The sequence below is a fragment of the Loxodonta africana genome, chromosome 4 (assembly GCF_030014295.1).
Source record: "Loxodonta africana isolate mLoxAfr1 chromosome 4, mLoxAfr1.hap2, whole genome shotgun sequence".
Taxonomy (NCBI): Eukaryota; Metazoa; Chordata; class Mammalia; order Proboscidea; family Elephantidae; genus Loxodonta; species Loxodonta africana.
This window is the reverse complement of record NC_087345.1, coordinates 11,628,413-11,763,130: the sequence shown is the minus strand read 5'-3', so window position 1 is coordinate 11,763,130 and position 134,718 is coordinate 11,628,413. Positions and strand designations below refer to the sequence as shown.

The window sequence follows — 134,718 nt, the reverse complement described above, 5'->3', positions numbered from 1 at the left end:
GTAAGCAGACCTGGGCTGTCTCGCAGACTCTGTGTGACGCTAGGCAGGGACTGCCCTTCACCCAGTCCTGGTATCCTGTTGTTAGGTGTCTTCAACTTGTTTTCAACTCACAGAGACCCCATGAGACTGAGTAGAACTGCCCCATAGGGTTTTCTGGGCTGTAGTCTTTATGGGAACAAATCGTTTCTCTTCCTCATAGCCACTGCATGGGTTTGAACTGCCAGCCTTTCGGTTAGCAGCCAAGTGCTTAAGGTCTTCCTCCACTAGGGCTGATAATAGTAACTAGATGAGAGCAATCCCCTGGCTCAAGAACAGTTAACCCCTTCCTTTCTGTTTGTGGTTATTAACCTACATTTATAAGTCACAAGGATGGACTCAAACACACGAACAATCGCAGAGATTGAGCAGGACCCGGCAACATTTTGCTGTTTTACATCACATCGCCATGAAACAGATTTGACTCAACGCCGACTAACAACATAAACCTTCGTACATTGTTTAACACTGCCCTCGTGGCGCAGTGGTTAAAGCGCTCGGGTGTTTGAACGCACCAACCACTGCGCAGGAGAAAGATGTGGCACTGTGCTTCCTAGATTTACAGCCCTGGAAACCCTACGGGGCAGTTCTACTCTATCCCGCAGGGTCTCTGTGAGTCAGAATCGACTCAGTGGTGGTGGATTTGGCTTGGTTTTTTATGTATTCTGCAAATTTACTTTTTTCACTCCACATCAGATTACAGTTGTGGATACCAAATTCTGAGGGTGCTCGAGTCCCTCATACACAACGCGCAGTATTTGCATATAAAGCTGGAGCTTGGAGCGGGGACTGTGAGGTGCCCACTGCGCATGTGCGATCGGTCTGGCAGGGTCGGGGTCGAGGGGAGAAGAGGACGGCGTTTTTCCGGGCCGCCGCCTTCCCACGCAAGGAAGGGGTGCGACCCTGTGGGCGGCGGGTTGGCCACCGCGCTCACCGAGGGGCGCCCGGGCCCAAAGGGCAGGGGTGGATGGGTTTTAGAACACGGACCACACTTTCCTAATTGCTTCCTTGTTTAAGAAACTTTCTGGAATTTTTTTCCCCCGAATATTTCCTATCAGCGGTTGGTTGTTCCGAGTACGTGGAAGCTAAGAATAGGGAGGGCCGGCTGCATTGGGATTTATCCAAGTTGGTTCATGTCCTTTATTTTTGACTGCTATAGTATTTCATTGTATATAAATGTATCAAATTAATTTTCACATTGCTGTTACTTCCCATGTTCTGTTATTACAAAAAATGTTGCAAAGAATATCCAAGTACATATCTTTCTGGGCACATTAGAAAAGATTTCCTAGAAATGGAGTCATACAATATGTTTTTGTGTGTGTGTGTGTGACTGGTTCTTTCACTTAGCATAACGTTTTCGAGGTTCCTCCACCTTGTAGCGTGTCTTAGTAGTTCAGTCTTTTTTATTGCTAGGTCACATTCCATGATCGTGAGATCCCGTAATTTGTTTTTCCATTGTCCTGTTGATGGACATTTGTTTTTTCTACTTTTTGGGCAAGTCAAATAATGCTATTGTGGGCAGTTTCTTAAAATTACACAATACACCTAATCTACAGCCCAGCAGTTCCACTCCTGGATATTTACCAAAGGGGAATGAGAACATGTCCACGCAAGATTTCTCTTAGAATGTGCGTAGCAGCTGTGTCTCTTTGTTCACGTGGGCAACAGTTCCTCCGAAGTCAATCCTGAGAAATGGAATTTGGGACCACAGGCTACCAGCGTTTTCAGTTTTAGTCTTAGACACTCCTCGGGCAACGTACGAAACGGGTGACAGATTCATCTCCTCCCCGGTGTTACCTCTCTTACCGATTTTTGCCGTCTGGATTGAAGTGGTATCTCTGTGTCATCTCCTGTTGTATTTCCTTCATTACCAATGGGCTTGAACATACTTTTTGTGTATTTATTTGCTTTTCAGGTTTCTTCTTCTGTGAATTGCCTGTTCATAGCCTTTGCTCAGTTTTCAGTTTTTTTTTTCTCTTTGTGACTGATAATCCTTGATTTTACAATATATATGTTGCAATGTCTTTTCCTAGTCTATTGCCTTGTCTTTTAACTGTTATGAGTTTTAGGTTTTTTTTTTTTTTCTTCCTTTTGGCATTGTTTTTCCTTTTTCATTTTGAAATAGGCAAAATTTCCTTTATGATTTGTGCTTTTTGTGTCAAAAAATGCTCTATTTTACTTCCTCTTTTTAAAAATATGGCTCTTAGGTGCACAGACTTGGATCACTCTCAAACTTAGCTCCCAACACCATCGTAACTGGTCCCAGCACGACCCCTCTACAAGTCCTGTCCTGTCCCTTGCCTCCCCCAGACCAACTCCACCCTGAATTCTGGGTTTACCATTCCTTTTATTAATGATATCATTATCACATACGTACGTATGCCTAAGCTTAGGTTGTTTAGTTTGTTTTTGAACTAAGGTACCGTACTGAGATTTTCGTCACTCAATATGGTAAGCATGTAGCTGTAGTAATGGACTTTCTTTTTTAAAGTATATTTTGTTTTTGGCAAAAAGTTTACCCAATTTAAGTTAGGTTCCCGTTTGAAAATTTTCGCACAAATTGATTAGTGACGTTAGTTAAATTTTTCACGTGTTAGCATTCTCTTCGTGTTCTGGTTGTTCCATTTCTAGTTTCCTTGCCCCCTCATTTTATCTTTGCTTTGGATTAAATGTTGACCTTTTTGAGAACACCAACCTAATGGATAATATTCTTTATCTTATGTCACTCTGCTTTTCTGCTAAAAGGTGATCTTGGGCTAGTTTTAGTTCACGGTTTAAAGAGCGTCTTAGACTCAAGAAAAGGTTTAAACACAAAAGAAAACATTCTTTGATGGTTACAAGGGTGGGGAGGGAGGGAGGGAGAGGGGTATTCACTAATTAGATAGTAGACAAGAATTGTTTTAGGTGAAGGGAAGGACAACATGCAATACAGGGGAAGTCAACACAACTGGACTAATGCAAAAGCTGAGAAGTTTCCTGAATACGACCAAACACTTCGAGGGACACGGTTGCAGGGGTGAGGGTCTGGGGACCATGGTTTCAGGGGACATCTAGGTCAATTGGCATAAAAAAAAGTGCATTAAGAAAACATTCTGCATCCCCCTTTGGTGAGTGGCGTCTGGGGTCTTAAAAGCTAGCAAACAGCCATCTAAGATGCATCAATTGGTCCCAACCCACCTGGAGCAAAGGAGAATGAAGAATACCAAAGACACAAGGAAAATATGAGCCCAAGAGAAAGAAAGGGCTTCATAAACCAGAGACTCCATCAGTCTGAGACCGGAAGAACTAGATGGTGCCTGGCTACCACCAATGACCTCCCTGACGTGGAACACAACAGAGAATCCCTGATGGAGCAGGAGAAAAGTGGGATGCAGACCTCAAATTCTAGTAAAAAGACCAGACTGAATGGTCTGAGACTGGAGGGACCCCAGAGGTCATGGCCCCCAGACTCTCTGTTAGCCCAAAACTAAAACCATTCTCAAAGCCAACTCTTCATAGACTGGACTATATGACATAAAATGATACTGGCAAGGAATGTGCTTCTTAGCTGAAGTAGACACATGAGACTACGTGGGCAGCTCCCGTCTGGAGGCAAGATGAGAAGGCAGGGGGGACAGGAGCTGGTTGAATGGACACGGGAAATACAGGGTGGAGATAAGGAGTGTGCTGTCATATTGTAGCAAGAGCAACTAGGGTCACATAAAAATGTGTAAGTTTTTGTATGAGAAACTGACTTGAATTGTATACTTTAACTTAAAGCACAATTGAAAAAAAAAGTGTTTTAGGGCAATACTTTCAGGGAGTCCTCTGGTCTCAGGTGGGCCTTTTAATGTATTTTCCTGGTTTTGGATATTATATCATGTGACTTTACATATACCCATTTTCCCTATGTTTGCCTTCTGAGTTGTTTCTAGGTTCTTACTATCATGAACAGTTCTGCTTGGAGCTTCTGACCAGGCTTCCTGGTGTTTGTCTAGTCTAGGGGTACACGCCTAGGAATGGAACTGGTGGATTTTAGCCCTTTGAGTCTGTGGGTTGAACCCTTTAGTGGGTCCAGCCCTGCTCCAAGCCCAGGCATTTATGATCTTTTGGGCCCCGAATCATGGTCTCAAGGACCTGGAGCTTGTATAATCTTAGGGTGGCTGTATAGTTCTTGGGGAGCACTTAAAAGCCCTAGGGAGTTGTGTAACCTTTGTCTGGGTGTGAGAGTTAAAGTCGTGTCAGCTTGGCTGGGTCATGATCCTCAGTGCTTTGGCCGTTATGATGTAGTTTGGCAGCTTTTTAATGATGTTATTACCTCCATAATGAGATCTGATAGTGTGATCACCTCCATGATGAGATCTGTTGTAAGTAGCCAATCAGTTGAAAGGAAGCTTCCTTGGGGGTATGGCCTGCATCCACTATGGGTGGACTTTCTCACAAGGCTCGCTGGCTCTTGCTGCTCCAGATCTTGCAGCTGGCTCCTGTTCATCTGATCTCTGCTTCTTGGGACTTGAGCTAGCAGCTTACCTGCCATATTACCTGTCGATCTTGGGACTGTCAGCCTCCACAGCCTGTGAGCCAGAGGCCTATCTGACCTTCCAATTTGGATTTGCCTGCACCTGTGGGTGTTAGTCAGGAGAAGCCTCCAGCCTGACCTGCAAACTTGGGACTTTGCAGCCTCTACAGCTGTGAGTCCTTTCCTTCATATGAATCTCTATACGTATTTATATGCTGGACTGGTTTTGCTTCTCTGTAGAGAACCCAGCCTAAGACACTGCGGGAATTCCAAAGGGCTATACAGCTTTCTTAGCAAGCAGCAAAGCTCAAGGCCCCCAAGGTCTTCCTGCACCGGAAGCTGGTCAGAGTCCATGACCTCAGGCTAATCTGAAGGTCTGAGGTGGGACCTACAGTGTGAAGCTCAAAAAGCCAGACCTGCAGGATTGTCATCATGAGGTTAAATGAGGTTGTCTGTTCTCTCTGGAGCCATAGTGGCGTAGTGGTTAAGCACTTGGCTGCTAATTGAAAGGTGGGCGGTTTGAATCCACCAGCAGCTGTATGGAAACACTATGGGGCAATTCTACTCTGTCCTATACGAGTAGACTCGGTGGTGTTGGGTCTTTTGGATTTTGGTTCTCTTTGCACTCTGATGTGGAGCTTGTATATGCATTACCTTGGAGGAACAAGGACCATGTGAGAACCTTAGACAGGCTCCTGCTCAGCTGAGAGCCCCCATTTCTCCATCAGTCAGATTTTACCTGTGAGAAGTCCTATTTGAACCTGAAGACCCAATTTTCGCATCCCTAACTCGTGAAAGATTTCCTGACCTCGCCCCCGACTGCCCTCACTCTGGCCACAACTGTTCGTCTTCACCAGACCAGGTGCTCCCAGGGCAGCACCTGTAACCCCAGAACGTGGCACACAGCCTGGCGAGAGACTTGGAGTTGGCCGGCCCTGCATCTGCCTCCACCTGTTCCACTTCATAGCCCCAGGCATCGTTCCCCCAGCCAGGGAAGATGTTGACTACATGGCTCATACGGACCGAAGCAGCAGCCTGGGTGCTGTCCCCTAAGAACCCTTAGAGAGACCCTCATTCCTGTGAGGGAAACAAGCTCCCTTTGCATGCTGACTCAGGGGGGAGGGAAGGACGGTCTAAAGGGCTGTCCTCACACAAGTGACAAAGGTAGGGAAGGACACCAAAGTAAGAGCCCCTAGGCTAGGCCATGTGGTTTCCCAGCCAGGCCCAGGCCTGGGAAGTGACCTTGAGGCCAGGCCCAGGGGCTCCTGACTACAGCTGGCAGGGCCTGTGGCAAAATCCGGGCAGTAAGAAGCGTAGCTGGCTCGACAGCGAAGGGCAAAGGCAGAGGCCAAGGGACCTGCAGCCCAAAGGTGGGGAGAAGAGTGAGTGAGGGTGCCAAGGGAGATCTGTCCACCCCTTCAGGAGTCACTGTTCTTCGTGGGCACCACCCTCCCAGCTGTGAGAGAGGAGCCGGTATGCCCATGAGGAAGCTTTCGGGCTGCCCAGGGCCCCTTTGCAGGGCAGATTGCCCCTTGGAGACACAGTGGCTAGAGCGCCCAGCCCAAGGATGCCCTACTCGGGGTGAGAGCTCTCAGTCTCCACTGCTGCCACAGATGACTTTATTTAAGCCCTGTGCACAGCCCAGACACAAAGAGAACAGAGGGGAAAGCACAGGGACCCCAGCGCCGTGAAGGGGGTCCCAGGCCATCTTCTGCCCAGTCCAGCCCCCACCCCTCCCCGACCCCAGGGGGCCCTTTGGGAATGGCCCAAGGTACAGCTCAGGCACCAGGGACCCTGCCCCTCTCAGACTGGAGAACAGGGCTGAGCCTGCCAAGGTGCCAGCCACACTGCTCAGCCAGCAGTCCGGGGAGGCTGCTGGACCGGAGCCAGCGCAGTGCCTGGTGGTTCCCACTCCTGGATAGTCTGCGGTTTGCCCCCTGGTTTCTCTTCCTGTCCACACGGCGTGGGGCCAAGGTCCTGCCCTTTCTCTTCTGACAACCTCTGCACCCTACCTAGAAGTCTCTGCTCCTCAGGCCGAGTCGCCTGCACAGCAGGGATGGACGGTGGGGACAGCAGTCGCTGCAGGACCAGGGCTTGGTGACGGGAAGCAGAGGCAACGCCAAGAGAGTGGCCCAGGCAAGGCAGGATGGCTCCACCACAACACAGCAAGGACAGCAACTCCCTGGGGTTGGGGGCAACCCACAAGGAGGGGGAAGGCAAGGTGGGCAGGGACAGCCACCAGGGCCACAACCCTGAAGCACAGACGAGCAGAGTGCCCTCAGATGGAGGTGAGTTTAATGGCAAGGCAGCTTGAGGCGCTTCCCCTTGCCCCTGGCGGCAGCTCCCCTAAGGCGGGACCAGAGCCAGTCCAGCAGGGAGACATTAAGAACCCAAGCCTGACAGGCACCACACACCACCATGCAACCACACAGCACACACTCAGGGATGACAGGACACGTGAGATAACGACCCTCCCTGCCTCCGACCAGAGTCTTGTCTGAGGAAGGGGCTGGGCTGCAGCTCAGTTCGTCCAAGCCCCTTGCCGAAGCCGCTGTCCAGACCGAGGGATGGGAGAGACCAGCTTCACATCTAGACCTTGTACAGCGTCTGCAGCAGGTTGTGGCGGGCAAAGGAGCAGGCTTCCAGCGCACCATTGGGCCTGCAGGGAAAGAAGGGTCAGTGAGGGGGCAGGCACCCAAGACCCCAAGAATTCAGGCTCCAGCTGGGCCTGGTTCCCAACTGTGAAGCGGGGCGTGGGGCCACTGTTGAGCATCGAACCATGCCCAACTCAATTTTCTAATCTCATGATGACTTTGCGAGGGAGACATTCGTCCTCTGACCTCTGGACATTGAGGGTGGGGAGTGCAGAAGGCCAAGAAAGAGTTAATGCCGGGCCAGGAAGCAGGTCTCCTCAGGCAGGAACCTGGGCCTCTTCTTTCTACTAGACAGCCTCTCCAAGGAGCCTTCTGGCAGGCACAGGGCCAGGGAGCCCTCAGCGGCCACTAGTGCCCTGCCTGAGCCCTGACATGGAGGTCATCAGCCTCATTGCAGGGGAAGACACCAGGCAATGGTGTTGGGGAGGGGAGACAGACACCTGGTAAGTGTGGGGTGGAACCAGTACCAAGGGCACCTCTGACCTGCAGCTCCTTGGACCAGGCTGGGCGTGGGGTTCCAGACAGCTGGCCAGGGGCTGATGGCAGGGAGCCATGCATGTTACACACTCAGTCATCTGAAGGATGGGACGAGCTTTCTTTAAAATGGGCACAGAGTCAGGCCTGGGCTGGGAGCGGACAGCCCACCAGGAGAAGGCAGTCTGCAAGAGCAACAAGGACGGGGGCTTCTCCTCACAGTCCCTGCCTTGCTGAGGGCAGCGTAGGGAATGGTGGGAAGGTGACAGGGAGCTGGGCTTTGTCAGCAGGTGGCGGGCCACGGCCACCTCTGGAGACACTTCAGGCAGCATGGGCTAGGCCTAGGACTGAGGCAGTGTCACCCACTGTGGGCACAGGCTTCGGGAGGGTAGCCCTTGTGGGGGTCAGGGTAGAGGTGGAGTAAGGTGAGGCTGCCAATCGTTATGGGCTCCCCAAGGTAGGGGGGACAGGTCAATCTCACTTAATGCCTCAGTTGGGCAAATGGGGAGGCTGAGGTTGGCTGGGGATCACACAGGGCCTCAGGGAGGGCACAGGGGACAAACCTCCCAACCCACCCCTTGAGCGACCCTGGGTCTGCAGGCTTCATGGTACTTATCTGTGGCCAGTGCCCACCAATGCCCCAGGACTCTCCAGGGTGAGGCAAGGATTCTCGATCTCTGAGCACCCTGGTGGGTCCCACAGCACAGGGCCTCCCCAGGGCCAGGACTGTGGCTGCGGAAGCCAGGCACAACCAAGCCTCTGTGGCCTTGGTGGCTGTGGGCAACGATACTGAACTGTTCCCAGAGACCACATGGAGCGTAGGACCTAGACCACCACACTTGGGTCTGGACACTGGCCTGGCCTCTGACTAGGGTTTGTCTGTGGAAAACTTAACCAACCTGGGGAAGAGTTTCCTCATTGGTAAAGGGAGGACTGTTACATGTTTTCTGTCCTTCACAGCCAAAGACAGCCCCTGAGCCCCACGTCTTGGGCTGGGCAAAAGGCAAGAGGCGCCACAGGGTGGCGGCGAGGCTCAGCATGGACGCCACAAGCTTGGGAGGTCTGCAGGCCTCACATTAGCCTGAGGGTGGCGGGCTGGGGCTCCTGGAACAGGCTCCTCTTGACCAGGCCAATCGAGCCAATGCAGGCACACTCACTTGGTCACGAACGCAAGCAGCAGGGGAGCAAGGGCCTTGGGGAAGTAGTCCTGCTGCACCATGTGGTTCAGAGCCATCAGGGGGCCATACAAGTTGGCAATGGCCTTGATCTTGTCTTCACTCTGCAAGAACAAAGCAGACGGCTTTAAGGCTGAGTCACCTGGAGGCCCTGGTTTCCAGCTTCCACACCTGCTGACAAAGCTCCTTGGCTGACATCAAGCCAAGTCAGTGCACCGTAGGGACACAGTGTGGGCAACAGGCCCCAGAATGACTTGAGGTCTGGGGTAGGGTAAGTGAGGTGAGGACGGAGCACCTCTGGTCCACTCTAACCCTCCTGGGTCCCTGCTCCTTCCAGCCTCACCTTGAGCAGACCCATGTGGATGAGAAGCCTGGTGAGGAAGGCGTTGGAATTGAAGGAGGATGAGCTGAAGGCCTTCTTCATCAAGGCATCTGTAAGAGGTGACCAGAGAGAGGTGAGATGTGCAGTGGGGACCAGGGAAGGGCTCAGTCAGCCCTTGGCCCTTCTCCATCTGGCCTCAGACATGACATAGGCTTGGTGACAACACCCACTGTGCCCACCTGGGCAGTGGGGGCAAAGATTAAGTGAGGCAGACCCCACTTGGGGGAGCTTTCAGATACTTCAGCAAGTCAAGGGATTGAGGGGGTAGTGGCTGAGGGCCTGGCCTTGGGTACTTGCTTCTATCCGAGGCTGTTTCAAGAAACAGAATTCAGGCAACCTGTTCCCACAAATGCCCAAAGGGGTGGGCTCCCAAGTAGCAGACCTGCAGACTCCAATCTGGCCCCACGATGCCCTGTCCAGCCTCACTTCCCACGGCCCCTGCCCTGCCTCAAGGCCATCAGCACAACCACCACGTGCATTTCTACTCCTGCGTGCCGGCCCCCGCTCTCCTCTCTGCCTAACCATATCTGGCCCACCCTTCAAGGCTCAGCCACCCTAGGTCAACAAGGTGGACAGCAACAAGTGCTGTGACAGAGGTAACCGAGAGTGGGATGGGGCTGAGGATGTGACAGGGTGTGGTGGAGTTGGACCCAAGATCCAGGGAAGCCTCTTCGAAGACATGGGGAGAGCAGGCATTCTCCACGCAGGGGACCGCCCGTCGAGGGGACTGCATGTGCAGGGACTCAGAGATGGGGACAAAGGCTCAACTCTCCACTGCCTCCCTGAGGGGCTCTGGCACCTGGATCCAGGGATGTGTCCATGGGGCCTTCAGACGTGACCGTCTAGTCTCCCCAGGTAGAGCACGCGCCTTGCAGCCTAGGTCTCTGCCTGACACCCCTGCCCCCGCACCATAGGTGAGAAAGGCCTGTGATCTAGCTGTGTGCAGCTGTATGTCTGATAAAGGCCTGTAACCCCTCTGGGCATCAGCTTCCCCATCTGCAAAAAACAGGGGGCGAGCACCCAGGCTGCTCCACTGCAGGACCATGGTGAGAATACAACAGACCAGTGTGGGGCAGGGACTGACAGTGGTCTTTCCACTAGCACTGAACAGAGGGTGACAGGAACAGTAAATGTCATCTGGGGTGCATTAGCCCTGGAGCCGCAACAAGAGCCGAAACCTCCAGGCCCTGCCTGCCCACCTTACCTACTGCATCCTGCACAGCCGTCCTCACGGTGGCTTCATCCTTGAACACAGAAGACACCTTCAGGAAGGCAGAGACCACCTTCTCCGGATCAGATGTGTCGGTCTGAGGAGACAAGAGACAGTGGAGACTTCCTGGGCTCTGCTGCTTGCTAGAACTGCTCTGGCCACAAGCGGGCATCTGGTGGGAAGGGATCTCTTGTTGGGTGGAGTGCAGCTGTCCACAACCGCTGGAGGTCTGACAGACAGACTGGCCACGCTCACTTACATGTTCTTATATTAAAGGGAAGTCAGGGTAGCCAGCCCCCTCAGCCCCCTCCCCTAATCCCCTGTGCTCTCCTTGTCCCTCTTCACAGTTTCAGAAGCCACACCACTGGTCGGCTGGGACTGGAGTGCTCTTACCTGCTGGGCTATCAACACGGAACTCTTGGGTCCCAGGCGCAGCAGCTTCTCTGGAGAGGGGAAAGTGAGGAAGGTGGAGACATCCGCGGGGGGCGGGGAGGACAGTACGGGAGCTGGTTCCTGAGAAACAGGCGGTGTGGGGGGCTCTGCTGAGCGCCAAACCCCAGGTTCCTCCCCAGCTCTGCTCGCCTCGCCCCCACCAGAGCACCCACACCTCATGAGCCAGGCAAGGTGCTCCTCCCCCTCAGCTCCCACTCCCAAAGGGAGGGCATAGATGCTGGCCTGGCTGGGTTCCGGCCAGGAGCTTGTGGGGTAGGGGCCAAGTCACCTCCCTAGGACTCAAAGAGCCGGCACTGCCAGATCCCCTCCAGGACGTGTGGTGCCCCAGAAATGACTTGAGGCATGTGGGGCTCCAGGGGGCCCAGAACCGGAGTCTAGTCTGGAGAAGCACCGCCAGCAAGCACCTGCGGTGCCCCGAGAAAAACTTAACGATAAGTAATGCCTAGCCATTTGCTTAACTGCTTCCATGAACTGGGAAAGAAGCCCAATGCAACATGAGGGTGGGGCGTCCACAGTTCTCCAGGGGCTTTATGAGAGAACCTGTGGGGAACAGGAATGTGTGAGCAGGGGTGCAGCAGCCTCACCAGCCCTCCTGGCCAGGCAAGAGACACCAAGGGCCTGCCACTGTCCCCCAAATCGGGGTCTGTCCCTAAAGGTGGCCAAGGTAATCCATTGGTAGGTCAGAAAAACTTATCAGAACTTCTCATTTATGTTTTTTTTTTTAACCTTTACTGTTTTATAAGTATTTACATGTTTTATAGCATAATAATGCAATAGCATTTTGTTATAATTACATAATGTTGCATAGTTGTAACTTATAAATATTATAAACTTACAGACAAATCTATATTGCGGTAAACACAAACACAGGTAAAACAGAACTACATTGAGTGCTTCTTTTTTTTTGAGTGCTTTTCATTTCCACTCATGCTGTTGCTGCCGCTGAGCTGATTCCAACTCCTAACAACCCTACAGGACACAGCAGAAATGCCCTATAAACTGTCATCTTTATGGAAGCAGATCGCCAGCTTTTCTCCCAAGGAGTGGCTGTTGGGTTCTAACCATCGACCTTTCAGTTAGCAGATGAGTGCTTTAACCACCGTGCCACCAGGGCTCCTTTTTACTCCTAAAACCCAACCTGTTACCATGAGTCGATTCTGATTCATGGTGACCCTGTAGCAGCCCTATAGGACAGAGCAGAGCTCTGTAATCTTCGCGGAAGCAGACTGCCACATCTTTCTCCTGTGGGTGGGCTGATCTGCACACTCCTTGGTGGTGCAGTGGTTAAGAGCTTGGCTGCTAATCAAAACACTGGCAGTTCAAATCTATTACGCGCTCCTTGGAAACCCTGTGGAGCAGGTCTACTGTCCTACAGGGTCGCTGAAAACCCTGGTGGCATCGTGGTTAAGAGCTACGGCTGATAACCAAAAGGTTGGCAGTTCAAATCCACCAGGCGTTCCTTGGAAGCTCCATGGGACAGCTCTACCCTGTCCTTTGGGTGGCTATGAGTCAGAATTGACTTGATGGCAACGGGTTTGTTTTTCATTTTAATAGGGTCACTCTGAGTCAGAAGTGACACAATGGCAATGGGATTTGCTCACATGAGCGTGCAAATCATGGAAGTTTGAGACCGCTGTACTCGCTAAGTACCTTCCACACGGCCCCGCCCCACCAAGACGTCTCAGGATCTTGCATTCAGGGGACCAGAGCTCTGATGCTGGCAAACAATGAGGAACTCACCCCACTGTTAGGGTCCAGAATCTTCCTTGAGGGTGTGGTCGATTCCTCTCCCTGCCCTTGCTGTTGTGGCTCTTCTTCCTCCTCTTCCTCTTCCTCCTCCTCCTCCTCGTCTTCTTCCTCCTCCTCCTCTTCCTCCTCTTCTCCTTCCTCCTCTTCCTCATCCTCATCATCCTCACCCTCATCATCACTGCAGAGAGGGGTCGGCTAAAGCGGATGCTCCCTGCCCAGTGGCCCATGTTACTCAGAAGCCTGGCTCCATGAGCCGCAGACCCCAGCCCAACAGGAGGGGTCCTGGGAGGGGAAGGGAAGCCCCTGGTCCCAGTGCAGGGGAGAACACCTCCTTCATTTGCCAACACTCAGAGAACCCCAGGTTGCAGACACAGAAGACTCAAGTCCTCCCTGTCCCAAGGGAGCCCCCAGTCCCTCGGGTTAGAGAGAAAAGGAAGAAAGATCTGCCTTCCACAGCTGGGCCCAGGGGCTGGCAGGAATACCACCCAGGCTGGGACACCGAGGACTGAGCCACCCACGTCTTGTTGACACAGGAAGCTACAGCTGGCAGAGGGATCAGTGGAGGTGTCCCTGCCTCTGGAAGGCCATGCCATTCCCTGGAAGGCCATGCCATTCCTCTGAACCCTGAGCCCTGAGGAGATACAACTATCTGACAAGTGAATGAAGCCAGCGTGGCGATTAGAGGGGTCTGGGGAGACAGGCTGACAGGTGAACTGACCCCCATCCAGAGGAGACAGCTCCCCTGCCGCCTACCCTACATGGGCTCTGCAAGTCCCGGGATCCTCACTCTCTCACATCAATCTCTTTGCTTCTACTGCATCATTCCCACCAGCAAGATCAAAATGCTCGAGAGTCAGGCTTATTTTAAAAACCACCCTGAGCCCCGGTCCCCTTCAAAGTGCCTGCTTCTCACCCACCGCTCCTCCAGTCCCGCTCTTCTGGCCCCTGTACTGCGGGACCTCACTGTGCTTCAAATCAGACCACACGCCCTCCCTGCCGCGGCCTCCGGACTCACCCACTCAAAGGGCGACCATTCAGCCCCTGTTGGTTCCTCTGTTGAACATACGGTAACTAACTTTCTCGTCCTCTTCCTTGGTCCTCTCCTGGCCCTACCAGCATGCATTTCTGTGGCTGCACAAACACTGACTGTCTCCTCCTCGCACCCTTACTGCCCAGCACAGTGCCTAGCACACAGCAGGGGCTCTGCTGATGTCTACGGAATGAATGAAATAATGAAGGATTCCTACCTGAGGGATGCCAGCACCTTGGCCATGTTGAAACCATCTAGAACTTCCTGAAGCTGCTCACAGCCTTCTTCTCCCAGGGTGTTGCCTGCTCACAGGAGGGAACAGAGGGTCAGGACAGGGCCCAGGGCCAGATGCGGGGATAGGCTGGCGCTCCCCACCAGCACCAAGGCCTTCACTAGGCCATTCCCGCCATGACTACCGTTGAGGTCCAGCTTCTCCAGTTCGGCCTTGTCCCCCACGGCCTCAGCAACGGCCAGAGCAGCATCTCTCTTGATTTCACAGAATGACAAGTTCAGTTCCTAAAAATCAGAGGAAGGGATAGAGGCAACCAGAAAGCTGAGCCAGGAGATCAGGTCCTACCCTCAAGCCTCAGTTTCCCCAAGTGAGGATCAGGCAGGATCTGTCCTCCAACTGGACAGAAAGGATGGAAATAATAATACCAACAATAAGAATAAAACCAATTATCCAATAATGTGCCAAACCAAGTCCCCTGCTCTCGAGTAGATTCTGACTCACAGCTACCTTATAGGACCAAGGAGACTGCCCCATAGAATTTCCAAGGAGCGCCTGGTAGATTCGAACTGCCAGCCTTTTGGTTAGCAGCCATAACTCTTTAACCACTATATCCAGGGTTTCCGTGATAATGTGCCAGGTACCAAATCTGTTTAAAGACCCAGCTGCCAGCAAGTTGATTCCAACTCATGGAGACCATATGTGTGTCACAGTAGGACTGTGTGCTCCACAGAGTTTTCAGTGGCTGATTTTTCTGCACTAGACCACCAGGCTTTTCCTGTGAGGTGCCTCTGGGTAGATTCAACCTGTCAACCTCTCAGTTATCAGCTGAGGGTTTAACCATACGCACCACCCCAAACCCCAAACCCACTGCAGGCAAGTCGATTCCGACTCATAGCGACCCTGTAGGGCAGAGCAGAACTGCCTCCTAGGTTTTTCAAGGCTGTAATCTTTACAGAAGCAGACTGCCACATCTTTCTCCCACGGAGCAGCTGGGGAGTTTGAACCATCGACCTTTCAGTCAGCAGCTGAGCACTTAACCACTGTACCACCCAGGGACTCCTGAATACGTTCAGACTGTACTGTAACACTGCACATCACTCCCCCCTCCTATTTTAACAATGGAGACACTGTGGCTCAGACAAGCAAAGAGACTTGCACAAAATCAGAGCCAGGAGGTGGAAGAACAGGGATGTGAACCCAGGCCCACTTGTCTTCACAGACTAGACCCACGCCCCCAGACTCTACTACCGCCGTCAGAACCCCAAGTGCTGGGGAAACGCAGTGCCCGGAGGGACAGCGGCGGGCCAAGGTACCTTCAGCTTGGGCAGGCCCCCGCGGACAGCATCTGCAATGGCCACGGCGCCCTTGGAGCGCACCAGGCAGTCCCCGAAGTTGATCACCTCCACCTGTCGCAACGTCTTCAGGGTCTGCAGTGAGGAAGCGAGGGCCCAGGGTGAGATGCAGGCCTCAACCCAGCCCCACTGCCCTCCCCGAGGGGCCCAGTGACATCACACTCCACACCAGCCACCTCGCCCTGTCCTCTTCTGTATCCTCTGCACCTCAGCCCTGCTTGCCACTTTCTTGTTGGCTTCCCGGCCTCCAGCCAACCCCCCTTTACAGCCAAAGCCCTCTTCCTGAAACACATGTGACCATGCCACACCTCCGCTTAAGCCCTCACGGCTCCCTATCACTATGGAGAAAGCCTCAAAGAGGCCGCGAGGCTATGAGGCCTGCCTCTGTCTTCATCTCCTTCATCCCTCAAACGCACATTGAACCTGGTCATTTCAGACCAGGACCCACTGAGCAGGGCTTCTGAGTCTCTGGTCTTCCCACAGGCTGCTGTCCCCTCACCTGAAACACTCCCACCCTCTTCCAGAGAACACCCGCTTGTCCACTTGTCCTGTATGACTCACTCTCCCAGGAAGCCTACCCTAAGTCAGACTGGAAGTGCCACCCCACACTGCACCTCTCTGCTAATGCCCTTTGTGGGGTTGTGCAGTCTGTCCCACCTAGAGGCCCTGACAACAGGCCACTGCACACAGAACCCTGCACTGCAGTTCTAGCCATGTCCTTCCTCCCTGAACTAGGGTCTCCTTGAATGCGGGTACTTTGATCCAACTCTGTGTGGCCTGTGCTTGGTACAGAACCAGGCACCAAACAGGGCTTCAATAAACAGCTGTTGAATGAATGAATGAGACAAATAGATGATGCCAGGGCAGTCTTGTCCTGTACAGCCCAAGAACGAAACCAGCATCAACAGCTGGGCCCACAGGAATCAGACCCAAGCTTAGGATGAAGGCAGTGCCAACACTCAGAGCTGCCCAAGAAGGGCACAGGCCACCTTGTGATGGACCACCCTGTTGTGGACAGTCAGGCTGGCTGAACCCATGGGTGGTGCCAGGTAAGGAGCCCATAAGCCCTGGGCACCTACACGGGCAGCAGCCGTCTCCTGCATGCCTGGGGTGCTGCCTCACCTCAGCCATGGCCACAGCCCCCTTCTCAGTGAAGGTGTTGTCGTTGAGGTTGATGACCCGCAGCAAGGGGTTGATGGCGAAGGCCTGGGCCAGGGCCATGACACCGGGGTGATTGATCCCGTTCTGCGGCATGTGGACCTCCTCCAGAGTCCCAATGATCTGTGAGGGACAGGAGAGAGCCATGAGCCATGCACACAGAGACCCAGCGGGTGGGCAAGTAGTGTTCCGTGCCTGGCCTGGGGAGCGGCTGCGGCAGCACCAGGTGGCGGCTTGCTGAGGCTTTTCCGGGCAGAGTCAGGACTGAGCACAGGCCGGGCATGACTTTGTGCCTGGGCACCTTTTATTGTCCCTGGGGACCTGCAGAGTGTTGGGGGCTCCCACACAAACACAGGCAGGCCAACTGAGGCCCATTATAAGCCAGGGCTTCTTCCTCTTCTCTGTGTCAGGGACCCTTCGGGTGGTCTGGTGAAGTCCACAGACCCCGACTACAGAAGAATGTTCTTGAATTTTAAACTATACAGGACTACAAGAGGAAGCAATTAAAATGAAACACAGTTATCAAGATACTAAAAATAAAATACGTGTTATAGCAATAGATGTACTACTTTACACGCGAATAACGAGAGCTAGCGGCAGTTCTATTAACTACCGCGATTCCAATGTTGTAAAGAGTATTTGCAACAACTACCATTTGATGTGAAAACGTCTCAGATTTCTATCGCTGACAAAGTCACAGAAATGTTTACTGTTGCTCAAGTTTACTGTCTACATTCACACTCAAAGGTTAGACAGTAAAACCTGTGAAAGCTGGAACCTGTGTAAGGCAGAAACTTGTCAAAGAAAGGAAAACTCAAATACTTCCCACTAATAGAAAGTGTCAGAAAAGTGTAAGACTGCACCATCAAAGGCAGTCCCATCAAGTTCCAGCTCTCACGGGGTCTCCATTCCAGCTAGGTTAGTGACGACGACGATGTGCTATTTTCTACCCACATTTGCAGACCCCTGAATTCTATCCACGGACTAGGGGATCCCATGGGCCCCGCTCTAAGAGCACTAGAGGACACATCACAAAGATTCAGCATGAACACAATGTAGCCTCGTCCCCAGCACCATGGGGACAGGGGCCACAGGAAGGTGTGGGGAAGACACAACTGCTAACTCCTGTGGATATGAGGACAGGGACTAGCCACCCTCCAGCTCCCACCGCAGAATGGTGAGGTGAGGCGGGAGGGCTATGCAGCCTGAGGGGCCCTGGAGGAGGCAGGAGGGTTGTGCAGCCTGAGGGGTCCAGGTAAAGCGCTAGGCATCTGTCCTCCACGGGTCCCCTCCAAAGGTGGATATGGCGGTGGCTGTGGGAGGTCTGAGCCTTAGCATGTTGACTGTGCTAGAACACCGTTGCTGAATGAAACATTTAAGTCAGGAGAAGAGGGAGACAAACCCCAAAGCCCCAGCCCTGTGGCCAGCAGGTACGGCCTCTCGGCGGCTCAGGATCAGGCACTGGGGCATGTCTGGAGCGGGGCAGAGCACCAAGAAGGAAGGACGTGAGGACACCAGGCGCTTCGCCGCCACCCCTGGGCCACTCGCCTGCTCCCGCCCATCTCCCAGTCTCAAGGGCAAGTCCGATCTCTCTATCTCTGAGTCCCGTCCAACAAAGGCCAGAGCCACACCCCTCAGTGAGCTCTGTGCCGGCCAGACAAGCCAGGCTACACCAGCACAGGTGCTGCTCTTGGGGCCACCAGTTCTCAGTTCAGAGCGCCTGTCCTGCTGAGATCGTGAGGGCTTACAACCTCACAGTGCTCCAGGGGGCGCCAACCCATGGGCGGTGGGGGATCACGCGACTGCAGAAGCGCGCTATCTCAAGTGGCCGAGCTAATAGGCTTAGGGGAACTACCAGGCTTGGCGAGTGAAGCGACTCCAGGTGAACAGACCCTGGTGTCTCGGCTAAATGGAAGTGCAGAGCTGGGCTTCCCACCCAGGAGTACCGGCTTCCCCAGCTCAGCCCACCTCAGGCACAGCAGTCATGGCAGACAGAACCACTCACCCCAAAAGCTTCTGCCAAGGCAGTGGCTCCGTCATTCTCCAGGCGGTTCCTGCCAGCTACGAAGACCTTCAGGGCCAGCGGCTTGCCTTGGGCACTGGACTTGCGGTGACACTCGGTCAGAGCTGCTGCCAGGATCTGTGGGAAAAGACAGGATCCAGCCATGGGCAGGAGGTCCTTCTCCCCACGGGGTGGCCATGGCCTCTGAACTGGTCTTCGACATCCCATGCCACCAGTGGTGGGGGGTAAGGAAACAGACGTGCTTGAAAGCACAACAGTCAGGCCTCACATGTGCCCAGCACCCTGCAGTTCACATCTACTGCTTTGTAACTCTTGGGGGAGCTCTCTGTGCCTCAGTTTCCTCAAAGGCAACAAAGCAGACAGGTAACACTGTTTCCTCCTGTGACTGCTGCACAGCAGTGACAAGGTGACGACAGGGAAGCTGACGCGTTTTACAAGGTCGGAGCTCCGGCTCCCCAGCACACTCCCTTGGGTTGGGCTGCACCTCAGTTCTGCGCTGGTGCAGCCATGCTTACAAGGGACACACAGCTTGTTGCCCAATCAGGTCAACGACTCCCTGAGCATGCTGGTCCCTCACCCAGCCTACTTCCCAGGTCCTGGGGCAGGGCCGGCTGGGGCGGGCAGACAGTGACAGACTACCCCTCGGCAGGGAGGCCACTCGACTCCTGGGCCTGGGGCATAGCGAGCGTCACCTGGGCTCTTCCTGCTGGTCTGAACGGAGCCTCTAACTGGATCGCACAAGCTCCGTGATGGGGCACTATATCTCTCTCTAAGCAGAAACAGACTCATCTGGAAAAATGCAGACAGCACCCCCACCTTTCAGTGCAGATGGGAAAGTTAAGCTAGCATGTATGAAACATCTTCACAGAGAAGATGTCTCCAATTGATGTTCGTCCTTGTGTCCCCAGCCCTTTTCTCCCTTTTGCTGAGCAGGAGTCAGATTGTGTGGGGGGTGTGCGTGGTGGGGAGCGAGGTATGCAGACCGGGACTCAGCATCCTTGACTCTGGGGCTAAAGGGGCCAGATGACCCGAGGGGAAGAATCAGGGCTGGCGGCCCACGGAGCAGGCTGAGGGAAGGGGCTCCACTCTACACTGACCAGCCAGACCTGCTGGCAGGGTGGGAAAGCATCCAGGGCAGGACCATCGGGAACTAAGGTGTGTTGGGACAGGGCCTCCTTGAGTGTGTGCACACACCAGGCCTCCGCCAGCTATTCTGAGGGTGAGGCAGGTCTGGGGAGGCCCCAAGGCCTGCGTTTTGCAGAGCCAGCAGGTCAGAGCATGGATGTAGCACGGCCTCCATGTTGCCTAGGCAACACAAGAACTGGGGATGGTTGCTTAGCAACCGCACCCCCACAAACTCCATCTCTTCTCCCACTATCCACAGGCTGCTGCCTTTGAGGGCCTTCTCTTTTGAAGAGAAAAAATGACAGCCGGCCATCCCAGACGGTGGATGGCCAAGGGCCCAGGTGAGGGGCTGGAGCATACACTTCAGCCAGGTGCAAAGGGAGCCGGGGACTGGGCGGAGTGGGGACGGGGGAGGCAGCGTACCCACCTTGCCTCCGCCGATGCCCATACCGCAGTTGTTGAGCTTGAGCTCATGCAGCGTGAAACAGGCCGAGCTCTTGAGCAGGGCCTCAAAGCCGCGCACGCCATCAGGCCCGAAGGCGTTGTCGCTCAAGTCCAGCTCCACCAGCTGCGCCCCGGCCGTGACGAGTCCCTCCCCAAGGGAGATCTGTGCGCAGAGGAAGCCTTGTCAGTTTCACAGATGCTTACTGGCGCTGCTTCTATGGCTGGCCTGGCGCCCTGACTAGCAGACACAGGCCTTCCAGCAGAGTTGTCTGTGCTGTACACCAGGACTGGGACCTCCAGAGGGCCTGAACTCTGGCAGGGGGTGGGGCTCATGTTTGCCTGTGGCAGTGGGGAAGGTTTCCTGTATACCCGTTGCTGTCCAGTCCATTCCGACTCACAGCAACCCTATAGGACAGGGTAGAACTGCCCCACAGGGTTTCCAAGGCTATAATCTATGGGAGCATGCTGCCATATCTTTCTCCCACAGAGTGGCTGGTGGGTTAGAACCACCGACCTTCCTGCTAGCAGCTGAGCACTTAACACTACACCACCAGGGTCCCTAGGCTTCCTGTAAGAGGTGGCATTTGAGCTCAGCCTGGAGGAGAGCCAGCCGTCAAATCAGGCAGGCAGTGGTAGAAACAGGAGCAGAGGAAAAAGCTCAAAGAGCAGACTGTGTGCCTGGGAATAAGCATTCAGGAGCCTCCAGAGAAGCTGAGGCGTTAGCATTTAGCTAGTCAAATCAGGCAATACCCTTGCCCACCAGCCAAGAATTGTGAATTGCAGCCTAGGGGCAATGAACGTTCAGGTGGGTGAGCAGTACAGAAGAACACACCCCTGAACCTCAGGAGGGGAGACCGGTGGGCAGGGGGAGGCGAAGCGCCCACCAGGACTGAGGTGCAATGATCCAGGCCATGGCGCTGCCAGCAGACCATGGTGGGTGGGGGAGAGGACGCTGGGCTGGGGGAGAGGATCCTGCAGACGCAGGTGGGTCAGTGCACGTGGAGAAGGAGAGGCATCACAAATGCCTCCAGGCGTCAGGGGGTGGCTGGGCAGATGGGGTGCCCCCAGCCACGGCCCAGGAACAGATCTGGGGGGAAGATGATGAGCTCTCCCGGGAACTTGCTGGGGCAGGGGGTACCTGCGTCCCCAAGAGAAAGGGGCAGAGAGGAGGCTCAGTCAGGTTCATGGTGGAGATGGGGAAGGGGAGACAATCTGCACCTCCGGGCCACAGGGTAGCTGAGGCCTTCTCCACTGTCTTCCCCACCACTGGCTGGCTCCCCACTGTGCCAGGAGGATGCCCCTGGCGACCTGCCCCCCGCCCCCCTCCCGCCAGCAGTCACAGCCACTCAAACTCTCCATGGTCGCTGCAGCTTCCCTGCCTTGTCCTGCCATCCCTGACCTCAAATTCTCTTCTCCCCTTCTCTAAGGCTCATCCTTGTCATTGGTAATATGGAAATAATAGCTCCCTCAAGGGTGGAGGATATTAAATGCTAAGATGTAGCTGAAACAATTTGCAAAGTGAGTCCCATACCAAAGAGCCAACAAGTTTTCTTTACCCCCTTTTTGGATATGAAATCACCCAACCAAACTTACTGGGCCTACCTCCTAAAGCCTGGCTACACATGGCCCTTGCTCACCTTCGAGGCACAAACATCGCCTCCTCTCTGAGGACCCTCTAATCCCCCACCCTAGGAGCCCGGCCTCAGATGACCCTGAGTTGTTTGCTAAATGGGGGCTCTTTAGAAGTGAGGTTGGTGCATGGGTGTCTCTGGAACCCCAGAGCTGGCCAGATGAATGACGGCCGGAGAAGGCACCCCAGCACAACCAAGCAAGGGGCTTGAAAACACAGTCAATCAGAAGCAAGAGCCTGCATTGCTGAGCTACTGTGTGCCGGGCCCTGTGCTGCAGGGCCACGCTGAGGGGGCTGCCTGCTTTAGCCCTGCCCGTATCCCTGAGCCCAGGCACACCACGGTTTCCTCGAGTAATGCCTCCTCCCATACTTTGCCACCCACAGGGGCGCGCGCGTGCGTGCACACATGCACACGCACGCACATGCACGCACACACACGAATGGGGAGATGGAAAACAGCCCAAAGGAAGTCACCCACGATGAGAACCAAAGGGAAAGAGTGGTCTGGAGAAAGGAGGAGGCAGAGAAAGCTGGAGGCGGCTACATGAGACAAAGCTATGAGGGAACAAGGGTGCTGGGGAGGTGGGTGCCAGAAAGAGAAAGGATAACGGAAATGATGACCCACAGTGCAAGCAATAGCATGTGCTTGAGAACCAGCCCTGGGACCCCCTGGTCTCAGCTGGACTTGCTCCCATCTGGGCCCTAGTATCTCACAAGTCCTTACACTCCAGCTCCCCCCTTGTCATCTGTCCTCCCCCTGCTCTCCTGTGATGACACAGGGCAGGTGTCACGCTTGCCTGGCTTCTGTCCAATGTCTCACGGGGCTTATCTTAGTCTCCAGAAGGAACAACAGGTGAGAACAATCCCGGAGATGCCTGGGAAGGAGGCAGCAGACTCGTCCACTTACCAGGGCTGGCGGGATCTCCGACCTCAGTCTCCCTGTGAACATGTCGCTCCAGTGGCATCGCTTTGGGTAGAGAAAGGAAAGAGAAGTTAGCAGGGACTCTCGGAGGTGGCCTGACACCAGCGAGCTGCACATCATCTTGTGGACTTGGAGCTGCCAAGCATTACCAAACATCCTAGTTTGGGCTTCATCGGCAAAAAGCTGGACCAGCTCTGGCCAAGGCTGGTGAGACCTGGAGGCCCATCCTCAAGCTGAGGTCCCTAAGGCTGTGAACCATGAAGGACTCAGCCTTGAAAACCCCGGATCTGGGCAACCCTCTGGTTTTCCAGGAGGGAAACAGGCTCAGAGGGAAGAGCTCTGCCCCAGGCCCCATGGCAACACAGCAGCTGAACTGGGTCCAAGACACCAGACTCCTGGCCCAGTGCACCTTCTCAGTGACATGATTGAGGAACACAGAACACTGGATCCAGCCGTGAGGGAGCGACTGTTTTCAAGTCTTTCAGCTTTCTGACCACCTCCAGGAGACAGCCTCAGTTTAGTGCTGGCAGGTCCTCCCCACGCCACTTCTTGCTCATCTGCCTTTTTTAGAGAGAGCAGGCCTGTTGCAGAGCCTGCAGGCAGCAACAATGTCAAACTAGGATTTAATAATACTATTTTATTTTTTTTACTTTTACTTTGTGCTCATGGTCAACTGAAAGATGTGGCAGTCTGCTTCCATAAAGATTTACAGCCTTGGAAGCCCTATAGAGCAGTTCTATTCTGTCCTGCAGGATTGCTATGGGTCAGAATTGATTTGAAGCAGTGGCCTTGGTTTTGTACTTATGGTCAGGGATAGTAGTTTTTCATTTACAGAAATGATTGTGTTTGGTTTTAAATTATTTAAAAGTGAGCTGGATTAAAGAAAATTTTAGGTAAATAACGTCACAAAGCTGCATAGAACCATGCACCTCACTGGTCAGCCACACGTGGTCTCCCAGCACACAGGCCTAACCCCCAACTCTGCTTGCTCTGCCCACCCCCAAAACATAAACCTTGGCAGCTATGGCTCAGGCAGCTCTGGCCTTCTCTGGGCCAAACACTTCACTTTCCTCAGAAGATCCAGTCCCTAAAATTTATTAACTAAATTCAGCTTTAAGTACTAATTAGTTTCGTAAAATAATTTTTGTGTTTTCCTGTAAAGCAAACCACTCTGACCCAGCTGGGCCTTGGCTGGAGGATCCCATTCTGGGGGTGTTAAAGTGAGATGCGCCAGGCCTGGGGCCATGAATAGACAGCCACAGCCTGAGCACAGGACCCTTACAGCATCATGTCATCTCACCCCAGAGCTGCCCAAACCCAACTCTGATGAGCTGAGGGTCAGGTCGGCATGTGTGGCAAGCATCGGGTCTCCAGGGAACAGGCCTGGATTCCAATCCCAACTTGAACCCTGAACTAGCCAACCCCAGGCCCCTCACTTTCTCTGCCCCCTGGTACCCTAAGGCCTCAACAGACCTCCAAGCCAGCAGAAGAGCAGTTAAGAGCTTGTCCTCCTTAACTCCACCACAAGGATAAGGAAGGATACTATATAATGATCAATAGAACAATATATAAGGAAAATATAACCATATTAAATATTGACACAACCAAAAACAGGGCTGCAAGATACATAAAACAAAGTCTAACAGCACTGAAAAGCAAGATAAACAGCTCCACGATGATGGTAGGAGACTTCAACACACCGCTTTCAGTGAAGGACAGAACATCCAGAAAGAAACTCAATAGAGAGCTCTCGCTGCCAGACCCTGCATCCTTCCCTCCTTCCAGGAGGCCTGTCGGCACTGTGACCTGAAGGCTCTCCTAATCCATTTCTGCTCCTTCCCCCTTTATCTTCGCAGGTGATACTCCAGTAAACCTCTTACACTCCTAACCCCATCTCAGTGCCTACTTCCTGGAGGACCAAATGGACATGTCATGTGGGGTGAGGGACCCTGGTCATGCTGTGGCTCTGGGGAGACAGAGGAGCTGCTCGAGGTGACTGCCAACAGGGCAGGGGCCTGGGAGGGCTGGAAAGTCTGCCTGCTCACCCTGCTGATCTCACCTTCAACTCTGATTTCTTCTCCAAGGCTTTGGCGATGACCTTGGCAGCCTCCACGCCCACCGTGTTGCCCTCCAGGCGCAGAGCCTCTAAGCCATCAAAGTCTTCAATCTCTTTAATCACGTCTTTAGCTGCCCGGGACCAAAGAAAAGAACATTAGAGTTTTGGAGTCACAGAACAGCCGAGAGGCAGGAGGGCTTAGCAACCGCCTTGTCATTCACAGACTCTGAAGTTGGTGCACCAACCACGAGCCAGCCCTGGCTCAAAGAGGAGCCTCAGACAGGCACCGTCCAGCGGGCGCAGCTACAGACGATTCCTCTGGAAGGTGTTAGGTCCAGACAAGGGAGGCGTAACCTGCGTGGGAGCCACTGATTGCTTGGAGCTGTCAGAGAAGACTGGGCTGAGTGGGTAGTGTGTGGGGAGGGTGGGAGCTCACCAGGTCAAGCGGGGGAAGAGCACCCCAGCCAGAGGACCAGCTCGCACAATGGCTTTCACTGTTAAATGATTCACGTGAGGGGAGTTCGTTTCTGTACTATTTTATTACGATGAAAAATCCCAAAAAAGCAAAATAGCCCTCAAGAGAAAGTAGGTTATTCACTGGGGTACTATATACCAACAATCACACTGATGCCATGATGAATCGTGACACAGGTATTTGACTTGGAGAATATTCACGTTATAGCACCCAAATAAACAACAGTCCTGTCCCCGGGCTGTATGATAACAATGATGTGGTTTTCACTGCTTTTGATCTTTTTGTTTCTGTAACAAACATGTATTACTTTCACAACCTGAGCAAAAACACACAAGTCACATAAAACAAAACAAAATCTAGTTTGGCCAGCAGAAGTTAGAGTGGGGTGACAGGTGGCAGGGAAGACATGAAGCTGTGTCTGGGAGACACAGTTTGAACCTTACCTTCGGGGCTGTGAGGACTGACCACACAAGGATCTTGAGAAAGGCTGTGACTTGCAACCAGGAAGGGGCTGACTACAAGCTGTCCTGGCTGGGGGGGCCTTCCCACACACTGCTCGCCGCTTGGAACTGCCCCCTCTTGTTTGGACAGGAGTATGTGGTATTATACAATCTGTGCGGTGGCATCACTTCCTCAGAAACCCTTGCCTGACCTCCCTAACCAGCTCAAATATCCGGCCCACAGGCTTCACAGCCCCTGGGGCCTGTGTCAGAGTTACAAGTGTGCATGTTTCCATGATCACGTTATCATTACATGGTGACTTATTAACACCCATCTTCTTCATGGGGCCAGGAGCTCTGTGAGGGAAGGGACAGGGTCTGCCTTCCTTCACTACTTCCCTCACAGATGAGCACATGATACTCGTAACACTAATAAAAATTTTACAAATATTACCTCATACATTCCCCACCACAATCTACTAAGGCAGTTACTACCATATCTACTTCACGCGTGAGTAAACTGAGACACACAGTGAGTGCCCACCCAAGTCACACAGCTAACAAGTGGTGACGAGCATCTCATTTTCCATTTCTATTTCACGACGAGGAAGGCTGGGCAAGTATGAGTCAGGCCATTTTCTCAGAGGGGAAACTAAGGTTTCAAGCCATAAAGCCACTTTGTTCAGGAGTTCTGGGAAATGGCAGTAAACGGCTTCAGACTGGTTTTCTGGAGCTGAATCCGTGTGCTCCTCTCCAAACCCTTGCTTCTGTGTGACAACCACGGACTCTGCAAGCCCCTCATCCCAGCGGAGAAGCCCCCAGCCTCTTTGCAGCCACAATCTCCTGGGGGCTGCTCTGGAGCTACAACTCCAGGGTCCCAGTTGCCTGGGCTTCCTCTGAAACTGGTACCCAGGACAAGGGCTGGGGGGACCCCTTGGGCCACTGGGAACCCTCCAAAAGGGCCGCCATCTCAGGGACGGGCCAGGTCAGCCAGGAGAGAGCACAGCTGCTCAAGGGCATCTGACTGGAGGCGTGACTCGATGCACGTTATACCGGCTATCGGGTATAGCTATCCCTAAGTCCTGTGCTTTCCACATCAGCCCTGAGGAGTCAGGCAGCCCCAGTCAGGATGGCAAGCACCAAAATGGAGACAGCAGGAAGAAGGCAGCAGTTCACAAGCAGGCTTGCCTCTCTCCTCTGGTTTTCAATCCAAATGGGGCGATGCATAATTTAAAGACATGATTACTCAAAAAACGGGTTAGGGATGGGCTCCAATTATCACTGTGAGGAAGCTGTCTGGCAGGAATTTCTCCTCTCACCCTGCACGGTCTCACAGACTAACAAGGCAACAGAAAGCAGAAAAACCTTTCTTTGGTCCTTAAGTGACTTAGTGGGGAGAGGAAGGAGCCTTGTTCTAATCGGCAGCCTTGTGGCCCCCTCAAGAGAGAGCCCGCCCTCCCCTGACTACATCGCTCCCTCTCAGCCAAGACCAGGATCCTCAGCAGGGCATTCCAGAGCCTCTCCCTGGGCTCCCAGTCTGATTCCAGCAACCAACAGATTTCCTGTTCCTTAACTCCTGGTCTCCCTGCCTGAAGTGACCCTTCTCCTTCAAGGACAGTTCAAATGCTACCTTACCCAAGGAGACTTCCTGGACCCTGCCTCTCCCCTGCCGCATTTCCAGAGCCCTTTGCTCACGTCCCTGAGCATATTTCCCATTCAACCTCCTGTTAGTTACATGGATATCTCATTCCTACTCCAGGTCAGGAGCTCCTTAAATGCTAGGGCTGTCACTTGGCACCCCGGGTAAACTACAAAAGAAGGTACCACATGGAGCCCGCGCTGGTGAAGTGAAAAAGTTACCAGCATGGATTTTAGAGCCAGACAAACTTGAGTTCTAATCCCAGCTCCCCCACTTATAGCTGTGCCCTCAAATAAGTCACTTTACCTCCCTGAGCCTCAGTTTCTCAATCTACGAAGCGGAGATTAAACCTACCTGAAGGGCTTTTGTGAGGATAAGCTGAAGTACTCTCTGTACGGCACCTAACACCCTGCCTGACCCAGAGTAAGTACTCACGAAACGGGATCAAAAAGCAAGTCCATGTTTGCTGAACTGAGAAGAATTTCTACTTCGCAGGACCAGAGGCTTAGCTGGACCTGTGAAAATCCTGGCTTTGCTGTTTACTAGCTGTGTGACCTTCGGCAAGCTACTTAAGTCTCCTCGGCAGTCTTTTTTCCTCACTTATTCACCGCAGTGTTTCTACCTAGCCTGCCCAGGGGTGACGTGCAGATCAAAGCGGTTAAAGTGCGGGGACGTATCTGTGCATTTTTAGGACCCACAGAGGTTGGGAATGTGCATCACCACGTGCCCAGCAATCCAAGGACTCCCACTTCGGGGGCGGGTAGAAGCCCACTGCACACTGACACCCAGGCAAGCCCAGGCCAGTTTTCTGGTTGAGCCAGAGCTCTGAGGGGCCTCCCAGCACTGACATAGGCGACTTCACTTCCAGACACCAGGGAATTCTGGGTTGGTCAGTGCCAGGCATGCTTTGGCCAGGGATGGAAAGACCGGATCTGCACTCTGGTCCCTAGTTCTCCGTAGTCCCAGAGCCCTGCATGCTAACAGGGGCATCCACCCCTCTCTCCTCCACCCCAGAGGCCTGGGGTGGTTGTTTTAATGCAACCCCAGGAGTGTCTCAGCTCTGGGGAAGGTGGCAGATATTCCCAGAGCCACCCGGCACTGTGTGGGAGGAAAGAACACCGGGCCTGAAGTCAGGAGACATGGGATAAATCTTGGGACTACCACTAGCTGTGCCCCTCATTACCATCACCTCCCTCTAAGAGCTAAAGGTCCTTTCCTGTCTGCTACCCAGGGCAGCCACTGGCAGGGATGCCCAATGCCAGCACGCAGAGAGGCAGGGAAGCCTGCATTTGCTCTGGGCAGATCACTGACACCACTGAGCCTCGCTGTTAGGATGGGCCTAATGACACACCTCAGAGAACCTGTGGGATGAGTGATGGGGATAATGGAGCTAGAAGTGTATGACGCCCAGTGAGCATGCACACGTTCACTTGCACACCCGCCCTCCCAGCCCATGAAGGCACTCACCATCTTCCGCAGTGTTGAGTTTGAGGCTCTTGCCCTTGAAACTCAGCTGTCCCCCAGCCACCTGGGTTTTGGCCAGCGTCTCTGCCAGCTTGGCAATGTCTTCGGAGGCCATGCTGGCCACGCCAGTGGGCTCCCCTGGAGATCTGCAAACTGAGAAAGCACAAGTAGCATTAACAAAGGAGTCTCCGGAGGCTGGTGGTTGAAGGGACAGGATAGAACATCACCCGTCTCAGAGACCTGACCCCACCTCCCCCTGCTATGGAGGCTAAACCACCAGGAGAAATGAAAACAGCACAGGAGAAGCAGCAGTTCTAGAAATGTGGAGGAGGCAGCAAAGACACAAAAACATCACATCTCAGCCTCTGAAGAGCTGTCATCTCACCACAAGTCCTCCTCTGCCCAACTGCCCAGCTGGGGCCACCTGGCAGAGCCATGTGATCTGCCCCTGTTCTGGGCCCCCAGTGAATGGCAGCTGAGTCCCAGACCAATGGCTGCAGAGAGTCTGCCCCAAGCACACACCCGACTCATCATCTTGGCTGCCGTCTGTTTGAGGGTTCCATTCCTCAAACAGGACACAGATGGCTATGGGATCCAGGTCATCCATCCCAGGGAATGCCCCACCACCCACGCTGGCATAACTCTGGGGGTGGGGCACGAAGGTAGGCCCACTGCACGCCTAGGCTCAACCTTGGCTAGGAGCCTGGGCAACCCATGGGGGCCAGGCCTCAGAGGTTCCCAGGAGACCAGAGCACTCTACGTCACAACAGCCACCATCACAATAGGCCAGGGACAGCACTGCTAGAAAAAGGAGTTTCCAGCCTGGAGCTCAGCAGACCGGCAGAAAAGACAACTCCACTTCCCCAAAGAAGAGATGGCAGGTAATCAGGGGGGACCAAGGAAGAGAGCTGATAAAGGATTCAGAATTAAGAGGTATCCATGGAGGGACTCCTGCCCAGAACTCCTCCCCCAATCCAGCCATCCTCAAGACGCAGCTGTGAGAGCTCCCCAATCCTCCCACACCCCCAGGTCTCCTCCAAACAGCCAGCTTCCCACCCCCTTCTCCTGATCTGAAGTCTCATTACCCTGGTTTGTCTGTGTCTGTTTGTCTTTATCGGTAAGCTCGGTTTATTCTGGATATAAGCATCCACTCATTCATTCAAGAAACGTTTATGCATCACTACTCTGTGTTAAAAGGAGCCCTGGTGGCGCAGTGGTTAAGCACTTGGCTGCTAACCAAAAGGTCAGCAGTGGTTCGAAGCCACTCCACAGGTGAAGGATGTGGTAGTTGGCTTCCGTAAAGATTACAGTTTTGGAAGCCCCTGGTTCGAAGCCACTCCACAGGTGAAGGATGTGGTAGTTGGCTTCCGTAAAGATTACAGTTTTGGGAGCCCTATGGGGCAGTTTTCTTCTGTCCTACAGGGTCACCATGAGTTGGAATTGACTCTGCAGCAACAGTTTTTTTGTTTTTACTCTGTGTTGGACATGGTTCCAAGTACCAAGAGGACGGCAGTAAGAGACAAAAAGCCTGCCCTTGTAAAGCATATGTTCTAAATAAGATATTTAGTATGTTAGTGGTAAGAAGAAACAGGGAAGGGAGTAAGGAGTTTTTTGCAAGTTAAAGCAAAACGGTTAGGGAAAGTATTATTAGGAGACAATAAGATCTGAAGGCTACAGGGACTACACCCTGCAGGTATCTGGGGAAGGGATTCCTGTAAAGGGAACAGCAAACACAAAGGCTCTTGGTGGGGGAAGGAGAGGGGAGTTAGGGGAACTGTGAGGAGCCCCTTGGGGCTGAGCAGTGAGGGAGGGAGAAAGGAGGTATGAGCAGGAGGCCCAAGTCACGAAGACCATTTAAGGACTGTGGGTCTTACTCCAAGTGACAAAACCACTGGGAGTTTCTAGCAGAAGGATGTGAGGGACATGATGTGCCCTTAGGTATGTTTTGACAGATCACTCTATCTGCGGTATAGGGCCTGGCCTTTAGAAAGTGCTGGAAGAATGACTGGATGAAACTGAATAAAAATTACCACCACCCCCTCTTCCAGGACTGGGATGGGGCAATTTGAAGCTGGAAGCCTGGTGGTGGGGCTTCGAGGTGGAACGGGGACACAGATCTTCTCAGCTGGAAGGAGGCCCACACTCAGTCCAGTCGACCCCTCCCACCCACTCTAAAGACGAAAAACATCGAAGCACAGAGGTGAATTGATTTGTTCAAGGTCAGCAAGGGATCAGCAGCAGAGTCAAGGCCACCAGTAAATACGGAAACAGCCGCCTCCCTTCTCGGCAGGAGCGCAGGGACTTTCTCAGGTGCACACGCATCGCTCACCCAAAAGCGCCAGCCGTGACTCACACCGATCCCCGGGGGCTGCAGCGCCCTCCGCGGGCCGTGGGCGATGGGGACGCGGCGACGGGGGAGCGACGCGTGAAAGGAGGCCTTCGGTGACAGGCGAGCAGTGCGGGAGCCCCACCCGGGATCGCCACCGACGCCACTGCTGGCAGCTGCGGGCTGGGCGGCCTCGGTCGGGCGAGTCGGGCGTCCTCTCTGAACCTCAGTTTCCCCCTTTGTGAAAGGGGCCAGCGCCCCCCACCCCACCCACCTCACCTCCGCGCTCGGCCGTCGCCAGCATGAAGGAGGAGGCCGAGGGGACTCCGTCCTCGCCTAGGTCCAAGGTCGCCCGGTCGCCCCTCTCCCATCCCAGGCAGGTGACGGGAAAGGAAAAGAGCCCCGAGCCTACCGTAAACAGGCGGAGCCGCCGCGTGGGGCGACCCGAGCGCGCGCCTCAGCCCGGCAGGGCCGGGAGCGATTTAGGGTCCGGGTCAGGTCAGGTCGGGGTCGCCGTCTCTAAGTCCTGGAGGCTCGATGTCCAGCCCGCACGTCTGTCCGCTCTCCCACAGCTTCTAGCCACTCACGTCTCCCACACCACCTGCTCCCCACACAGCAGCGGATGATGGCGGAGGAGGAGGATTTTGAAAGCCGGCAGTTTCTTTCCTTCGATTTGATTTGTTCGAGGCCCAGGCCGGCTTCCCCATCCCCCTCGCGCGTGGCCTATCGGGTAGGGTAGTCTAGTTCTCCTGCGCGGGGGAGGCAGGCGCGGCAGGAGTGGGCACTATGAACTACCACACCCATGATTCATTGCATTCCAGAGTGCCCCCCTCCCCCCGCCTCTCCCTCTTCGCCCTCCCATTTCGGCTTCTGGCTCATTCTCTCGGAGACCACAGGGCGGCGCTTAACCGGGAACTCCCAGAGAGACTACAATTCCCCTAATGCCTTGCGGCGGGCCCCTCTCCGCCTTTCCTGAAAGGCTCCTGTTCTCATAACTTTATTGACAAAGGCTGGGGCTGCCAGAGGCACGCTGCTGGATGTTTTCAGCAACAAATAGATATCCGTTTCTTGAAAGAAAAGACTCGTCTTTTTTGTCGCATAATATCGAAAGGAAATTCGAAGACTTTCACATAAATAGCCACAAGTTATTAACTAAGTAAAAAAAGGAAATACGATCTCTGTAGGAGAGATACTGCGGACACCACCTTAACCAAGGGGTCCACGTTAACATCAGACAGGACGAACTGACCTCTTGCGACTCAGATGTAATGCACAGAGAAGGACGCAGCATCACCATCCTGTCAACGGCACAAAAAATGAATCTAATCATGAGGAAACATCGGACAAACCAAAACTGAGGGACATGCTACAGAATAACTGTTCTGTACTCTCCCCAAAATGTCTGTGTCAGGAAAGAAATAAAAAATGAGAAACTGTTGCAGGTCATAGACTACAAAGACACAACAACTAAATGCAAGAAGTGGTTGGATTGGTTGCTGGAAGGGGGAGTGCTATAAAGGACAGTGTTGAGACAATCAGCAAATTTGACTGTATATTAAATAGTTTTTTATTGTACCAAGGTTAAGTCTTCTGATTTTGATTATCGTACTAGGTTATGTAAGTGCAGTGCAGTGAGTTACTTAATATGGTCCTTCTACCCATAGTCTTTGTAACTCCCACCAAATGACTGAGTGGAACTAGACAAATGAGATGCTTGTAGCCCATCAAAGGGATTGGATAGCCTGCTAATAATGTAAATAAGGCACAGGGCACCCTTGTAGGGGTGGGGCCATGCAAATAAACCCTAAGCGGGGGATTGGCCAGTTTTGTCATCCTGCTAGGCTTAAAATGAGCCCTCTTAGAGATGGGAAGGCAGGTTCTCACCACCACCAAGAAAGAAGAGCCAGGAGTAAAGCATGTCCTTTGGACCCAGGATTCTTGCACAGAGAACCTCCTAGATCCAGGAGACAGAGACCACTGTAACACCCGAAGATGGCGGCAGAGAAGCGGTGGCACAGAAGCGGTGGCTGGGGCAGCAGAACTAGGAAACCGGCAGGAGATGGTGCAGTGGGCTTCCCAGCCCACAGGTTGAGAAAATGGAGCACCTTCAGACAGGAAGCTCACTGGCAGATTGGGGTGCCCCTGGACACTTATCAGCAGAGCTAAAAGAGTTTTGTAACTCTTGCCCCAGCAGGGTAGAGACCGAGGGCCAGAGAGAGGCCTGCCTGTGGGCATAGCCAAGGAGCTATCCTGAACAAAGAAGTATGTCCTGAGTAGTACCTGATTCTGAATTGTAACCTGTTACTTCCCTAATAAACCCCGTAACTGTATGGTCAGTGGGTTCCGTGTGGCCCTTGCAACGCATTATCAAATCCAGCAGAGAAGTAAGACAGTGCCATGGGAGGAATGGTTGACGTCAAAATTGGTAAAATGGTCAGAGGGTGAGGGCATATATGACCTCTGCCTCACAGGAATCAGCCTTGGGTTGTTGATCTTCATTCTCCTTCCCCCTCGTGGAGTTAGAGGAGGCCAGTCACCCTGCCACACCGTTTTTGTAGTAAGAGACTGCCTGTGTTCTTGGGAAATATCTACTGAACTAATTAGGGGCAAAGGAACATGATATCTACAACTTACTCTTAAATGGTTCAGAGAAAGAAAATACATACATATAAACAGTTGTTGTCAGGTGCCATCACGTCAGTTCTGACTCAGCGCCCCTATGTACTGCAGCACGAAACGCTACCCAATCCCGCGCCACGCTCACGGTCCTTGTTATGCTTGAACCCATCGTTGCTGCAGTTGTATCAGTCCGTCTCTTTCAGGGTGTATGAACAGAGAATGATAAACGTGACAAAATATTAACAAGTGAATCTGGGTGAAGTGTATCTGGGAGTTCTTTGAATGTTTTTGCAACTTTTCTGTAAGTTTCAAATCATTTAACCACAAACAGCTTTGGGATAGCTTTAAAAAAAAAAAAAACAAATAGATTTTAACCATTATATTATTATAACATGGGGGCCCTGGTGGCTCAGTGGTTAAGAACTCAGGCTTCTAATCAAAAGGTCAGCAGTTCGAATCTACCAACTGCTCCTTGGAAACCCTATGGGGCAGTTCTCTCCTGTACTATAGGGTCACTATCAATTTTTGTAATCAATTGGAACCGACTCGATGGCAATGGGTTTGGTTTGGTTTATAGATAACATGCGTTTGTTATAAACAATTCAACCAATATAGAACAGGAGAAAGAAAAAAGTAACTAGGACCTGAAACTAACACGAGAGCTAATCTGTGGCAGCCTTCTTTTCCATGTTACCTCTCACAATCCTGCCCACACACACGCATTTGCTTTACTGGCAATTCAGGGTTAAACAGATCAGGAGCCACACCCTTTCACATGCAGCTAATTCAATCTTTACAATCATGAAGGAAGTGAGCATCATTACCACCCTTCAAAGGCAAAGCTGTGAGGAAACTGAAGTCCAGACCTAATGGGACTTTGGGTCCTGGTTCACCCAGCTACTGAGAGGTAGCACCTGCCCCATAGGTCCCCTTCCATCACATCACATTTCCTGCTCTCCCTCTCCTCTGCCTGCAAGGTCCATATCAAACAGCACCTCATCTAGGAGGCCTTCCTGTGCCACTCCAGCCAGAATTAGCTTTGCTCTCCTCTGGGCCCCCACAGCAGTTAGCTTTCTCACGGTCAGAGTTAGCAATGTTCTTGAGGGCTTCTTCCCCAGACTTCGAGGGCCTCTGAGGACGGGTACTGTATCCAACCTGGCAGCATCCCCTCTGGGCATCCCCACCACAGGTGCTTCGGTTTTCCTCCTTCGAACTGGATTCCAGTCAGGGTCACCGGATGTTTGCTTAAAATGAGTCATCATCAGAGATGTTAGAGACACTCCCAGTTAGGCCTGACACCTGTGTGATTCCAGCTTAAAAAAAACCAAACCAGCTGCTGTGGAGTCGACTGTGACTCACGGCGACCCCATGTGTTTCAGAGAAGAACTGTGTTCCATAGTGATTTCAATGGCTGATTTTATAGAAATAGATCGTGAGGCCTTTCTTCCAAAGTGCCTCTGGGTGGACTCAAACGACCAGCCACTCAGGTGGTAGCTGAGTTAATTGTTTGCAACACTCAGGAACTCCTGATTCCATCTGTTGTTGTTAGGTGCCATCCAGTTAGTTCTGACTCACAGCGACATCATGTATAACAGAACAAAACGCTGCCTGGTCCTGCACCATCCTCATGATCATCGTTAAGCTTGAATTCATTGTTATAGCCACTGCGTCATTCCATCTCGCAGAGGGTCTTCCTCTTTTTCGCTGACCCTCCACAGATGATGTCCATCTCTGAAGTAGAGAAAACATACTTTAGTGTTTTAGTATTGAAGTAGAGGGAATATATTTTCTAATGTTTTAATATAACTGTAGTCTTTGAAACGTAATTACTTGCTCTGGAATCTGTCCCATGATTGTTCCTTTAAAGAAAAACAAGGTAATCCATTTTTAGTTGCTGATTAAACTATGTTCCTCTCCCAAGGAAAAAAATACGCAAAACTGAGGTAGCTGAATAAAGCTTAGATCCATCTTGTGACAGAAACCAGGATGGCATGAAGAGACTTGCAGGACTCCAGGATGGCATGAAGAGACTTTTCAGTATTTTCCCCATTTATCACGATGTTGCTTATTGGTCCAGTCGTATGACGGTTTTTGTCTTCTTTATGTTGAGGTGCAATTCATACTGAAGGCTATGGTTTTTGATCTTCATCAGTAAGTGCTTCAAGTCATCTTCACTTTCAGCAAACAAGGTGTTATCTGTATATCGCAGGTTGTTAATGAGTCTTCCTCCAATCCTGATGCTTCATTCTTCTTCATATAGACCAGCTTCTCAGATTATTTGCTCAGCATACAGATTGAATAAGTGTGGTGAAAGGATATAACCCTGACGCATACCTTTCCTGATTTTAAACAACACAGTTATCTCCTTGTTCTGTTGGTGTAAGTACAGGTTCCTCATGGGCACAATTAAGTGTTCCGAAATTCCCATTCTTGGCAATGTTATTGATAATTTGTTATGATCCACACAGTTGAATGCCTTTATGTAGTCAAAAAACACTGGTAAACATCTTTCTGCTATTCTCTGCTTTCAGCCAAGATCCATCTGACCAAGCAATGATATCTCTTGTTCCATGTCCTCTTCTGAATCCAGCTTCAACTTCTGGCAGTTCCCTGTTGATGTACTGTTGCGACAGCTTTTGAATGATCTTCAGCAAAATTTTACTTGTGTGTGATATTAATGATATTGTTCGATAATTTCCATATTGTATTGGATAACCTTTCTTTGGAATGGGCACAAATATGGATCTCTTCCAGTCGGTTGCCCAGGTAGCTGTTTTCCAAATTTCTTGACGTAGAAGAGTGAGCCTCTCCAGAACTACATCCACTTGTTGAAACATCTCATTGGTATTCCATCAATTACTGGAGCTTTGTTTTTGGCCAACGTCTGCAGTGAAGCTTGGACTTCTTCCTTCAGTACCATCAGTTCTTAATCATATGCTACCTCTTGAAACGGTTGAACGTCCACCAATTCTTTTTGGTACAGTGACTCTGTGTATGCCTTTCATCTTCTTTTGATGCTTGCTGTGTTCAATATTTTGCCCATAGAACCCTTCAATATTGCAACTCAAGGCTTGAATTTTTTCTTCATTTCTTTCAGCTTGAGAAATGCCAAGCATGTTCTTCCCTTTTGGTTTTTTAACTCTAGGTCTTTGCACATTTCATCATATTTTACTTTGTCTTCTTAAGCCACCCTTTGAAATCTTTTGTTCAGCTCTTTTACTTCACCATTTCTTCCTTTCACTTTAGCTACTTGAAGTTCAAAAGCAAGTATCAGACTCTCTTCTGACATGCTTTTAGTCTTTTCTTTCTTTTTAAGGACGTTTTGCTTTCTTTGTGTATGATGTCCTTTATGTCATTCCAAAACTCATCTGGTCTTCAGTCATTAGTGTTCACTGCATCAAATCTATTCTTGAAATGGTCTCTAAATTCAGGTGGGATATACTCAAGCTTGTATTTTGGCTCTTATGGACTTTCTCTGGTTTTCTTCAGCTTCAACTTGAACTTCCTATGAGCAATTGATGATCTGTTCGGAAGTTAGTCCCATCCTTGTTCTGACTGATGATGTTGACCGTCTCCATTGTCTCTTTCCACAGATGTAGTTGATTTGATTCCTGTGTATTCCATCTGGCGAGGTCCACATGTATAGTCGCCATTTATGTTGCTGAAAAATGCTACCTACAATGAAGAAATCATTGGTCGTGCAATATTCTAGTATGTGATCTCTGGCATCAAGGCCATATTTTCCAACCACCGATCCTTCTTTGTTTCCAACTTTCGCATTCCAATCACCAGTAATTATCAATGCATCTTGATTGCACATTCGATCAATTTCAGACTGCAGAAGTTGGTGACAATCTTCGATTTCTTCATTTTTGCCCTTAGTAGTTGGCACATAAATTTGAATAATAGTCATATTAACTGGTCTTTCCTGTAGGTGTATGGATATTATCCAGTCACTGACAGTGTTGTACCTCAGAATAGACCTTGAAATGTTTTTTTTTGACAATGAATCTGACAAGATTCCCCTCAATTTGTCATTCCTGGCATAGTAGACCATATGATCGTCAGATTGAGTATGGCCAATGCCAGTCCATTTCAGCTCACTAATGCCTAGGATATGGACGTTTATGTGTTTCGTTTCATTTCTGACTACTTTCAAGTTTGCTAGCTTCATACTTCATATATTCCACATTCTGATTATTAATGGATGTTTGCAGCTGTTTCTTCTCATTTTGAGTCATGCCACATGAGCAAATGAAGGTCCTGTAAACTTGACTCCATCCACATCATTAAGTTTGACTCTACATTGAGGAGATAGCTCTTTCCAAGTCGTATTTTGAGTGCCTTCCAACCCAAGAGGCTCATCTTCCAGCACAATATCAGACAATGTTCTGTTGCTATACACATGGTTTTCACTGGCCAGTTTTATCAGAAGTAGACCACCAGGTCCTTCTTCCAAGTCTGTCCTAGTCTGGAAGCTCTGCTGAAACCTGTCCACCCTGTGTGATCCTGCTGGTATTTGAAATACTGGTGGCATAGCTTCCAGTACCACAGCAACACAAAAGCCACCACAGTACAAAAACTGACAGATGAGTGGCGGCTGATTCTATCTCGGATTTCCCTTGGGGTGACCTCTAGTCTACCTTTTCCAGTTTTATTTCTTGAGACTCTCTTTGCCCTCAGACACCTCCCAAAGGGAAGAGGAAGGTGTGCAGCAGAACATCTTAAGTGATCTACCCCTTCCTCATCCAGCTGATGGATCACAGTGTTTTCAGAAGTGGAAGGAAAAAAATTTTTTTAATAATTTATTTTATTTTCACTGTTGTTGTTATTGAAAATATACACAACAGAACATACACCAACTCAACAGTTACTACATGTACAATTCAGTGACATTGATTACATTCTTAGAGTTGTGCAACCATTCTCACCCTCCTTTTCTGAATGGTTCCTCCCCTATTGACGTAAACTCACTGGCCCCAAGCATCCTATCAAAGCTTTCCAGTTGCTGTTGTCAGTTTGATTCCATGTAGATAGTTCTTTAAAAGAGCACAAGGCTCAGGGTAGACATTCTTTACTAATTAAGCCAAATGATTGTTTGGTTTAAAGAAGGCTTCAGGGGATATTTTGTTTTAAGGTTCACAGATTATCTCAGGACAATAGTTTCAGGGTCTTTCAGGCTCCATGGCTCCAAAAAGTCTGGCTTCCATGAGAATTTGAAAACCCGTCTGCATTTCCCCTTTTTTGATCAGGATTCACCTATAGAATCTTTGATCAAAATGTTCTGTAATGGTAGCCGGGCACCATCCAGTTCTTCTGGTCTCATGGCAAAGGAGGCAGTTTTTCATGGAAGCAATTAGCCGCACATTCCGTTTCTTCCTCCTATTCCTAACTCTCTTTCTTCCTCTGTTGCTCCAGGCAAATCGAGACCAATTATTGTATATTAGATGGCTGCTTGCAAGCTTTTAAGACCTGTACAAATAACTTCAAGTATAAGAATCAGCACAAAGCCAGTTCCTATGAGGTGGAGGTCAAATACATCCCAGATTTCCACATTCTCCAAGCTACTGTACCACTCCGTCTCTGACACTGGCCACTCTCCCTTCCCTCAGCACTCTTCCCTCCCTTGTTTTGGGTTTGGTAATTTGCTGCAAAATCTCACAGAACTCATGAACTGTATTTACAGTTAAGTGGTTTATTAAGGAAATAAGGGTACAACTTGGAATCAGGATCAAAAGACTACAGCTCAGGGTCAGGATTAGGAAGCATGTAGGTGAAGTCTCCCTTATTCAGTGCAGAACAGCTTTCTCAGCTACTCTTGGTGGTGCAGGCCTCCTTTCGGCCTGCTGAAGATAGGCTCCTTTTGGGCCTGTCATCTGTCACCACCAACTCTGCCTCACTGCCCCTTCCAGGCCTGTTGGCACCTGGTCTGCTGCTGGGTCCCTTCCAAACCTGTTGCCATCTTCACTGTTACAGTCCTAGACCCATGTTACAGCTCTTTTAGGAGGTTCCTTGCCTCTTCTCTCTCTTCTTTCTTCTTCCTGCTCTTTCCTGTGGCTTCTCTTCCTGCTTCTTTCTGTCTGAAAAACATCTGTGGAGTTGGCTGCATATATACACAACTCCTTGGAGCCCTAGTGGCCCAGTGGTTAAGAGCTCAGCTGCTGACTAAAAGGTCGGCAGTTCAAATCCACCAAGTGCTCCTTGGAAACGCTATGGTACAGTTCTACTCTGTCCTACAGGATGGCTGTGATTCGGAATTGACTTGATAACAATGTTTTTTTTTTTGTCTATTTCAAGGCATGGCCTCTTCCAGCGGGGGGGGGGTGGGGGGTGGGGCACAAACTGACCAATCCCCTCTCAGTAGGTCACAGACACTTCGTTTGCATAGTAGGCTATAGTCACCTCATTTGTATAGTCCAAAGTCATTTCATTTGCATAGTATATTGACTGATCCCTGCAAGGTACATATCAATCACAAGGCAGGCTGTAGCCCAGGGCCAGACAAAAAGTATCAAACCACAAGTTGTTTACAGCTTACCCAGGAAGTTCAGTCAACCTGCACAAAAGTAACAAACCCTCTGGGCTAGAAACTAGAGCAAAGGTAAACCCTCAGGGCTTAGGGGGAAAATCTCTCAAGCTGTTTTTCCAAAGAACCAAGGCAAAAGGCCACACACATAAAGGAACTTGTTTCATCACGAGACCCCAGGAACTACACAATGAACTGGGAGTGTGGAGAGCAGGCTAGCTGAAAGCAAATGTAGAAGCAAACGACATGTGAAGAAAGGAGATAAAGAAGATGATTCAACCTGGAGGAGAAACACAACCCTATCAATAGAAGACACTGGGACCAGCTAAGTCACAAACAAGGACTTATCAATACCAACCAAACAGGCTCAAAGAGCTCCAGCGTGTATAAAAGAAGGGACACTAAGACTTAACTTTGCTCAGAGTCATAACCAGAGTCACCTCGGTCATACGTTGCAGACGGGGAAGCAGTGGGTTGTGGCAGCTCGCCCGGGCTTACTCCCAGGTCCTAGAGACGTTGCTAACTCGGTCATACATTGTGAACTAGGAAGCAGTGGGCTGCGACAGCTCGCCCGGGCTTACCCCCGGGTCCTAGAGACGTTGCTAACTCGGTCGTACATTGTGAACTAGGAAGCAGTGGGCTGCGACAGCTCGCCCGGGCTTACTCCCGGGTCCTGGAGATATTGCTGACTTGGTTATACGTTGCAGACTGGGAAGCAATGGGCTGCAGCAGCTCGCCTGGGCTTACTCCCAGGTCCTAGAGACGTTGCTAACTTGGTTACATGTTGAGGACTAGGGCCCAGGAGGTTGAGAAGCAGTGGGCTGTGGCAGCTTGCCCAGACTTACTCTCGACCTTCCTCCTAATCTAACACACATTTCTTGTTGCTCGGCTCTCTTGGGCTTACTCTTAGTTCACTCCCAACCCAATACACGTTGCTTTGGTCATACGTTGAGAGCTAAGGGATAATAAGCCCTTGTCCTCAAGAGATGTGACAAAAATCCACAAGAGATTCTCAGGGATCGAGCCTGATTTCACATCTGAGCCATCGATGATGGCGTGGTCAAAAGTTGACCTAGACCTAGACCAAAAAACAGCAACGCCCAAACGCCGTCCTCATTTGCCGTAAGCTTACTTGCTTTCTCTCTCTTTTCCCCTAGTGAATTGAGATCTCTGGTGGCTGGGGTAGCCCAGAACCTGTGTGCCTAATAAGTAATAAAGATATTGTGGGAAAACACAAATCGTTTGGAGTAGTCGTTGTGACCCCCTCCTCATGACAGGGAGGTAGAACAAAAGCACTAAACAGGATATTAGGCGAATTAACTGGGCTCTCCCATGAAACCAAGACTCTAAACCTTCAAACCAAGAAACCAAATCCCACCAGGTGTTTGATTGTACATAAGCAGCCTCCGCAGCTGCTCTTTTGTTGTTGTTATAAAATTATCTATCACACAACATTTGCCAAGTCAACGTTTTTTTTTAATTTTTATTGTGCTTTAAGTGAAAGTTTACAAATCAATTTGGATTCCCATACAAAAATTTATAAACACCCTGCTATATACTCCTAATTGCTTTCCCCCTAATGAGACAGCACACTCCTTCCCTCCACTCTCTCTTTTCATGCCCATTCGGCCAGCTTCTATCCCCTCTACCCTCTCATCTCCCCTTCAGATAGGAGATGCCAACGTAGTCTCATTTGTCTACTAGATCCAAGAAGCTCATTCTTCCCCAGTATCATTTTTTATCCCATAGTCCAGTCCAATCCCTGTCTGAAGAGTTGGCTTTGGGAATGGTTCCTGTCTTGGGCTAACAGAAGGTCTGGGGACCACGGCCTCCGGGGTCCTTCTAGTCTCAGTCAGACCATTAAGCCTGGTCTTTTTATGAGAATTTGAGGTCTGCATCCCACTGCTCTCCTGCTCCCTCAGGGGTTCTCTGTTGTGTTCCCTGTCAGGGCAGTCATCTGTTGTAGCTGGGAACCTTCTAGTTCTTCTGGTCTCATTGCCAATCTAACTTTTGACAAGTGTACAGTTTATTGACATCAATTACATCACAGTCAGCACTCCACATCTGTGGGTTCCACCTCCTTGGACTCAACCAACCGCTGCAGGCAGGGAGAAGAAAGTTCCAAAAAGCAAAACTTGCATTTGCCTTGTGGAGCAATACGCTGAATCCATCTGAATGGAATGATGTGTTGGCATCCCCTGCTATAGTCACCTGAATTTCATAGATCCTCAGTCTCTCTCCAGCACTCATTGAGCATTGTTTGCCTTGCATCTTGACATTATTGCCTAAACAATACAGTACTGTGCAACAACGGTTTACATAGCATTTACATTGTATTAGGTTTTATAAATCTAGAGATGATTCCAAGTATATGGGAGGATGCGTGTAGGTTATGTGCAAACACTACACCATTTTATATAAGGGACTTGAGCATGCTCAGGTTTTGGTATGGAGGGGTGGTGTCCTGGGACCCAACCCTCATGGATACCAAGAGACCACTGTAATCGGCTGTGCAACCATTACCCTTAATCAATGCGAATATTGAAAAGGAAGGGAGTTCTCAGAGATGGGAAACTTTATGGTCTTCAAGAACCAAGAGGTAACAGGAAGTAATAAGGCCTGGTGGGGCTTGTGAAGAACTGGAGAGATGTTTTGCCTGAAGACTTTTACATTCAAAGCTACAAATCAAAAATCCAGCCTTACAACAGCCCTTAAATCTAGCTTCTGTTTGTTACTCCTGTGTGTAGATTCTATTCCAAACCCCTTCATAACAGGGACTTAAATGGAGCAGGATTTGGTGGGATGAAGAGTCCAGAATCATCCATTTCCAAGCAACCACACTTGCCATCTTTTCTCTCTCTCTCTCTCCTTTGCTTTCTCCAACTCTCTTTTTCAAGTTATCACCTGAGAGCTCTTCTGTTTCCCTGGCCCAAGAAGTGGAATCATTCCATCTCAGGCCGCTCTGTCTCTCATTTCAACAGATGAAGGACTGGGGCCCAAAACAAAACAAAAAAAACCCATTGCTGTCGCTTTAATTCCAACTCATTGAGATTCTATAGGATGGAGTAAAACTGGCCCATAGGATTTCCAAGGAGTGCCTGGTGGATTCGAACTATCAACGTTTTTTTTTTTTTGGTTAGCAGCCATAGCTCTTAACCGCTACACCACCAGGGTTTCTGGCCGAGGTGCAGAGAGGTTAAATAACCTGCCCAAATTTATACAGTAACATAGACCAGAGACTGTAGAAGTCAGATCCCTGGTGTCCTTTTCACCACACCGCAAAACAAGCCACTTTCTGAACGTGAGGCGGGTGTGGGGGGAGAAAGGGAAGGGTGTTCCAGATGGTTCTCTCTCTGCTGTGCGGGTTTTTTTTTTAAAGGATATTTTGAAGAGAAAAGCAGGCTGCCTCTGATGGGTCTGGTTTACTTTAACTGAGTGTTTTAAATTCCATTCTGGTGCCTGCAAACGAACTTAAATACAAATTGTAAATGGAATAAATAACAATATTTACGCTGCTTTCCAGAAGAACTACCAAGGCTTCAGACTTGCTATTTTGTTCAATCAAAAACAAACGCCTGAAGTATGCCAAACGCGTGAGGAACGTGCAAAGAATTCCCAAGATCCAATAGGATGCTCGCCTTGGGTCCCTCGAGAGAGAGGGGTCAGCCCACCCGCATTGCAGGGAGCCTCACAGAGGGTCTGCTCTTCTGGGGTGGGGATGGGGCCTGGCTAGTCATCTGTTAAGGAAGTCCTAAACCACGTTCCCACCGGGTTCATGCCCACAACTCTCCATCAGAACACACTTTTTTTTTTTAACTTTGATTAAAAAAAATTAAAATAATTAATTTCACAAATAGTTATCAAGCATTTACTATGTCCCAGGCATTGAGAAGCAAGTGATGAACAAGATGGAAAAGGACAGTGTTCACGGAGGAGCTTAAATTCTGGTTTCGCTAATGTTTTGGAGGGTTTCCTAAGTGGCAAGGGCATTTGGCCGATTATCTTTTAATATTTCTTTTCTTCCAAAATGCAAATAAAATAATTTGACCTTTTTTTTAAAATTATAAGTGATAGTCGTTTTTAAAAAATTTATACAAATGCATAAAGAAGAAAGTTATAATGACCTAGCTGTATGGCCACCATCCAGAGGTTTTTTTTTTTTTTTTATTTAACAGAAGCGTTATCATGTAGAATGATGGACGGACGGATGGATGTGTGATGAAGCAAATACAGCAACACATTCACAATTGTAGAATCGTCTGGAGCCTGTGGGTGTGCACTGGGTAGCTCTTTCAACTTTCTGAGCGTTTGAACGCTTTCACAATAACATGTTGGGGATACATGGGACCATGTTGTACCGTAAACATTCATTTTCTTCGCGCCAGAGGCTGCCTTTTTTGTTGGTTAATCTTAGAGTAGGGAGGAAGGAGAAGGCACCCCCCACGGAAAGGAGAATTTGAGAGCTTCTGACTGCATTTTCCTCTCCTCTTCAATGTGGAAAGTGTAGATGGCTGTGCAAAGAGCTCTGGAGTCAGAACTGTTGCCAACTTGCACTAGTTCCTTCATCTCTGAGACTCAGTTTCCCATCTGTAAAATGGGCATGCTGAAGCCAATCTTCCCGAACAGATTTGTTGGCTCTTTTGGCAGTCCATGGTATAGTCAATGTTCTCCAACACCATACTTTAAAGGCATCAATTCTTCTTTGGTCTTCCTTACTCATTGTCCAGCTTTCACACGCATATGGGTGATTGAAAACACCATGGCTTGGGTCAGGCTTACCTTAGTCCTTAAAGTGACATCTTTGCTTTTTAACACTTTAAAGAGGTCTTTTGCAGCAGATTTGCCCAAAGCAATGCATACTTTGGACATGTTATCAGGAGGCATCAGTCTCTGGAGAAGGACATTATGCTTGGCAAAGTAGAAGGTCAGCGAAAAAGAGGTCTCTCAACGAGATGGATTGACACAGTGGTTGCAACAATGGGCTCAAGTATAACAACGATTGTGAGGATGGCTCAGGACCGGGCAGTGTTTCATTCTGTTTTAAATGGAGTCACTATGAGTTGGAACCCACTCCAAGGCACCTAACAACAACATTTATAATATTGTGTTCAATACAATGGATTTAGAGGTAACATTTGGAAAGCTAAAATATTCCAGGCTCACAGCTGATCAGCCGATTCTCAGTAGCATACATAGATAGATAGCCGCTGAGGAGTCGGCTCTGACTCATGGCAGCCCATGTGCAATAGAAAAAAAAGTTGCCTGATCCTGTGCCATCTTCATGATTATCAGCATGTTCGAGTCCATCATTCCAGCTACTGGGCCAACCCATCTCACGGAGGGTCTCCCTTACCGTCATAGACCCCCTGCTTCATCAAACATGATATCCTCCCCCAGCAATTGATCCTTCCTGATGACATGTCCAAAGCCAAGTGAGTTGGACAATGTTCCGTTGTGATCCATAAGGTTTTCATTGGCTAATTTTCGGAAGCAGATTGCCAGGCCTTTCTTCCTACTCTGTCTTAGACTGGAAACTCTGCCAAAACCTGACCACCATGGGGGGTCCTGCCAATATTCGAATACCGTTGGCATGGCTTCTAGCATCATAGCAACACACAAGCCACCACAGTAAGACAAACTGAATGACAGGTGGTGGACATAGACATATATATGTATTTTAATGTAAAAGAGAGGGGGAAAAGGGAAATGGAATTTGAGAGAACTTTTTTTTCTCAAGGGAATGTGAGAGTCTCCAGGAATCAACGGTGCCGGTAGTGGTAGGCAGGGATGCACTCCGTATTCGGAATCAGACGTTCTGGATTCAAATCCAGCCTCCAGCCTGGCCCTTTATCAGCTTTGAGGCAGCAGGTAAGGAGAGCTTAACCAAACAGACCAGCTTCTAAGCAGCCTCAAATCCTTTCTGAAACCATCTCATACATAAAACACCAGCTCAGTGAGGTCTCTCCAGACGTCCTCTCTGAGCCTGCAGTCTTCATCCATAAAGGGGGCTCAATGCAACTAGGGTTTCTGGGAGCCTTCATAGAAAACACCGGGAAACTCGGGGGTCTTTTTACAGTGTATAATGGAGAAGGGCGGAGGCGCTGAGTTTGACCAGCTTCAGCCCAGAAATGCAGAATTGCCCTAAAAAGGAAGACCCCTTTTAAGAAGAAATAAAGGTGAATTCCAGGCATGAGGTTTCCCCAGGGAAGGGGGGGTCTCCCCCGATCCCCCCCTTCTCCCCAGGTGCGCAGGCCGCGCCGCCCACCAGGCGCGAGGCGAGGGAGCCGCGCTCTCTAGGACCCGAGGAGGGAGAGCGGCAGGGAGACCGAGCCTCCCGCGGGTAGTGCCGCGAGCGGCTGGCGAGGGGCTGGAAATGAAAGTAAAGCTCCGGAGCCACATGGACGGGGCTGCCGGGGCGGCGGCGCCGGGAGCACGATGCGGCCGCCCGTAATTAAATAGCACTTACTCTTATTATTACTAATAATAATAACGTAATCATACCTCTAGTCATAGCATACCATTTATCGGGCTCGGCGCAGGCCCGCGGGGGAGCGCAGCCCGGCCGAGGTGAGTGCAGGCGCGGCCGAGCCGGCGGGGAGAGGCCGGCGGCCGCGGGGACTGGGGGCGCCGGGCCGGCCGGGGAGGGACGCGGGAGCCCCGTCCAGGCCGCAGCCGAGCGCAGGCTCCCTGGCAAGTGGATTTTGTAAAAATAAATAAAGATCCCCCATTTCCTCCTTTTGGGGAACCCCCCCGGGCGCTGTCCCAAAGTTTCAAAGTTATTGTGCGGCCGGGGGCACCTGCCGCCGGCGAGCTGTGGCCGCCCCTGCAGCTCCCAGGGGTGCCTGGGAATTTTCTTTCGGGGTTCTCTTCGGGGTCTGGAGCTTTGGGGGTGCGCGGCTGTTTAGCTGGCCCCCACAAAGGTGGCCCCGGGAGCCGACAAGGGCGTCGCTAGCAGCGCGCCCCTGCCTTTTGTGTTCGCCTTGGCCTCACAGCGCCGGGAGCTGGGGGCCGCGGCGAGGATCGGGGGCCAGGGACCGCGGCCGCCCGACCGGCCGCCCTTGCCGGCTGCGGCGGCCACGCGAGCCCGGGGATCTGGGGCCTGCGGCCAACCGAGGTGGGGGGTGCTAGGAATGGGGGGCGCGGTCTGGGCCGGCGGGGCTCAGGGGCATTTCCGGTCGCTGGGTCGGTCACTCTGTTTGGAGGCCTGCGGGGCCGTCGCCAAGTCGGGAGCGCGCGGGGGCTGCGGGCGCCACCTTCCCGCGCCTGGGGAGTGTGCCCCGCGGGGTGGGTGTCCGGGAGCCGCTGAGCCCACCCTAGGGCCTCCTCCCGCCCTCAGCGGGCGTCGGAGTCCTCTCTGGGGCCTGCTCCCTCTTCCGTTTTTCTTTTTTTTTTCTTTAAAATGTGTCTGGCTCGGGTGTTCATAAGATGTCTGGCTTTGGGGGTCTTTCACAGAGACAAAGCAGTTTACCCAGAGGGACAAACCGTTCACTTCGACGGACCCTGATGGCTGTGGTGCCAACATGGCATGAGTGGGGGACTGGGCCGGGAGTGGGGGGATGGAGATTCTGGGGCCTGGAGAAGGGGGCTGAGTTCAGGGTGGGGGCTGAGGGTCCACAGCAGCCTGGTCAGGGCTTTCATTTTTCTGGGGTTGCTAGTCAGGACTTTGAACCCCAACTTCTTGCCATTTTCCTCAGCACCTGCGGTTTGAGTCTGATGAAAATAGCAGAATGCAGATCCTTGAATTTTCACACAAATGTGATAATTATAGTACATCTAGCAACTGTGTTGGACACAAAATTCTAGTGGAATCTTTAGTTCTACTACCAAGACTCCCCCCCACACACATACAGCCATACCCGCTGTGGTCTTCAGGAGCTAGAAATGATGTCTTGGCCACATGCAGTTCGAGCAGGTTTGGGGTGTGGCGGTGCCTTAAGCTGGAAAGGAGAAACCTGTGTCTAGAAAAGTGAATTTTGCATAAATAAATGAGAATGAAAGAAAAATTTTGTGGTCCCTGACCAGGGACAAGGTTCATGTTCCAGGGAAGCTGGGACATCTAGGCTGTTGGCATTATGTTTAGGTTGGATGTGGATTTTGGGGGATTATTTGGGGGATGAGAAGTGCAATGGGGTGAGTTGGTCACCTGAATATTAGGTATAGGAAAGTTAAAGCATCAGTAGGTTTGGGTTCGAGAATCTGAAAATACAAATCCCTTAAATAGTACTTCACAGTTTATAACAAAAGGGCTTCTACATATGCTGCCTCATCTGCCCTCCATAGCAACCATGTCAGGTAGGCATCTTTCGATAGTCCTTTTCCAGATGAGAAAGCTGAGGCTTAGAGAATTGAGCGTCTTACTGGAAAGTCACACAACAGACCTAGGATTCCCTCTAGGTTTTCTGACTCCAAATCTTCATCCGTTCCCTGGCCTACCTTTGTTGTTGTTGTCAGCTGTTACCTAGTCAGCTCTGACTTGTGGTGACCCCATGTACAGCAGAACAAAATGTTACCCAGTCCTGCGCCATATTCACTATCCAACTCTATTGTTGCTGCCATTGCGTAGTACCTTCCAACCTAGGGAGTTCATCTTCCAGCACTGTTTTGGACAGTATTCTTTTTTTTAATTGCACTTTAGATGAAGGTTTACAGAACAAATTAGCTTCTCATTAAACAATTAGTACATGTATTGTTTTGTGACAGTGGTTACCAACCCCACGACATGTCAACACTCTCCCTTCTCAACCTTGGATTCTCAGTCACCAGCTTTCCTGTCCCCTCCTGCCTTCTAGTCCTTGCCCCTGGGCTGGTGTGCCCCTTTAGTTTCGTTTTATTTTATGGGCCTGTCTAATCTTTGGCTGAAGGGTGAACCTCAGGAGTGACTTCATTATGAGCCAAAAGGTTGTCCGGGGGCTATGCTCTCCGGATTTCTCCAGTCTCTGTAAGGCCAGTAAGTCTGGTCTTTTTTTTTGTCTGTGAGTTAGGATTTTGTTCCACATTTTTCTCCACCTCTCTCCAGGACCCTCTATTGGGATCCCTGTCAGAGCAGTCAGTGGTGGTAGCTGGGCACCATCTAGTTGTGCTAGACTCAGTCTGGTGGAGGCCGTGGTAGTTAATGGTCCATTAGTCCTTTGAACTAACCTTTCCCTTGTGCCTTTGGTTTTCTTCATTCTCCCTTGCTCCGAAGGAGCGAGACCAGTGGAGTATCTTAGATGGCCGCTCACAAGCTTTTAAGACCGCAGATGCTACTCACCAAAGTAGAATATAGAACGTTTTCTTTGTAAACTCCGTTATGCCTGTTGAACTAGATATTTCTGTTGCACAATATCCTGTTGTGATCCATAGGGTTTTCAATGGCTAATTTTTAGAAGTAGATCACCAGGCCTTTCTTTCTAGTCTTAGTCTGGAATCTCCACAATGGGTGACCCCGTTGGTATTTGAAACACTGGCAGTGTAGCTTCCGGTATCGTAGCAACATGCAAGCTACCACAGTATGACAAACTGACAGACGGGTGATGGTGCATTACCTTAGCAAGTTACTTTTCAAGCTCCTCTCGTGAGCGGGACAAGATTCTGTGTGGCGTGCTGATGATCTACTTACTAGTCTTGTAATTGAGTTTGTCAGTTATAGGCTGACTGGAAAGAGAAAGTTAACTGTAGGGATTGAACGGATGAGAGAACAAGGAAACATTCAGAGCTGGGGTCAGTGTAGCAGGAGTTAAGAGAGAGAGCTCAGAGTAAGGATAATCTGGAAATGTTAGGAACTTGAATTTGAAAGAATGGGGAGGCAAGGTATGGGTGGAGAAGAGGAAGAGATTTCTGGGACTAGCCACAATTGCTTCTGTGTTGGATGCTGACCAACTGACGAAAACCAGAGACCAAACCTGTTGTGGTTGAGTCGATTCCCACTCGCAGTGACCCTATAGGACAGAGTAGAACTGCCCCATAGGGTTTCCAAGGAGCAGCTGGTGGATTCAAACTACCGACCTTTCGGTTAGCAGCTTGACCATTGCACCACCAGGGCTCTGACCAAACATTCTTTCTGATTCTGACAGTAGTGTTCTGATTTCCATTTCACAGAGGAAGAAACTAAGGAATACCAAATTTATGTGTCCAGCCCAAGGTCACCCAGCTGGGCTTGAACCCAGGCCTGTGTGACTGTTGTGTGTTTATGTCCCCTGCCCCGTGCAACCACCTGTCTCAAATATGTAGACAAGAACAGGGACCAGGGTGGTCTGAATCAGCAAATGCACTGGGGTGGGGGCACAGGCTAAGAGGTCAGCAGGCGTCCCAGGACCCAATGGCCTGGTGCAGGTGTTCTCAGTAGGTTTCTGGAAGGAGGACTGAGTCGTGAGCATGAGTCGTGAGCATGAAGATCTTACTAAGTTCAGTTTTTTTGTGCCTGCCAGGGGTTGGCCCGCTGCCCTGGAGGAGCTTATAGCTTGGGGAGGAGACAGACATGGATGACAAGGATAGGCACGAGATCTGATTCAGCCCCTGTGAATCCTAGTTTGTCTTAGTTCCCAGTAGAGGTGCCGTGGGGTCAGACATTATGTTGCCCAATTGAATTACACTCCAGTGAAGAAGAGGAAGTTTTGTTTGCCTGGGTGGTGGAAGGTCTTCCAAGAAGGAGTGCCATTTGAGCATATGAAAGATGGGTGGAGAAAGGCCAGAGAAAGGGCCTTCTGAGCAGAGGCACTGACACAGGCCAGGCAGGTATCTTAGTTTCTTCGTGATGCTATAACAGAAATACCACAAGTGGGTAGCTTTAATGAACAGAAATTTATTTTCTCACAGAAGTCTAGAAGTCCGAATCCAGGGCACCGGCTCTAGGGGAAGGTTTTTTCTCTGGGGAAGTTCCTTGCCTCTTTCCAGCTTCCTGTTCCTTGGTGGTCTCCAGGTGGCATAAGTCTTCCCCAGTTTGTCCTTGCTTGCTTCTGTGCCTAAGCTGCTCCTTCTGTATTTCAAAAATGATTGGCTTAAGACACACCCTACATTAACATAACAAAGAAGACTCTATTCCCATATGTGATTGTATTGACATGTATTGACACGTATGTTGTTGCCATCCAGCTGGCTCTGACTCATAGCGACCCCATGTGTTGTTAGGTGCCCTCGAGTTGGTTCTGACTCTTAGCGACCCTATGCACAATAGAACGAAACACTGCCTGGTCCTGCGCCATCCTTACAATCACTTATGCTTGAGCTCATTGTTGTAGCCACTGTGTCAGTCCACCTCATTGAGGGTCTTCCTCTTTTCTACTGATCCTGTACTTTGCCAAGCATGATGTTCTTCTCCAGGGATTGATCCCTTCTGACAACATGTCAAAAGTATGTAAGATGCAATCTTGCCATCCTTGCTTCTAAGGAGCTTTCTGGTTGCACTTCTTCCAAAACAGATTCGTACATTCTTTGGTAGTCCATTCAATATTCTTCACCAACACCACAATTCAAAGGTGTCACTTCTTCTTTGGTCTTCTTTATTCATTGTCCAGCTTTCACATGCAAATGATGCGACTGAAAATACCATGGCTTGGGTCAGGCGCACCTTAGTCTTCAAGGTGACAGCTTTTCTTTGCAACACTTTAAAGAGGTCCTTTGCAGCAGATTTACCCAATGCAATGCGTCTTTTGATTTCTTAACTGCTGCTTCCATGGCCGTTGATTGTGGGTCCAAGTAAAATGAACTCCTTGACAACTTCAGTCTTTTCTCTGTTTATCATGATGTTGCTCATTGGTCCAGTTGTGAGGATTTTTGTTTTCTTTATGTTGAGGTGCAATCCATACTGAAGGCTATGGTCTCTGATCTTCATTAGTGAGTGCTTCAAGTCCACTTCACTTTCAGCAGGCAAGGTTGTGTCATCTGCATAACGCAGGTTGTTAATGACTCTCCCTCCAATCCTAATGCCCCGCTGTTCTTCATGTATGATGTCCTTGATGTCATTCTACATCAACGACCCCATGTACAACAGAAGAAAACACTGCCTGGTCCGGTGCCATCTTCACAATTGTTGCTATGCTTGAGCTCATCGTTGGAGCCACCGTGCCATTCCATGTCATTATAGGTCTTCCTCTCTTTTGTTGACCCTCTACCAAGCATGATGTCCTTCTCCAAGGACTGGTCCCTCCTGATAACATGTCCAAAGTATGTGACATGAAGTCTCACCATCCTCGCTTCTGAGGAGCACTCTGGCTGTACTTCTTCTACATGTATGAAAAAAAAAAAAAACCCGTTGCCATTGAGTCGATTCTGACTCATAGCAGCCCTATAGGACACAGTAGAACTGCCTCATAGAGTTTCCAAGGAGTGCGCACTGGATTCGAACTGCTGACCTTTTGGTTAGCAGCTGTAGCTCTTAACCACCACTGCACCACCAGGGTTTCCATTTCCACATGTATAGGGGTTAGGATTTGCAACACATACTTCTGGGGAACAGAATTCCATCCATAACAGCAGGGGAGTGTAGAGAAGGGAAGGGGTGGGTCATCTGGCACAGCATAGTATGGGAGGCAGGTATGAGTTTAAGTAAGGCTCTGTCTCCCTGCATGGCCCCTTCGATTCTCTGGGCCTCGGTTTCCCCTTCTGAATGAGAGCCCCGAGATTTGATGCTGTTTGATAATAATCTGTGGAAGAAGCCCGGTGCCCTGGAATGGGTAGGAGACTCAGGTGAGAGAGGAACTAGGAGATTTTAAAATGTTCATTAATTTACATGCACTGATCCAACAATTACTTAATGGCTAGGCCCCGCTCAGAGCTCTTCTGTAGATTGGCTTGTTTAATCTTTATAACACCCACTTTACAGATGACGAGACTGTGGCACAGACAGCTGAAGCGTCAGAGGTGGAATGCAAACCCTGGTTATCTGGCTTGGTTGGCCCAGTGTTGGCCTGGATCTGGCCGGGAGGGAGGGAGTGAGAGAAGAAACTGAGTGGCTGAGTGCTGTTCAGACCACAGAAGGTGGAGGTGTCCTCAGAGGGACTGTGGCTGCAGCCTCGAGTGGGAGGAGACCTAGCCGGGTTGATGAAGTGACTACTATGTGTCAGCTCCCAGGAGCCTCCACAGAAGCCAGCTCCTGTCAGCACCTTTAATGGCCCATAGCAAACAGGCTCACTTTCCCTTCTTTGTCATCGCCAGCTACGGGGCTCCTTCCTACCTTATTATTTCCCCTGATGAGTCTGTTTCTTCCCGAGCATCTGATGGCTTCTGCAGGTGTGGTAGCGCTCTTTCCCCATCGGGGTGCTAGGAAGGGGCGGCAGCATTTCTGCGTTCAGAACCCGCTGTTGTCGACTTCCCTTCAGCAGCAATTCCTGAGCCCCAGAGCAGAGGCCGAGACACTGGGTTCCAGGGTAATGGTGGTAAGCATGACAGCAGCCCCCGCCCCATGTATGTAACTTACTATGTGCCGGGCACTGCGCTGGGCACTTTTGGTGTATTCCCTTTTTGAGAACAACAACTCTGAGCCTGGAACGCTTATTGTTGTTATGGTTGAGTCGATTCCAACTCAAAGCGACTCTACAGGACAGAATAGAACTGCCCCATAGGGCTTCCTAGGCTGCGATCTTTACAGGAACAGACCACTAGGTCTGTCCTCCCACAGAGCTGCTGGTGGGTTCAAATTGCCAGCCTTTCAATTAGCAGCCGAGCACTTAACCGTTGCCCACCAGGGCTCCTTCTGTGTGAGATAGGTGCTCTTATCCCATTTTACAGATGAGGAACTTGAGGAACAAAATGGTTAAGGAACAGTTAGTTGATGCTTTTGAACTGTGATGTTGGTGTATACTATTGAATATACCATGGATTGCCAGAAGAATGAAAAATCTGTCTTGGAAGAAGTACAGCCAGAATGTTCCTTAGAAGCAAGGATGGTGAAACTTTGTCTCACATATGTTGGACATGTTTTCGGGAAGGATCAGTCCCTAGAGAGGGACATCATGTTTGATAAAGTAGAGAGTCGGCAAAAAAGAGGAAGACCCTCAATGAGATGAATTGACACAGTGGCTGCAAGAACGGGCCCAAGTGTAACAGTGATTGTGAGGATGGTGCAGGACAGGGCAGTGTTTCGTTCTGTTGTACATGGGGTTGCTATGAGTCGGAACCGACTTGATGGCACCCAGCAACAACAACAACTAACAGTAGCAGCCCCATTTTGCAGATGAGACTGAGGCTCAGAGAGATGAAGGAAACATGTCCAAGATCACTCAGCTGTGGTAGAGCAGAGAGCTGGATGGAGCCAGGCCTGTGGGATCCAGAGTGTGAGGTCTTAGCTGTCACAGGGGAAAGATGTCTTCAAGTTACTTCCAGCCTCCATGAAGCTTTTTTCTTATCTGTCTGGCCAATCCTAGTTATCACTAACATCTGTGTTGTACTTGTGCCACAGTCTTTCACTTAATCCTTGTGACGATCCTTTGAGGTAAGGGGCATCCCTGTGTTTCAGAAGAAAGAAACCGAGGTTCAGAGGGGTGAATCAGTGAGCCTGGGATGCAGGCCCTTGGCTCTTGCTAGCCTGTCCATACTGTGACTCGGAAGGAGAACAGCCTCGTCCTGCCTCTCATGCCAAGGTCCCACGTGCCTTGCCCTCACTCCCAGCCTTGCAGTCACACTGGCCTGGAACATTCTAGAAGTGCCTCTGCCGTGCCCGGTGCACTCTTACCCCACCACCTCACCTTTGCATGACTGAATCTCTTAAATGCCCCTAAAGAGGCTTCCCTAAGCTCCCAGTCCACCCCCATCACTCCCTGCTGTTTTAGTTTTTTTGTAATTTTCTCTGTATTGTCTCTTCCGTTTAACACTGACCTGTTTGTCTCCCCACCCTGGACTATAAGCTTTGTGAGGGCAGAGACCTCAGTAATGCTCTTCCCCAGCACCTGACAGAGCCCTGACACATAGAGGTGAGTGAGCATTTGTGGAATAAATGAATAACGGTATCAGGTTGGCCATAGAACGGCCTTGGGCAAAAAGGCATGGGCTAGACAGAGACTGCAAAGAGATCGGTGTTGCCTGACTGAAAGGTACCAGCAGAATCATCTCGGTACTACCAGTGGTTGTGTTTCTGGGTTCCCAGTTCAGCAGGAACACGTGTTTCAGGCCCCTCTGGGGGAGGCATGCTTCGTAAACCCTCAAGACCACCCTGCAAGGCAGGCCTCAGCAGCCTCATCTTGCTCATGACAAAAACCGAGATTCAGAGAAGTGCCCTGAGAGCTAATGTGGGCCAGCGCTGGGACTTGAACCCAGGTCTGGCCGACTCCCCTTGATGCCCCCGGGGATTGCAGCCACAAGGATACTGAGCTCTTCATTTGCCCAAAAGAAACCAAGTGTTCCACAGTTAGGCCATGGGACTCTGAGTGATTTCTGCTTTGTTTTTTATGTATAACTTGCCTATAATTTCCAAGGGTCTACAATGAACTTCTGTGATGGGGGCTGTGGGTTGGGAGCTATTTTTGAAATGTCTCACCTGAGCACCGCATCTGGTGGTCAGGATGGAGGAGCGGGAGTCTGAGCCCCAGACACAGAGCCATGGGTGAACCTGGCCTGCTGGGCTGGGGCTACATGGCCTTGACAGAGCCCCTGCCTCTCTGAGCTCGCTGTCTGTTTCTGTGCAGGTTGGCCCTCTCTGAGCTCGCTGTCTGTTTCTGTGCAGGTTGGCCCTGAGTTGTTGGGAGGGAAGATTATTAAAGTAAGAGCCCTTTGTAAGCAGAACACGGGGATGACGGTTGCTGCTGACTCCGAGTTTAGCTTGTGGTGGGGAGGGTGGGGGCAGCCTGGGGAAGTCTTCTGAAGTTTGGTTTCTGTTCAAGGTGGCCAGTTGAAAAGAACAGAAAACTGCAGGATGCTGAGGCCTGTGGACATTCCAGCTCACCTTCCTTCTGCAGGTGGCTTTTGAGCAAGCCTGGGGCGGCTCAGCTTTCTTCTTAGCAGCAGCATGGCCTTGAGCAAGCCACTGAGTTTTCCAAACCTTACTCTTTTCCTGTGGAAAATGGGGATAACAGCACCTGCCTTGGAGATTATGGGAGGATAAATAACCTGATTCCGTAGAACTGGGCCTCTAAACGTTCTGTGCACCATTGGACCCGTCAGGAAGTCTGGGGAAGCCCATGGCCGCCTTCTCAGAATGTTCTTAAATGCAGGAAGTAAAATACACAGGACGAAAGGGAAACCAATTCTCTTGAACTTAAGCTGTGCTTTTTTTTTTTTTTTTTTAATTTTTATTGTGCTTTAAGTGAAAGTTTACAAATCAAGTCAGTCTCTCCTACAAAAATTCATAAACACCTTGCTATATACTCCTAGTTGCTCTCATTCCACTCTCTATTTTCATGTCCATTCGGCCAGCTTCTGACCCTCTCTGCCTTCTCATCTCCCCTCCAGACAGGAGCTGTCTGCATACTCTCATGTGTCTGCTTGATCCAAGAAGCTCACTCCTCACCAGTATCATTTGCTATCCCATAGTCCAGTCCAATCCCTGTCTGAAGATTGGCTTTGGGAATGGTTCCTGTCTTGCGCTAACAGAAGATCTGGGGACCCTGACCTCCGGGGTTCTTCTACTCTCAGTCAGACCATTAAGTTTGAGGTCTGCATCCCACTGCTTTCCTGCCCCATCAGGGGTTCTCTGTTGTGTTCCTTGTCAGGACAGTCATTGGTTGTAGCCGGGCACCATCCAGTTCTTCCGGTCTCAGGCTGATGTAGTCTCTGGTTTATGTGGCCCTTTCTGTCTCTTGAGCTCATAATTACCTTGTGTCTTTGGTGTTCTTCATTCTCCTTTGCTCCAGGTGGGTTGAGACCAAATGTTGCATCTTAGACAGCAGCTTGCTAACGTTTAAGACCCCAGATGCCACTCTCCAAAGTGGGATGCAGAATATTTTCTTAATAGATTTTGTTATGCCAATTGTCTTAGATGTCCCCTGAGAGCATGGTCCCCAAACCCCTGCCCCTGCTATGCTGGCCTTCAAAGCATTCAGTTTATTCAGGAAACTTCTTTGCTTTTGGTTTAGTCCAGTTGTGCTGACCTCTTCTGTATTGTGTGTTGTCTTTCCCTTCACCTAAAGTAGTTCTTATCTACTATCTAGTGAATACCCCTCTTCCTCCCTCCCCCCTCTTGTAACCATCAAAAAATATATTCTTATCCGTTTAAACTATTTATCGAGTTCTTATAATAGTGGTCTTATGCAATATTTGTCCTTCTGCAACTGACTAGTTTCACTCAGCATAATGCCTTCCAGATTCCTCCATGTTATGAAATGTTTCACGGATTCATCATTTTTCTTTATTGATGCATAGTATTCCATTGTGTGAATATACCATAATTTATTTATCCATTCATCCATTGATGGGCACCTTGGTTGTGTCCATCTTTTTGCTATTGTAAACAGTTCAGCTGTGGTTCTTTATCGTCATTGTTGTTAGTTGCTGTCGAGTTGACTCTGATGAGTCTAATTATTGTTGTTGTCAGATGCCATCAAGTCAGTTCTGACTCATAGTGACCCTGCGTACAACAGAACAAAACACTGCCCTGTCCTGCACCATCCTCACAGCCGTTGTCATGCTGAAGCCCGTTGTTGCAGCCACTGTGTCAATCCATCTCACTGAAGGTCTTCCTCTTTTTCCCGACCCTCTACTTTACCAAACATGATGTCCTTCTCCAGGGACTGGTCACTCCCAATAATATGTCCAAAGTATGTGAGACATAGTCTCTCCATCCTTGCTTCTAAGAAGCATTCTGGCTGTACTTCTTCCAAGATGGATTTGTTTGTTCTTTTGGCAGCCTATGGTATATTCAATATTCTTTGACAACACCATAATTCAAAGGACACAATTCTTCTTCCTTATTCATTGTCCAGCTTTTGCATGCATATAAGGCGATTGAAAACACCATGGCTTGGGTTAGGTGTACCTTAGCCTTCAAGGTGACATCTTTGTTTTGCAACACTTTAAAGAGGTCTTTTACAACAGATTTGCCTAATGCAATGCGTCATTTGATTTCTTGACTGCAGCTTCCATGGGTATTGATTGTGGACCCAAGTAAAATGAAATTCTTAAACTTCAGTCTTTTCTCCGTTCATCGTGATGTTGCTTACTGGTCCAGTTGTGAGGATTTTTGTTTTCTTTAAGTTGAGGTGCAATCCATACTGAAGGCTGTGGTCTTTGATCTTCATCAGTAAGTGCTTCACGTCCTCTTCACTTTCAGCAATCAAGGTTGTGTCTTCTTCATGTAGTCCAGCTTCTTGGATTATTTGGTCACACTGAATAAGTATGGTGAAAGGATACAACCCTGACACACACCTTTCTTGGCTTTAAACCACGCGGTTTCCCCTTATTCCGTTTGAACAACTGCCTCTTGGTCTATGTACAGCTTCCTCATGAGCACAATTGAGGGTTCTGGAATTCCCAATGAGTCTAGTAAGGACCATAAATTTGAAGTTGTGATGAGCATGAATGCTTTTTTTTTTTTATCTGTGGTAACTGAAAGCAGTTGTGATTTCTAGTGGTGACAGGTCACGGGTCACACACTGGCACTACTGTATGTGTTGCCTGCAGTCATAATTGAAGGGAGTGCTACTTTTCAGGGAACAGTTAATGAACATAGAGGTAAGTGTCTTCTCAGCCACATCCACGGACCCCCGTATTCTCTCTGTGGGCCCCAGATTCAGAGCCCCGGCCACAGAAGCTGCTTGATACGCAGCAACTGGTCGCCAGAAATGAACGGAGGCTCACCCAGGCCTCCTTGGAGCACAGGGTCCTCAGGTGCACAGACATGGTGCGTAAGGACTGTGAGGAAGGGATAAACGCAGACGTGGGTGGCTGTGGGTCAGGGACGGTGGGATGAAAGCCTCCCTGGTCACTCTGAGGAAGCCATCGAGGGCAGGGTGAGTCAGGAGAGGTGCCGGGCATCTTTGGAGATGACATCTCCTCAGGTAGTATTCATTTGGTGTGGATCCTGTCTGCGGTTTGGGCTGACAGCTGCTCTTTAATTAAACCTGGTGCAGGTGAGCCCAAGGTGGGTAGGTTGGAGTGAGGTGGGTGGAGTAGGGTGAGGCTGGAGGCTTCTGGTTGGGGATGGGGGAGCACTGTTGGGTTGGGAGGCCACAGAGAGAGCATGGGCTTCAGGGTCTCACTGCCAGGCTTCAAATCTCAGTTCTGTCCCTTCCTAGCTATGTAACCCTAGCAGGTTACTTTACCTCCTTATGCCTCAGTTTTCTGATCTGTAAAACAGGGGTGAGAATTGTGCTTTCTTATAGGGTCCTGTGAAGAAGACTAAGTGTTGTATTTAAAACATTTAGAAGAATGCCTGGTAGGAGAAAGTGCTTAGTGATTGATGGCTGATCTCATCAGCATCTTCTCAGTTATCCTGAGATCTGTGAGACTCTGCTCAGATTAGGTTTCCTGAGCACAGAAGAGGTTTCTCCGTGCCGCCCAGAGGTGAATAGATGCAGCACTTGCCTTCTAGGAGCTCATAGTTCAGGAAGACAAGTGGACATAAACGCAGGATTTCAGTTAACTAGGTTAAGTGTCATGGGTGTGGCAAGCTTAGGCGCCGTGCTAGGGCGGGGGCCAGAGATGGAAGGCTTCCTGGTAGAGAAGCCACCTCAGCTGAGCCTTCCAGCAGCCAGGGTGGAAATTAGCGGGTGCGAAGCATGCTTCAGACGGAGGGTGCAGCTTGAATGGGAAACCGTCATTGCTGGAGTGTAACATTCCAGGCAGGGCCATGGGGCAGGAGGGGAGGCCAGGCCACGCCAGGATGGGGAGCTTGGACTTTGTCCTTCTGGAGATGGGAGACATGGAATGGTTTGTTTTGTTTTAACTTCTTTTTTTCAGATAATGATAGATTCACAGGAAGTTGCAAGCGGAGTACAGAGTCCCATGTATTCTTCACCTGGGCTTCCTCTGGTGGTGACATCTTATATAGCTATAGTACAATATCAAAACCAGGAAGTTGCCTTGGTACGTTACTGATAGCTAAGCTACAGACTTTACTCCGTTTTCACATTTTTTTAACCTGTTTGTGTGCATGTGTATGTGCGTAAGGGTTTTGAGCAAGGGGTGACGTATGTGTTCGGCAGATATCCTCCTAACAAAAGGGGAGCAGATTGAAGGGGGTCTCATTGGAAGCTGCTAGCAAGAGATAACGAGGGCCTGAGAGAGAGCCGTGGTGGTGGAGATGGAGGGAGAAATGCTTAGGAGGTAAAGGTAGAAGGAATTAGAGATTGACAGAGAACAGTATGACAGTCGGAGCTGTGCATAGCTGGGAGAAGGGTAATTGAGGAGGAGAGGGAAAAGACGCTGAGTTAAGTTGGGAATGTGTTGAGTTGCTGGAATGCCCAACTCAACTGAGATGGACACCAGGGAGGAGTTTCTGGACAAAGTGCCATTTGAGTTTGGTCTTAAAGGATGAGTAGGGGTTGGCTAAGTGTGTGTGGAGGAGGGCATTCCAGGTAGAGAGCCCAGGATAAGGACAGGCATGGAGGTCATAGGCAGCCTGGACATTGGACATCTAGGTAGCACTGCCCAGAGGGAAGAGCTATGAGTCTGATATTACGGGGAGGGGTAGACATGGCCGAAGGATAGATTTGTGAGTCATTGACACGACTCATGAGATCATGAAAACGCAAGAGCTCATCTGGGGAGAGTGTGTAGAGTGGGGAGAGCAGGAGCACTGTCCCTCAAATGGAAGCTCAGGAGCATCGGTCTTGACAGCTGGACAGAGGACAAGGAGCCCCTAATGGAGACAGAGCAGGAACAGTCAGCAAGGTGTGAGGAGGACCCCTCACAGAGCTCAGGAAGTGGCAGGAGCACCCGAGAGTCCAGGAAGAGGAAACTGAAGAACTGTCCTTTCACTGAACTCAGCCACTAGGAGGTACTAGGGATGGGGAGAATCCTTGGCAACCACCATTCCAGTAGTGTGGGAGTGGGGTTGCTGTGAGTTGGGGAGTTGCGTGGTAGGTGAGGACATGGAGACAGCTCATGTAGACAGTTCTTTCACAAAGTGTGACCAAGCAAGGGAAGAGAGGTTGTTCAATAGTCAGGAAAAGATTTGGGTCAGGGGAGGGGATTATTTTGGAGGTGGGTGAGGCTTGAGCATGATGATAGGTTGAGGGGTCCTGGGGCCCAGACTACTGTTTTATGGGAGATAGTCATGGCGATGGTGATGTGTGCGGGCCCTGGAGCCAGGCTGCCAGCGTTTGAATCCCAGCTCCCCATGTACCAGCTGTGTGACCTTAGACAAGTCATTTAACTTCTCTGTGCCTCTGTTTCTTCCTCTGCAAAAATGGGGATGATAACAGTATCTAATAGGATTGTTGTGTGAGCCTTAATTATTACATGTAAAGTGATCATGACAGCCCCTGGCACATGGTAACCACTCAGCAAATATTCGTATTATTAGGTGATTATTCATTTCTCTGAGTGTCGGTCTTTATCATTTATTCAGCATTCATTCATTCATTCTTATCTGTACAATGGCTGTCTCAAATGAGTTGATACCCATTTGTTTGTTTTCATATCATTTACTGAATACCTGCTGTGTGCCAAGCACAGGGCCAGGCACGGAGATTTTGAAGAGGCTGGCACAGTCCCTGCCAATCTGATAAAGATCTGAGTCTCTAGAATTCTGTCATCTTCAAACCCTTCCCCGAGGTGGGAAAAAAACGTGTTCCTCCTTCATGGTTCGTGGGTCAGTGGTTTTGTCTTTTTCTTGTGGAGAATGGCTCATTGACATTTTGGCAGACCCGTAGCACCCAATTTAAAATGGGTTGGCCTTAAGTTAGTCACCTCGTTTTGCTTTTCAAATTATAAGAATAATTCTTTTCCTGTGCACAAAGTCCAAATCATGCTGAGGTTTATAAAGCAGAAAGGAAATCATTCAGCGTCCTTAGCAGATCCCTGTCCCCAGAACGAACCTGTTAAATTGGAGAATATTCTTTCAGAGCCCTTCTTTGTGTGTAAACATACATTGCACGCCAGCAGTATCATACAACACCAAGTGTTTGAAATCTTTTTTTTTTGTTCCTCAACCATGTATGGTTATATGGTGGCATCTCTATGACAATACATATAGATTCAATAACTTCATTGTATTCCTTGGTATAGATAGACCATAATTTATTTAATCAACCCTTTATTGATGGACATTAAGTCTGCTTCTAATTTTTTGCATCCTTAAAAAAAAAAAAGCATCCCTGTGCAAGTGTAATTGAGTACAAAGAGTTTGGTAGGTTAGATTCTTGGAAGTGAAATCTCTGGGTCAAAGGGAAAGGATATTTTATTGTTGGGAAGGCTTTTGGCTGCAAGTAACAGAATTCCCATTTCCAATTGCTGAAACAATTAGGGAATTTATTATCTTACATAAGAAGTGAGGTGAGGCAGTTCCAGGGTCATTGGATTTAATGGGTCACGGGTCATTAGACACCTTGGTCTTTCCATTTTTTTGCTCTGCCACCACCAGTATATTTATCTTATTATTACCCTCTGGCATACAGCTGCAGAAAAGGAGACCGTTCTCTCATTTTAAGAGTGAAGAAAACCTTTCCCAGAAGCCCTTGAGCAGACTTGTCCTCCTGTTTTCATTGGTCAGGATGATGTCACATGCCCATGCTTAAACCAGTCACTGGCAAGGGGCAAGGACCATTATGATTGGCTTAGACCCGTGAAGATTCACTGAGTAACTGGGGAAGGAACAATACTGAGGCTGAGGTGGGGAGGAAGAAGGGAAACTGACTGGTGGGTAGGCAGCCAAAGGGCCTGCCCTGCTCATTTTGGTGGACTTGCTAAATTGCTTGGCAACGACAAACCAGTTCACACGCTTGCTGTGTTCGCAGTGTGCGAGAGCGCCCGTTTCTCCACCCTCATCCCCTAGGTGCTGCCTTCGTGTTCGTCTCAGTGAAATGGGGTGTCTTGCTGTTTTAACATGTGGTTCTTGTATCAGTGAGTTTGAGTATCTTTTCTTAATGATTTATATTTCCTGTGAATTTCTCGTTTATTTTCTTTGCTCATCTTTTTTTTCCTTTTTTGTTGTGGTAAAATAAATGCTGCCGTATTAAAGTACCACAAAGTGGGTGGCTTTAAGCAACGGAGATTTATTGTCTCACAATTCTGGAGGCTACTAGTTGGAATTCAGGGTGTCAGCAGATCCATGTTCTCTCTGAAAGCTCTAGAAAAAGCCCTTTCCCGTCTCTCCCAGCTCCTGTTGGCCCTTATTTCCTTAGCTTGTGGCAGCATACTTCATTCTCTGCCCCTGTCTTCACGTGGCAGTCTTCCCTCTGTCTCTCTGAATCTCTTATGGGACATCACTCAGCTTGGATTAGGACCCACCCTACTTCCCCATGACCTCATGTTAACTGATAACATCTTCAAAGACTCTATTTCCAAACAAGATCACATTCACAGGTACGGGGTTAGGACTTCAATATAAATTTGGGGGAGGGACACAGTTCAGTCTTTAATAGACCCCAGGATTGATTCTCTTTAATCACTGCATTATACTTTGTCAATTGGGAGATTTTTTTCCCCTTACTGATTTATAAACGTGCTGCTGTTGAGTTGATTCTGACTCATGGTGACCCTATAGGACAGAGTAGAACTGCCCCATAGGGTTTCCAAGGCTGTAAATCTTTATGAAAGAGACTGCCACATCTTTCTCCTGCAGAGCAACTGGTAGGTTTGAACCGTTGACCTTTCAGTTAGCAGCTGAGCTAACTACTGCGCTACCAAAAAAAAAAAAAAAACCCAGCGCCGTCTAGTCGATTCCGACTCATAGCGACCCTATAGAACAGAGTAGAGCTACCCCATAGAGCTTCCAAGGAGTGCCTGGCGGATTTGAACTGCTGACCCTTTGGTTAGCAGCCATAGCATTTAACCCCTACACCACCAGGGTTTCCAAACCAGAGCTCTTTTATTGATTTATAAAAAAAAAAAAATTTATAGGCACTCTTTATATATCATGGATATATATGCATATTTTTATGTATATATGTATGCACAAATATATATTTTCCCCTCGCTTTGTCATTTCTAATATTATTATCTTTGTCTTGTACGAGTTTAGCATTGTATGCAATCACATATTAACTATGATTACATGTCAAGGAAATGGTTCCCTGTTGGTTCCTTAATTCACGGATGCATTTCTAGGGAGACCCCATTTGAGGCAGGTCCAGCATGAAAGCAAAAGAATGGGCCAGGGGCCTGCAGGACCCTTTCCTGCATTACAAGAGTTGGAGGTGAGGAATCTGGCAATAGGGTCCTGCGCAGATCTGGACCTCAGTTTTCTCCTTGAACTTTTTTCTTGAAAAAGAAATGACTCGTCTGATTCTGGAAGTTTGTTTGGCCTACAAGCTCCTTGCTCCTCTGCCAAGTGCCCCCAGCTGCCTGTGCCCTCTCGGTCAGCTCGGGGTCCATATGGCTGCCAGGTCAGAGACGAGTCAGGCTTAGTCCTTACCTTTGAGTTCATGTCCCTCTTAGCTGAGAACAAATGACCTTCAAACCACCTATAAAAATCCTCTTCCCAGAGCAGGGAGATTGAGGAGGAGGAGGAGGGAGGGGCGTGGGGTGATAGTTGGAGCGGGGTCGCCCACCAGCGCTGAGGGGCTTTGCTCACCTGGCACGTTGTTCACCAGGCTTCTAATACCCATCTCCCCAGTCCTGGGAACCCAGGCTCCATGCTCACAAACCATGTTGCTCTGAACACATCTCCTAGCTTCTTGGAGCGCGATTTCCCTGCCTGACAGGGTTGCGGTGAGAAATAAATCCCATTTACTTTTTCATTTTCATGCAGGGCAAAGCCAGACTTAGAGCCACCTGTTATGGACTGAATTGTGTCCCTCCAAAATATGTGCTGGCATCCTAACCCCTGTACCTATGGATGCCATCACCTTCAGTGTTAAGAGGACTGCTGCTGAGATGCTCCTCTCTGACCACTGTTTTTCTGAGAGAATTTCGGGGCCGAGCAGGGCTTGGAGGAGGGTAACAGGGCCATACCGCCCAGGCAGTTGTGAGCCAGTGTGGGCATGTGAGGAAGTTTTGGTCAGCCAAAGGTAAAGAGAGTCGTCCAGAGCTCTGGGTTGGGGGAGCATGGGACCTAATTTGTGGGTTCGAAAGGTCCCCACGAGGGTCTTGAGGAGGCGGGTGCTGGGGGGAGGCAGTGAGGTGACTGGTCCCATCGTCCAGGGACTGGCAACAAGGCCAGGTGGTAGGGAGGGACGGAAGTTGCATTGTGACCCTGCAGGGGCCTCTCCCCTCCCACAGCTTCTGCTGCCAGGGCAGGGCCCCCTTGCGGACATCAGGTGTACCCTTGCCTCCTCCAGCAGACTAACATCTTTTTGAGGGCAAGGCCTGGGTCTGGTCCATCTGAGGAACCCCAGGCTCCTGGTAAATGCTGAGCAAATGAATAGTGGGTCTGGTGGAGGGGTCTGCGAAGACCCCACAGAAGAGTCAGACTTCGGAGGATGGAGGTGATTTCACCCAAGGATGGTGAGGGCACGGCTGCGTGGGCTGAAGGAGCAGTGTGAGCAAAGGCCCGGAGGCAGGAACCATGGGTTCAGAGGAGCCACAGCGGCCTGCACTGGCTGGAGGCCTGGGTGGGGAGTGAGGAGCGGAGCGAGAGGCTCGTTTCACCCCAGGGAGGCAGAGGACCAGAGAGACAGACCGAGAGGCTGGCTCAGCCCAGGGCAGGCACCAGGGCTAGAGCTGCGGGTCTCCTGCGTTAGAAAGGGGATCATCACAGGCGTGTTGATCACAGGAAACACTTGCCAGTATTTTTCCAAGAGGGGAGAGGAGTGTCGGGTGACAGGTATTCTCACTGTGTTGTGTTGGGTTGCTGCTCTGCGCCAGGCACTCTGCAAGTGATATCTACTGAATCTCCACAACAGGCCCATGTGACGGGACCACCATTGGCCCCATTCCCCCTGTAAGGAAACAGGCCCAGAGGGGTTAAGAGACTCATCAGAGACACACAGTAATGTGAATGTTGGGAGTCGAACCCAGGTCTGAATACAGAGCCCGTGTGGGGCAAGCAGTGTGTATGGGCCTGTGTAAGTGGCTCCTAAATGCAAAGACTGCTTATCTGCTGGACCGCAAGCTCCCCAGGGCAGGGGCTGTGTCAGGATCAGCTCTGGCGTCCCCAAACGCAGGCATCATGACGAATTGAACAGCAGGGGCAGAGGTGGGCGTGGTGTGTTCACGGAAGAAGGAAGCCCGGGCTGGGATGGGGCCCCAGGTTGGCATCACATCTTGGCTAGGGGCCAGTGTGCTCGCTGTGGCCATCTGCCTGCCACTCCTGCCCGTAGCCAGTGGCCAGGAGTCATCAGCAGCAGTGCCCCTGGTGAGCTGGACATTGTGCCAGTTCAACCTTGCCTGTCCCTGGGCGGTGTTCCCTGGGCAGCCAGTACTGGTCTGGGGATCTGAAGACTCAGTTGTGGCTTCTCCCCTCTTTGGGAAGGACAAGTGGGAAAGGGAAGATTCAGGTTAACTGAGCTCCTTACTCCATATCTGCCACCTGCTAGATGGGGGTTACCAGCCTAGCGGTTTACTCTGAGGAAGTGGAGGCACAAAGGAGCCGAGGGCCCGCCCTCAGCCACCAGCTCCTTATGGCTCACTGTGCTGTCAGGCAAGGGGCCTGTTGTCTGACAGAGCTGGGCTCAGGCCCACTTACTAGTCGAGTGACCTTGGAAAAGATCCTTCACTTGGTGCTTCACTTTCCTCATCTGTAAAATTGGGTTAATGATCCCTGCCCCACTTAGCGTGCGGGGTTGTTGTGAGGAGAAGGTGGTTGAACTCCGATGGAAACAATAAACAAGAGAGTAAAGACTTTTTAGAAGATACTATTTTCATACACTTGCTCCCTCCCCAAACTAGTTGGCTGTTGTCCCTTTTCACATCTTGGTGCCAGCTGAGAGGACCCACTTCCTGTGCCCCTGTTGGTGTGTCTTGTCCCAGACCCTGGGCTGGAGTCTGTGTCCCCGGAGACAGAGGGACAAGACTGGAGCGCCGCCCCTGGAGTCAGGGCAGTTGGGGCTCACAGTCTCCACACAGTAATCATTTGATGGAAGAGTGAGGGCCACGGTCGGAAGAGCACCCATGGGTGGCCTGGACGAGAAGTGCCGGAAGGAGTCAGGGCAGCTTCTGGCCGCCTCCTGGCTGGACGGTAGGAGTCTAGGGCTCAGGTTCCAAGCCTTCCCTCACCTTAAGTAAGCCCCCACCTTAGTTTTCACCCCCTTCATCTCTTGAGCAGGCCCCCTGCATGCTGTTGGGTTAGCCACTCAGCCTCACTGAGCCTCAGTCTTCCTCACGTGTAACACAGGCCATATCCTCACATGGCCATGGTGAGCTCCATGAGGTGGCCTGGTTTGGAGGAGGCCAGCTGTGGTGTGGGACAGCTGTGTGGTGGGGCTGTTGGGGGCACCAAAAGAAGTGCCCAGGTTTTGGATCCTGTCTCAGCCGTGTACCAGTTCACAACTGGGACTCCATGACCTCAGTTTCCTCATCAGTAAAGTGGGGACAAAAATGACCCCTCCTCCATGGCACTGTCAAAAGAATTCTGCAGATCCTGGTACAAAGTGCAGGTCCTGGTGTTGCACGTGGCTGTGACCATTACCTTCTGTTTTCTGAGCCTCTTCTCCCCGGCAGCAGCATGGACTGCTGAGTTTGATGATGAACAGTTTCTCCTTGAACTTGAGGCTGTCCCATGTGGTATCGCAGCTCAGGCCACAAGTGGGAAGGGGCAGGGGTCTCCATGTGGCCCTAGAAGGTGCCAAACAAACTTGGTGTGAGGATGGCACATGGCCGTGGCCTGATTCAAGTCCCTACAGACCCTGAGGCGGATCTTCGGCCTCAGAGCCCTGCCACCTGTAAAATGGGGACACAGGGGGCAGATGGCGGCCCCGCCCTTGCTGACAGATTGACTGTGTTCTCTCCCCAGAGACTGATGGAGAGGCAGAAACGGAAGGCGGACATCGAGAAGGGGCTGCAGTTCATTCAGTAAGTGCCAGCGGGGCCACACGCTCACTCCACCCTGTTTCATGTTGCTGAGCCTTTGCTGCCAGGCTCCTGTGCTGTCAGGGAGTCGGGTTTCATGAGCTGATTGCAGACTGGCATGGCAGGGGCATGGTATGGATCCGGCCATGAGCCATGAACCCTGTACTCCCCCCAGCCTCCTGACCGTGCTGAGCCTTCAGTCTTGTCCAGGACATCATTTTACCCCTGCTTGTTGCCTTGCTTGCCTGCACACAGTCAGTGCCAGTTACCAGTTGCCATCAAGTTGATTCTGACTCAAAGGGGCTCCATGTGTGTCAGAGTAGAACCGTGCTCCGTAGGGTTTCCAATGGCTGATTTTTTGGAAGTGGGTCGCCAGGCCTTTCTCCTGAGGCACCTCTTGGTGTACTCAAACTGCAGATGAGAAAACTGAGGCTCAGAGAGGTTAAGAAACTTGTTAAAGGTCACACAGCTTTTGGCTGAGTCCAGAACTCTCGTTTCTTTCCGTTAGGTGCCCCTCTACACAGCACCCATGGACTATGCTTGTTAGTTTTTTTCTTTACACACAGGATGATTTTACCACTTTTTATTTATTAAGAAGACCCTCTGAGACATTTATCATGATGCCAATGAACTGAAGTATAAGCATCAGGGCCCCTCACTTGCATGAGTTCTTTTTGAGACCCTGAAACGTACCCTAGAGATTCTGTGTTCATGATTTAGTATTCTTTTTCTTAAACAGAGCTTCCTAAAAAACTGGGATATGATTTTGCATACCTTTTAGTTTTTTTTTTTTTAGACATACACAGTCCCCAATTTTGTTCCCTCACACAGACCCATCAAATACTCCCCGACTTTCCTCATCCACACGTTGTCACCCGAAATCTGATCCGTTTCACGCACCCTCAGAATCTGCATTGCTCTCTAGGAGTGTGTTGTATTCACAGGAAACACTCTCTCCCCTGCCAGCTCACCATTCGGGCAGTTTTCCTGGCTACCTCCTGAGGGTGCTCACAGCAGGCTAATTTTGGTGGGGAGTTTTGAGAGCACCTGGAGCTTAGCCCTGTGTTGTTGCTCTGTCTTCCAACGCCCTGGCTGTTCCCCAGCCTAGCCCTCTGCTGTTGCCTTAGCCAGTTCTCCAGTCCTCAGCCTGGTCAGCAGAGCTGTGGCCCACTCTTTACATCTCCTCAATGACAAGTATTGATCTGCATTTCTCTGATGGACAGTGATACTGAGCATCTTTTCATTTGTTTGGTGATCATTTGAATGTCGTCTTGGGTGAAATGTCTATTCGGGTCCTTTGCCCATTTTATGATTGGGTTATGGATCTGCTACTTTTAAAGTCAGTCTTGCTTTTTTTGCCTCACCCCTCCTGCGCTGCTTTCTCGCTCAGTGTGCTTAGCAAAACATCTGTTAGGTACTTCCTGGGCACAGAGCATTGTGGGAGCTATAAAGAAATGTTTGACAAGAACCCTCCTTGAAGCGGCTGAAGATTTAGTCAGGGGATAAGAGCTTAGGGCCAAGCAGAGGAAAGCTCCTGGGCTTTGGGGGATGAGGCCAGCCTGGGGTCAGCTCCCACCTCCACTACCCTAAGGCCTCGAGCAAAACCCTGCCTCATGAGTGTTGGTTTTCTCATCTGTAAAATGGAGTGATAAGGCTGTATTATCCAAAATTCTAGATGAGTGGTGGGTGAAGCATTATTCCTTGGGCAGGACGTTCCAGGAAGGCTGCCTGGGGGAGGAGTGACTGGATCTAGAAATAAGCAGGGTCTGGTCAGTCAGAAACGGGGATTGGGGCAGTCCATCTCTGAGTGTGAAAGGGAACACTCCAGTTGGAGGAAGCCAGGGACAGTGCTTGGACCAGCCGGGTTAGTTGGCTTATCTGTATTTCTTAGGTACCTTTGTGGGGCACAGCTGTGTTAGGCAGGGGTCAGAGCTGGTGAATTGGGACAGGTTGGTTGGTGCTGGCTTGTGGAGGGCCTTGAATACCAGGTAAGATGTTTGGGCTTCATCTTTGAGGTGCCAGGCAGTCATGGGCTTTGGGGACAGGGATGTGACCTATTGAAGGTGAATCTGGTGCTGGAAGAGGCTGGAGCAGAGGCCAGTTAGGACGATAGCAATGGGGACAGGCAGGGCTGCACGGGGAAGCAGGACGGGTCTTGATCTCTGGCTGGTGGGGAGGCCAGCGAGAAGGTGGGATGGAGCCCACTGTCAGAGCCGGGGACTCCCGCTTGCCCCCATCCAGGGTCCTCCCAGTGTTTTCTCTCACCATGCCTCAGTAGTGTAGACTGCTCTTTCTTGCCCAGGTGTTGGCAGCAGCTCCGGGCACCGGAAAGAGCCTGCATTCTGGCTCGGCTCTGACGTTGACCTGCTGTGTGACCTTGGGCAAGTCACTGTTCCTCTCGGGCGTCTGTTTCCCCCTCTGCAAAATGAGGGATCAGGAGACAGCCCCCAGCTCCCCTCCCAGCTGAGCCACTTAGCCTGAAGGACGCTCCCCTACAGCTGATGCTTTCTTCCATCCTGAGTGGGTGTGGTTTGGCCACCAGAAGGGAGAGGGTGCCAGACCCACCTAACCTGTTTGGTCTGGCATGAGGGTTGATGGCTCTGAGTGCACCTGGCATTGGCCAGGGACAAGTGGCTTGTGGGGGGTGGGGGCTGAGGACTCCCTGTGCCTCCCCTGGGCCTGCAGTTGGAGATTTTAGGGGGATGCGTAGGAGCAGTGGTGGTCCCTAAATCCCACTTTGCTTTCTTGACAAAGCTCACACTTCCTGCCTTTCTCCCTCCGTTTGTTCCCATCTCTCCTGGCTGCAGAGCCACACAGAGCCATCCGCTTTCTGGGATTGAGCTGTGACTGGCAGAGCCTCCATCAGCCCCGCCTTGGCCAGAGTCTGATTGTCAGTCTTGCCTTCCAGCCCTGGAGGCCTCCTAGGCCTGCCTTTGGTTCTTCCCCTGCCCTTGCCCCCACTTCACCCCTCACGTAACGGAGAGGGCATTTGAGATGCCTGCTGTCAAGGAGCATTGGGTTTGTGGCAGAGGACAGCTGGCTGGGCTGAGCTGGCCTATTTCCCAGCACCTGCCCCTGGGGAGAGCCTGGCTATGAGCACCTTCCTCCAGCCATTCCATTGTGAGTGGAAGGCCTGCTCGGTATTGCTTCGGGGAGGGGGCGGGGGTAGGGGTAGCTGCTTGTCCCCTCACCCCAGCTCACAAGGTGATGTCTGATATCTGAGTCGGGAGCCCCCTCCTGGGCTGACCTCTGGCTCTGGGGCCTCCATGAGGTTGTGGGAGGAGACTGGGACCCCTGAGCTCTCCTAGACCTTGTGTCTCTGTCTGTTCCTCCAGGTCGACCCTACCCCTAAAGCAAGAAGAATATGAGGTGAGCGACACCTGCTGGGCTGGGGAAGGCCAGGGTAAGGGGAGAGGGTGGTGGGGGCTGGCGACAGGGCTGGGGCTGAATGGAAAAGTCCCCTGAGCCCCTCCGTGCCCTGCCCCTGGCAGGCCTTCCTGCTCAAGCTGGTGCAGAACTTGTTTGCTGAGGGCAATGACCTATTCCGGGAGAAGGACCACAAGCAGGCCCTGGTGCAGTACATGGAAGGGCTGAACGTAGCCGACTACGCTGCCTCGGACCAGGTGGCCCTGCCCCGGGAGCTGCTGTGCAAGCTGCATGTCAACAGGGCTGCCTGCTACTTCACCATGGTGAGCCTGGCGCCCCACGGCCTCCTGGCCCCCAGTGAGTCGGGCCCAGGTCCCGTGAGCCTGTGGGCCCAGGGCTGTCTCCCCCACCTCCTCCTGTCTGGATGTCTCCCCAGTACTCCTGGGCTGTCTGCTGTGCAACAGACTCACCTAGAGAGCTTTTAAAAAGGACTGATGCCAAATAAAGAGTTTTGAAAGATGGCGCTGACGCCCAGGACTTCCCCAGATGAATTGATTGAGCCAGGGTCTTGGGTGGGCCCTGGCACTGGGCAGCTTCCAGGCAGTCAGGGCTGAGAACGGCTCCCCTCGTGTCTGCTGTCCTTTCTGCAAACCCCTGACTGCTCCTCTCTCCTGGCCTCCCTCACCTCCCACCCCACACCCTCAGTCTCTCCTCACTTCTTTCTCTGCAGACTTCAGCTTCCTCCGTTCCTCCGTAAACCCCAGCCTCCCCTTCTTCCCTGTCCTGCTCACCCAGGGACTCAGTCATTCCTCAGACCCTGGGTGAAATGCTGTTGTAGGCTCTACAGGGGTTCAGTACCACCTCTGCCATCCAGGGTGGAATGTTCTGGATAAATGAGTCTACCAGGTGCCTGAGAGCTTAGCCCTTCCCGCTCCAGTCTATGCACTGAGCCGCCTTCATGATTCCACTGCCTCTCAGTCCATGATGTTCTGAACCAAAGGCCGATACAGAGGTAGATGGGTCTGAGTGACCAGGCTTGTCGTGTAGATCTTGAAGATCCCTCCTTCCAGTGGCCATTGGCATCCCCTTCACCCCGAAACACAGATGCCCTTAATCCAGAGTCTGACCCCTGCTGTTTCCCCCCTTACCCTCTGGGGCTCTGAGCCACATCCCTGACCTCAGCATCCTCTTTGGGAAAGGAGGCTGGCGGTCAGTCCTAGGTGGGGGCAGGAGGCCTAGGAGAGGGACGGGTCATGGGAGCTGACTGATGGGCTGCCTGATCTTCTCTGCCAGGGCCTGTATGAGAAGGCGCTGGAGGACAGTGAGAAGGCGCTGGGCCTGGACAGCGAGAACATCCGAGCGCTGTTCCGTAAGGCACGCGCACTTAACGAGCTGGGCCGCCACAAGGAGGCCTATGAGTGCAGCAGCCGGTGCTCCCTGGCCCTGCCCCACGTGAGTGCTGTTTCTGCCCTCCTCTGCTGGCATCCACACTGAGCCGGGCTCTGAGTCCAGGCTCTGAGTCCAGGCTCCAGGCCCTCTGCTCTGGCCCTCACTTGGGCCAAGCCACCACGTCTTTCTGAGCCCCAGTGTCCCCCTCTGTGACATGGAGTTGCAGATACTGATATTAATAGTAGCTCTAACTGTGCACCTGGCCTTGCGAAACTGGCATTGTGCGTTTCAACTTACTTAACCTTACAACAACTCTGTGAGGTAGCTGCTATTGTTAGGTCTGTTTTAAAGATGAAGAGAGTGAGACACAGAGAGAAAGTAACTTACCCTTCACCACAGCTAGGAGGTGGCAGAGCCAAGATGTGAACCCAGCCTGTCTGATTCCAGAGCTGTACTCATCACTCTGAGAGGACAGGGCTACAGTGAGGAGTAAAAAGGGTGACGTTTGCCCCTGGAACCTGATGTGGGGCTGTCACTGGGTGGGGAAGAGACAATGGGAAATGACCAATAGAGAGTCTTGCTTGTCCCCAGCCTGCCCATGGCAAGGCACATCCCCCCTCCCCACTTATTCATCTACTGAACAAGAATGTACTCACTGCCCACACTTGTGCCCTCAGGGACCCCATGGTCCCCTGAATGTGCAGATGGGGTGGCCCTGGGGCCTAGGCCTGGATCCACCACTGACCCTCTCTGTGAGCTTGGGCAAAGCTCTTCCCCTCTCTCCATGTCAGCCCCACATCTATAAAATGCTGCTGCAACTTTATCCCTGAAGTTAAGGGTGTGAAAGGGCTGTGAGAAGGAGTCCTACTCTCAGTAACATTTTGGTCTCCCACAGTGATGCTATTGTTGTTGGTTGCTGTTGGGTCGATTCTGACTCACGGCGACCCCACGTGTGCAGAGTAGAACTGCTCCGTAGGGTTTTCGAGGCTGCGACCTTTCAGGAGCAGATCGCCAGGCCTGTGTTTTAAGCCGCTGGGTGGGTTTGAACCACCAACCTTTCAACTAGTAGCCGAGCACTTAACGTTTTGCACCACCGGTTAAATTTTAGAAATACAAAGATAGTATTAAAATCAAAACCCAAAAACTATTCCTCCCCCCCAAAATAAATAAATAAAACAAAAGCATGGTTCCCGTCCCAGCCCCACTAGGCACTGGCTGTGTGGCTTGTCAGTGTCACCTCCAGGGCCTGGCTTCCTTGTCTGTGACATAGGGGGCTGCCAGCAGTACCCCTTGCAGGGTGGCATAGGGATTCCGGGAGTGCTGACCCCAGCCCAGTCCGCCTATGTCTTGCCTTCCCCAGGATGAAAGCGTGACTCAGCTTGGTCAGGAGCTGGCTCAGAAGCTAGGGCTGCGAGTTCGGAAGGCGTATAAGAGGCCCCAGGTAGGTGGCTCTGGGCCTGGGGGCAGATTGGGGGTGGGTGCTCTTGGGAGAGGTGAGTGGAGGGGGTCAGGGCCTGGCTAGGGTGAGAGTTGGGGTGACAGGTGACCCTTCTCGTCCCACTCTGTTGGCTGGAAGCCCTGGAATGACTTTGAGAACCTTTGGAAAAGGCAAAGGCAGCCAGAGCTTCCAGCTCACCTGAGACACCAGCTGTTAAAGCCACTCCCTGGCTGGCTCTGACAGCCCTGGTGGAGAGGCTTGACACTGGCCGCATTGACACTGGTGTCCTTCAGCCTTGTGTTCTCAGTTAAAATATGTGATGCGTATTTGAAATGCTGATCTCTGTTAGTTTTGTTCAGCCAACATGCACTCATTTAGCACCTACCATATGTGATGCAGGAAGGAAGAAGTCAAAGAGGACACCTAGGTTGGGGCCTAAGCTATAGGTGATGCCCTTTACTGAAATGGGGAAGACCTAGGAAGGAACTGGCAGGGGGAGACCTCAAGAGTTCCAAGATCATAAGTCCCAAGCATGGGAATTGCTGAACATGGGCAAGCTGTCTTCATCTTTGCCATCGTCTTCATCATCCATATCATCATCTTCATCGTATTTCTCATTACTGTCATCATTTTATATGTGCCAGGACCCCCAAGTGTCTGTCAGCTTGTCGTACTGAGGGGGCTTATGTGTTGCTGTGATGCTGGAGGCTACGCCACCGGTGTTCAGATACCAGCAGGGTCCCCCATGGAGGACAGGTTTCAGCTGAGCTTCCAGACTAAGACAGACTAGGAAGAAGGACCTGGCAGTCTACTTCTGAAAAGCATTAGCCAGTGAAAACCTTGTGAATAGCTGCAGAACATTGCCTGATATAGTGCTGGAAGATGAGCCCCACAGGTTGGAAGGCACTCAGAAGATGACTGGGGAAGAGCTGCCTCCTCAAAGTAGAGTCGACCTTAATGACTTGGATGGAGTAAAGCTTTCAGGGCCTTCATTTGCTGATGTGGCACGACTCAAAATGTGAAGAAACAGCTGCAAACATCCATTACTAATCAGAACCTGGAATGTATGAAGTATGAATCTAGGAAAATTGGAAATCGTCAAAAATGAAATGGAACGCATAAACATTGATATCCTAGGCATTAGTGAGCTGAAATGGACTGGTATTGGCCATTTTGAATCAGACAATCATATAGTCTACTACGCTGGGAATGACAACTCAAAGAGAAATGGTGTTGCATTCATCATCAAAAAGAACGTTTCAAGATCTATCCTGGGGTACGACACTGTCAGTGACAGGATAATATCCATACGCCTACAAGGAAGACCAGTTAATACGACTATTATTCAAATATACGCACCAACCACTAGGGCCAAAGATGAAGAAATAGAAGATTTTTATCAGCTGCTGCAGTCTGAAATTGATCAAACATGCAATCAAGATGCATTGACAGTTACTGGCGATTGGAATACAAAAGTTGGAAACGAAGAAGGAGGATCAGTAGTTGGAAAATACGGCCTTGGTGATAGAAACAATGCCAGAGATCGAATGATAGAATTTTGCAAGACCAATGACTTCTTCATTGCAAATACCTTCTTTCACCAACATAAACGGCAACCATACACATGGACCTGGCCAAATGGAACACACAGAAATCAAATTGACTACATCTGTGGAAAGAGACGATGGAAATGCTCAATATCACCAGTCAGAACAAGGCCAGGGGCCGACTGTGGAACAGACCATCAATTGCACGTATGCAAGTTCAAGCTGAAACTGAAGAAAATCAGAGCAAGTCCACGAGAGCCAAAATATGACCTTGAGTATATCCCACCTGAACTTAGAGACCATCTCAAGAATAGATTTGACTCATTGAACCCTAGTGACCGAAGACCAGACGAGTTGTGGATTGACATCAAGGACATCATCTATGAAGAAAGCAAGAGGTCACTGAAAAGACAGGAAGGAAAGAAAAGACCAAGGTAGAAGTCAGAGGAGACTCTGAAACTTGCTCTTGAGCATCGAGAAGCTAAAGCAAAAGGAAGAATCAATGAAGTAAAAGAACCGGACAGAAGATTTCAAGGGCCTCTTGAGAAGACAAAGTATTATAATGACGTGCAAAGAGCTGGAGGTGGAAGACCATAAGGGAAGAACACGCTCGGCATTTCTCAAGCTGAAAGAACTTAAGAAAAAATTCAAGCCTTGAGTTGTAATAGTGAAGGATTCTATGGGGAAAATATTAAGTGATGCAGGAAGCATCAGAAGAAAATGGAAAGAATACACAGAGTCATTATACCAAAAAGAATTAGTCGATGTTCAACCATATCAAGAGGTGGCATATGATCAGGAACCGATGGTACTAAAGGAAAAAGTCCAAGCTGCTCTGGAGGCATTGGCGAAAAACAAGGCTCCAGGAATTGTTGGAATATCAATTGAGATGTTTCAACAAACAGATGCAGCGCTGGAGGTGCTCACTTGTCTATGCCAAGAAATATGGAAGACAGGTTCCTGGCCAACTGACTTGAAGAGGTCCATATTTATGCCTATTCTCAAGAAAGGTGATCCAACCGAATGTGGAAATTATAGAACAATGTCATTAATATCACACGCATGCAAAATTTTGCTGAAGATCATTCAAAAGCAGCTGTAGCAGTATATCAACAGGGAACTGCCAGAAACTCAGGCCAATTTCAGAAGAGGACGTGGAACCAGGGATATCATTGCTGATGTCAGATGGATCCTGGCTGAAAGCAGAGAATACCAGAAGGATGTTTACCTGTGTTTTATTGACTATGCAAAGGCATTTGACTGTGTGGATCATAACAAACTATGGATGACACTGCGAAGAATGGGAATTCCAGAACACTTAATTGTGCTCATGAGGAACCTTTACATAGATTAAGAAGCAGTTGTTGGGACAGAACAAGGGGATACTGATTGGTTTAAAGTCAGGAAAGATGTGCGTCAGGGTTGTGTTCTTTCACCATACCTATTCAATCTGTATGCTGAACAAATAATATGAGAAGCTGGACTATATGAAGAAGAATGGGGCATCAGGATTGGAGGAAGACTCGTTGACAACCTGCATTATGCAGATGACACAACCTTGCTTGCTGAAAGTGAAGAGGACTTGAAGCACTCACTAATGAAGATCAAAGACCACAGCCTTCAGTATGGATTACACCTCAACATAAAACAAAAATCCTCACAACTAGACCAATGAGCAACATCATGGTAAATGGAGAAAAGATTGAAGTTGTCAAGGATTTCATTTTACTTGGATCCACAATCACCAGCCATGGAAGCAGCAGTCAAGAAATGAAAAGATGCATTGCATTGGGCAAATCTGCTACAAAGGACCTCTTCAAAGTGTTGAAGAGCAAAGATGTCACCCTGAAGACTAAGGTGCGCCTGACCCAAGCCATGGTATTTTCAATCACATCATATGCATGTGAAAGCTGGACAATGAATAAGGAAGACAGAAGAAGAGTTGACGCCTTTGAATTGTGGTGTTGGCGAAGAATATTGAATATACCACGGACTGCCAAAAGAAGGAACAAATCTGTCTTGGAAGAAGTGCGGCCAGAATGCTCCTTAGAGGCAAGGATGGCGAGACTGTGTCTTACATACTTTGGACATGTTGTCAGGAGGGATCAGTCTCTGAAGAAGGACATCATGCTTGGCAGAGTACAGGGTCAGTGGAAAAGAGGAAGACCCTCAACAAGGTGGATTGACACAGTGGCTGCAACAGTGAGCTCAAGCATAACAACGATTGTAAGGATGGCGCAGGACCGGGCAGTGTTTCGTTCCATTGTGCATAGGGTCGCTATGAGTCGGAACCGACTGGATGGCACCTAACAACAACAACATGTGCAAGGAGCTTCATGTAGGAAAGGGTGTGACTCAAAAGCCTCTGCTGTGACCTTGAGCAGGTTGTTCACCCCTCTCCACCTTGGTTTCCTCATGTGGAAAGTGGGGCAGTTACGCCCACCTCCAAGGGCTGACGGGGGAATTAAAATGAGAGGCTGTCTGAGATTCCACCTATTGCCCTGCCTGGCACACAGTAGGAGTGCATTGACGGAGGCTGTCTGCCTGCATCACAGTTGGAGGAAGAGAAAACCTAGCTCACACCTGGTGCCTGCACTTGGGGGTGGGACCCGGAGAGCAGCGCAGATGGCAGGCCTGGGGCAGGGAGTCTGGAAGGCATGGCACACCCCAACTGCGTGTGACAGACCCTCTGCTGCCCTGGCTGGTGGCACCTGAGAATCCTTCCAGAATCTTCATCTCATCTTACCTCTCTCCGATTTCTGGCAGGAACTGGAAACCTTTTCTGCACTCAGTAATGGCACAGCAACTGGCATGGCAGATCAGGTAGGATGGGGGCTGGGACCCTGAGCCCCTTCCCCACTCCCGGTACCAACCTGTTATGCAACATGAGGGGTTTGTATTTACTCTCTGGGTGTAAATAACCGCTGGCAGTGGGTTCAGGGGCATCAGGCTGAGGGCTGGGCTCTATGCTGTCCTTGTCCCATTGCTGTGCACCAGGCACGTGTCCTGGGAACAGGGGGTGACTGATGGCCTGGACTGGGGTCTGGACTCAGCTCTGGGATCCACAGTGCTTCCACCTGTCCAAGAGGTGGTTCCTGTGACCGTAGCAGCAAGCATGGGATGGGCCATGGCTGCTGTGGTAGCCTTGCTTGCAGGCGCCAGCCAGGACGAGGCCTGGGCAGTCTGGTCCCAATTGCCTCTTTCTCCTTCTTAGTCCACCCCTCCTGTCCTGTCTCACTGGACTTTCTGCAAGTCTGAGCCCCAGGCCCAGCTCATGCCTCACTCTGCCTCCAGTGACTCCCCACCCCACCCTGCCTTTTCTCTCCTTTTCATTGTTTGAGGCCCAGCAGAAGTACCCTCCTTACTGCACCCCGCCCCGTCACCCCGCTCCCCTGTGGGGTGCTGCAGAGAGGTGCGAGGGGAGAGCTCAGGCTTTGGACTCTGACAGATAAGGGCCAGCTTGTGCTGTCTGTGTGACCTCAGGCAGTTCCTTCGTCTCTGAGCCTCAGCTTCAGAATCCATGAATTTAGGGTGTTTCACCCCTCAGCCAGGGTAAGGGAGGAAAGTACTCTGTCACCTAAGAAGTAGGGACCCTGTGGGGCCTGCGATATGGTAACTTCTGATAGCTGCAGTGATACTTACCTATCCCCAGGGCCACGGCCTTTGTACTGCCCACCCAGGCCTGGCTTGTTCTGGAGGTCGTAGCTGGTCGAACACACCTGTTAGACTCTGCAGCCGCCACATGGGAGCTGCTCAGGTGGACTTCGAGGGATTCTGGAAAGTAAAGGACAGGCCATAAACCTTGACAGAGCCTGGTGGCCGGCCACCTCATTGTACATAAGGGGAAACTGAGGCAGAAAGTGGCGAGGCAAGGTGGTAGCAGATGCTTTCCAGCACTTTCATTTGTTCACTCAGCAGACTCCCACCAGGCTGACCCTGGTGGAGCAGGCTGGGCCTGGTGCAGCCCTAACCCTGGGCACCAGTGCCCCTGAGCCTCCATCTCCTCCTCTTCACGGGGGCCATTTCTTGAGTGGAAGGTCTAAAAATAGCAATGGAAAGTGCAAGCCACGGGGCCAGTGATGTGGCCAAGTGCTGGATTCTGTTGGTGCCCTGGGTGGCCCTCTGTGGGGTTGTGGGCAGTGATACCTAGGGAGGAGGGGGCCCAGGGGACCCTGAGTGTTGGACGCCACAGCCTTCTCACCTGCCTGCCTAACTCGTCCTTCCCTCTCTCCACAGGGAACTTCCAATGGATTGGGGTCTATCGATGACATTGAAACAGGTAGTGTCCCTGGTGCAAGGGGATGGGTGAGCTGGGACCCAGGCGAGGTCTCAGTCCCTCACCCCAAGAGCCCTGGGAGGTCAGGTACATGAAGCCCTTAGCCTCAGACACATAGATGGAGGCTCTGAGGGGCACCCTGGGGACTGCCTGAGGCATGAATAAAATGAGGGGGCTGAGGAGCAACAGACCCCCTCAAGAAGGGAAGAGCAGCGCTCCAGGCCGGCCTGTGTCCTCTGCCTGACCAGTAAGCCCACCTCTCTCAGGGTCTCTCCTCTTTTCACTGGCTTCCAGGAAGGGGCACATTTTTAAAGTGCCCCTTGGAGAGAATGTTGCTTACCCCAGAGGTAGGAGGCAACGATCATGGATATTCTGGCCCTGAGCCATCTTGTCGGGGAGCTAGTGGAAGGCTAAGGGGCCCTCTCCTGCTCTGGGGCTACCGTCCTTGACTGTGGCTGAGTGTCCACCAAGGGGTTGGGCTAGGGCCAGGCAGGGTACCTGGCAGGAGCTGGGGGCAAGAGAGAAGAGGTTGGAATAGGACTGTAGGGCCCTGGGACACCTCCTCCCTCCACCAAGCAGGACCCTCTGCGACTGCTGAGCCCATCGCCCCTTCCACAGACTGCTACGTGGACCTGCGAGGCTCCCCGGCCCCCCTGCCCTCCACCCCCACGATGCCCCTGTTCCCCCACGTTCTGGACCTGCTGGCCCCCTTGGACAGCGGCAGCAGGGTCTTCCCCAGCACTGAGAGCCTGGACGACTTCTCCGATGGGGACGTTTTTGGTCCGGAGCTGGACACCCTCCTGGACTCACTGGTGAGGGTGCCACTGCCTTTTTTCTGCTCCCCTAGGCCCCCACCAGACTCCATCACACTCCTCCTCATATCCATGAGGGGCTGCTATGTCACAGCTAGGGAAACTGAGGCGTAGAAAGGGAACACGATCTGAAGCTGCAGAGTACACAACCAGAAGGATCGTGAAGACCCCTGGCGTCTCCCCAATGGACAGGCCGGGGGCTGAGGGCCGGAGCAGGGCTGGCTGCCCCCTGCCCAGAGTTCCCGATTCTGCGTTCTCCTCTGACCGCTCCTCCCTGTCCCCCATCCCAGTCTCTAGTCCAGAGTGGCCTGCCTGGCAGCGGCCTGCCCAGTGAGTTGCCCCAGCTGATACCCGTGTTCCCTGGCGGGACCCCACTGCTGCCACCTGTGGTGGGTGGCTCCGTGCCCGTCTCCAGCCCGCTGCCCCCCGCCTCCTTTGGCCTCGTCATGGACTCCTCCAAGAAGCTGGCTGCCTCCATGCTGGATGCCCTCGACCCTCCAGGCTCCACTCTGGACTCCCTAGACCTACTGCCGTACTCTGAGACACGGCTGGATGCCCTTGACAGCTTTGGGTCGGCCCGCAGCTCCCTGGACAAGCCTGACTCCTTCTCCGTGGGTGAGGCCTGGGAAGCACCTTCACCCCCAACCTCTATGACTGTTTGAAGAGTGCTCTCATATCCAGTCTCTGGGGGTTCCCCTTGGGAGGTGGAGTCGCTCCTGGTTTGTAGATGAGGGTGCTAAGTTTCAGAGAGGGCAAGTGATTTGCCCGATGTCATTCAGCTGCTGAGTGTGGAGTTGGGGTGGCCACCCCGGCTGTCCTTGCCAAGAGGGGCCAGGACCATGTCTGTGCACTGCTGTGTGTCCTGCAGCTCAGCACTGGTGGTTGGGGCTGAGCCTGAGAGTGGGGCGTCTTGTGCAAGATCAGATGGAGCCGAGCTGGGTCATCCAGGACACCTGAGCTCCTGGCTGGCAAGGCTCAGACCCCACGGGGATGATCATGAGGCATGGGGAGGGCATGAGGCCCTGTGCTCCCAGCACCACTTGGGCTGGGTGCCGAGGACCCATGTGGGCCTTGAGGAACTCCCTGTGGAATAGTCAGACATACTCGGAGCCCAGCCGAGAGAAGGATTCCTGGGCTGTGGGAGCCCAGAGGAGGCCTCCCCAGCACAGGACCAAGACTTCCTGGAGGAGGTGATGGCTGAGAGGGGTCTTGAAGGAGGGACCCCCATTTGCAATGCAGAGGGAACTATGTAAGCAGATGGTGGACTGGCAGAGCAGTTGTCCAGAGGGGCAGGAGGGTGGCGGCTTTTCAAGACATGAGACTCACCTCAGAGGACCTGTAAGCCAAGCCAAGAAGCTTGGCCTCCATCGTGTGGGCAGTGGGAGGTGGAAGGTTTTAAGCAAGGCGTGGCCATGCTCAGACTCAGGCTTGTCTGTCCCAGGGCAGTGGCCACTGGGGTGGAGAGGGGACAGTTGAGATCAGCCTGAGTGGGGGAGGCTGGGTGGCCTGGGATGGCTTCTGTGAATTGGAAACATGTAAGAAAAAGCCTTGGGATGGTCCCTTGCGCCCTCCAGAGCTAGACAGGTGACCCGTGTTCTTCTCCCTGTCCAGAGGAGACCAATGCACAGGACCATCGTCCCCCAAGTGGTACTCAGAAGCTAGCCCCCTCGGTGAGTGACTTGGTGGGATCTGTGACTAGGAGGCCTCTCATGCCCTCCGGGGGTTAGGTGGAGAGTGGTCATGGGTTCTAGGATGGGTGGTGAGCCCTCTGCATGAGTGGGTTAGGGAGGGTCATCGAGCGTCCCCTGGTGCCCCAGGCTGGCCCTTCTCCAGTACCCAAGATGGCTGACCTCCTCCTGTCACAGCCAGAGCCCTCCATGCCCAACACTGCGCTGCTCATCAAGAACCCCTTGGCTGCCACCCACGAGTTCAAGCAGGCCTGCCAGCTCTGTTACCCTAAGACAGGTAAGGTCATGCCTACAGATGGCACAGCCACTGCCCAAGACATACTGAGGATCACAGGTGTTTAGAATTCCAGAAGGAGAATCCTCATGGACTCTCCAGAAGTTAGTGCAGCAAAACAGAAACCACTCCAGGTATTTCGGGCAGAAGGGATGCAGTACGGGAGTTAGGCACTTTCAAAACTGTTGGAAAGGCTGGAGAGGCAGAAGCCAGGAGACTCCATTGGGCCTTGAGGCCACCTCTCCACCAACCTAGTCTGTGCTGTGCTGCCCTCACACTGAGGTCAGGAAGCTGCAAGGAACTGCTGGCCGCATCAAGGTGACCACATGGCCCTCAGGCTGGGAGCTGGCAGTGGTGTGCAGGGTCCACCTGGACACTGCGAAAACACAACTGCTAAAGCTAAATGAAAAGCAGCCTGCACTGCTGTCACACGAGGGCATCTCACTGGGTGGATGTAAGCCTTACCCAGAACCCAGTCAGCAAAGGACTCGAGAAATGTAGTTGTTGGTTCCCAGACCCTGCGAGTCAGGATGATGATAAGGAGTTCAGAACTGAGTCCCAGAGCCAAGAATCAATATTCAACACACCTGTTGATGTTATTAGGTGTCATTGAGTTGGTTCCCACTCATAGTGACCCTGTGTACAACGGAACGGAGCACTGCCTGGTCCTGCATCATCCTCACGATTGTTACTATGTTTGAGCCCATTGTTGCAGCCACTGTGCCAGTCCATCTCCTCCAGGGTCTTCCTCTTTTTCACTGACCCTCTACTTTACCAAGTATGACGTCCTTCTCCAGGGACTGGTCCCCCCTGATAACACATCCTAAGTTCACGAGACAAAGTCTCACCATCCTTGCTTCCAAGGAACACTCTGGCTGTACTTTTTCCAAGACAGGTTTGTTCATTGTTTTGGCAGTCCATGGTATATTCAATATTCTTCGCCAACACCGTAATCCAAAGGCATCAATTTTTCGGTCTTCCTTATTCATTGTCTAGCTTTTACATACATACGACGTGACTGAATACACCATGGCTTGGGTCAGGTGCACTGTCTTAGTTATTTAGTGCTGCCGTAACAGAAATACCACAAGTAGATGGCTTTAACAAAGAGAAATTTATTTTCTCATAGTCAGTAAGTAGGTTACAAGTCCAAATTCAGGGCGTTGGCTCCAGGAGAAGGCTTTCTCTCTGTCAGTTCTGGAAGCAGGTCCTTGTCCTGAGTGAGGAGCTTCTCAGGCTCAGGGACCTTGAGTCCGAAGGACATGCCCTGCTCCTGGTACTGCTTTCTTGGTGGTATGAGTTCCCCAGCTCTCTGCTAGCTTTCCTTTCCTTTTTCTCTTGAGAGATAAAAGGTGGTGCAGGCCACATCCAGGGGAAACTCCCTTTACATTGGATTAGGGTTGTGACCTGGGTAAGGGTGGTGTTACAATCCTACCCTAATCCTTTTAACATAAAATTACAATCACAAATGGAGGGGATGCTGGAAATCATGGCCCAGCCAGATTGATACAGACATTTTGGGGGGGACATAATTCAATCCATGACACACACCTCAGCTCTCAAAATGACATCCTTGCTTTTTAACACTTTAAAGAAGTCTTTTGCAGCAGACTTGCCCAGTGCAATACGTCATTCGATTTCTTGACTTCCGCTTCCATGGGCATTGATTATGGATCCAACTAAAACAAAATCCTTGACAATTTCAGCCTTTTCTCTGTTTATCATGATGTTGCTTATTGGTCAGTTATGAGGATTTTTGTTTTCTTTATGTTGAAGTACAGTCCATACAGAAGGCTGTGGTCTTTGATCTTATCAGTTCTCTTTGCTTTCAGCAAGCAAGGTTGTATCATCTGTGTATCGCAGGTTAATGAATCTTCCACCAATCCTAATGACACGTCCTCCTTCACATAGTCCAGCTTCCGGGATTGTTTGCTCAGTGGCATAGATTGAATTGTGTCCTGCAAAAATATCTGCCAGCTTGACTAGGCCATGATTCCCAGTATTGTGTGATTGTCCACCATTTTGTCATCTGATGGGATTTTCCCCTGTGTGTTGTAAATCCTACCTCTGTAATGTTAAGGAGGCAGGATTAAAGGCAGTTATGTTAATGAGGCAGGACTCTATCAACAAGATTTGGTTGTATCTTAAATAAGCCCCTTTAAGATACAAAAGAGAGAAGGAAGCAGAGAGACAGGGGTACCACATGCCACCAAGACAGTAGTGCTGGGAGCAGAGCACATCCTTTGTACCCGGGATCCCTGCATGGAAAAGCTCCTAGACTAAGGGAATATTTATCACAAGGAGTTTCCTCCAGAGCTGACGGAGAGAGAAAGCCTTTCCCTGGAGCTGCCGCCCCGAACTTGGACTTCTAGCGTACTAGACAGTGAGAGAATAAACTTCTGTTTGTTAAAGCCATCAGCTTGTTCTGTTTCTGTTACAGCAGCCCAGGATGACTAAGACACTCAGCATACAGACTGAATAAGTATGGGGAAAGGATACAACTCTGATGCACACTTTTCCTGATTTTAAACCACACAGTATCCCTTCGTTCTGTTTGAACAACTGCCTCTTGTTCTACGTTCAGGTTCTACAAGCATAATTAAGTATTCTAGAATTCCCATTCTCTACAATATTATGCATAATTTGTTATGATCCATACAGTCGAATGCCTTTGCATAGTCAGTAAAACACAGGTAAACATCCTTCTGGTATTCTCTGCTTTCAGCCAGGATCCATCTGACATCAGCAATGATATCCCTGGTTCCCTGTCCTCTTCTGAATCCAGCTTGAATTTCTGGGAGTTCCTTGTCGATGTACTGCTGTAGCTCTTTTTGAATGATCTTCAGCAAAATTTTGCTTATGTATGGTATTAATGATATTGTTTGATAATTTCAGTATTCTGTTGGATCACCTTTCTTTGGAATGGGCACAAATATGTATCTCTTCCTGTCTGTTGGCCAGGTAGCTGTCTTGCAAATTTCTTGGCATAGATAAGGGAGCCCCTCCTGCTTTGGATCCCTTTGTTGAAATCTCTCTCTCAGCTGGTATTCTGTCAATTCCTGGAGCCTGGTTTTTCACCAATGCCTTCAGTGCAGCTTGGACTTTTTCCTTTAATACTATCGGTTCTTGATCATATGCTACCTCCTGAAATGGTTGGACATTGACCAGTTCTTTTTGGTACAATGACTTTTTGTATTCCTTCCATCTTCTTTTGATGCTTCCTGGGTCATTCAATATTTTGCCCATAGAATACGTCCAAATTGCAACATGAGGCTTGAATTTTGTCTTCAGCGTTCTCAGCTTAAGAAATGCTGAGCATGTTCTTCTCTTTTGCTTTTCTGTCTCCAGGTCATTGCACATGTCATAATAATATTTTACTTTGTCTTCTCAAGCTGCCATTTGAAATCTTCTGTTCAACTCTAACTCTTTTACTTCATCATTTCCTCCATTCCCTTTAGCTACTTGACGTTCAAGAGCAATGTTTCAGGGTCATCCATTTTGATCTTTTCTTCCTTTTTAATGACCTTTTGCTTCAGACTTGCAGAATTCTAGACTCTTAGACACATGGCATTCCATTTGCCAGAATCCCATGGTCCGAAAATTTTAGAATGGTATTCTCTCAGTGTCCCAGTTAATCTTAACCCCAGCTAATTTTTAACTGCTAATTAAAACTCTTAGCAGTCTGGAAGTGATAATGTCAGGCGACTGACAGGAGCTTAGAGGTCATCTCGTTGCTATTATCCACCCCTCTGGAACTCTCCACGGACACGTATTTCATTGCTCAGACCCCAGACATGCTGGGGCAGGGGACAGTCCACTCTCTTGTTGGAGGGCTCTGCCTATGAGAAATTTCTTCCCCAAGTGGAACTCAAACCTGCCTCCCCAATCTGAGCGTCCCCACTCCCTGCTGCTGGGAGGCCGACGAAGGCCCAATTAGTTGGTACACACCTGGTGCTGGCCAAGTTAACGTCACCTCGGGTCCCCACAGGGCTCTTTCCTCTCAGTCTCTGAGAATTACAAGGTCCTCCCCGTCCCCTGCCCGTTGTCTGGGGAAAGGTGGCCCTTGATCAGAAGACTTCAGAGGACTAGAGAAGGGAAAGGAGTGAGAGACGGAGCATAAATTCAGACCTGCTGCCCCGGGCCAGGAAAGGGAAGGGGTTACTTGTGGGGGCTGCTCTCACACTACCTTCACAATTCTCTGGAGGAACACTCAGATGGTTAGGCTCGCTAGACAGAGTGATGATAGAAATGGGGGGATGCCATAAAGGGGCTGCTTGGAGAGGGCCCCCCCTCAACATAGGTCCACAGCTTCCTGGGCACACAGAGCAAAGGAAGGTGTGGCAGGGCTGGTGGGAGGCCCAGATTAGGGGAGGTGGGTTTTCTGGCTGGCAAGGGGGCTAATTCCCACCTACTGCTGGGCCTGCCAGCTGTGACCCTTCAGTTCTGTTTCCCGAGTCATGTCCCTGTCCACCCTTGTCCACAGGCCCCAGGGCAGGCGACTACACCTACCGAGAGGGCCTTGAGCACAAGTGCAAGCGGGACATCCTACTCGGCCGGCTCCGGAGCACTGAGGACCAGACCTGGAAACGCATCCGGCCCCGGCCCACCAAGACCAGCTTCGTGGGCTCCTACTACCTGTGTAAAGGTGGGTGGGCGGCGACAGGGGTGGAGGGGCCACCCGCCCCTCTGCTCCCCATCATAGCCTCTGAGGGAGACAGGGTAGATGGTGCACAGCCCACTCAGTGCTCTAGGGGTACCACACAGCCTCTGAGGGAGACAGAGCAGGAAGTCCTCAACCTACTCTGTGCTCTGGGGGTACCATACAGCCTCTGAGGGAGACAGAGCAGACAGTCCTCAGCCCGCTTGGTAGTCTAGGGGTACCACATGGCCTCTGAAGGAGACATAACAGGCAGTCCTCAGCCTGTTTGGGGCTCTGGGGGCACCAGAGGAGCCTAAGGCCCATTGAGGAGGAGTGTTCCATCTGAACAAGCACCTCTTGTCCTTCTGACTGGCCTCTGCAGAGAGGTGGGAGACATTCAGACGTTAAAGTCAAGCTGGAGCCTGCTGCGGCCCACACTCTTGAGCCTAAGGGTCAAACAGTTGATGGAGCTGGTTTCTGTTACCACCACAGAGTGGGACTCAGTGTTCCCACTGTTGTGAGGACACGAGGAGGAGCCATGTGAAGGAGGACTGGCACCTAGTAAGGGTTCAGTGAATGTTTAGCCCTTTTTGACTATTACATTGTCATTGTCTTCACTCCTCGCTTGTGTCAGTTGGGTTAGTATTAACTGGACACTTGTATGTACCTTATCCTCTCTCTTTTGTTCCCCAGATAAGCATCTTGGTCCAGTCTATATGGCAGAATAAAAATAGTGACAATTCTGTCAGCAGTGTGTAGCATAGCCTTTTTGTACATGCACCCTGACAACAACTCTGTATGAAGTGTGGAGGCCTCTGGAGCCTTCCCTGGTCCTCCCAAGCCCTTCCCTGCTCCTCCCAGACCTGTACTGGCTCCACCCAGGCCTGCCCTCACTTCTCCCAGGCCTGCCCCTGCTCCTCCCAGACTTGTGGTGGCCCCACCCAGGCCTGCCCTCACTCCTCCCAGGGCTGCCCAGTCCCTCCCAGGCTTCCCCCCAACCCCGCCCCAGACCTATGCTGGCTCCACCCAGGCCTGCCCTCACTCCTCCCAGGCCTGCCCAGCTCCTCCCAGGCCCGCCCCTGCTCCACGTAGGCCCATCCCCGCCCATGGCTGTAGCCCATCTTGGCCTTTCTGGACCTGCTCATTGTCCACGTGGAGACAGGCTGGTCTTCCTAATAAAACACCTCAAGGACACAGCACCCCTGGGGTTGAACCCCTCCGCTGACCACTCCCTATGGCCAGTGGGATGAGGTCCAGACTCTACAATGAGGCTGATAAGTCCCCAGACCTCCTCCCACCCTTCTGCCTTAAGCATTCCTGGAATACACACCGACCCCCCTCTTGACTCCTTTGCACACACTGTGCCCTTTTGTTGTGTTCACCGTCTGGTCCACCTTCAGGCAGCTGGTCTTGGGAAGCCCTTCCCTGCAGTGCCTCCTCCAAGCCCACCTGCACCCCAGCCCCGGGGGCAGTCCTGTGGCCGCTTGTCCTTGTGTTTCTAGAGCCCACAGAGGAGCAGGACAGGGCAGACTTAGAACAAACGGGAGGGAGGGAGAGAAAGGGAAATAGGCCCCAGGACCAGGAAATGGCAGGCCTCTGGATCCCAAGCCTGCTTCCCTCGCCCTGGACTCCCCGGTACCCTGGCACTCAGGTGTTTTATTTATTATTTCTTTTGATCCCCACAACAACCTGGTGTCCTCAGTTTATGGTAAAGGCAGCCTAGTTTCAGGGAATAGCTTGGCTAGAGTTGCCCAGCTGGATCCCAGCCCGTCTGTCTGATGCCAGAGCCCATGTCTTAACCCTGTACTGTTATCTTTCTGGTGAATAGTAATGAAAAACACACTCACATTTCTTTACTATTATTTTTTGATAGTATTATGTTTTCAGTGAAAGTTTACATAGTAGGCTAAGTCTTAACCCATTGTCTTCAAGTTGGTTCTGACTCATAGCAACCCTAAAGGGCAGAGTAGAACTGCCCCATAGGGTTTCCAATGAGTGCCTGGTGGATTCGAACTGCCAACCTTTTGATCAGCAGTTGTAACTCTTAACCACTACGCCACCAGAGTTTCCTATAGCAGGTTAAGTTCTCTTTTAACAATTTAATAATTACTACACATCCTGTTCAGTGACATTGGGTATGTTTTTCACAATGTATTAACATCCTTATTCATTCTCCCCTGGATCTTTCACTTCCAGTAATCTGGTTTCCCTATCCCCTTACCCTTTCATCTTTGCTTTAGAGTAATTGTTGACCATTGGTTCTCACATAGATGATTTTGTAAAAGTGCACAGCACTTGCTGGTAATAGTTTTTCTTTTCTGAGCCACTCTGTTATTTAGCTAAAAGGGGCCTTCAGGGGGCAGTTTCAGTTCAAGGTTTGTGGAGTATCTCAGGACCATAGTCTTGGGGAGACTTCTAGTCTCCACTGGTCCAGTACTTCTGGACGTTTTAAGAATTTGTGTTCTGCTCCACATTTTTCTCCCATTCTGTCAGAATCCACCTGTCATGGCCCTGATCAGAATGATCATTAATGGTGGCTGGGCACCATCTAGTTCTTCTGGTCTCAGGGTAGATGGGGCCATGGTTTGTGTAGACTGTTAGTCCTATAGACTAGTTTTTTCTCTGAGTCTCTGGTTTCCTCCTTTCTCTTTTGCTCCGGATGAGATGAAATCAAGAGTTGTATTTTAGAGAACTTGTATTTATTTGGAGTCATGTGTACTTCTACAAAGTCCTTTTCATACCTTCAGTCTTCCTTGATTCACAAAAGGCAACCCTGTGGGATGGGATCAGCTGGAGTGAAGATCACCTGCAGGTTCCCCCAACCAAACACTTCCCAATATAGAGCAGAGAAGGGCTCCTGGCCTCTGGGAAGGGCTCTGCTCCTCGGACTCCTGTGTGAGGCAGCCCAGCCACCTCACCTGGGACGAGAGGAGCTGCTACCCACCCAGGGGCACCAGGCATGGTGGTGGCCATGGTGGCGCTGCGGGCTGCCATCCCCGCCTGGCGGAACGTGTGTCCTGTTGCCTTTTTGCAGACATGATTAACAAGCAGGACTGTAAGTACGGGGATAACTGCACCTTCGCCTACCATCAGGAGGAGATCGACGTGTGGACTGAGGAGCGGAAGGGCACCCTCAACCGCGACCTACTCTTCGACCCGCTGGGGGGCATCAAGCGTGGCAGTCTCACTATCGCCAAGCTCCTTAAGGAGCACCAGGGCATCTTCACCTTTCTCTGCGAGGTACCAGCCTGCCCACCCCCCTATCTGGCCTGCCCCCTCCTCAGTCTGTGGTGCAGGTCCTTGGGCCGTCAGAACCTTTAGGCCCTGGATCCTGTCATGCTGGAGCCTGGAGCCTAGCCAGCTCCGCATTTTGTGGAGGAGGAAATTGAGGGCAGAGAGAGGAGTAACAACCCTCACACCTGTTCTTGCCAATGGCTGGTCCCATCCAGGCTCAGAGCTGGGTGTTCCGTGTCCTCGTCCCATCTTCCCAGCAGCCTTGCCAGGCAGGTACGATTGGCCCCATTTTATAGACGATGAAGCTGAGGCTCACGGAGCTGGAGCGGTTGCCCTGAGTCTGCATGGCTGGCTTAATACAGACCTGAGGTTCGAACCGAGGCAGCCAGTCCCCAGAGCCCATGCCTGGTTCCCAGTGCCAGCTGCCAGTGAGGGTCCTCACAGCCAGGTCCCTATGAAGCAGGCCCACTGGGGGCTTGCCCAGGGCTGCCCACGAATCCCTGTTGTGGGCACAGCATGTTGGGCGCTGCCCGCTGTCCCAGGCAAGGTGTCCACGACCTCGCTTTTCACCCCTCCCGCCACATCCTTCCTGTGTTTCTGTGTGTCTCAGACCCTTCGAGGCTCCAGTCTCTGCAACTCCACCGAGCTGTTGTTAATTTCCTCCACAGAGTTGTCACAGAGACCCTGCCTAGGCTCAGGGGTGAGCTTGGCCCCCAGCCTCCCCAGCCAGGCCTACCATATTCAGAGCAGGGCCACGTCTGATCAGTGTGGACCCTTAGCGGGTGTGGTATGGCCCAGCCTGGCCCTCCTACACCTGCTCCCTTCAGAGACTGATGGGCCTGGGAGTCACAGCGGGCAGTAGTGGGCAGTTTCAAAGCACCTGCCTTCCGTTATACCTTTCTTGTCCTTTCACAGTGAGCCTGTGGGACAAAGCAGGTGTGGTTGTCCCCATCTCACAATGAGGGAACTGAGGCTCAGACAGGAGTAACCCCCACCCCAGGCATTTGGAGTGGGAGGATCAGAGAGAAGGAGGGAGGGGAAGGGAGCCCAGGCCCAGGTCATCTGTAAGCTCAGCCAGAGAGGGGCCACAGACCCTGGGAGCCACTTCCTCACTCTCCTGACCTAGGCCAGGGTATGCGAGGTCCCTGCTGCCCCCTCCCCGGATGGGCTTGGAGGATCCTGGCCCACCCTCTCCCTGGGTAGCCATGCGGAGTCCCCTACACTTTCCCCTGGTGACCATGCCAGGTCCTTGCCCGCCTCCTCCCAGGTAGCCATGCAGGATCCCAGCCCACCCCCTCCCCAGATGGCCATGTGGAATCCCCCACCCCCTCCCTGGGTGACCATATAGGGTCCCAGCCCATCCCCAGCCTGGGTGGCCATGCAGAGTCCCAGCCCACCCTCTCTGCAGGTGGTCGTGTGGGGTCCCTCGCCCCCTCCCTGGGTGGCCATGCAGGGTCCCAGCCCGCCCCCTCCCTGGGCAGATCTGCTTTGACAGTAAACCCCGGATCATCAGCAAGGGCACCAAGGACTCTCCATCTGTCTGCTCTAACCTGGCCGCCAAGCACAGCTTCCACAACAACAAGTGAGTGGGCCCACAGCCTGGCCTCTGTGGTCAGGGGCGGTGCAGAGTTGGGAGGAGAGTCTGCTAGGGCAGCTCAGATGGCTGGGGAACAGCTGAGGCCAATGGGTGTCCCTGGCTGTCAAGGCAAGGGGCGGATTTGGGCCTACCATGTGCCAGCCATGCGCCTGGAAGCCCGGAAGCACACTGTTGAGCACCCTCCCCCCACTCCAGGCATCCCCTGCAACATCCTGTGAGGGTGGAGAGAGCGTCCATTTTACAGATGAGGAAGCTGAAGCTTGGGAGTAGCTTACCAGCAGGCAAGGGCACAGGGCCAGGCTCCTGACTCCGGTCCAGGCTCTCCACTGTGTGGCATCAGCGACAGATGGTGCGGGGGAGGGCCTGGAAGGGCTGGCGCGGCCTTTGCTCCCTCTTGCTCCCCATGGCTCTGCCTCAGCGTGGTTGCTGGTGCCCAGCCCCTGGCATCAGACAGACCTGGGCCCAAATCCTGGCCTGGCCAACAGCCTGCTTCATGTCCTCTGGCTACTCTAACCCTCAGTCTCCTCATCTGCAAAGGAGATCTTGATCCTGATTTTCTAGGGCTGCTGGGAGGGTAATTCAGGTTCCTGACCCAGAGAGTGTTGAACGACCGTTCATCTGAATGCAGGCCAGCTCTGGGCACTGAGGTGGCAACCCAAGGGAAATGCTCCCCCAGCCTCCTAGCAGGAGGTTCTGCTGCCCTCCCCCTTTTGGCAGCTCCACTGAGAGCTGGCTCCAGGTTGAAGCCTGAGGGGACCACGGCTAGGAAAGTGCCGAGCTGGGACTCATACCAGGACCGCTAGAGTGTAGAACCCCATCTCTTACCTACTATGCCATCCAGGTTCTAGAAACGGCCCAGAGGGCAGGAGGCCCCAGGGCGGAGGCCTCTGTCCCCTCTGGCTGGCCTTGCCCTGGGAAGAGTTGCCCTAAGGAGTGGTTGGCGGGGGCTGTGGGGACTGCTGACAGCCTCGGGCCCCTCCCCGCCCCCAGGTGCCTGGTGCACATCGTCCGCTCCACCTCCCTCAAGTACTCCAAGATCCGCCAGTTCCAGGAGCACTTCCAGTTTGACGTGTGCCGCCATGAGGTGCGCTATGGCTGCCTGCGGGAGGACAGCTGCCACTTCGCCCACAGCTTCATTGAACTCAAGGTCTGGCTGCTGCAGCAGTACTCAGGTGAGCGGTGTGCAGGTAAGTGGGTGGGCACGGGCAAGCCGGGGGAGGTTGGAGGGAGGGAAGACAGGTGGAGGGGACTTCAGGAGCATCTAGAGGAGGGTGGTGGCTGGGGCACCTGGGAGTTCTCTGGAGCAGGTGTGCTTCCTGTACCTCACAGAGGAGACAGAGGCTCTGCCCTCAGGGGGCTTCCAGTCTCCCTGGGGTTTATCCCTGTCTGGGAACTGCCAGGGGCTCAGGGCTTTGGAGCCGTGTGGACCCAGGCTCCTGTTCCTGCCCCTCCACTTGCTGCCTGAGTGGTCGTCAGCAAGTCCCTTCTCTGAGCCTGCATTTGCTCGTCTGTGCAATGAGGATGGTAACCTTTTTCTGATAGAGTTGTAGAGAAGAAAAGATATCCATTCATTCATTCATTCACTCACTCACTCACTCATCACTCCTTCATCCATCAAGGCTTTATTGAACGCCTCTCCTGGGCCGGGGATTCAGCAGTGAACCTGTGGCGGTCCTCCATCTCAGAGAACTCATGTTTCTAAGTGGGGTTGAGACAGACAGTGAACGAGTCAGCAGATCGATCCTGCATTCCACCTGCCCTGGGATGCCTTTTCCCCCACTGCATGTCATAACTGAATTAGCAGTTTTATGGGGCACAATGTCATGCTGCATCCAACAATCCGTGTCTTCTTAGAGTTAACAAAGCACAGCACCAGCCTTTCAGAGGTACATTGGCATGGTGAGGACAGGCAGTAGGATAGAGACTCAGGGTGGGGGACACTTCAGATGAGGTGGTCAAGGCGACATCTGAGCAGGGAGGAGCATTCCAGGCAGAGGGAACAGCAAGGCCGGAAGCCCTGAGGCAAGAGCAACTTTGGTACAGAAAGACTATCCATGGGGGTGGGGCAGCTGAGTGAACTGGGGCGGGCGGATGAGGCCCAAGAGGTTGGCAGGGGCCAGAGTGTGTGAAAGCCTCAGTCGTAAGTGGTTGGGATTGTTCTGAATGTGATGTGCTTTGTCTGGAGGGTTTTAAGTAGGTGGAGTCGTATGATCTGATTAATGTTTTTAAAAAGTCACTCTGGCTGCTGGGTGGAGAACCGACTAGAGGGCCAGGGCAGAGGCAGAGAGATCGTGGGGAGCCCATTGCAGAGAGGATGGTGGTGGCTCTGGCCAGGGTGGGGCAGAGGCGGACAGATTTTGGGTATATTTTGATGGCGGAGCTGGCGGGTTTTTTGATGGGCCAGATAGGAAGAATGAGACAAATATGAGACTCCAAAGGTGCTGGCCAGGAGCCTGGGAGAATGAGGTTGCCGTGAACATATGGGAGCAGCAGGCTTGGGGGGACTCTCAAGGTCCAGTTTGGGACATGGGGAGTCCAAAGGGCCTGGACTTCAAGGGGAGGCGTTGAGCAGGCAGCTGGATGTGGGGGTCTAGAAGTTCACAGAGAGGCCGGGCTCTAGTAGACGTTTAGGAATCGTCAGCAGGAAAATGGACAACAGGTGCAGTGCCAGCCAGGCAGGTACTCAGCGGGGTAGAACCCACAGGACAAGGTAGAGAGTGCAGTCACTTGTCGGAAAGGGACTGGAGAGAGTGGCCGGCTGGGAGGAGGGCAGGCTGCGTGGAAGAGGTGCTGGGCTGGACCTCAGGAGGTGGGCCCAGTTGCAACGACACAAGGTTGGCAGGGATGGATTGGGAGAGTCTGATCTGCCAGGTTGGGGTGTGTCCCTGGGACATACCACAGTCCCTCCATGAATGGCCTTTCGAGCCTGTCCACTGTGAGCTGGTGAGCCGGGTGGCTGGCCAGGCACAGAGTCCTAAGAACCAGTGGACTGGAGGCTGCCCAGCAGGGGTGAGGCTGAGGCCCCCGTTGAGGGGATCAAAGAAGAGCGATGAGACACTGGCCCAAGACACTGGGACACTGGCATTGGAGGTGGGGGACGTCACCGTGCCGTGGTACAGCATCCACATCTCCACTACATTTGTCCACTGTGTGCATTTTCTTTCCTCAGCCCCCAGGAGGGGTCAGAGCAGGCCTTCTTGTTCCCATTTTGCAGATGAGCAAGCAGAGTCCAAGAGGACAGGTGGTTCCCTGGGCCCTACTTCTGACCAAGGCAGGGCATCCCCTGGGAGTGGTGACCCTGGGCCCCAGGATCTCGCCTGGGAGTGGGGCTCCTCCCCCTGGGCTCTGTGGGGTTCTGGCACCTTGAAGAGCCCCTGCCTCTTACCTTGCCGAGCTCCTCAGGGATACCATGTCCCCACTCCACCCTCCCCAGGCATGACCCATGAAGACATCGTCCAGGAATCTAAGAAATACTGGCAGCAGATGGAGGCGCATACAGGGAAAGCCAGCAGCAGCTTGGTAAGGCCCTGGAGTTGGCCATGGGGCGGGATTGGGCACAGGAGGGATATCTCCTAACCCTTTACCAGCTGCCATCGAGTCAACTCCAACTCATGGCGACCCCAGTGTATGTCAGAGTTGAACTGTGTTCCATAAGGTTTTCAGTGGCTGATTTTTTGGAACTATATTGCCAGGACTTTCTTCTGCGATGCCTTGAAACTAAGCGGACTCAAACCAAACCTGGGTGGATTCGATTTGCCAGCCTTTTTGTTAGCTGAAGGCATTAACTGTTCGTACCACCCAGGGACTCCCTGATCCCTTTCCTTTGACGTAAATTTCAGTCTTACCAGAAAGTTGTAAGAATAGTACAAGTAATTTCTGTATACGCTTTTCTGGATTCCCCAAATGTTAGCATTTTACCACATTTCTTATTTGCTTTGCCCTGCATGTATGTGTATACATACACATATATACATTTGTAGACATAAATACGCACACTTTTTTTTCTGAATCGCTTGAGAGTAAATTTCAGACGTGATATGCCATTGCACCTAAGGACTTCAGCGTCTGCTTCCTAAAACTAAGGGCTTGCCCTCTCTTCCATAAGCACAGTTACCAACATCAGGGCATTCACACTGATACAAAATATTCTCTTACTTAGATTCGGTGAATTGTGAAAACCCCAGATAACATGTTGTGTTCAGTTGCTGTGTCTCTTTAATCTCCCTTGATCTAGAATAATCTGTCTTTGTATTTCACAGCGTTGACATTTATCTTTTTATAGTTTATTTATTTTGTTGCTGAGAACATATACACAGCAAAGCATACACCAAGTCAACAGTTTCTACATGTACAATTTAGTAGCACTGATGGTATTCTTCGAGGTATACAACCATTTTCACCCTCCTTTTCTGAGTTGTTCTCTCTCATTAACATAAACTCACTACTCCTGAGGTTCCTATCTAATCTTTTGAATTGCTCTTGTCAATTTGCTCCCATCTAGATAGTCCTTAAAAGAGCACAGTGCTCAAGGCAGACATTCTTTACTAGTTAAGCTGAACTATTGTTTGATTTTAAGAAGTCTTTGGGATATTTTTGGCTTAGGGTTTAAAGTTTAAAGATTATCTCAGGGCGTAGTTTCAGGGGTTCCTCTACCCTCCATGAGTCCAGAAAGTCTGAATTCCATGAGAATTTTAAATCTTATTCTGCATTTTTCCCCTTTTGATCAGAACTTTTCTGTAGAATGTTTGATCGAAATGTTCAGTATGGTACAGGGCACCATCCAATTCTGGTCTCATGGCCAAGGAGGCAGTTGTTCATGCAGGCAATTGCACTGACATTTTTGAAGAGCCTGGGTCAGTTATTCTGTAGAAGGTCCCTCCACTTGGGAGGTCCTGGTGTTCCCTGATACCACAGAGGCCCTGTTAATGTCTCCTCAGTTCACATATTGGGAAGTAGCTCAGTCTGTCCCTTCACTGCGGATGTGAACATGGATAACTTGATTAAGGTGACTCTACTGTACAAGTTTCTCTACTGTCAAGTTCTATTTTCTCCTTTGTAATTAATACCTACCTTCTGGGGAGATGTTTTGAGACCGTGCAAATACTCTGGTATTCCTGAAACATTCACCCTCTGATTCTATCATCTCCCATCCCTCTTGGTCCTCATCAGGATCCTGAAGAAGTGACCTGTGGCCAGATGACATTTTGCAGATGGGGAAACCGAGGCTCAGAGCATGTTGGAGACTCACCCAGGGGCACACTTAGGGGGGCAAATCCCAAAGTCTCTGACTCCCTGCCTCACCTTTCATTCATTCCCATCACCCCATCACCCTCACTTCCTCATCTGTGAGGTGGAAACCATAGTCCTGCCCTGCCCATCACAGGGGCTGACTGACATTGCAGCTCACCGAGCCCGTCCTGTGTGGTAGGCCCTGTGCCGCCCCTGATCTCATACCCTCGCTAGGAGGTGAGGTCGTTGTAACTACTGGATGACAGTGGGGAGGCTTAGGGGCTGATTTCAGGGCCCACGTCAGTCTGGAGGCAGTGAGTGAGTGTGAGGTGACACCTCCGTGCCATCCACACATGAGGGACAACCCCCTCACCCAGGCCAGGCCTGCGCACTGGTCAGCATGGGCAAAGGTAGAGCAGGCTGCCCACTCTGCCAGCCCGTCCTCCCCGGTCCTTTTCTCTTCGCGGTTCCTCCCTTCCTCTGTCCCTCTCCAGTGCAGTCTTTCCCCCGACCCTGCTGGGAGTCTGTGCGGGAAACAGTGAGGAGCTCAGACTGGGCCTGCAGTGGTGTCCTCTAAAGGGAGGGCACTGAGTCTTCGCCACCTTCTGTCCTTCGGAGCCCCTCATGCCTGCCCAATAGGGCAACCAAGGCCACCCGAGGACAGCGCAGGTCAAGCTGGAGGAGGGGCCTGAGGGTGTCACAAGGGACCTCAGCCCTCCTGCTGCTGAGGTTCTGCCTACCCCCCAGATGCCACCCCCTGTCCTGGCTCAGATGCAGCAGGGCTTCTGGGCCAGGCCTGACTGGTGCCCAGGAGGAGGCTGCTTGCTGTCCATCAGGAGGGTGGGTCCAGGGTACTGTGAAGCTGAGGAGGGACACAAGGTAGAAGCTGCTTGGCCAGCACTGGTGGCCACTGTGCCATCCCTCAGGGACGTGAGCACCGCCCAATGCCATCCCCTGTCCTCCCACAATTACCTGTGGGGGTCGGTAACCTGTGAGCCTCTGTCTGCTCCCCCTCCCCCACCTCCAAGGGCTACTACAGGGAGCCAATGGGACTGTCCGTGGTGGCAGGACATGAGCCTGGCCCAAGATGGGAACTCGGGAGCAGCGCAGGGTTGTTAGAGCAGTGGCTGAGCCCCCCGCCTCCATCCCAGTTACTGCCTGTGATGAGGAGGGACACCTTTCTCTCAGGCTTCTTGTAAGAATCAGGTGGGAACTCGGAAATCGAGTGTCCGCGCGCGTGGCCCAGTGATAGATCTGATGTTTGTCACCAGGACAACTTGGTGTTATTCTGGGCCTGAGCCCAGGTGCAGGTCTCCCGGCTCCAGGCCCGGGGTCAGCCAACAAGCAGCAAGGACACAACTCCATCCCACTCTAGGCAGGCCCGGGCCTGGGCAGTGCTGGGGACAGGGGGGTCAGCTCCTGTTCCTGCCCTGGCCAGGGTCACATTGCAGAAGACAGGCCCATGCCAGCCTGGAGGAGAGAGGGCTGCACGGGGTGACCCCACACCTGCAGCTCCAGGGAGACCTGGGAAGGCTCTGTCTAGTTATGGAGCAGGGAAGGTGGTGTGTCCACAGAGCAGCAAGTTGTCCTGTGTGGCTGGGGCAACGGGACAGCAAGGAAGAGGAGGGTGGCAGGAGGCAAGGCTGAGGGGGGACTTTGCCCACCTCCCGCCCTGCCTTGTCCCAGGTATGCAGGGGAGCAGACTCTCCTGCCTGCAAAGAAAAGGCCATGGCAGAGGGTGGGGGAGGGACACTGGGGCCTTGGCCTGGAGGGAGGGACCAGAGCCCAGGGCGGCCCGACGTCTGCTGCCACCCATGGCAGGTCCCTCCCTCCCCTCTCGCAGTGTGGCACCTGCTCGCTCCCAGGCCCAGTGCTTGTGGTCAGTCGAGCGAGTCTACACGTGGTAGTTCAGGCTCCGTGGGAGCTCAGAGGATGGGCACCTACAGCTTAGGAGAGCTCCAGGAAGGTTTCCTGGAGGAAGTGGTGCTTGAGCTGAGATTTGAAAGGACGTTTGGAATGAGCCAGATAAAGAATGGAGGAAGGGCATTGCAGGCAGAGAAACAGCCTGTGCAGAGGCAGGGCGGTGTGCAGCGTGCTGAGCCCAACGCAGTGCAAGCAGTCCCACAGCGCAGGCCTCGGGGTGTGGAGGTGGGGACTGGCCCCATGAGCTTGGGCATCAGCACCTCTTCCAAGCCTGGCTCCCACACTGGGAAACCACGTGGCCTGCAGCGAGAAGTCAGGGAGGAGGCTGGCTCTTCCCAAGGCTCTCGACAGCCCTGGCACTCCCGGACTTGTCTGTGTGGCAGACCACAGGGCATCAGGCCCAGTGTCTGTGGCTACACCAGGCCTCCCCCACCCCCACAGGGCGCCCCACGGACGCACGGGCCCAGCACCTTTGACCTACAGATGAAGTTCGTGTGCGGCCAGTGCTGGCGGAATGGGCAGGTGGTGGAGCCTGACAAAGACCTCAAGTACTGTAGTGCCAAGGCCCGGCACTGGTGAGCGGCCCGGGCATACTGGGCCCCCTGACTGCCATGGGGGAGGCCGGGACCTGAGAGTCCCCAAGCCCCCCCCAACCAGCCTCCCACTGTGTCCCACAGCTGGACGAAGGAGCGGCGGGTCCTTCTGGTGATGTCCAAGGCCAAGAGGAAGTGGGTGTCTGTGCGGCCGCTGCCCTCCATCCGCAACTTCCCACAGCAATACGATGTGAGTGGTGAGGGGGCAGTGGGACCTGGGGGCCCAAGGACCTGGGGCCTGGGAGGGCTGAGGCAGTGAGGCGGTCAGCCGGACTCAGGCCTGCCCTGCCTGCCCCCCAGCTCTGCATCCACGCGCAGAATGGCCGCAAGTGCCAGTACGTGGGGAACTGCTCCTTCGCACACAGCCCAGAGGAGAGGGATATGTGGACCTTCATGAAGGAGAACAAGAGTGAGTGGGCAGGCGGGGCCAGGCCTCACCCTAGTGGCCCACTGGGGGACACCAGCACCTCAGCAGGCCAGAGCACGCTCCGTGACGCCCTTTGCTCCAGCACCTCAGACATGCCCTCGCTGTCTTCTGTGGTGGACTAAGCCCTGGGGCCAGGCAGCCCGGCAGGGGTGGGAGGGTCCTGGGACGCCCATGGCTCCGGATCTGCTGAGAGTCAAACCGCATGGGGGTCACGGCCAAGTGGATGGAGAAGCCCCTTACCAGGCACTCTGTCCTGGCCCCCACCCAGTCCTGGACATGCAGCAGACCTATGACATGTGGCTGAAGAAACACAACCCTGGGAAGCCTGGGGAGGGGACCCCGATCAGCTCACGGGAAGGAGACAAGCAGATCCAGATGCCCACGGACTACGCCGACATCATGGTAACGTCCACCCCTGGGGGCGGGGCAGGAGCGGGCCCAACCTCACCACGGAGGGCGGCTGGAGGGCGGTGGCCTGGCCAAGGGTGGGGAGCAGGCGCCCACGGTGCTGTACCCCCAGATGGGCTACCACTGCTGGCTCTGCGGCAAGAACAGCAACAGCAAGAAGCAGTGGCAGCAGCATATCCAGTCCGAGAAGCACAAGGAGAAGGTCTTCACGTCCGACAGCGACGCCAGCGGCTGGGCCTACCGCTTCCCCATGGGCGAGTTCCGGCTCTGTGACAGGTGCTCTGGGGAGGCCGGGCCACGGGTGGACACAGGGGGCCCGCGGGTTGGGGCGGGCCTGACACCGTGGGGGCCACAGGCTGGCCCTGGAGCTGGAGCGCAGGGGGTGGTAAGGCTAGAAAAGCCACCTGGTGGCACAGTGGTTAAGCGCTCGGCTGCTAACCAAAAAGTCGGCAGTTTGAACGCACCAGCCATTCCACGGGAGAAACGTGGCCGTCTGCTTCCATAAAGATTTACAGCTTTGGAAACCCTATGGGGCAGTGCTACTCTGTTCTATAGGGTTGCTATGAGTCAGAATCAAATCGACAGCATTGAGTTTGTTTTTATTTTTTTTTGAGGGGGGTTGAGTGTGGGTACAGCCAGGGCAAGAGACCCAGACCTGCCAAGCCCCCTACTTTGCAGCCCTGGGTCAGATCCCAGAGAGGCTGCGACAAAGCACCTTGCCCCCAGCCTGGCTGCCCAGGCGGAGGCTGTGGGAAGGGCCAGGGTGTGGGCAATGACCCCTCCCGCCCACAGGCTCCAAAAAGGCAAGCCCTGCCCAGATGGGGACAAGTGCCGCTGCGCCCATGGGCAGGAGGAGCTCAATGAGTGGTTGGACCGGCGCGAGGTGCTGAAGCAGAAGCTCGCCAAGGCCCGCAAGGACATGCTTCTGTGCCCGCGGGACGATGACTTCGGCAAGTACAACTTCCTGCTACAGGAGGGCGGGGATGTTGCCGCCCCAGAAGCACCTGCTGCCACTGCCGCCGCCGCAGCCGCCGCCGCCGCCACCACCACCACCACCACCACCACCACCACCGGGGAGTAGGGCCAAGTCTTGGCCTTGGGCAAAGTCCTGGGGTCAGGGGTTAGGGTGGAGACAGAGGGCCTGATAGAGGGGCCAGGGCAGGCCGGGACAGGGGGTGGGTAGCTGCCCTCGCCAGGCAGCCTCCAGCCCCCCAGGCCCCGTCTGTCCCTTCTGCCCCCACCACCCAGGTATGCAGACCCAGGTGCACATGCTGCAGCCCCAAGTGGTCCTGGGGTCCTCGTCCTGCTGAAAGCCTGGGCAGACCAGCTCCCCACCCCCACGGTTCTGCTGGCTGGGGGACGGGCCCTTAGCTGGCCCCTGCAGCTTCAGCCTACAGCTTTAATTTCTGTCCTCTCCTGACGCTCAGGGCTGGGGAGCCTGGGGTCCCCACTTGAATCTGCAGCAGGAGATCCTTCTCCCTGCCCCACCCCACCACCCCCCCACCTCCCTGGGGGTAGATCAGGACACAACCAAGGGCAGGAGGCCCCATTAGCTTTAAAATGCAGCCCCGGATGAAGCTGGGAACACTGTACTGATCACCTACCCCTGGGGCCTGAGTTTTCCCTCTGGGTGGGAGGGAGGGAGGGGCTGGGCTGGATGATCCCTGAAGCCAAAGGAGCCGTGTTCTCTTTAATGACACAATCTCTGGCCCCTCCATGGTGGGCCCTGAATGTGGATGGTGGCTCCTTAAAGCCTTCCAAGATGATCCTGCCCAAACCCCCATTTCGCAGATAGGAAAACTGAGGCCTAAAGGGAGAGAATGACCTGCCAGGGTCTCCAGCCTGCAGCACGAGGCAGAGACTTGGGGCCCATTATGGACGAGCCGCAGGCTCCCCGGCAGGGATGGGATGTGCAGCTGGGGTCTCGGCAGCCACGGGCTGGGGAAGGGGACTCGGGGCCTGGGCCTGTCAGTATCCCTGTGGAGGGACAGTCCCTCCTCAGGGTGGGTGTGGAGGGGCAGCAGCAGAGGTTATAACGTTCCCAGCCGAGGATGCCAGCCTGGCTGTTTGTTCAGAAGAGGTGGTATGGGGCCGTGCAACCAGGAGCTCAGGTTCTGCAATGGTGGGGAGGGGGAAGAGGAGGGAATCAGCCCTGGACACCAAAGGCCACTCCAGGATTAGACCCACCCCTCCTGGGGACCCAGTAGGGTCCTCTCCTCCTCCTCTCATAGATCCAGATATACAATTTTGACCTTCTTTCCCAACCCCACCCTGATCCCCGGCCCTACCAGCTGCCTGGGACCCCAGCCCCTGCCCCCACCCACCGAGCCCTTTCCCAACCCTCTCATCTGACATGTGGACTCCCTCCTCTCCATCCCACCCCCGCAGGCAGCCCCTGCCTCCCCTGGTTCCCCAGACATTCCAGAATACCCCACTCCATTGTCACAAGGAGTGGGCACCCCCGGAAGGAACCAGGGACCCAGGCTGGGCTGGGGGTGAGTTGGAGAGAATGGAACCCCTTATTTCTCCTCGAGCAAGGATCGGCAGTGTGCGGATGATGTGATGGGGTACAGGGGGTAGGGAACCCTGTCCCTCCAGCTGCCCCCGCCTGGCCTTTTCCCTATAACCATGGCATGCACCCTTTCCTCTTGCCTGACCCCTTCCCCCCAGCAGGCCAGCACTGCAGAGTTTGGGTGCTGGTGGCGTGGCTGGGGGCTGGGGGAGGAGTGCCCATACCCAAGGTGGGGGCCATGGCCCTGAACGTGGATGACACTTGTTCCCCTGGTCCGTGGTGTTGCAGTTTGTCGTCACCAGCCTTGTTTCTAGTGTGTATATATCTCGCCCCTGCGGTGCATATATACACAGGTATTAAATATATCGCTCTATATAATATTATATATGTGTGTGGTATCCAAGGGATCACTTCCAATGAAGGCTAAAGATAAAGGACTTGGCCAGGAAATACAGCCACTCTGGCACGATGAGTGTTTCCGGCTTGTCAGAGGGCCGGGTGTGAGGAGACAAGGACTAGAACTTGGGGCCAAGGTGATTTGGGGGTGGGAGTGCTCCCTGCCTGGCCCAGCTCTGTGTGGTGCCCTCCCAGACCACCAGAGCCCAGTGGGGAGAGAGCGGGAGTGCTCAGGGAAAGAAAAAGCTGTGTGCTTGTCTCCACTGGAAGCAAGAGGACTCAGTCCAGAGTTTTCTTCTCCAGCCTTCTGGGGGCCTTGGAATCCAGGGCTGCCCGAGGATCCCCTGAAGGCTGGGAAGAGAGAGGGGAGGCTGGAATGGCTGGGTGTGGGGAGGGAAACCAGAACACCCGAGGGGAATTACTCAGTTGTGACCCCTGGGAGGGGTGGCTCAGAGGCCCAGAGAGTTGAGTTGGGCCTGTGCCCACCCCAGCAGGCAGGGGACAGATGGAGAGGACAGGACAGCACAGCATAGCATTGTGTCAGTGGAGGTCCCACTAGTGTGTGTCCCTTTGCGGTGGGGGCCTGGGAGGCTGCATTTCTCAGCAGCTGGGCAGTAATCAATTTAATGGTCCTTTAAAGGTGTCTGTGTATTAAAAAATTTAAGAATACCACACTTTAATATTAAATATTCATAAAGTCTAGTATCTTGATAATAATGTAGATGTTTTAATAACAATTTTTGTCCTTCTTAAAATAAAATGAAAGAAACTTGCTCCTTTTAGCCTTTGTTCTAGCAAATAAACGTGCACTTTGACCTCTGTCCCCAAGGTGTCACTCCTGCTCCTCCCCACCTGGGGTTTATGCCCCGGGGCCTGGGCTGTCCTCGTGGGGCCAGGCTGGCAATGGGCAGGCCTCGAGGCGGACATTCTGAAGGATGAGGGGCAGGAGGTCTGTGTCCTGCTGTAAACACCCAACCTAGCTGACTCCAGCTCTGGCAGCACCTGGCTGACAGGGACACTCTGTGCTCTGTACAGGTGGCCTGTGGCTCACTGTGCCCGCTCTTCTGCAGCCCGCCTGCTTTGGCCCTCTGTGCAGGGCGGTCCATGGTACCCACCCTCCCCTGCTCTTCCTGTATGTGCCATCCTGGCTGCAGAGCACCAACCTCTACCCTTTCCGGGTATGACTTTTCCAGGAAGGCAAAGGGCCAGACCATGCTTTGGAAGGTGCTCCCACGAAGCCCTGAGGGCAACCGAAGCCACGTAGGCCCCTTTCCTCATCTTTCCAAAGAGAAGGCCTTCAGAGCAGGACTTCTCAATGAGGGACACCTGTAATTGCTGGGGTGGATTGTGTGTGGCTACAAGGGGTCCTGATGGGATGGGCTGCATGTGTCCAGCTTTAGACTGCAGTATACAGTGGCCCAGGGACAGATGTCACAGGCTTGTGAATTTTCTGAAGGCAGGGAGTCTCCTGGGCCAGGAGCTCACATGGCCAGGTATGCAGTAGGTGCTCAAGTGCTTGATAAGTATGGGATGCCCTTTCTCTGCACCAGGCACAGTGATCTAGCACATCTGTCCACAGCAGCCTTGCACATTTGGTGTCCAAATTGTGTGGCTCAGAGAGGTTCAACGAAGGTGCCAAGGACACGCGGGAGGCAGAGCTGAGACTGGGAACTGGCAAAGGTCCCTTCAGCTGTGGTGTCCTGTGGGTCTCAGTACCCATGGCCACACCAAGAAACCCCAAAGCAGTACAGCCAGGCGCAGCTCCTGGAAGAAGAATGCAGGCGCACCCTCGGGCCAGCGTCAGTGCCTTCCTTGAGCTGAGAGATATAGGAGGAGTCAGATAAGCAGGACTTCAGTTAACCCACTGGACATCAATTCTTAAATTCTCATAAACAACCAGAACAGTTGCTGCCGAGTGGAATCAACTCCAACTCATGGCAAACCCATGGGTGTCAGGGTAGATGTGCTTCATAGGGTTTTCAGTGAGTGTGATCTTTCGGAAGTAAGTTGCCAGGCTTTTCTTCTGACGTGCCTCTGAGTGGATTCAAACCACCAACCTTTTGATTAGTAACCGAGTGCCACTGAAGTACCTACTCCTTAAATTCTCATAAATTCCCTTAAATTCGCTTCTGGTTGTTAAGCATTGAGTACTTACCCCATTGCAGACCCTAGAGTACAAGATTCCTGGAGAAACCGTGGCTCCCTGGAATTCACAGTCAGGGGACTGACCTAAATAGAAGATTGCAGGATGATGTGATGGGGGCAGTGACAGGAGATATTCGGGGGGCGAAGGAGGATACCTCATCCAGGCTGGGGAACCAGGGAGAGCTTCCTGGAGAAGGTGAAACTGCAATTAAGAATTTACAGATATTTTTACATCATTGTAATCTGAGTGCAGGCACCCTGGGTGGTGCAAATGGTTAAGCACTAGACTACTAACCGAAAGGTCGGTGGTTCAAACCCACCCAGAGATGCCTCAGAAGAAAAGCCTGGCAATCTTCTGAAAGGTCACGGCCTTAGAAACCCTATGAAGCAGTTCTACTCTGCACACATGGGGGTGCCATGAGTCTGAATCATCTCGTCGGCAACTAACAATTTGTGTGCACTGACTTTTGTTTCTCTCTCTCTCGATTCTGCTTCACGGATGCGTTTCCGCGAACCCACATGGCCTGGATATTTAGTGGCTGCTATCTCATCACGGCAGTCACAGAGCAGTCCTGTCTCTGACTTCAGTCCTGTGAGCAGGGCTGCTGTGAGCTCACCAGCCATGGTGCACCTGTGCCTGTCCCCACTTCCATTCCTGAAAAGTTGCTTCTGAGGACAGGCGGGTGGGGTCTGTCAGGAGCCTGCAGGCTGGGGCTGGGGCAGCTCTGCACCCCCTCTAGAGAAGGCCCGGAGGGCTCTGCCAAAAAGCGGCATCCACATCTACCCCCAGTGGAGGAGCCCTCCGCTGCCTCCCAGACCTCCATCTGGCCTGGGGGACCATCCCCTGTGAGGCCAAGAGAAAATACCTCTGGCTCTCGGGCTGACTGATGACCAGTGTGCATCTGTCTCCCCTGGTGTCTTCATTTCCTGGTCTCGAATTTAAATGTGCAGTGCTGGCCAACCAAGAGGGCGAGACAGTGAGCTTTCTTGAGCAAGTTCTTCCCCAGTCTGGGCCTCAGTTTCCCCAACTGGACAGTGTAGGAGATGCTCTCATGGGACCTTTCCTGCTCTGAGCGTGACCTTGTGTCCACTAAGGGCACCTGCCTGACCGACACAAGGCAAGCGGGAGATCACAGCTGCCCTGCCAAGAGACCTTGCCGTCCACACATAATGGACACTGTCCCCAGTGAGTTGGGGGCAGATAGACTATGGAAGCCCAAGGGTGGGGGTGGGAATGGGCTCAGGGGCCTCCATAAGGAACCCACTGGTCCCAGACCATCTGCAGTGGGCATCATATCTCTGAGCCAGGAACCCCGAGATCCAGACCATCCCCCTCCCAGGTGGCCCGGCTAGTGTATCCAGGTGTGCATGTGGCTTCCTCTCTCCCAGGTGTGTCCCGTGTGACCCCACCTACGACCTCCACAGTGCTTGGCCCAGCTACCTGCTGCTGTGACCCCTGCCAGCCACAGGCGGTGCTGCAAGTTGATGTTGTGATGTAGAGTGGGGGTGTCTGGCTGGACTGACTCCCAGTGGCATGAAAATCTCTTCAGGGTGGAGTGTGTGGTTTAACTTTGAAGTCCTCCCAGGGCCTAGCCTGATGCCAGGTGTGTGGTCAGCACTTACGGTCTTAGAGGCTGCACACATTTGTACATGAGGAGTCGTCTGCAGAGCGTTCACAAAAACGAAATCTCATGCACCAGGTGGGTATTCTGGAGACATGCACGGTCCTCCATATTGCCTCTGGAACCATGCTCTGTAGGCAGCTGTCTTCCCATCTTTGTGTGACACCTGTCTTGCACTCAGGAGGGTCACACAGGCACAGGGCTCCAGCCCGGGGTCTAGCCTGGAGCAGTGGAGTATAAAAAGGCCTTTCCTTCGCATTTACAAAATCCTCCCAACGCCAGATGAAGAAATAAGGAGTAATAAAAACAGGAAGAAGGGGAGCGGGGAAGAAGGATGTTTCTGAAGCATACCTTTAGAAATAGTTTTGAGCTTTGAGCCATGTAACTGTTTTTTGTATTCAGAAACTAAAATTAATTTGTAAGTAATTTGGGAAAAGAACGTTACTTTGGAGAGGGTTATCAGGGAGCGACAGAGGATAATGAGAGAAAGCTGGGGACTGTTAGAAGGGGAGAAACCATAAGGGGTTCCTGGAGTATTGGATTCTGTGCAAAACAGCATTTTGGAAAGGGCCGAGGAGTGCGGAGAAGTCAAGGACAGCACAGGGGACCAAGTGCTCACTGCATCCAACCTGGGGAGACAGAACTAGAGCCAAAGGAAGCTCAGGGCTCCCCATACTCAGTAGACTGGAGCTGAGACCCAGAAGAGCTGTGTGGCTTGTTCCAGACCCCACCTGTGTGTGTGGCAGAATTGAGGCCCTGGCATACCTGGGCCACGGGGCTGGGCTCTGATGTTGGTCTCTGGTGGACAGCAACATACAGAACCTTGGCATAACCCACAGGTTCAAGTGGCCTGGGGGCCACAGAGGCCAGACAGTGTCCTGGGGGGAAGGCAAGGAAGAAGACTACAGCAAACAGCCAGCTGCCATCAAGGTCCCAGGATGGGCTGGGGGCAGTGAGCCTGCGAGGGGTTTTAGTGATACCTTCCTCTCCCCTCCCCACCCCACCAAAGGCCAAAGAGCCTCAGCCTGCAGGGCTAGCCACTTCTCTTAGGAGAGCAGGCTCTGCAGAGGCATGAGCCCCACTGATGCAGGCTGCATGGACACGCCCTGCAGGCCCTTGTGGCGTGACACAGCCACAGCAGAACATGCCAACAACCCCAGAGGCTCACTAGCTTGCAGGTGAGCACACGCTGCCCGTTCATTTGCCTGTGCCTGCCAGCACAGGGCTGTGCTTTATGCTGGTCCTGCCTATGTCCTTCTGTCTTGCTAGGGTCTCAGGACCCAGCCCAGATGGTTTCCATGGCGGCCGCTCTTCACTGGGCCTCCAGGCTGCGTGTGGGAGCCTGCTGGCTGTGGGCGTGGAGTGCACTCTTCATTCTCACCTGGCAGCCCTGGCGCTGGCTCCCAGCCTGGGGGGAGAACTTCCCTTTGCAAAGTTAGATAACAGGCCGCCCCTGCAGAGGATTGGCTCCACGTGCTTCTGCTGGTGAGCCAAGGGGCCAGGCCCGCCCCTCCAGGCAGCGGGAAAGGGAAGGCCAGGCCTGGCTGCAGTGGAGCTGGCAGGTGGCCAAGCAGGGGGTGGCCGAGTGGGCCGGGCTGTGCTGCCCATTGGCTGCCTCGGGCTCCTGCCCCGCCTGCTCCAAGCCCGCAGCTCCCCGCCAGCCACTGCCTTCCCGCTGCTTCCAAACTCCCGGAGCGAGCACCTCCTGCAGGCAAGCTGTGACCAGATCAGAGTGGCCCCTGCCATGGACATGCCAGAGGTCCTCAAGTCCCTGCTGGAACACTCTCTGCCTTGGCCAGAGAAGAGGGCAGGTAGGAGCAGGGGTGACCACACTGGCTGACTGCCCAGGTGCCAAGGGTGGGGGCAGCCTGGTGCGGTGGTAGGGCAGGCATCTCCAGGCAGAGAGAGGGTCCTCAGCAAGGGTCTGCTCTTGACCCCTTCCTGGGTGCGGAAAGGGCCAGGTTGGGGGAGGCAAGTAGGTGCCACACCAACTCAGGGACTGCCCCAAAGACTGCCAGCTTCAGGACGCGTGTCAGGGAGCAGCTACCGATGACAGGTGCTGTGCTCACATGGGCCAGGGACAGACAAGAGGGCCTGGTGGAAGAATCTAGCAAGACGCTGGTTGCTTGTGAGGTTCCCTCCCCTGCATGTTGAGATGCACAGGGGAGAGGGAGAGACTGGAGATTCAGTGGCCAGGGCCCTGTGTCTGGAGAAGAGGCGTCCCCAGGCGGCGCCTCGGCTCCTGCTTGAGGGCGGCTGATCTCCGGCTGGGATGAAGGCTGTTATGTAACAGGACCACAGGCTCGAGCCCCGCGTTCCTAGGATACTACAGGCAAACATGGGGTGGGGGGGGAGAAGCGGGGGGGCAGGGGAATGGGGGGGCAGGGGGGCGGGGGGGCGGGCGGTCACGGGAGAGGCAGAGGAGGGCGTGGGTGAGGCAGCTCTGGGCCAGCACCAGGTGTCTCCCAATTCTGCCTGGGAGCCCCAAGGCCATGGTCAGCTTGGGAAGAGTTGGAGGCCGGCTTGCTCAGGGCACCCCTCCTGATACACATCCCTCCAAATCTCTTCTCCTCCGAGACGCCAGGTGCTCGCACCCAGGTCCTCATTGCTCAACTGTTCTCTGCCTCTCGGTCTCCCCTCAGGAGACCTTTCTCAGGCCTCTCCCTCATCCTGCTGTGCTGGCACTGATAGAGTCCATCACCAGGTGGCCCTGGTTGTCCCCGCAGGACTTCCTTCCACAGGACTGTCAGCCCACTTCCCCAGACTTGGGAGCCTGGGACAAACAGTCACTGTCCTTCCTCTCACCCGCAGGGAGTGGGCTTAGGCAGTTTTTACATCAGGAAAGGAGGGACAGCTGACTCTGGTCATGGCAGATGATCCTGTGGTTCAGGGCATGGTGCCAGGGGGCTCTCTTATGTGGCTTTGGGTCCAGGGTGTTGTGGTTTTGAATGCTGGGGCAGTCCGGGCCACCCTCTGACATGGGCCTCATAGGAGGTGCTCCTGGGCCCTGCTAGCACTTAGGACTCCAACTGCTCACCAGGAGAAGCCCATTTTAGGGGACCCCTGCAACTCACCTGACAGATGAGCCTCAGGTGGAGTCTATGCCCACAAACAGGCCACAGCCTTTTTGGTGTCCCTGAATGGCCTGCATGGGTAGGTGAAGCTGGAAGGCTTCTTCCAAAAACTTCCAAAATCTAGAGGCAGAGGGCCCCTTTCTTGGTCCTGGCACCCAGGGTAGGCAGCATAGCACCCCAGGACCCCACCCAGGCCATCCCAGGATCTCTGGGTACGTGGACAGGTTACAGCTGGTGGCCAGCAGCTCGGCAGGGTCAGCTCCCAGCTGGAGAGGGAAGGGCTCTCAGGGGCGACTCAGGGCACTGCTCCTCAGACAAGGATCACCAGGCCTTTGAAGTGTGGCGGCAGCTGCTGGCTGCTGGCACTCCCTCTGATCTGCAGAGCCCTGCAACGCAGAAAGTCCCCCTTGCTCACTGGGGTGGGCAGAGCCGGGACCCAGTGCTGAGGGGACGCATCCAAGGCCTCAGGTAGAGTTTTGCCAAGCACTGGCTGGCTCTGTCTGAGGATTTTGGGTCTGGTATGGCTGGTGGGTCAAAGCAGCCACCTCCTATCACCTCTGCGTGTGGCATCGCACTGATGGCCAGAAGCATGAGGTCTTGTAGAGCTGGCAGATGCCTGTGGCCAACAGGGCGCACAAAATGGAGGTGCATCAATGCACCTCACAAAGACCCCACTCATTACTGTCCCCTCCACAGTTGCCACTTTCCAAAGCTCCCAGTCTCTCCAAATAGTTTCTAAAAATAAAGACATCTACCTCAAAAGCAATAGACCTTGGTGAAAGGGAGTACATACACCAATCAGAGCTAGAGTTTCTAGCATGGTACAGTCATGTAGCCAGCACTAAGTTCTCGTTGAGTCGGCCTCTCTTTCCGTTCGATACCACTCCAGCAGACCCTGGGAGGCAGACCACAGGTCTGTGAGTTCTGTGTGTTCATTACAATGAATCATTGAACCCAGCAGAGAAGTCGAGAGTGCCATGGGAGGGATGGCTGGTATCAGAACTGGTAAAAAGGTTGGAGAGAGGAGGTATGTCTGACCTCTGCCTCAGAGGAATCAGCCTTGGGCTGCTCATCTTGGTTCTGGGGGCAGACCCACAGAGGTGACCAGCCGCCATTGCCTCTGAGGAAGCAGGGGTTCCCTCAGGCTCCTGGGCCCTCGCTCTGGCAGCTTTCTGCGGGCCCCCATCAGGTGTGAAGGGGGCAGGGTGCTCTTCAGGAAACTGAGGACCTATTTACAGACTCCCCACTTTCTCTTCTTTACCCAGCCCTGTGACTGTGCCTCAGCACATGATTAGGTCAAATACATAGCGTATCTCCAGTAGGAGGGAATTTCCAAGGAAAGTCACACAGAACGTGAGAAATTCTAGGTGTGTTCTCACTAGACTTAGCTCTCCCACCTCTTGCAGTCTCTTGTTTCATTTCTTAGTTCAGAGACTCCCCCAGAGGTCCCACCTTGGGACCCCCTCCCTCTTGCTCCCGCCCCAGCCTACCGGGAACCTCTGCCTCTTCCCCGCCCCTGGAGAAGCAGGCTTTCCAAAACTCAGCAGGCCGGGACAAGCCTCCCTTGGCTTCAGGTTATAACGGCCACCTGGCAGTCCATCACCAAGGTCCGCCTGTTTGGCCAGCCTCCCTGTGGGCAGAGAAATACATGTCCAGCAAAAGGGTGGGTCTGTACCCCAGAGTCTGACTCTGTTTCCCCTCTGTGTCTCTGGGCCCTGATCCCTAAGGGCTTTTCTTCCTGTCTCTGCTCCAGCCCTTTCTCCCAAGGATTCTCTTCCAAGAGTTGGTTCTGTTCCAGGCCACTCACTCTAGCCCCATTTCTCGCTTCTTTCTTCTGCTTCTGGAAATACCTTGCTTCTCTAAACTGTATCATTAGCTCCTTATACCCCACCTTCCTGGACCCTACAGGGCCTTGGCTAGCCTCAGAGGCTGCCCCCCATCTTTCTGCCAGCCTTGATCACTCAGGCCTCCTTTTCAGGGGACTGTGTAGCATGAAAACACACTCCCAGGTTGAACAAGGCCTTCATCTTGAGCTGTGTAGGCAGGGTCCCTGTATGGGACCCCTTAAACCAGAGTCACTTCTGAGTGCAGCAGCACAGGGCTTATACCCAGAGACAAGGAGGAGACTCCTGGCCACGTGGCCTTGCTATGCTTCTCTCTCTCCATCCCCAATCTGTGAAAAGGGGAAAAAGAATGCCTGCTTCACAGGCTTGTTGCTAGGATCAGATCAGTTATCCTACGTGAAAATGTTTGCAAACTGTGAATTGCCATACTGTTTTCTCTGTGAAATGCAGAGTGCTGTGGCCGTCTGTTCTGCTCCCTCTACCTACATCACATTTGCAACCCGAACCCAAGCCCCTTCTCCCCACCTTCCTTTCTGTGGATGTTCTCCTGAAAGAACTGGAATATTGCAGGTTTGTGGACGCGCGTGCATGCACGTGCGCGCGCGCACACGCACGCACACGCACACGCACACACACACGGCTATCTCCTTGGAAATGCATGCTGAGGCTCTGAGGGGCATGTTGCCACCAGCCCTGTACCAGATGGGTCGGCAGGCTGTCAGTGGGACTCTGCAGAGGAGGCAGGGGTGCAGGGAGGAGGGGCTTGGTGTCTTCCTCCTGGTGGACTGAGGAAAATGAGCAGAGAGGGTGGACTCAGGCCAGGACAACTGTTGAGCTTGGCCTTATTAAAGGTCCATATGGTTTCCTCTACTCCCAGCCTAGGGGACCAGAGCAACACTGAGAAATAAAGACGTTTCCTTTCAGGGAAGGAGAAGGGTGGGGGGGACCTGTCCATGTGCTGCATGTGAGCAAATTTAATCATCATCAAAAACAGAAAACAAAAACAAGCCAGTTGCCATCAAGTCAATTCTGACTCACGGCGACCGCACGAGTGTCAGAGCGGAATTGTGCTCTGTAGGATTTTCAATGGCTGTGATCTCTCAGAAGCAGATTGCCAAGCCTTTCTTCCGAGGCACCTCGGGTAGATCTGGACTGCCAACCTTTCAGTTACTAACAGAGTACTTAATCATTTGCACCACCCGGGGAACCTAATCTTCACTACAAGCTTCTAAACTGTGTACTGCACCCGATCCTCTGGTGATGAACTCAGTGAGATCGTCCACCCTCAGGGCCAGCATGTGGTCCCAGCTCTCCTTTCTTCTCTCCTGTCTCTGGGGCCTAGAGCCGTCTTGGCTACCTCTTGGCCCTCACCACTCAGGGAAATGTGAGGAACTCATTCTTACCTAGACAGCTTCAAGGAGTGCCCCTTCCAGATGGCTTTGCATCTTATCAGGCCTGACTCACAGGCTAGGCTGCTAAAGGGATGAGTCCCAATTCTAACAGACACCTTCCCTGAGCACGGGCCAGGAATTGTGCTATGTGCTTTTACGTCACTGTCTCTGAATGGCTTTGCAAAGAAGCTGTGATTGTCCACCCTACAGATGAGGGAACTGATGCTCAGAGGTGGGAAGGCCACACGGTTGTCAAGGGTTTGCACCCAGCTCGGCCGTTTATAGGCTCTTCCCTACACACAGGATATCCTGGGGTCTCTGAAACCACGTCACAGGGTGGCCCCTTTTCAGTCACGCAGTCATTCGACATTGACTGAGAGGTCCCTGTTCGCCTGACATTTGTGTTCTATAGGAGAGAGACAAATGCTGAGCAGTCAGAAGGGTCAGGGCCAGCCTCTTTGAGGGAGTGACATTTGAGGCCTGGATGGTGAGGAGGAGGCAGTTACATGAGGAGCTTTCAGGCTAAGGCAACAGCACCTCCAAAGGCTCCTTCCTGGGGCAAGAAAGACTAAATGTGTCTGAGGAATAAATGGCCATTGTGAAAACAAAAGGGCCACTGTGGATGCAGAAAGTGAACAAGTGAAGGAGAAATAAGAGGTGAGGTTACAGGGCCTTGGAAAGCCTGCAGGGCCTTGAAGGCCACCCCACCACTCGCTCCGTTCTTGGGGAAGTGGCAGGTGAGGAGGAACGTAGTATCCCCAGAACCACCCAAGATGGAATAACAATGAGTTAACTTTAATTGAACACTTGCTATGCGCCAACTTCTATACTCAGCATTGTGCCTGAATCGATTCCTTGACTTATGCTACTAAGGCACAGAGAGGTTAAGTAACTTGCCCAAGGTCACACAGGAAGTGGTAGAAGCAAGAACCAGACCCATATGGTCCAGCTCCAGAGCCCACACCCAACCCCCGTGCCCCCACCACAGCTTCAACTGGAGAAACCTTGGGATGTGGCAAAGGTCAGAGGTGAGGGCTCCTCTTTGGAAACGGCACTCATGGGCAGCTCTCCCCCTGTAATCTAAGCCCTGAGAGTGGGGAAAATGCCAGCTAAACAGGAAATTAGTACTCTTGAGAGTTCTGATGAGATGGGCAAGAGGTAATAAAGAGACTCTACCCGCCACTTCTCCCCTGGAGGAACACACTCCCCAGGCACAAACCACAGAGCCCAGAACTAGGCAGCCACAGGTATGCGGACCAGAAAGGGGCAAGCTGCCTGCTAGTTGAGTGCTGGACTTGCCAGGAGGACATCTCATGTTTGTCATTCCAGGTTCAATTGTGAGTCAAAACACAATGACTGTTATTTAATGTTAGTAACGCTCCAAACGTATATGACTTGGCTCCGAAGGGTTTTGTTAACCCTCCTACCAGCACTGACAACAAAGTAAGCCAGCAAATATTTACTGAAGTTACCAGCCTGAACAAAGCACTGTGCTTCCGGCATTTTCTATGGGCAGAGGGCACAGATAACTGGTCTTTGTTGGAGCTCAATGGAAGCCTTATCGTCATTCTGCCCATACGCATACCAGGCTCATGTCACATTTCTCTGTACCTCAGAAGACGAAGTGGTGCTGTTCTTGGAGATGCTGAGTATATGGCCACACACACACACACCCACTGCTGTCAGGTCGATTCTGACTCACGGTAACCCTATAGGACAGAGTAGAGGTGCCCCATAGGGTTTCCAAGGAACAGCTCGTGGATTTGAACTGCTGACCTTTGGTTAGCAGCCAAGCTTTAACCACTGTACCACCAGGACTCCTGTACATGGCCAGTGAGATCATTGCATGGTATCTGGCCAAAGGCTCTTGTGCTGGAATTTGAGCTCCTCTGAACATCAGACTTAAGTAGTAATAATGTAAATGGGCAGGATGGCATTAGGAGAGTCACTTGGTCTGCGTATGCTCAACTGAAGCAAGCTTTTAAGCTGGGTTGGTTAGCAGGTTTCTGGAACGTTAAAGAGTAGAATTTAAAACTAGTCCAGCTCTGGAAAATGGACATTTCATGTACTGTCTCTGCTCTAGCTTCAACTCTAGAAGTTATCCTCAGGCCCACGGCCTTCCTCACGCCCCAAATAAATCTACCCCGACCCAACACAGCCTGAATGGAAGGGGATGAGGGCTCCCACCTCATTCTACATAGACACTTGCAATTGTTATCACAGCTAGTCCTTGTGAGGTAAACACATCCATCTCTTTCCAAGAGGGAAATAACTGAGGCTTACACAGAAGTCACTTGCCCAAGGCCACACAGCTGGTCAGTGGCTGATGGGAGAACCCACCCGGGTGCCTCCCAAGCTTACAAGGATGCTGCTGTTCCAGAACGCATGCTTCCCTCTGGAAGCCACTGCACTGAAAACCTATTACTAAAAACTACTAAGGTGCCCCTTCACACCTTTAAAATCTTAACCACATAATAACGTGTTCTTTTTATGGAGTTTCTTTCTTTGTGGGGCTCATAAACATCATGGAAATTAGCCAATTACCTTGCACATTTATTCCTCCACTAAGAGAAGGGAGAAGCAGCCCTGGTGTCACAACAGTTAAACACTCGGCTGCTAACCAAAAGGCTGGCGGTTCAAAGCTACACAGCGGCTCCATGGGATAAAGACCAGGTGATCTGCTCCTGTAAAGATTACAGCCTAGAAAACCCTATGGGACAGTTCTACTCTGTCACATGGGGTCGATAAGTATCCAAAATCGACTGGACGGCACCTAACAACAGAAGGGAGAAGGTTGCACTCGGTATTACCCTCACTTTACCAATAGGACACAGAGGTAGAGTGAGGTGTTTATGCTTTTCTCAGATCAGATGTAGAAGGAAGAGAACTACTGGGTCCATCCTCCTCACTGGTGCTGCTGTTACCAGTCAGCAATGTAGTGAATTCCACAACATGCAATTAAGCATGAGAGAACGTGTCCTGCACTACTGGGGACACACCATTTGCCCTTCGGTTATCCAGGTAAAACCCCTCTCTCTGGGGAGTGTCGGCACATGAACAGACAATAGAATCAAAATTAAGTCTTAAAGTCCTAAACTGTTTCCTCATTTCTCAACAGTCACTTGCCTGTTAGGTTGGTTGCTCAGGGCTGGGTGATGGGTGGAGTAGGCATTATCTGTTTTGGATAACTGTAGTTTTAAAAATAATCTAAACCTTTGCTTCCTCTTACTACCGCACGCCTTTGTCATAATCAAGTGTTATAACTTTCCACTGTTATGTTTTCATAAATCCTCCTCTAACACCTTGAAAATGTTTTGTTTCCTTTAGCACAGAATCAACTAGACTGCAGTGAGTTTAATAAGGTTGGAAACCCTGGTGGTATAGTGGTTAAGTGCTACGGCTGCTAACCAAACTGTCGGCAGTTCGAATCCACCAGGCACTCCTTGGAAACTCTATGGGGCAGTTCTACTCTGTCCTATAGGGTCACTATGAGTCGGAATCGACTCGATGGCCCTGGGTTTGGTGTGTTTGGTTTTTAGTAAGGTCACATTAGCCAGGAAAACATACATTTAACTCTAATCTGGCAAGTCTCTCCATGACCACGCTAACTATTTTTTTTAAAGCTTCATATATAGTTTTTATCCATTTCCTTGGAATACCCTTTGAAATTTGTTTCTAAAAACTTCTAGGCCAGATTCTCCTAAAGATGTCTTAGATAGCTCCATACAGAATTTCCACTAACAACAATTCTACAACAGATTTTCTGTGCACAATTTAATATTTCCACTACATTGAGAGCAATCTAGACGCTACACCAGCCTCTGGGATAGTGAATACACCAGGAAGTGGCTGTATACCCATCACAGTCTCAGTACAATGATCAGTTACCATCTGTTACAGTCTGGCAACTGTGTCTTTTACATGCATTGGCTCATTTAACCTTCACTGAAACTCTGTAAGGTGGATCTGCCCTATCCCCATTTGACATACAAGGAACAGAAGGTCTGCAAAGGTGAAGCAATAGGTTGGAGGCATCAGGCTGAGTCTAACTAGCGACACTAAGAAGTGAAGTTTGGAATCAGACTCCATCACCCCACAACTAACACCATCCAAAGTCCTATCCAACTTCTTGCTTTGCAGGCCTGCTCAGCTTCCCTGCTTTTTCATCCTCAAATTCCAACAAAATCCCCATAGCACCAGCACAACTTTCAACTAGCTGGGTGTTGGGCTCAGGCCTCAATGCCAGGAACCCAAGACTGCCTTTTCCCCCAGCCCCTCCTACTAGAAGGCTCGGAGCCATTGGAGGGATACAGGATAAACAAGGCAAAGTCCCTGCCCTCTGAGAGTTTACAGAGGGAGAGCCTAGTATTGCTTAGGTTTAAAGCGGAGTATGATCTGTACTGTAAAACGTCACTAAGTTCTAGGCGCTCTTTAGCAGCAGCTTCCTGTAATGCCTTCATATTTTACATTTTACAAGTGTTCTGAGGAACCCCAGGGAGCATCTGTATTTTAAGAGAGAAGGTGGTTCTCCCCAAAACCTGTGTAATCGGTACCTTGTATAAAGTTTTGTTTTCGTTTTTAGGAAAATGAAGGGCAGGGGTAGAACGAAATAGGTTTCCAGAGCTGTTTTAGAGTTTATCTAGCTCAACTCCTTAATTTTCTGGATGAGGAAACCGGCTCCAGTGAAGCAAATGGGCTTTTCCAAGGTCACGGCTAATAAGTAGGCGGGCCGGGGCCGGTACCGGCACCGGTACCGAGCGCGCCCTAGCTCAGGGTAGGCCCCTCTCCTCACCCCGGGCCTCGAGAACGCGCCTGCACGCTCGAGTTTATTTGGCAGCCACGCCCGCCCCAGAACCCAGGAAGCGCGGGCAACCTGACACCGCTGCCGGCAGCGGCCCAGCCTGCCCGGCGTTCCCCGCGGGCTGGGCCAGGTCGCCGTCCCGGCCCTGCCCTCAGCCAACCTCTGGGGCGCGTGGGAGGAAGGGCGCCGGCTGGGTCCCGCATCCGAGTCGCAGGACTCTGGGCAGTCCTCCCCGGAACAGGAAGGCCCGCCCCTCCCCCCGCCCCTCGCCCCCTCCCCGCTGCAGCGCTGCACGTGCTGCGCCTCGTGCACTGACCGGGCCCCGCCCCCGCCCCCATTGGCTGCGCCCGCACCCCTCCTGCTCCCCCGCCCCACGCACCCAACCTCGGGTGCGGCTCCACGTGACCCGCGGGGGCCGTCCGCGCAGCGCGAGCGGCTCTCTGATTGGTTCCCTCGTCCGGTCGGTCCGCTCCCAGCCCCGCCTCCCTCCAATGGCGCGTCCGGAAGGTTGCGAGGGTGGGATGAGAGGGAAAGAAAAGAAGTTACGGCTGCCTGGGTGTTATGAAGAGAAAGGGGAACGTGAAACCACTGGTAGAGGGGAAGGGGCTGCAGCCGAAGAAGGCCTACGATACCTACCCCAGCAAGAGCCAATCAGGTGATACAAGGCGGACGGGGCGGGCCTTCGGCGATGGTCCTCACCTGCCCCCGCACGTGTCTCGCGTACCCCGGCTGCCTAACCAATCACGGCCTGGAAAGCTGCGCCTGCCCTTCATCCAGGGTGGGCCAATTGGAAGCCGCGATCCGGGGACGCTGGCCTCGCCTCATGAATAATTAATGAGCCAAAGCCGGTTCGCAGGCGGGGTAAGGATGGAGGGAGGCGGGGGTGCCGCCGGGCGCCTGCGCAGTAGCTGCCCGAGTCGGCAGCTGCGGCGGGTCGCACGGCTACGGCCCATCTCGGGGGGCGGGCGGGGGAGGCGCGGCGCGCGAGCAGAGCGCCGGGCACGATGTCCGACGCGGGCGGTGGAAAGAAGCCGCCTGTAGAGTCGCAGGCGGGGCCAGGCTTGGGGCCGGGGCGCGCAACTGGGGAAAGAGGCCTGCCGGGCTCCTTCCCGTTGGTCCTGAAGAAGCTGATGGAGAACCCCCCGCGCGAGGCGCGCCTCGGTGAGGGGGGGCGGAATCCGCGCGGATTGGGGGCGGGGCTCTTGGGGCGGAGCCTCGTGGGGGCGGGACTGGGAGGTCGGAGGTCAGAGCGAAGGGATCCCGCGCAGGGGGTAGGGGTCAGGGATGGCGCGAGCCAAGAGGGCGAGGCAAGGGGCTTGGGATTAGCAGGTCGGGGGAGAGTTGAGAGAGGATGGCTCAGACAGGGAAGGATCGGGAGAGGGTGGGATGGGGTCTCGATGAGAGGGTTCTTTGGAGGGGCCCGGAGGAGGCTGATGGGGGGTCGGTAGCTGCACTTAAATGACCCTCACGGGCAAGGCGCCTTCTCTGGGAACGCCCGCGTGAGAAGTACTCGGGATGCTTCTTTACAATGCCGATTCCTGGGCACCACCCTTCGTTCTCCGAATCTGCCTCTCCTGGGACGGGCATCTGCATTTCGAAGCCCCCACCTCCGTGATCCTAAAGTCCGCTAAAGTTTGAGAAGCGCCGGTTTGTATACAGTAGTGGATGACTGTGTGTATGGCCTGCCCCCTTCCCGGGAGGAGGGCCGTGTCTTCATCCCTGTGTGTGAGGATCCCCAGCTACTAGACACACTGGAGATTTTCTGGAAATGTGTCTCCCGGGTGCTGCTGAGGTGTGGAGTGGGGGAAGGGTGTCGGAAGAAGGGACACAGGCACCTTCTGTGGAGAAGGCTTGGGGGGGCGGCAGGTATAGGGGTGCGACTCAGAATGAGACCACTGAGGCCTGAACCTGGTTGTTGGGGTGGACCCCAGACTCTAGGGCCACACAGGTCCCTGGAGTATATGTGGAAAGCAGGTTTGGCCTTGTTTTTTGGCCTGGCAACGTGAGGTTCAGGGATGAGCAGGAATGCCACTTATTGTGGAGTTGTAGGTGCAGTGAAGTATGCTTTTAATCCTAGACCTTTGAATTTCTGAGAGCCATCAGTGTGGTTCAGGAATTTGGGAAGAGATAGGCATTTTGAGTTGCCTATCCCAGAGAATTTTCTCTTTAAAAATGCCATTTCTCTTCGTTTTCTGGGTGTGTTCTGAGCCTTCCTTCCCTACGCTGTTGGTGTTGGGTTATAAATAGCTTCAGCACATCAGGTGAGGCCAGGCTCTCTCCTCTTGCTTTGGGATCTCATGTCCACAAACCCCTTTTGTTTGTTTTTAGAGATGCTTTGTTCCAAATATGGAGCTGAGACAGGCTGCAAGGACAGGAATATACATATGGCAGGTTCTTGGTTAAAATAATAACTATCCATAGTAATAATCCTGTCTGCAGGAGGCTCACAAAGCATTTTGACATAGTTCATTTAGTCTTGCACAACAAACCTGTTGGGCATTATCCCCACTTTCCAGATGAGGAAAGCTGAGTCTCAGAGAGGTGAGGGTGCTTCCCCAAGGTCACACAGTGGGGCCTATGATTCTCAGTCTTGTGCTCCTTCTACTGGATCACACTGATAACCACTGGTGTTAATCCCAGTGACCTGAGTGATGATGGGCCTAGGCCTTTATCGTTCCTTACTACTTAAAACTTTATCTTACAAAAGAAGTCTGACTTAAAATAGCATTAATTGCTTGTTGTTGTTAGGTGCCATCAAGTCGGTTCCAATTCGTAGCAACCCGCGCCATCCTCATGATAGTTGTTATGCTTCAGCCCATTGTTGCAGCCACCGTGTCATTCTTTCTCACTGACCCACCACTTTACCAAGCATGATGTTCTTCTTCAGGGACTAGTCCCTCCTGATAACACGTCCAAAATATGTGAGGCGAGACCACCCTTGCTTCCAAGGAACATCCTGACTATACTTCTCCCAAGACAAATGTGTTGGCTCTTTTGGCAGTCCATGGCACGTTGTATATTCCTGTCCAACACCCTAACTCAAAGGCGTCAGTTTTTCTTCAGTCTTCCTTACGCGTTGTCCAGCTTTTACAAGCATATGAGGCGATTGAAAGTATCAAGGCTTGGGTCAGGCGCACCTTAGTTCTCAAAGTGACGTCTTTGCTTAGGCCAGGCAAAACCTGGAACTTATTCTCACTTGTCCTTCAATATGGCTCCTTTTCTGCCTCCTCCCTTCTCCTGTCTCCTTTGATCCCAAGCAACCCCACCCAGCGTAGGTCATAGTCACTTCTAAACAGATTGTGGAGTCCATGCCTCGAGGGAGGAAAGCAGGGAGGCCATCTGACCTGCCCAGCCCACCACGGCTTGGACAACTGGTTATAAAGCAAAGCCTGGAACAGAAAGGAGTTGCAAAAATCCAGGTTAACTCATATTAGAAGCCGTGATCAGGTTGTGTCTGTCGGAACCTCCAGCTTCATAACTCGTGGGGTGTGTCCATTTTTATTGGACCAACTGGTTGCTTTTTGGCTGCTGTGGTCTAGGAGTCCATGCGTGACTGGCTTGTTCCCAATGTCATCATGTTTGATTTCTCCTTTTCACTTTAGAATCCAGAGTTCAAAGTTGTCTCGCTCAATTTTGATAACCCATTATGAACGTGTCATGATTTTATCTCCTACTTCCCTGACTGGCCTCCCTATCGCTTTGATTTCCTTCCAGCCTTGTCAGGTTTCTTGCTTGTCTTTTTTTCTTAATTGCCCTCTCTTGAATATCCACGGGTATAAATTTTTGAGATAATTAGGTGGGATCTGGTCCCCACTAAATCGATTCATTTTGCTTTGAATGGGAGCAGTCTTTTTCCTACAGCTCCACCCCTCTCCTTCCTCCCCGAAAACCTGCCTTCAGGCTTTCCTGCTGATTCTGGGATAGGGTTCTTGAATTGGCTGCTTGGGAAAAGGTTCTGAAAAGACAGCTCCAGGCCCTGCCTATTAATAAACCAGAAGGTAGTCTGTTCACAAACCCGGCATTCATTCGTTCAGCATACACAGTCACGACTTAGGACAGGGTTCCATTCCAACAATCCTGTCCTAAGCCAGTTCTGATGTAAGTTGAATATCTTTTTCTTTAAAAACTTCTTTACTGTTGCCGTTTATTGTCAGTGTCTTTATATATCTGATCTTTATTTGTCTTTGAATATCTGCAGGTGAACATCTGGGAATAACATCATAAACAGATTTACGCACTGCAGCAGTGGTTGTAGTACGTGTTACCAACAGTAAGGTGTATGGAAAAAAAAACAGTCCTAAGTGTGGGTGGTCATAACTTGAATACTGCACGTTGTAAGTCAGGGACTACACATTTTCCTATCACCTGCCGTCTGCCTGGCCCTGTGTTGCCCCTCAAGACCTAGAAATGAACCGGAACAGTTCTGCCCTCAACGAGCCCACAGTAATAATGAGTGTTTATCGGGTGCCAGGTACTCTGCAAGACACTTCTGATGTGATTGCTAAAAGTTCACGAAGAGGCAGTTCTATCCTTATTTAGAGAGAACCATGAGGCTCAGAGAGGTTAAGTAACATAGCTGAGGTCACAGATCGAGTGAGTGGCAGAGCTAGGATTCTAGCTCTTGGCCTGTTGTGTGAAGAGCTGTAACTGGAAGAGATAGGAAAACACAAAAGTCCTTGACCTGCAGATCTCAGCCCTTTCTACCCAACATGTCAGGTAGGGCCAGAAACTCCATTTCCTTCCTTGGCACTTCTCACCTGCAGCTGCTAATCCCACAGCCCATTCTGAATTTACCTGGGAGCAGATCAGGGCTCAGAGCTTGCTGTGAGCACCTGGGAAGCCCAGGCCTGGATGAGGGCATGATGCCATCCCTGGCCAAACTGGGTTATCCCAGAGTGCAGACTGGGCTCCTGGAATGCACGGGATGGAATCGGGATACAGAGATGGGTCAGCCCCCTGCAGCTTGATGCTCCATTCCTGGAATTGCGTTACCCACTTGCATGGTGTCTCAACACAGATTTTGTATCTGCAGATAAGGAGAAGGGGAAGGAAAAGCTGGAGGAGGACGAGGCCGCGGCGGCCAGCACCATGGCCGTCTCCGCCTCGCTCATGCCGCCCATCTGGGACAAGACCATCCCGTATGATGGCGAGTCTTTCCACCTGGAGTACATGGATCTGGATGAGTTCCTGCTGGAGAATGGCATCCCTGCCAGCCCCACCCACCTTGTCCAGAACCTGCTGCTGCCTGTGGCCGAGCTGGAAGGGAAGGAGTCAGCCAGCTCCTCCACTGCATCCCCACCATCCTCCTCCACCGCTGTCTTTCAGCCCTCTGAAACTGTGTCCAGCACAGGTTGGTGACGAGCCTTGGGACAGGGCCACCTGCCCGTCCCCATCCAAGGGAGTCAGTCCAGCTTCCCACCAAGGCCTGCTTGTGTCCACACTCCCAGTGGGCCCTTTCTCTGAGGGGAGGGCCTGGTGGGCCTGCTGTGTGGGATACCCTGGGCTCCCCACTCTTCCGCACAGTCCCCCGAGGCTGGAGATAAAAATAGGAGCTGCAGCAGCGGCCGTCAGAGCCTTTCTGCTGGTTGGTGTGTTGCAGATGGTTAGGACGGTGGGGTGGGAGCTGATCCAGCCTGAGGCTTCATGGCATAGAAATCCCGTCTGCATTTCCTCACCACTGCTCTTTGTCCTTACTTGCTCTTGGCTACAGGTGATCGGGAAGCTGAGGCGGTAGTAATAATATTGCTTGTTTTTACCGTTCTTACAGCTAACAGTTACTTGGCACTTAATTATCTGCCTGGTATTAACATGTAACCCCCACAAGAAGTTTATGAGGTTGGTACCATTATTGCCGTTTCATAGGTGAGGAAACTGAGGCACAGAGAAGTTAAGTAGCTTGTCCAAGGTCACACAGTGGGTAGGTTGTGGAGGCAGCCCTTGACACCAGGATGTCTAACTCCATAGCCAGGTACCACGTAGGCAGTGGCACGAAGAAGGCATTTCTGCTGCCCTGGGCAGCAGCACCTTCAGGGGCCTTGTTTCATCCACACGTCTGTCTTCTGGTTTACCTCAGGCGGTTTGTTGTTTGTTTGTTTTCATGCCCCTTGGACCTGATCCCACCAGAGGAGGCCCCTGGCCCCTGTTTCAGGGGCTCTGTGAAACCTTCTACAGGCTCAGTTAGAGGCATACAGGCTGATGGCTCCTGGGAAGCACCCTGGAGCTGGTATGGAACCCAGGGAACCCACTGCCAGGGATTTCTCACGCATTATTGTTTTTAACTCTTCGTTACAGAAAACTTTTTAACTCCTTATGGGAAAATTTTTATACAAATAAGAAATTAAGAGAATGGGATACATGAGCCTCCGTGCAACCACCACCCAGCTTCCGTAATTCTTAACTCATAGCCAGTCTTGCTTTCTGTTCCTCCTCCCATTCTCCCACCAGATCATTTTCAGTCAAATCCTAGACATTATACCATTTCATCCATAAATATTTCAATACATGTGTAAAATATAAAGGTTCTTTCTAAAAACGTCACAAAAGCACCAGCTTTACATCTGAGATTGACGGTAAATTCATCAGCATTCAAACTGGTCTCACAAATGTTGTTTTACAGTTTGTTTATTTGAGTCAGGATTCAGACACGGCTTACACACTGCGTTTGGTCGATACATCTCTTAAATCTTTTGTGTAATCTGTAGGCTCCACTCTTTTTTTCTTGGCAGTTTATTTGTTGAAGAAATGAAATAATTTGTCCAGTAGAGTTCCCCACGTGCTGGATTTTGCTGACTGGATCCCTACAGTGCTGTTTACCATGTCACTCTGCCCTTTGTTTTTTTTTCCTGCAAACCAGCAGTTAGATCTGGAGGCTTCCGGTGATTCCAGTAGAATTCCTATCTGAAGGCCGCTCATTTCTGTGCCAGCCAAGTTGTCCTAGAAGGCTGGTTCTGTGGAATGGAGCCCCGCATCTTGCACCTCAGACCACCTAGGTGACATCACCTTTGATTTTTTTTAAGTACACCTTCTTTCTTAAGTTTTACACAGCTCCAAAGTGAACCCATCAATGTAACTACCACCCAGTTGAGAAAATGGAACACTGTAGGAATACCGAAAGAGCCTTGTGACTGTGCCCAGTTATTACTCCCCAAGGATAATCGCTGTTCTTGTTTCCATTACCAAAGATTAATTTTGCTTGTAGTTCAGCTTTCTGTAAATCAAATTGTATGCTGTGTCCTCTTCTGTATTTTTAACTGTTATAAATTGATTATTTTTATATTATTACTTGAATTTATAGCTAGCTTTATAGTGTTGTTGTTAGGAGCCATTGAGTCGATTTTGACTCATTGCAACCCCATGCAACGGTAGAACTGCACCGTAGGGTTTTCTAGGCTGTAATCTTCATGGGAGCAGATCGCCAGATCTTTCTCCCACAGAACTACTGGGTGGGTTCAAACTGTCAACCTTTTGGTTAGCAGCTGAGTGCTTAACTGTCACTCCACCAGGACTCCCAGCTTTGTAACACACGATGTAAACGATGTGGGCATCAGGACCTCTTTACACTAACGAAATAGATGTATAGAATATACTTCGCAGGGTACTCTTTTTGCAGAAAATCCCAACAGATGATGTGAGATTTGTACGGAAGAATTGTACACAGGCTAGAAATGAAAGTAGAGTTCTTCCTCTTCTTTCTTTCAGTTCCTCCTGTAGAAGAGACACGAGCACTGTGTATTCTTTTATGTCTGGCTTCTTTCCTTCAACTTTATGTTTGTGCAAATCACCCCATGTTGGTGCACGTAGTAGTGGTTTGTTCATCTTTATTGCTAAAGGGTATTCCATCGTTTGAATATACCACAGTTTACCCATTCTGCAGTCGATGGACATTTGAGGTGTTTCTTGTTCTGGGCTTTTATAAATAGCGCCACCGTGGACATTCGTGTGCATGTGTTTTGGTGAACATACGTTTATTTAGTAGAATGAATGGGTCGTCGGACATGTATATGTTCAGCTTTTGTAGGTCCTGCCAAGTAGTGTACAAGGTGATTGTATCAATTTGTATTTCCACAGCAGGGTATAGGGGTTCTCGTTGTCAGCCTTAGATTTTAATTTGACATCCTTTGTAACAGGCATCTCAGAGAAGAATGTCTAGACAAATCACCAGCAAACCTCTCAGCTCTCCCTCCTCGACTCCTTCAGCTCCCCCAGCAGAGGCACGGAAGGCCTTAGAGCCCATTGCTAGAGTATGTCCACGGAACTGTCCCCTGGATAAGGGAGGACTCCTCAAGTCCTTGCCCCTAAGCCACCTTCTCATAAATTGTCCCCTTTTGTTCCTGGCCTTTTTGTGCCATTCTGTTGCTGAAACTGAGCCCCATCTTGACATTTGATTGGCTGCATTTTGAACAGCATTTCCCCACGGTGGATACCTTGGCTGTTGTTCTTGCAGGTGTAGGGCTTGGCAGGCCTCGGTGTGTCTGCAGTCACCACATAGGTCCCTGGCCATACACTCCTCTGACGCTTAGACCTCTTTGTAATTAACCCACCTCCAATAGGGTATAGCGAGTTTCTGTGCAGGATCCTGTTAAAACCCAAGGCTGGTCATCCCAGGCCTCTGCCCGGAACCCCCTCATAGCTTCTCATCTCAGGTAAAGCAGCAGCACTGTTGACAGTTCGAACTGGGTGATTTTTTTGTTTGGAGTAGAGGGAGGGACTATGCTGTGCACTGTAGGATGTTTAGCGGCATCCCTGGCCTCGACCTACTAGATGCCAGTAGCATCCCTCCCATCCCAGTATGTCCGAATGTCTCCTGCAGGGCAGGATCACCTCTGCTGAGAAAGACTGCTTTATTGGGATTAAAGGCTCTGCGTGATCTCTTCTCTCCCCTCATTCATCTACTCTAGCCACACTGGCCTCCTTGAACACACCAGGGAAGCACCTACCACAGGGCCTTTGCACCTGATGTTAACGTTTTCTGAAATATTCTTCCCTCAGATATCCACATGGCATTTAACATTTATACTCATGTACGTAAAAAAAAAAAAATTTTTTTTTTTACATATATGTGTGTGTGAATATATGTTTTTTAGTTTCGTTTAACGTCACCCTTCCCCACTAGAATAACATTCCATGAAGGCAGGGATCTTTACTTGTTTTGTTGATTGCATTAGCTTTGCCAGGACAGTATCTGGCATATGGTAGGTGTTCAATAAACGTCTGTTGACTGAATCATTCTTTTGTGTCCTCCTTTCAGTAGCATTGACTGGGTAAGCCAAAGGTACAGGATTTTTTAATAGCTCTTATCTCTAATCACAGACAACCTTTGACTTCTGAAAACAACTTTAATCCAGTCCATTATAAAGCCAGCAGCCAGGTGAGGCAGGGAGGAGCAAAGATCCCGAGTCAGCCAGACCTGGACTCAAACTCTAGTTAGAAGTCATTTGTCATTTCTGTGACCTCACCTGTAAAATTGGCTCATGCTGGACTCCCTTTCAAAGTTGGCAGAGACTGAGTATGGTGCCTGGCATGCCTCGGGCACTCAGAAATGGCAGTCATTTCTCTTATTCCGTCTGTGTCTCAAACCCATCCTGGGTCACAGAGAGACTCAGCTGTTTCTCATTACTTGAGAACTTGAACCCACAGGAAGTTAAGGAGGCATGATTGCATATTTTGCTTAACATTTGTGGAAAAAAACAATCAGAAAATGCTGTCTTTTTTGAGGGCCTCTGTTTCCTTTTTAGCATTCTGTTCCCAAAGAGAAGAATTCTCTCCATGTTTTTGTTCTGGAATTAACTCACATGTGCCAGTCTGGCTCAGAGGCTGTGCTGTTGTGGGCTTTCTCCCTGCCGGTAGCTGTGGTTTGTGCAGCCTGGAGATTCAGGCAGGTGCCTGGTTGTGTGAAGTGGGTGTGGGTCTTTTCTGCCCTGTGGGCTGCTTCTGGACCAGCTGCCTTCTGTGTCTTTCAGAGTCTTCACTGGAAAAGGAGAGGGAGACGCCCAGTCCCATTGACCCCAACTGTGTGGAGGTTGATGTGAACTTCAACCCTGACCCTGCTGACCTAGTCCTCTCCAGCGTACCAGGCGGGGAGCTCTTCAACCCTCGGAAGCACAAGTTTGCGGAGGAGGACCTGAAGCCCCAGCCCATGATCAAAAAGGCCAAGAAGGTCTTTGTTCCCGACGAGCAGAAGGTAACTTGGTATCCTTTGTGCTTAGACATTTAAGGTGTGCCCAAGAGCCTAAGAGTTGTCCTTCCTCACATTTGGTTTGATCTGGAGGCGTGTCCCTCCTGTGGACACCGTTTAAAAAACACGAGTTCCGTTCCTGAAGCCACATCCTGCAGTAGTTGGGTAGAACTAAAGGAGTCAGTGGTGTTTGGCCCCTGTGTGACTCCCTGTAGTTTCTTACCTCACCCGGGACCACTGGCTGTGGCCACGCTCATGCTCTCTTGGCCTTAGCCCAAACATCAGGGAGAGCTCACTAGGCCACAGAACTGGGGTTGAACAAGTCCTTGCTTTGAAGAACAAAAGATAGCTTGTATGTGGCCGTCCCCAGAGAAGAGCAGACAGATCTCAGGCTGACGGGTCTGTGAGAACTGGCAGGGAGCGGGGAGAGATTTGCACAGTTTTTCCCATCCTCTCATATTAAAAAAAAGAAACTCACAGGGAGGACTTTTCATCCAAGCTTTGGAGTCAGGCAGACCTAGGGTCAAACCCTAGTTTGCCAGCTACATCCTCGCCATGCCTCAGGTTCCTACTCTGTAAAATGAGAATAACCGTGTTTGCCTCTCAGGGTGTTGCCGAGGCTTTAATAGTGATGTGATGGCAGCAGGCGTTTATATGGTACTTACTGCAGAGCAGGCTTTGATAGAAGCACTTTATACACAAGAATTCACTTGATCATCAAATGCCCCCACAAGAAGTTGCTGTTTTTACCCGCCTTGTAATGATAAGAGACCTGAGGCACTGAGACGTGAAGGAACTTGTGTGGTCCCAGTGCTAGTAGGTTAATAAATAGCAGAGCCAAGATGTGTACTGAGGGGACTAAACCCAGACGTCCAAGCCCTTACCCACTGCCAAGAACGCCCGCGTGAGGCAAGGTATAGATGGCGCTATCAGCTGAGGCAGTACATAGAGGCCTCCCAGTGAACAGTTTCCTTCTCTCCACTGTGTATCCTACCAGAGGGCTTTGCTTCTCATCCTGCCTCCCTGAAGGAAGGGCGGTGCCAGTTATTTTCCCAGGGACCCAGCTCTAGTTCTGGCCACATGAGATGAGTTTTGAGGGGAGTCTCCAGTGTGGAGTAGTGGTGGGAGGAGAAAGGTTAGGCTCCCAGATGGAGAAAGACAAGACACCCACAGAAGGCACTTCCCCACAGGATGAAAAATACTGGACGAGACGCAAGAAGAACAACGTGGCGGCCAAACGGTCGCGGGATGCCCGGCGCCTGAAGGAGAACCAGATCACCATCCGGGCGGCCTTCCTGGAAAAGGAGAACACAGCCCTGCGGACGGAGGTGGCCGAGCTGCGCAAGGAGGTGGGCAAGTGCAAGACCATAGTGTCCAAGTATGAGACCAAGTACGGGCCCTTGTAACCCCTGTCCTCCCACCCAGGCAGAGCACTGCCTGCACCTCAGACCTCTGCCTGGGGGCGCCCTGAAACCCGCACACGCGTGGAGACTTAAGACTGTCATCCGCGAATGACGGCGTACCTGCTCCAGGCACGGTCACGTCTAAGCTTCATCATAACACGGCCAGAGCACACGGGGACCTCCCCGGGGCCAGCTTCCTCACAGGTGGGGAGCGTGAGAGAATCTGCATAGACGAGTGGAGCGGCCTTAGTTTCTGTTCTTGGATGTCCCAGCTGAATCAGAGGGGGCCTCTGGATTACCAGTCTCTCCTTTCACAGAGCCCTCAGGCTCTCCTTGACTCTCCCTCAGCTTCTGGCCTGGGCTGCCAGGGGTGTCTCCACAGAACGAGTCTTGATGGTTACTGACGCCCTCACATCTTCTCAGGTAGCAGGGCGCGTTTCTGGGCAGGGTGTGTCTATCATTCACCTTACCCTCCCCACAAAGGCTTTGAGAGAAACAATCTTGCTCCCACTCCTCAGTGAGTGTCTGCATGGGTGACGGGCCCAGGAGCGGGTCTCCGTGCAGCCTAGATGGTGTTTGAATGGGGCCTGCGGCAGAAGTACACCCCACCGTTCTTAGCTCCCACACCTGTTTTCTCTCTGAGGCCTGGAAGCCAGGGAGGAGGCCCTGGAAATTGGCTCTCTCTGCATGTCACCTACTATGGAGCGGAGACTCCCAGGGCCACTGGTCTCTGAGCTCTGACCACCAGGGCACAGGAGACCTGTCGTCTCCTCTCCTCCAAGTCACTCGTGGAGGCCACCTGAAGCTCTTGTTTGTCCCATACACTGGGCCTCTGGGCCTGCTCTTTCTTTTCGTTACCCAGTAACCAATCTCAAGTCTTAGATTTAAAAGGAACTCCCCCCACACCCACCTAGGAAGCTTTAACTTCCTGGACCCCAGGATGCAGCTTCCGCATGGTGTTCAGAAAACTGGCCTCCATAGCCCCCCTTGCACAGTGGGCACAAGAGCTGGGGTGTATTTCTTGAGAAGCGCCCGTTTTTTTCTGCTCTGCTCACTGGTGTGGCCAGGCCAGGGTCTGCTCTCCCTGAGGTGGCAGAGGGCTCCTAGTGCTTCAAGATCTGTCTTCCTATGTGAGCCACCCACAGGGGTCAGCAGGCAGCCCAATCAGAGGTTGCTGAGGTTGCGAGGCAACCTGACGGGCTAGCAGGCTCTTGGGACATTTACCTGGGCCTAGGATCCTCTCAGTCTTGGTCCCAAGAGACACAGGACACCCACACAAGCCTGGCTGTGGTGTGGGGGGGTTCTCAAGTGCAGCTGTGGCTTCCTCTGCACCACGGCCACTTCTTTCTCTTATATGACTGGAGTTTTGCTCTGCCGAGAATAACTGAGAAAACTCTGACCTTTTTGGTCAGTTGGGGCACCCTCAAGACAGGTGTATATATTTGCTCAGGGCAGGCAGCCTGGTGAAGAGGCATCAGACGGGATGGGTGCACTCTGTCATCTTACCACTGGCTTTATTTAAGATGGCGGCTCAGAGGCCCGGGCCACAATTTCTAAGACTTTTCATAAACACAGGTGTTAAGCCCAGGGGAAGGCACCCCCTGGCCGTGGACCATACCCCGAGGAACACCAGGGACTGCACATGCACCTCTCTGGGGGACTTGACAAGGATCCCCAAGGCCAAGGGAGGTCACCCCTGCCCTCCAGGCCCCTGACTTATACTCTGTGGTTCTATCAAAACCATATACACACTTTTCACTCTGTTGTAACCACACACAGGGCAGTTGCATCCGGCATGTCAGTGTCCTGCCTGGGCAGCTCGCCCGCCCAGCATTCGCCCTCTGGTCTGGCTCCTCACCAGGAGGGCACCTCTCGTTTGTTATTGGTGGAAGAACCTCGAGCTTCCCAGCTCTTCATTTTCTTTGGCCAGAAACTGTATGGTTTGTGTTTTTTTCAGTTTCATTTTTTTAAAGAATGGACACTTATTCTTGGCTGGTGCCCGTGTGCCAACCCAGTGGGTGGGATGACAGCCTGGTGTCTCTCCTCTCTTTCCCACCTTCTGCCTGTTCAGCGTCTCCCCTCCCCCACAGGCAGTGGGTGTCTGGTTCCTTCCCAAGTGCTTACTTGGAGAGAGTGCGGCTGTGGGATTCTCTTAGAAGAGGTCCTTCGAGTCACGAGCCTAGCAGGAACAGGAAGGAGATCTGTGTGGAAGCTGGCATTTTGGGGAGAAGTGCTCAGATAAGCTTGTCTCCTTCCCTGGGCCAAGAGTCGCACCTTTGTAGGCAGACAGAGGTGGCACCTACTTGGTTTCCATCATGGAAATGCGCATCTCTGTGACTCCCTTTTGGACTCCCTCCCTCCGTCTTGGGGCTAACAGGGACTGAGGCCCCTGCGCCCAGGTCTTTGACATGTTCTAAAAACATTGGAGGCTAGAGAAGCCGTCGAAAATGGCTTCCCATGGGTTCTAGGTGGGCCAGGAAGGGCCGTTCACTTCCCATGTGTCCTGTCTTCAGCGTTGAGGCAGCCTCATTGCAACTTCAGACAGACCAATCTTGAATGAGCTAGAATGTTGCAAGCATATACATGTAATAAATGTATATCTAGATGTAGATATATAGAGAGAGAGAGAGAATTTTCCAGATGGACAGCAGCCTTGTGGAGGACCTGGGTAACTCTCTTGGACGAAGGAAGGGGTTTGTCTGTCTGGGTCCTGAGGTTGGGGAAGGCACCTGGCAGTGAACCTTGGCTTTTGGTAAGCATTGCCCTGCTGAGGGGCTCCTGTGGCCCTGGGAGGGCAGCTCCTGCAGTCCTCGGGCAAGGTGGGTGGCAGGAGGGGACCCAGCTGAGAAACGCCCTTCGTGCTGGCCACTCCTGCCCAGGGCCCTAGGAGCTGTGCTTCATGGAGCACAAAGGGCTAACAAGCCCCGGGTTTCATTGGAAAGCCCCACCCCAAAGTTCCTTTAACATCTGTTAATTTAGTGCAATAAATTTTTCTAGAAAATGGCAAAGATGACTTCCAGGTGGATATTGCTGTCTTACGGTTTGGGCATGCCGGAACACCACTTGGTTTTATTTTTCTAAGTGCATGTGACATGTTAGCGTGTGTGGGGCTCCACGCCCTCCCCTGGGAGCTGGCATTCCAGCGGGCCCCTCTCTCCTTTACCTTTGTTGGGGGGAGAGGTCCAGGGGAAGACTCCCTTGGTCCCAGCTGGAGAGGGTGGAAGCAGGCTATAGCCCATTGGCCTTATGTGCGTGTGTGCGTGCGAGTGGGTCACTGCTGTTGGGCCGGAGCGATGTGGTGGGAGGGAAGCCGGGAATGTGTCCTTTTCAAAACAAATTAAATATTTTGAGAAGAGAATTCTGGGCTGTCTGTTTTGTCCTCACCCCCCTTCAGTGTTTCCTCCCTTTGTGTTATTCTAGGGGCATGAGGGCTGAGCCAGGAGAGTTTGAGCTCATTAGAACCCTCCCAGGCACCCCTTTGATCACCACACCCTTGGCCAGAACACCTGTGCCTCAGTTTCCTCATCTGTCAGATGGAACTAATTCCTGCCCTGCCTGCCTTGCAATTTATTGGGCAAGGACAAATAAAATAGCAGACCGCGATGCTTCAGGGTGCCAGTGCCATTGTCACTGACTGACTCAGCATTAGGGTCCCTGGGTCCCCTGCTCAGGACTGGCCTGGGTTCCCCCAGGGCTTTCATCTGGAGCGTGGGGGCAGTCCCTGCTGCAAACCCTTCACCCCTTCTCCCTCCCCTCCGTTCCCTCCAGTGTGGGAGCTGGTAGGGGCTGCTTTCTCATAGGGCAGGGAGCTGCCTTTTCACCACTAGGACTGCTCCACCCTGGCCTCCGCACACGGCATGCTGTTAGGGCCTTATGGTTTGAGGGACCGTGAACCACTTGTAATTTTGTTTCTGAGGAGCAAAAAATGCACTTGGACTTTGGAGACACACAAAAAAAATTTTTTAATAGACTTAAAAAAAAAATAGCCATTTTACAGTTAAACATTGAGGCTCAGAAAGACCAGGTGATATACCCCAACTCACAGCGGTGATACTAAAATTCAACCCTAGAGAGGGGGTAGAATGACAAACTCCCTGAGCAGCCCAGGCAGGCAGACTGCTCCCAGCCATGGGATGAGGGCAAGGCCTCATATTCAGTGTGACCTTTGGGCCCTCCTACCTCCTTGCAGCTGACAGAGCCTTCCACTCTCAGCAACTGGGGGACTCCCACCCTCACTGCAGCTCCCAGTGTTTGCGGTAACTGTTGTTCTCCAGGCCTGAGCTGGGTGCTTGGAGGCCACGTCTCCATTAAACTCCCCAGAGAAGGATGCTGTTAGCCATTGTACAGAGTGGGAAACCAAAGTTTAGAGAAACCCCGATCAGCAAATAAATATTTAGTAAGCGTCTATTTTGTGTTGGCCCTGTCTCCTGCCCTCAATGTGGTGGGAGAAACAGGCGAACATGAGGT

At 51.9% G+C, this 134,718-nt stretch overlaps 3 protein-coding genes and 1 long non-coding RNA gene across 15 annotated transcripts; 2 read left to right on the top strand and 2 right to left on the bottom strand.

Moving 5' to 3' along the window:
- Positions 1 to 6,815: 6,815 nt before the first annotated feature.
- On the bottom strand, positions 6,816 to 31,621 carry RANGAP1 (Ran GTPase activating protein 1). Of its 2 annotated transcripts, none has more exons than XM_003419745.4 (16): positions 31,363 to 31,621; positions 28,628 to 28,777; positions 24,610 to 24,737; positions 22,536 to 22,595; positions 19,982 to 20,161; positions 18,412 to 18,546; positions 16,371 to 16,529; positions 15,210 to 15,323; positions 14,081 to 14,180; positions 13,882 to 13,966; positions 12,626 to 12,812; positions 10,826 to 10,945; positions 10,427 to 10,529; positions 9,184 to 9,272; positions 8,823 to 8,944; positions 6,816 to 7,196 (listed from the first exon to the last, which is right to left on the bottom strand). In XM_003419745.4, the coding sequence occupies exons 2-16, from the start codon at positions 28,737 to 28,739 to the stop codon at positions 7,127 to 7,129; spliced, it is 1,764 nt and encodes a 587-aa protein (XP_003419793.2). In that variant the 5' UTR covers positions 28,740 to 28,777; positions 31,363 to 31,621; the 3' UTR covers positions 6,816 to 7,126. The 2 variants fall into 2 exon arrangements, with proteins under 2 accessions (XP_003419793.2, XP_064139530.1); XM_064283460.1 differs by lacking the exon at positions 31,363 to 31,621 and adding an exon at positions 30,954 to 31,049.
- A 14,800-nt stretch (positions 31,622 to 46,421) lies between these two features.
- On the top strand, positions 46,422 to 102,621 carry ZC3H7B (zinc finger CCCH-type containing 7B). 8 transcript variants are annotated; one of them, XM_064283457.1, is made up of 23 exons: positions 46,422 to 46,662; positions 67,994 to 68,052; positions 71,385 to 71,418; positions 71,541 to 71,738; positions 72,709 to 72,867; positions 74,165 to 74,245; positions 78,556 to 78,612; positions 80,026 to 80,068; positions 80,645 to 80,877; positions 81,168 to 81,492; positions 82,489 to 82,547; positions 82,747 to 82,842; positions 87,323 to 87,484; positions 90,572 to 90,718; positions 92,194 to 92,294; positions 93,300 to 93,496; positions 95,743 to 95,828; positions 99,903 to 100,036; positions 100,139 to 100,244; positions 100,355 to 100,463; positions 100,750 to 100,883; positions 101,002 to 101,165; positions 101,682 to 102,621. In XM_064283457.1, exons 2-23 carry the CDS (start codon positions 68,000 to 68,002, stop codon positions 101,968 to 101,970), a joined length of 2,967 nt encoding a protein of 988 aa, XP_064139527.1. In that variant the 5' UTR covers positions 46,422 to 46,662; positions 67,994 to 67,999; the 3' UTR covers positions 101,971 to 102,621. The 8 variants fall into 8 exon arrangements, with proteins under 8 accessions (XP_064139527.1, XP_064139528.1, XP_064139523.1 ...); XM_064283453.1 differs by having other exon boundaries at positions 46,423 to 46,662; positions 80,684 to 80,877; positions 82,695 to 82,842; positions 90,513 to 90,718; XM_064283454.1 differs by having other exon boundaries at positions 46,423 to 46,662; positions 82,743 to 82,842; positions 90,513 to 90,718.
- Positions 102,622 to 103,338: 717 nt separating this feature from the next.
- On the bottom strand, positions 103,339 to 119,561 carry LOC135231160 (uncharacterized). Of its 2 annotated transcripts, XR_010321682.1 has the most exons (4): positions 119,311 to 119,561; positions 110,639 to 111,024; positions 105,953 to 107,785; positions 105,507 to 105,614 (listed from the first exon to the last, which is right to left on the bottom strand). It is a non-coding gene; the product is annotated as an uncharacterized LOC135231160 (long non-coding RNA). The 2 variants fall into 2 exon arrangements; XR_010321681.1 differs by having other exon boundaries at positions 103,339 to 107,785; positions 119,311 to 119,558.
- TEF (TEF transcription factor, PAR bZIP family member) lies at positions 109,294 to 134,307 on the top strand. Of its 3 annotated transcripts, none has more exons than XM_023559894.2 (4): positions 109,294 to 109,375; positions 123,707 to 124,024; positions 128,634 to 128,854; positions 130,039 to 134,306. In XM_023559894.2, the coding sequence occupies exons 1-4, from the start codon at positions 109,309 to 109,311 to the stop codon at positions 130,252 to 130,254; spliced, it is 822 nt and encodes a 273-aa protein (XP_023415662.1). In that variant the 5' UTR covers positions 109,294 to 109,308; the 3' UTR covers positions 130,255 to 134,306. The 3 variants fall into 3 exon arrangements, with proteins under 3 accessions (XP_023415662.1, XP_023415661.1, XP_003419792.1); XM_023559893.2 differs by lacking the exon at positions 109,294 to 109,375 and adding an exon at positions 119,171 to 119,329; XM_003419744.4 differs by lacking the exon at positions 109,294 to 109,375 and adding an exon at positions 119,661 to 119,835 and having other exon boundaries at positions 130,039 to 134,307.
- Positions 134,308 to 134,718: the final 411 nt, after the last annotated feature.

What these genes read in the sequence shown, in the direction of transcription:
- TEF (XM_003419744.4), top strand. Translation starts at nt 119,679, where the DNA reads ATGTCCGACGCGGGCGGTGGAAAGAAGCCGCCTGTAGAGTCGCAGGCG. An exon ending in TGAAACTGTGTCCAGCACAG is followed by an intron (nt 124,025 to 128,633) that starts GTTGGTGACGAG and finishes TGTGTCTTTCAG; the next exon opens with AGTCTTCACTGGAAAAGGAG. An exon ending in TTGTTCCCGACGAGCAGAAG is followed by an intron (nt 128,855 to 130,038) that starts GTAACTTGGTAT and finishes ACTTCCCCACAG; the next exon opens with GATGAAAAATACTGGACGAG.
- ZC3H7B (XM_064283450.1), top strand. Translation starts at nt 68,000, where the DNA reads ATGGAGAGGCAGAAACGGAAGGCGGACATCGAGAAGGGGCTGCAGTTC. An exon ending in GCTCCCTGGCCCTGCCCCAC is followed by an intron (nt 72,868 to 74,164) that starts GTGAGTGCTGTT and finishes TGCCTTCCCCAG; the next exon opens with GATGAAAGCGTGACTCAGCT. An exon ending in TATCGATGACATTGAAACAG is followed by an intron (nt 80,069 to 80,644) that starts GTAGTGTCCCTG and finishes TCCACCAAGCAG; the next exon opens with GACCCTCTGCGACTGCTGAG.
- RANGAP1 (XM_003419745.4), bottom strand. Translation starts at nt 28,739, where the DNA reads ATGGCCTCCGAAGACATTGCCAAGCTGGCAGAGACGCTGGCCAAAACC. An exon ending in CCTTGGCAGAAGCTTTTGGG is followed by an intron (nt 16,530 to 18,411) that starts GTGAGTGGTTCT and finishes TGTCCCTCACAG; the next exon opens with ATCATTGGGACTCTGGAGGA. An exon ending in CTGCTTGCGTTCGTGACCAA is followed by an intron (nt 7,197 to 8,822) that starts GTGAGTGTGCCT and finishes CTTTCCCTGCAG; the next exon opens with GCCCAATGGTGCGCTGGAAG.